The sequence below is a fragment of the Delphinapterus leucas genome, chromosome 7 (assembly GCF_059928025.1).
Source record: "Delphinapterus leucas isolate spDelLeu-1000000601 "Yukka" chromosome 7, BTC_Dleu_Yukka2, whole genome shotgun sequence".
Taxonomy (NCBI): Eukaryota; Metazoa; Chordata; class Mammalia; order Artiodactyla; family Monodontidae; genus Delphinapterus; species Delphinapterus leucas.
In genome coordinates, this window is record NC_143135.1 from 38331329 (window position 1) to 38447670 (window position 116342).

Below are 116342 nucleotides of genomic sequence, written 5' to 3' on the forward strand. Positions count from 1 at the left end.
AGGACCTTCTTCTGAAGTTCAGAGGAGAAACCAAACCCACCCGTAGAAGCCAGTGAGCTCCGGATCCACCCTCCTGGACACCATGCCTGGAGCCAGCTGAGCCACCGCAGCCTGCAAGCATCCTGGAAACCCACAGCCAGCACCCAGGGATTGCAGACTCCCTCTGGCCCTGAAGTAGGGCTGCATAGGAACACTTCGGGCCACCCCTCTGAAGGCCAGCATGGAGGGAGGGAGCAGGTAGCCGTTCTGAAGAGGCCCCTGCGATCTAGACTCTCCTGTCGTTCCTCTGGCTTTGTGAATCTGGGAGACTTCTCCCTTGAACTCTGCTAGGACCTGACTCTTGGGTCTATCCCTCTCCATCCCTCTCCTCTCTCTCCTGCTCTCATTGCTGCTAAGATTGATGCTACACTCTTACTCTGAACTCATTAATAAAATAAAGAGACTTCTTTTCCAGCTTATGGGAGTGAGTATGGATTTGGGCAGCAGGTTCAAGGCTGTCAAATTCAAAATCGTGACGTTTTGGCCCCTATTCAAGAGTGAGAAACAGATCCCAGTGCTGGGATCTGGGACTGACATGAAGGACGTGATCAAACAGCTAGGGGCTGCCTTGGAGCAGCGGGCTAGGGCAGCAGGAGACAGGCTGGGCTATTCAGTGTCTTCTCAGCAGAAGGACATGAAGCAAAAAATGAAGCCCATGTGGCAGGGACTTTACTCAGTTTCAGAAAGTGCAGCTGACAGCTGGAGCCCCAGAGGGTCACCTCAGGGTGTGAGGTGCCCCAGTTTCTCTCACAGCACGGTTACAGCTGTTTTTCCTGAGGTCACCAAGACAGGATGTAAGCAAGGGAGCTGCAGGAGGTCCACTCCATCCATGAAATTACATCCAGCAAAACCTTATGGAAGGAGGCAAGGGCTTAAGGCAGGAGAGTGTAACTCCAAGGGGCTGGCAGGGAGTAAGTCAAAGCCCTCCTGGTTACAGGGCCCAGGGATGCTCTCAGGCTGGCTCCAAGGAAGAGAGTGTGGTCTGTCGGTATAGGCATCTCATGGGGATCCAAGATGAGGAGATGGGGTTCCCGGGCCTCCTGAGAAGTGGAAGTGGAAGGTGACTCTGATTTAAGGTGTCTCAGAGGAGCAGCTCTCTCTGTTTAGGCTTCCTATCTCCGCCACCAGCATCCTCAGAGCTCACCTTAAACATAGCCATCACAATCTTCTACCTAATTCTAGATGACCTTTCAACTGTAGCTCCACCACCATTTCCCAATTCCAGAGGCAGAATCTGATTGGACCAACTCACCTGAGTGGGCGGTCCTGGGGGAAAGGGCCAATCCCAGGTCCAGTCAGCTGTGGCTGGGGGGTGGGGTCACATCCCACCAGACATGGCTGCTGAGGCAACAGGGACTGTGGGCAGCAAGTCATGATCAATGGGAGGGGCAGAGAGAGAAAGAAGGGGAGAGGGAGAAACTGCTGGACTTTCTGATCTCAGTAGACACAAAGCCACAATGACCTCCTAATAGCTGGCTCGCAGCCGTGCTGAGGAAGTCTGTGTTTTCTCATCTGGCTCCTAACCTGGCTCTGGAGACAATTCCAAAGTGAAGGTCAAAGGAGGGGTCTCACATTTGCTGACACCTCCTATGTGCCAGCCCTGGGCTGGACCCTGCCATCTCAAACTGCAGTGACTGGGATTGGTGCATGGCCCCTGCAAGGAGCCCGGTGATAACAGCCAACACTTAGATGGCATCGGCTATACACCAGGTACTGTCCTATGCTAAGCTCACCTACTTCCCTCAATAACTCTACAAGGTAGGGACTGCTCTTATCACCAACCCCATTTTATGAAGAGAAGATTGAGGTAGAAGGAGGTGAAGGGACTTTCACTAGGTCACACAGTAAGGAAGTAGTGGAGCTGGTATTCAAAACCCAGGTGCTCTGGCTCAGGAGCCGGTACCCTCCTCCACTCTATGCTGTATGGGGCAGGGCAACCCTCACTGGAATGTCTCCGTTTTTAGGCTGTTGGCAGGACAGTTCTTCCCACAATTGAACAACTAACGTCCTGCTGTTCAGTAATGGTTACCTCTTCATGTGACCTACTAATACTGCTGCTGGGGCCTTTGACCCATTGATGCCTGGAATCTTACCGTTTGAAATTCATCTCCAGCTGTTCTTAGTTATTGGCACCTCAGAGTCAATGAGTTTATCAGTGCTTGTCAAGACTTGATGAGTGGGACAAAAAAGAGGGCTTTGAGCTCCTGGTTAGAGAAAAGCCAGGAAAGTGTGCTACTGGGCAGGGCAGGAAGAGGGAATAAAGAGAGGCTGGGGACATGGGTGACATAAGTCCTGAGCCATTAGATCACCTAGGGCTGGCAGGATGCGGGGACTACTGTGGGCTTCAGCCTCCTTTTCTATGAGGCCTGACTCTCTCACTATCATCAAGGAAACCAATTCTCATGTTGAACCCAAAGTACCCAGCAGACATTGGCATTAACCATTTAAGTGGAAAGGTCCAGAGGATGTGTATAGAGGTGGAGCCTAAAGCAGTACCTGGCCTTCTGTGAGGGCCGTGAGGGGCACTACTGGGCCAGGGTCCACCTGGGGGATTGGGCCAGACATGGGAATCCACCTCAGTGCTAAGACTGAGTACTCAGGACTAAAAACCCATCCAGGCCAAGGACGGCCCACACACCATCCATTGCCTTCCACACACATGGCAGACATCACTCCTTCAATCCCAGCACTCTCTCTAACCAGCCAACCAGGCAGCCATTAAAACTGATGAAGTCTGGCCCACAAGAAGAACCCTATTTGCCACCTTTGATTCCAACCCCTGTTATTGGAAATTCAGGAAAATTGAGGCCAAACAGGAAGTGACTTGTCCAGAGTCCCCCTAAGTTGGTGGCAGAGTTGCCATTTCTACTGCACTACACAGTGGTGGGGAAAAAAAACAAAACAAAACAAACAAAAAAAACAGCGAAGAAGGCTGGGAATTCAAGGATGCCCCTTGACTCTGAACTTTTAGCATTTTATCCATCTCATTGAAGTTGTTTCCCAGAGCCAATCCCTGGGGTTGAGCCTGCTTTGAGCCTCTCACCTCTACATCTGGAAGTTGGAGTGAAAGGGCTGAGTTTACAGCCTCTGTGCTTCCAGGACACCCTCTTTGGGCTTGTGCAGGGCTGGGAAGCTGGTTTTCATCCGATTCCAGCCTAATTCCCAAGCCTAAGTTTTGGAGAAGTATCTTTCCAGAGCTGAAAGCCCTTTTCTCCTCCTGTCCCTTCAGTGACCCTTCCCAGCTCCCTGGGGCCTGGGCTGGCCATGCCTCTGTGAGAACTGGAGGGGCAGACGCAGCCCCTGGGAAAAGCAGGTGGGGCTGGCACAGGGAAAGGGCAGAGAGCCGAAGCCTGCTGCTGCTGGCCTCCTGAGGCTTGGGGTTTGCGGCCCAGGAGGCCTCCCACTGGCCTTAATGAGGTAAGAGTGCTATTAACTACTAGGTGTTTACTACATGCCAAACACTGTGCTGAGCCCTAAACATGCAGAGTGACAATTATTATAAGACATTAGTGAGAGGTGGATAATGATGCTGTTTCACTAAGGAAACTGAGGCACTAAGACTTAAGTGACACTCCTGAGGTTAAGTAGATAGTAAGTGGCAGAGACAAGATGTAGACTCGGGCAGGGTGGCTCCGGGAGTCCACGTCGTTAACCACTGCGCTTTACTGTTTCGAGGAGATGAGAGGGAAATGATGCATAGAACATGATTTCAGGAGCACCAGGAAAAACTCCAGCCATAAAATAATTCCTCTCTGCTTCTGTTATCTCTGCATCCCGTGTGTTTCACACTGCAGAGTGAACCAACAAAAGCCTGAGTCAGGTCATATAACTGCTCTGCTTAACACTCTCCAACGCCTCCCTTGCTGGCCTTGGGACAAAGTCCAAGCTCCCCAGACAGGCGTTCAAATCCTGTACCACCTGGGCCCTGACAACTTCTCCAGGCCAGTCTCTTGCCCATCGCTTCTTTCACGTCCGCCACATTGAACTTGTTGGTTTCCTGAGCTTACTGCGCTCCATCCCTTCCCTGTGTCTTTGCACATGTTCACTCTACCCCATCCTCCTCGTGTCCATGTGAACTTCTATGCATCCTTTAAGGCCCAGGTCAACTGTCAAAGGGGAGCAATGGGCCTGGCATGGAACCAGAGCTCAGTCAGTGTGAGTTCCTGCTCCCTCCTGAGATGGACCTTTTGGGCTGTAAGTGACAAAAACCCAATTCAAGATGACCACTTAAGTGGAAAATCCAGGGGTATTTGATGTCAGGTCTGGCTGGATCCAAGTGTTAAAACAATGACATCAGGAATCTGTTCTGGCCATCTGTGATTGTAAGGGGGAGAGAGAGAGAGATTTTAAGGAATTGGCTCACATGATTATGGGGCTTGGTAGGTCCAAAATCTGCAGGGCAGGCCAGCAGGCTGGAGACCTAGTGAAGAGTCGATGTTGCAGCTTGAGTCTGAAATTAATCTGTCCCCCTCTTTCTCAGGGGACATTAGTCTTTTCTTTATTATGGCCTTCAACTGATTGAACGAGGCCCACCCACATTATGGAGGATAATCTTCTTTACTCAAAGTCTACTAATTTAAAGGTAATTTCATCTGAAAAATACCTTCACAGCAGCATCCAGATGTGTTTGACCAAATATCGGGGTATTATGGCCAAGCCAAGATGACATAAAATTACCCATCACACCATCACTTGTCTCTACCCTCCTCCGGTTGGCTTCATTCTTAGATGGACTCTTCCATGTGGTGCCAAGATGGCCTCCAGTATTCAAAATATATTCTACCAGGTAGTGCTACCCCAGCGGAAAAAAGCACACCTCTATCCTAGTAGTTCCTGCTAAATCCCAAGGATTTACTCTCATGAGTTGTCTTGGGGGTAAGGCCTTCCCTGATTGGCCAGACCTGAGTCACATGTCCACCCATATAGCCCCATCAGCACCCCATGGATTGAGTAAAGGGAAAAGGTGGGTTCCAAAAGGAAAACTGGAGTGCTGTCACAGAGGAAGGGGAATAGATCTGGGCAGGCACAAAGCAGTGTCCACTAAGGACCTCGGTCCCCCAGAGCTCCCTTCCTTCCTCTTTTCCTTCTGGTCTCCCTTTTCCTTTGCTTGTTATCTACTCTGGGAGGAAACTGAGGCTCAGGAGGCCAGGGGATAACTCCCTCAGTGTGCGGAACACTCACCAACTCCAGCTGCCAGGGCTGGCTACTTGGTCACCACTTGGGGATAAGAAATGGGGAAATGAAAGTTCTGCTATGACCACAGAACTCTCGGGCTGAGATACAGGGGTTCCAACACTCACTCCCGAATGTCCCAAGAAGTGAGAACTGAAATCTGACCTTGGGCACATTATTTAATCTCTACCTCCATTTCTCCAACTATAAACGGGTTATATAAACAGTACCTACTTCACAGAATTGTGAGAATAAAAAGGAATAGAGATAAAGTGCTTAGAAATAGTTCTTGGATCTCAAATTAACATTAATTTTTTAAAAGTCTAGGGCAGGGCTTCCCTGGTGGCGCAGTGGTTAGGAATCCACCTGCCAGTGCAGGGGACATGGGTTCGAGCCCTGGTCCGGGAAGATCCCACATGCCGCGGAGCAACTAAGCCCGTGTGCCACAACTACTGAGCCTGCGCTCTAGAGCCCATGAGCCACAACTACTGAGACCACGTGCCACAACTACTGAGACTGTGAGCCACAACTAGTGAAGCCCGCGCACCTAGAGCCTGTGCTCCACAACAAGAGAAGCCACCACAATGAGAAGCCCGCACACCAAAACGAAGAGTAGCCCCCGCTCACCGCAACTAGAGAAAGCCGGTGCGCAGCAATGAAGACCCAATGCAACCAAAAATAAATAAATAAATAAATTTACATTAAAAAAAAAAAAGTCTAGGACAGATAGAAGGAGGCGCTTGGGACGCATTTTAGGATGGGGCTTTCCAAAGGTGGGCTCTGAGGTAGAGGCGTTCCTCAGCCTGCCTCTGTGCCCCCACACTCACAACTATGGTAGCTGGGGGGAGCCATCTCCCCTCTCCACAGGTTCGGTGCAGAAAGTCCTCCGTGCATCTTCCCTTACTAGGGAATGCGCACCTGCTCCCCCAGCAGGCCACCAGCTGAGTGTGTGTGTGTGTGTGTGTGCGCGCGCACATGTGTACAGGTTGGGTGTTTAATATTCATCTTTATTAATTTTATCCTGAATGTGTGCAGGAGGTATTCTAGATCAGAGACAGATTTCCTATCAATTATCTTACAGGAGATGATTAGGGAGTCAGCCCCTCCTTTCCCCCTCTTCCCTTTGCCCTAGATCTTACCCCTGAGATGATGAGAGGAAAACAAGATGGAAAAATCTCCTACGTGAGCAATAGGACAATCTAAGGCCAGGGATGGAAAATAATGGGTTTTCTCCATTTATATATAGGAGGGAGATAACCATTTCCCTCCCCTCTAGAAAGGGGAATTTAGAAAAAAAAAAAAAAGACTTTGCTTCTTTGAGAAGGGATGGAAAGGATTCTCAATCTAAACTTCTGGAATGTACATACCTAGGGAACTAGGGCTCTAGTCTCCCTGGCACCTTAGGCGCTTAACCTGGGGAACTGGCCCTGGCTATAACCTTCTGGTCCTCTTGGGGAGATAAGAGAAGTTTTAATATACTTTTTCTAAGTTGTGGTAAAATACACATAACATACAATTTACTGTCTTAATCATTTTAAGTGCACAGTTCAGTGATATTCAGTACATTCACGTTATGATACAACCATCACCACCATCCATCTCCAAAACTCTTTTTATCTTGCAGAGCTGAAACACTGTACCCATTAAATTTAAAATAACTCCCCATTTCCTCCTCTCCCCTCAGCCCCTGGCAACCACCATTCTACTTTCTGTCTCTATGAATTTGACTACTCTACCTATCGCAAATAAGTGGAATCATGTAGTATTTGTCTTTTCGTGACTGGTTTATTTCACTTAGTATAGTTTCCTCAAGGTTCATCCACGTTGTACCATGTGATTTTAAGGCTGAATAATGTTCCATCATATGAAAATACCACCTTTTGCTTATCCATTCATCTCTTGGTATACACTTGTGCTGCTTCTACTCTTTAGCTATTGTGAATAATGCTGCTCTGAACGTGGGTGTACAAATATCTCTTCCAGACTCTGCTTTCAATGATTTTGAGCATATACCCACAAGTGAAATTGCTGGATATGTTTTGTTATCCTTTTGGGTAAGACCAATTATCTAGATAAATGGCCGCAGATCTAATTCTCATGATATATGAAGGGCAAAACACTCCTAGGGAAAGTGAAAGCAAAAATTTCCTCTTTATACCTTATACATTTCCAAGTCTCAGGATGCTAGGGCATTTTTTTTTTTTTTTTACAGGAGCACTGAGAAATCTAAGGAAGTTTTATTTCCCCACAGTCCACATGCTGGTCACAGGTGGGCAGAAAACGGAGGTTCTCAGCGAGCATCACAGGCAAGCAATGGAGACAGCCACCTCAGAGGAAGCAGAGTTTCTCCCTCTCTGCCTATGAGCTTCACAGCTGGCCACAGACTCTTGATTGGTCTAGGGCAATCCTAAGACCAGTGAGTCAGCTCAGGCTCTCCTCTTCAGGCCCCATTACTCACTTGACAGATACCATGGGCAAAATTCTGGTTGATGTGGCTCTAAACCTCCAGCACAGTTCAACAGATGCCCACCTGACAGCCACCTCAGGCCTGCAGTTCCTAACTCAGGGCCCACGGATAGATTTAGGGAAGGTTTACGAACCCCAGAATTTTAATCTCCTTTTGGAGAAGTGGTCCAAAGCTTTTATCAGATTTTCAAAAGTATCTCTGATCCCAAAGAGGTTAAATCCACTCTATAAAAGGGTGATGATTAAAACAAAAAACAAAAACCTTAATAGTGAGGTGCTGGGAACTCCCAGAAGATTAAACAGTAAGCTCCCTCGGTGCAGGCCCTGTGTTCATCACTGGGTGTCCGGCACTCAGTAAGGTGCTGATCACATAATATGTGCTCAATAGAGATATGCCAACAAGTGAATGAAACAGACAAAGAAAGTGCACCTCCGTGATACGATGTAAGTCAATGAGAAAGCTGAATCAATTTATAGACATCAATTTTCCACTTAGTTGACAAGTTCACAGCTGTTATGTCCATGGGGAAATATTATCACTGATTGACTTGTTCGTTCATTCATCTACTTACTCATTCGTTCAACAAATATTGAGATTTGAGCACCTACTCTGTGCCAGAACCAAAGCTACATAAGACTCAGTCTCAGCCCCAGGTGGGGCAGGCAGACCCGCAAATGAATCATCACAATCCTGGGTGGCAAGGGCAGTGACAAGGACTGTACGAAGTGCTGGGAGACCAAAGGGAGGGACCTTTAAGTGGCCCACCTCGTGAGATGGCCAGGGAAGGCTTCACCCAAGGAAGTGACATTTGAGCCCAGGGCTGAAAGCTGAGAAGCAAGCAGTCAGTGGGTCAGGGAGCCTGGTTTTAGCTTCCATTGCCTGGTGCTGGGCACACCTAACAGGTGCTTCCTAAATGTGCGTTGTCAAATGAACAGTGGGGCAGAATCTAGCTGGAAATTCCAGAGCACTAGTAATCAAGCCTCCCATTGTCCTCCATGACTCCCCCTCTGTGACTCCCCTCAGAGAACCTCATCCCAACAAGACTCATTGGTTCCCTCACTGCCTCTGGAAAGTCTGATCCCAGCTTCCCCACCTTTACACACACTGATATCCCTCCCCACCCGGACAGTCTCCTCCTTCTTCCCCTATACAAGCTGGGCCATCTCTCAAGGCCACCTTTCCGCTAAAGCTTCAAGAAGGCTAACTCTCTAAGCCCAGTCACCTTTTTTAAAAAAATAAATGTATGTTTATCTTGTTTTCCCAACCAGGTTGTAAGCCCCTGAGGGAAGGGACAATCTGTTATTCCTAATCAGGAGACAATCCGGTAGAGAGCAATGGTTTCCAAACTCTACATGCATCAGAACACCCAGAGGACTTGTTAAAATAGATTTCTCAACTCCACCCCCAGAGTTTCAGATTCTGTAAGTCTGGGGTAGGCCAGAGAATCTGCATTTCTAACAAGTTCCTAAGTGATGCTATTGGTCCAGGGGTCTCACTTTGAGAACCACTGGTATGGGAAGCACACCAGTTCCAGAAGCAGCTGAACCTGGGTTTCATTTTAGGCTATGTATCTCACTGGCTTGTGAGTTACGGCAAGTCCCTCAACCTCTCCAGGCTTTAGTTTCCTAAGGACACAATAATACTCAGTTTTACAGGGTTACGGGGGAACCCAGCCTACACCCAGTGGATACACAATAAATGTCTGTATTCAATTGGCTAATTGCCTCAAATACAGATCGGATCACCCATTGACTGAGCCAAGTTATTTCTCCCAAGTAGGGGAGCAAGCAAACCTCAATACCCTCCCCCCCAACCCTCTCCCACCAGGGGGCTGGATCAGCAAAGGAATTTGATTTGATTCTCCAGCTCCAATGGAAAAGGTGATGCTTCTCTCCAAACCACCTGGCTCACTCTTCCTAACAAAACTTCTCCTTATGGTGACGGGGTTGGGGGGGGCAGGCAGGAAGGGATAGTCAGGGAGTTTGGGATTGGCGTGTACACACTGCTATATTTAAAATGGATAACCAAAAATAAATACATACATACATGAATACATAAATAAAATGGATAACCAACAAGGACCTACTGTATAGCACAGGGAACTCTGCTCAATATTATGTAACAACCTAAATGGGAAAAGAATTTTAAAAAGAACAGATACATGTATATGTATAACTGAATCACTTTGCTGTACACCTGAAACTAACACAACACTTTTAATCAACTATACTCCAATATAAAATTAAAAGTAAGTAAATAAATACACGGGGGAAAAAAAAAAACTTCTCCAGGATGTGTCCTTTGCTCAAGCCCCAGAGCACCCACATCATTAAATGACTGTCTTCTCAAGGGCACATTGGCTATTCAGAAAGCTTAAAATTAAATATATTCACCAATTTGAATTTTTAATGTACTATTTTTAGCTAAAAATAGATTTTGACTCAGTACAGGGCATGAGCGGGGAGCGCTTCGGCAATGTTTCCTTCGAGCAGGTAAACATTAGGTAGGGGCTGTGGGCCTGTCTCAACACCTCTGTCTCTCTCACCCCCACCTCTCCTTCCCTCCCTCCCTTTCAGGTCTCTGCTTGCCTGAGTGAAGAGGTCATTCTTTGCCCAAGCACCAGAGAGAAGGGTCTTCTTCCCTCCTCCCCAACAGAATCACAATGGCAGGACTTCCCTGGTGGCACAGTGGTTAAAGAATCTGTCTGCCAGTGCAGGAGACATGGGTTCGAGCCCTGGTCCAGGAAGATCCCACATGCCACGGAGCAACTAAGCCCGTGCGCCTAGAGCCCATGCTCCACAACAAGAGAAGCCACCACGATGAGAAGCCCATGCATCTCTACGAAGAGTAGCCTCCGCTCGCCCCAACTAGAGAAAGCCTGTGCACAGCAACAAAGACCCTACACAGCCAAATTAATTAATTAATTAATTAATTAAATTAAAAAAAAAAAAAAGAATCACAGTGGCAGGCATGCCCACACTTACCTCCATCTATACACCAGGTTTTCACCAGTGCACCAAGAAATAGGCTGTGTACTTACATACAGGTCCACACTCAAGCGGCCAAGTCTAAATAAGGACTGTGGTCTTGCTCTGCAGACACCATTTCCAAAAAGTCCCCATTACCTCCTCCCACCTCCTTCCAACTGGAAAGCTCCCACGTCCCTTTTGGCCTTCCTCATTTATCCCACCCTTACCCCAGCCCTCCCCTGTTTCTCAGCAGGATGTTCCAACCTGAGCTCTGCTACCTACTTTGCTGGGGGTCCTTGGGCCAGTGACTTTCCCTCTCTGCCTTATGCTCACCTATGTAATGATGACTCTATCACCTGCTTTAAAGGGAGATGATGATCAAGCTAGATAATGCTATAAGGGGCTTGGCACTTTGTCCTTGCCCACTTAAGTTTTAGGTAGGAACTCAATCAGTTATTAAAAATCAGTAAGTGTTGCAGCATTATTTATAATAGGCAAGACATGGAAAACAACCTAAGTGTCCATCGATGCATGAATGGATAAAGAAAATGGATAATGGAATATTAGCCATAAAAAGAAGGAAATCCTGCCCTCTGCAACAGAATGGATGAATCTTGTGGACATTATGCTAAGTTAAATACGTCAGAGAAAGACAGATACTGTATGACCTCACTTATGTGAGAATCTAACAAAGCTGAACTCATAGAAACAGAGCAGATTGGTGGTTACCAGAGATGGAGGGTGGGGATGCGGGATAGGGGAAATGGATGAAGGTGGTCAAAAGGTACAAACCTCCAGGTATAAGATACGTAAGTTCTGGGGATGTAATGTACAGCATGGCGACTGTACATGTGAACAATACTGAATTGTATATTTTAAAGTGGCTAAGAGAGTAGATCTTAAAAATTCTCATCACAAGAAAAAATATTATAACTATGTAAGGAGATGGATGTTAACTAAACACAAGGATAATCATATACATATATTTAATCACTATGTCATACATCTTAAGTTTATACAATGTTCTATGTCAATTACATTTAATAAAACTAGCAGGGGGAGGATCAGTGTCTTATCTTTGGATAAGAAGCCCTCAGCTGATTTGAGAATTGAAAAGCTTGATATGAGGTCTGTTGTTTGCCAGGGTTTCTCACACATCTGATCCAGGATCAGAGAGGCTGACTTGCCCAAGGTCACATGGTTGGTCGGGGTAGAGCTGGGACCTGAACTTCCCGAGCATAGAGTTGGGTCCAGGAGCCTCTCCTCAGGCGACAGGAGCTCAGGTCCCTCTGGGGTTGGGGGAGGGAAGAAGCTGAAGGGAAGACAGGTGGTCCAGCAGCGCTCCCCCCTCCTCCCCTGCCTGGCCTCAGCTCCTGCTCTGGCAGGGCCCTCCAGGCCCAGAGAGCTGAGGCCGTGCTGTACCTGCCAGAGGCACCGTGCTGTACCTGTGCCAGAAAGAGGCATCCTCCTTGGCTGAGCCCAGATGGCGATCCTGCTGCAGTGCGGCCTCGGGTGGGGAGAGGGGCAGGCCAGCGCACCTTATGGGATCCCCATGCAGCTCACATGCAATCATTCCCCTCCATCACTAATGGAAGTTGTCTCCAAAGCAAATCACTGCCAGGTCATTTGTGAGCCTACTTCACCCACAGGTGAGGCCCCACTCAGCAGGACCCCCTCACACTCAGGTCCTCCCATCTGGCTCCCCAGTTAATGCCAGTGACTGACGCCATGACTGGGTATTTCCTTTGGCTTCTAACACAGAGAAGAGGCATAATGTACAGATGTGCAAGTTTCCACAAAAGTCTGTTCTCTGGGGCCTGCACTCCCTCCTCAGGAGATGAAGACTGAGAGGCGGTAAAATCCTCAGTACCCTCAGCATCCCTTTAAGGAGTGACTAACAGTGCACGCTTTGAAGCAGGGCCTGACTGGGTTTGAATCCTTTCTCTACTGATTCCCAGCTGTGTGATCTTGGGAAAAGAGCTTAACTCCTCTGAGCCTCAGTTTTCTCTGATATTAGTAACTACTAGGCCGTTCCTCTGAGGTTTAAAACAGGTAAAGTGTGAGGCATACACTAAGAACTCAACAAATGTCGGTAAAACAAAAGAGAGAAAATCTTATTCTCTCTCCCAGTAATCTCTCCAGGAAGAAAGCAGGTTTGAGGTCAGTCAGCAGCTCGGGAAGGGAAACAAGGCATGCTTGAGAAACCCTGAGTGGGTGTACAGGCCGAAGACAAATGCTGAGTTGCTCTGAGGACTGAGGGGCATGTTTACAAGAGGAGGCTGTGTGGAAGAAGGAACAGGAGATACGAGAAAACACACAGCAGAGAAGACTGCTGGGGCTGGGGGAGAAATGAGGGGTTTTACTGGGTTTCTGTTGTGAGCTGTGCAAATTACATCTTTCCCGCCACCCCATGAAGAATTCAGTAAAGCCTCCTTTTTTTTTTTTTTTTTTTTTTTGCGGTTATGCGGGCCTCTCACTGGTCTGGCCTCTCCCACTGCGGAGCACAGGCTCCAGACGCGCAGGCTCAGTGGCCATGGCTCACGGGCCTAGCTGCTCCGAGGCATGTGGGATCTTCCCGGACAGGGGCACGAACCCGTGTCCCCTGAATCGGCAGGCGGACTTTCAACCACTGCGCCACCAGGGAAGCCCTCCATTTTTAATCAATGCCCTGGGGAGCTGGATGTTTTGGGGATAAAATGAGGGGACAGGCTTGGCCTCAAAGAGAAACCAGGCCATGCGTGGAGTCGTCCTCTGGCCTGTGTTACTGTAGTGAGGGTGATCTTGGACCAAAGCTTAAGTGGGCAAGAACAAGAACTTGATTTAATTTCTATTTCAAACCTCCATCCCTTCCAGGCTGGCAGAAAATGTTAACACCGGACTTTCTGGGAGTTCCTTCCCCACCTCCCCAGGTAGGTAATGCCAAGAGACTAAGGAGGAGTTATCTTGCTCCTGCATCATTCCTCCAGGCAAGTGTGGTAGAGGATCCCCTGTCTCTTCTGTCAGTCTGGTGGCCCTGCTCCGGGGCAAGGGAATCTTTCTTCAAAATAGCCCTTGTATGGATTTTCTGGCACAACTGACACCTAGCCTTTCCCTTGCTGGCTATCCACCTCCCCTGCCCTCCCAACACACACACACACACACACACACACACACACACGTGCGCACATCAGGCAGGTAGGGAGGCTGAGCACAGTCTCCTGATCTCAAGAACTCTCTTTTTGATATACCAGTTGTCTGTTCTCCACCTGGAATTTGCTTCACAGTCATCTGCCTGAAGGGAGAGCTGGGGACGGGGTGCGGGGAGAAGACACCTTGCCGAGTCAGTGCAGATATAGCCCTACTATGTGCTCTGTACTTGCTGCATAGTATGTATACTACCATTTTTGGTTTTGTTTGTTTTTAACCATCTCACTATTGATTGGGGCTATTGAAAGGGTTAATTTCTTGAAATATCACCCCTCTCTATTACGTCACCATTATCATCTTGATGACCCTCTCTGTCATGGTCACTGACACACCTGAGACAGGGCACTGACGCCTGAACAACATCAGAACTAGAAGGGACTTTTTTGAAGCCTTGCGCCAAGCTTTCCTTTCCATGCACAAAGGAGGGGACGGGTCCTGCCTGCGGCCACACTCACCTAATGGGTCTGGAGCGCAACAATCCAGGTCCATGAAATCCTTCCCAGGTTTTCCATTCTGCTATGAGGAAGGCTGAGCATTTTCAAAGGGGAATACCCTTGCTCCAAGCCTGCTCCCGACGGGAATCCATCTTCCATCCCCCTGCAGCAGAAGCCAGCAAGAAACTTTGGGTGTGGGAAAGTGTGACTGAGACCCAGCCCTCCCCACAGAGACGTTGTAGCTCTGCGTCTGTTTCTGTTGCAGAAATAAAATGGTTTCATGCTTCACTGACTGCTCTACATCTATGCCTTGGACATCTTTCAGTGTCTGTGTACATAACCCTACTTTACTCTCTGTATTTGCCTCACAGTACTCCACATTATGGAATTACCATGTTGTTTGTTCGTGTGTTAGTTTTATTTTAACCAGCCCTCTATTGATGAACATTTGGGTGTTTCCAAGATCACAATCCATGTTACAGCAGGAGTCATTTCACGCCTCTTTATGCACCTGACTCCACACTTTTCGAGATAACACCCACATGATGGGCAGTGTGATGGGTATCCTCACTGGAAAGCTAGGTGTAGGAAAGGGTGGAATTTGCCCATAGTCACGCAGTAGGTTTGTGCTAGAGATGGCAAACGTGGTGCCCTCCTCCAGCCTCCTCTTAGTCCCAGGTGATGACCCCTTAATTGTCCTTTACACCTGGGTCCAGCTTGGGTTGGACCAGGCTTTTTGTTTATTTCAAATGGCCCAGAAGAGGCAAGTGTGTGGGATGTGCCAGGCACTGTGTGCTGAGTGCCAAGGAAGGGAAAGACCACTAGATAACCATGATTGATTGATGAGGTCCCATGGGTGGGCACCCAGAAGATGAGGTAGCCAGGACCATCTTCCAGGCTTACACAGCACATTTATACCCTTGACCTCATTTTAATCCTCTGGGGTCTGTATTATTATCTTCCCCATTTAGAAAAGAGGAAATTGAAGCACAGAATGGTAACTTGTCCTACATGACACAACTAGTAGTGGTGGAGCCAGGACTGAGGACTTAAAATATATACATATCTACCACTGAAAGGAAAAACGGCACTGCTGAAAGTGTGAAAAACTAAAATTATAACTACAAAAACAAAATGGCAACAGAAAGTTTGAAAAAAAACCTTGGAGCCGAAAACAAAGACCTAAAAGCAATTTTGTTAGGTGGCCAAGGGCACATCATCTCATCTCTTTGTTTGTTTAGTTTGTTTTGTTTTGTTATTTTGCCGTGCTTCGAGGCTCGTGGGATCTTAGTTCCCCAACCAGGGATCAAACCTGTGCTCTCGGCAGCAGTGAAAGTGCAGAGCCCTAACCACCGGGCCATCAGGGAATTCCCCATCTCATCTCTTTGAATCTCAACTGCTTCGTTCTTACAGAAAGAGAATGGTAATAACAATAATTATAAACACAGCAACGGTAGCTAATGTATACTACCCACCACCCTAATGTAACAGCCATTTCCAAGTCTGAGCTTCCCCCGCGGGCTTGCATTCAAACATACATATTTAATATGGCTGTAATCAAAGGAAACACACGATTTTGTTTCTTCCTTTTTCACCTGACATTGTCTCATAAGCTTTTCCCACTTGACTACATAGACTCAGCAATCACTTTTTCAGTGGCTGCATTCACCCAGATTAATTAACTCCTGCCACCAGTACGGGGCATTTACAGCCACCAAGTTTTCACTATTTTGGCTGATACTGCAGGAAACATCTTTTGCCCTCAGAGAGATACTCAAAAAGTCGGAGACTGTCTGAGGACTTTGAACCCTGAGCTCCTGCCCTCCCCAAGCTCTTCACTCAGCCCCACCTGCCCTCTGCTGTGGTTCCTGGTTCTGCCCTGGCCTCTCTCAAGTCCTAAGGCAAAGCTGAGTCCTTGCCTGACAGCGTCTTGTAAAGGCTTCGAGCCTCAAAGCAGCCTCAGAACAGGCTCAGAGAGGCTCATAGGGAAAAGGGCCGAAGAGAGCTTCCTTGATGACCCCCTAGCTCCTCCTGAGAACAGATGCATTTATGCTCCATATCTCTAACTCAGAAATTTCTTCTAAAATCTAATCCCAAATCCCCTTTTGTCTTCTTTCTTCATAGGATGTAAACTTTTTTGGTCACAGACCTGTGAGAATTTCTCCAAAAAGTATAGGAAGGCATAATATTGTCTTTACGATTTCACCAGGTTCTTGAACTCCTTAAGCCTGTCTGTGTCAGGTTAAGGATACAGCCTAGGGTGACATTATCTCTTTCCACCCCTCTTGGCTGCCTTCCATTGCCTGCACTGGATACAATTCCACAAGCACCTCTTTTTCAACCTTGGGCCATGATCTATTCTATCCATTCACCTGCCAGTCGCTGGAGGTTTCAATCATGTAATAGACGCATGCCTGAGGTAGATGGGGGCTGGGGAGTGCGGGTTGAAATTCGATGAGCTGAGTTCAAGTTATGCTTCCCTACTTGTTGGCAGTGAGACCTTGGGTCAGTCATGTAACCTCCCGGAGCCTTAGTTTCCTCACCAGAAAAATGGGAGCAATTAACCTGTACTTAGCAGGAGTATTGGAAGATTCCGTTTGTGAAAGCGAGGGATACGCTGTAAAGCACCTATGAACGTCCCCCGCCTGGAACCATTTTCGAAAACCTTCGAAGCTCCCCCCGAGGTAACGTTTTCGAATGCTTTTCCTATTCATATGGGATGGGACTTGTCCCACACTGCCCCACCAGGACCCTCCGCTCTAACTATACCCACGAGAGCCAGGCCCAGGTGAGCTCACACCTCAGACCCCGGGCAGGGAGGTCACACTCGAGACTCCGACCGCGCCCACTCCCGAGCCGCGAGGACCCTCCTCCTCTCTTCTGCACCCCTCACCCTCCCATCCAGACTCGAGTATGCCCACCCACCCAGCCTGTCGTTCCTGCTTCCCCAGCGCACGCGCGCAGCGGGGCACTCACAAGGCGGCCCCCAGCGCATCGTGCGGGCCGCCACAGCTGGAACTCGGCCCCAGCGCGGCCCGGCGGGTCGGGCTCCCCGCCACCCCTCAGGCCCCGCAGGTAGAGGAGCTGGGCGGGGTGGGAGAGCCGGAGCGCCGACGGGGCGGGGCCTGCGGGGTGGGGGCTGGGGCCTGACGGCCGGGCCGGGCGGCGGAGCTACAGGGGACAGAGCGCGGGAGGCGCGTGCAGCCAGCCGCAGTTGGAGCCCGAGCCCGAGCCCGCGCCGCCATGCCCCTGGCCTTCTGCGGCAGCGAGAACCACTCGGCCGCCTACCGGGTGGACCAGGGCGTCCTCAACAACGGTTGCTTCGTGGACGCGCTCAACGTGGTGCCGCACGTCTTCCTGCTCTTCATCACCTTCCCCATTCTCTTCATCGGTGAGCGCGCGGGGCGAGCAGCGGAGGAGGGGAGGACGCTGGTCGGGAGGGAGGAGAAGGAGGCGCTGCGCGCCGCAGCGCTCCGCGTCCACTTGCAGGCAGGCGACCGCCGCTCGCCTCCCCCTTGGAGTCCCCTGCCCTGTGTTATGCCCCGCGGTGCTGGCGCTCACACACCCGCACAGCCCTCACTCCCGGGGTGTCCCTGAAACCGCACGCACCACAACGGAAGCTCCTGACCCAGGGGACCCCCAAGTTTTGCCACCGCAGGGCCAGAGCTGGGGTGGAGAAAGGGGAAAGCAGGGGTCTCTGTACGCGCTGGATAGGTCGGGAGGGGGTCGGGCTGTAACCTCAGAGGCGCTGTGTAGGGAGCCGGGCCACCCTCCCCCAAGGCACCCTTCTCGTCAGCCGCAGCTGGGCCCAGGGAGGAGTGCAGCCTGCGCCTCAGAGGCTGGGTGGAGGCCCTGCGAACCCTGTGCTTCCCAGGGGCTGAACCTGACAGTGGTCAGTAGCCTCCGGCAATCCTGGGGTTCCACTCGCCCTGATCGAGAAGAGGCTCCGCTTCCCCAGCTAACCCCACCGCGGCACGCGCGTCTCCGTAGCTCAATTTCTCGGGCTCGGGGCAGAGCCGATCCGACTTAGCAGCGACCCGGACGGAGGCCACCAGCGCCCCTGTTTGAAAGCCCTCCGCAGAGTTGAGCGTCACCGCCTAGACAGTTGTGTGTGCCTCTTTCCTAGGGTCCCATTTATCTCTCTCCAAGACCTCGAATTTCTCAAGCTAGCTAGCTCTGTCAACTCATAGGGTGTTCCCTGCCTCCCCCAAAACGTGTTAATTTGCTCTAATTAAGAAAAAAAGCAAATCTTAAGATTCATATACAGCTTTTGAGAAGAAAGGAAAAATTGCTACAAAATTAAAAAGAGGAAGATGCTGCAGAAGCAAAAAGTTGCTAGTTGTTGACAAAGACAACGAGAAATAGGAAGGAAGCTTATGTTCACATGTGTATCAAAAACTGTACCAGCATTTACACTGTTGCTCTCCACCAAACGTTTATTTATGCGGTTATTTGTCACACAAGAAGTCGGCATAAAATGGGTACCTGCACATGTGGGCCTCTGTGGGTCCGGGGTTTCATGCAAGGACATTTAGTTCATGTGTACCAGACTGGGGCATTGTCATGGGTACACACCTCATCCCCATCATGGACCCAATGCCTAAGCACCCTCCTGGGGTTCACGAAACCTCCTCCAGGAGAGTCAGGCTTCCCACCTCTTCCTGTCTCTCCTTGCAGGATGGGGCAGTCAGAGCTCCAAAGTGCACATCCACCACAGCACATGGCTCCACTTCCCTGGGCACAACCTGCGCTGGATCCTGACCTTCATGCTGCTCTTCGTCCTGGTGTGTGAGATCGCAGAGGGCATCCTGTCTGATGGGTGAGTGACTCTCAGAGGACCCAGGAGAGTGGATCTACTCAAGGGTGCTTCCTAAAAGGCCCAGGGAGACCCCAGCTCAGCTGCATTCCATGAGCCAATATCGTTTCATTTGCTAATAAATCCAGCAACTGTTTACCCAACATCTGTGTGCCAGGCTCTCTGTGCCAGGCACTGGACAGTGAGAACCAGGCCCTGCTCTCAGTGCAGCAGGGTGGAGGGGACCCAGATCTGCACACCAAGACCTGGTGAAATAATCCTAGAGCCTATCAGAGTGGATATGCCCAGCCTCTCCCACAAGCTGCTGGGGTTACCTTCTTGGAGGGAAAAAAATCACTCTTGCTTAAGATCTTTCCTTGGTTCCCAGTTGTTTACAAGGTCCTAAGTCCTCAGCCTGGCATCCAGGTTCCTCACAGTCGGCCCTCCCTCTCTCTAGCCTCATTCCTATGGGCCTTCTCCCCATGCCCACCTTGCCTCTGGACCTCACAGCATACTCTTCACACCTCTGCCACAGCATAGGTCATACTGTATGTTAACATCTATATCTATTTGCAAACTGTCTCCCGCCTAAGTCAGAAAGGCCTCAGAGTTGGAATCTGCATGTTATTCATCTTTGTATTCACAGTGCAAGGCACATGAGAAAGCTCCATAGACCCTTAGGGACTCCTTAAGAGAATAAATGAAATAACGTTACAAGTAAGTACTATGGGAGGATAAAGGAAGGCAGAGTTGGGCAAGCTTCATGGCTGAGGGGACTTCTGAGCAGGATCTGGAAGGATGACTAGGGTTCTGACAGGCAGAGGAGTTCCAGAGAGGGAGGGCCAGCGGGGAGTCGTGAGAAAGGTACCGTGGGCGAGTGGGGAGTGGTGGGAGGGGAAGCAGGCAGGGTGGGAGCAGTGCAGCAGTGCGGCGGGGCTGAAGCATGAAACACGTGGGAGCGATGGAGGCTGAGATTTGGAAACTGGGGGCATCTGCAGGAAGGCTTCACATGCCAGGCTGAGTGTTTGGGTTGAATTTTCTAGGCAGTTTGGAAGAGAAGAGATGTAGGGCAGGGTGGAAGGAGGGAGAGGCTGGAGGTAGAAGCAGCACTTAGGATTGATTGCAGTAGTTTAGGTGAGAGATAAGTGCAGCCAAAAGCGATGCGTCAGCAGTTGGGGGTGCAGATAAGGCGGAGATGAAGCAGCCGTCTCACTAAGGAAGAATGGAAGGATCGGCAAGGCTCAGTGACTGCCTGGGTGAAGGGGTGGTGGAGGGTGGTGGACATTTGGCTTAAATACTTGAGGTCCAATCCCTCTGAGCTGGGATCAGTCTATGCCCAGATTCCACTCCTGCCAGCCCTGGCTCCTGCAGCTGGATGGCAGGGGGATGGGATCCTCACCTCCACCAACACACACACTGCCTCACCCTCCCACTCCCAATGTCCCTGCATCCTGGCTTCAGCAGTAATCTCTGTGATAACTGCTTGCCTTGGGCCTCCTCCTGGCTATCAAAGCCCTCAGATGAGCAGGACCAGGATGCATACTGCCACATAACTAGCAGGTGACAAGTCCGCCTCCCGCCTTCCATCCCAACACCCCTTCCAAAGCAGCACAGATGCTAGAGATGGGAGGGATGCCTTGTGAGCCCTCCGGCCAGAATATACTCACCCGGCTGTAATGAACAAAACAACAGAGGGGAAAATACCCTTCCTGCAGAGAAGGTAGACCTGGGTCTTTGCTAGCATTTCTGCTATGCCACGCACCAGCTGTGGGACTTGGGACAAGTCACCCAGCCCTTCTGGGTCTCACTTTCTCTACCTGTGAAATGAGCATCATAATTCCTGCCTTGCCTGCTTCGTAAGGCAGTGGAGGCTGAAATTAGAGCATAGACAGGGTGCAGAGTGCAGAGTGGCAGAGCCCTGGGAAGCTGGTATATTCCCAGAATGTGGGAGACTGGATAGAATATGGTTGGGGACTCTGTCCTGCTGGCTGTCCAGCAGGCCCTCCTGTGTGGGGCAGCACCTGTATCCCAAACCTCTCCAGGTCAGTGCAGATCGCCGCCTCCTCCCCAGAGAGCAGGTCAGCTCCTCCATAGGCACTTATCTGGTATTTGCTGGTTTCCATCTGTGGCCTGCACCCCTGGGCAGGGGAGCATGAAGGAGGATGGGAAGGGGAACGGACATGAGGAGAAGCCACAGTCCCTGTCCTGGCTTGGCCGACTTGCCGGAAGTGTACGGGACAGATGAGAGAGGGGGGCCGTTAAAGCAGTGGCCTTCGAACTTGAGTTTAGTTTAAGGTAAGCCTCATTTAGTGATTAAGTAAGGCATCTAACCTGTAGGGTTTCTTGTCTTCCTTTAAGTATTATTTCTCTGTGATGCTCTGAATTCACAACAACCAAAGCAGTTTAGGTTATTTAGAATTTTTTTAAAAATATAGAATGTTTTCCCAGACCACCGTACACTGGAAAAAGCCATATATAAAACTTTTACCTAATTTCTTATCTAAGTCAGTGTATATTATTCAGTAAAGCAGCCAAAATCTATTTAAGTCGTGTCATAAAATACTTATTTCAATTATGGTTATTCACTGTCTTATTTCATCTTATAAAATGTTATCATTTCTACCTTCTATTGCAAAAAAAATGAATGTACTTAAACTTATGAAATAACATTTTGGATGTCACTTAAAAATGTATGCAGGAGTACAGAGTTTTTCAAAATTATTTCAAGGAGTACAGAGGCAAGCGTTTTGAAGACCTCCTGGACAGGGTGTTGGTTGTTTCCAGTGCCCCCACTAGTGACTGCCTTGTACCTCCTGTAACAGTGCGAAGACCTTGCACTGAGACTATCCACTAATCAAGCTTGAAGAACGTCAACGTGTACAGTCTCATTTAACAAGAAATCTGGAGGCCACCTTTTTTAGTTGGTGTGGTGGCTTAGTAATGGCATCAGGAACCCAGCTTCTCCACATCTTTCTATGCCATACTCTGTGTGTCCACCATATCTTCTTATGGGAGATGGCTGCCCAACTCTAGGCATCAACTAAGCAAGGAAAAAGGGGGCATGCTGCCCACAAGCCTCTTCTTTATGCAGGAGATCATCTTCTACAGACATTCCTTACATCTCATTGACCAGAATTGGGTTGTATGGCCACTCTTAAACCAATCACTGACAAAGAAGTGTGCAATTGCATGGCTGCTTGAACCAATCACCATCCATTCCCTGGGGCTGGGCGCATGGCTGCTGGAGCAAACTTGTGGTTCTCCTAGCGAGGAAGAAGGGAAACACACTGCCTCTATGCTATATCCTAGTCCCACCAGACCACTTGGGGTCCCAACATGGCTCTCCTCATGCCCTCCACCTTCTCCGTTGAACTCCTGCTCATCCTTCAAAGTTCAGCCTTGTGCCACCTCCTCTGTGAAGCATTCCCTGCTTGCCCACCCTCCCCTGTGTGCTCTCAGCCTTCTGTCCATCTGCAATGCCACTTCCCTAGACTGCCTAGTCAGACAGTTAGCTCTGAGCATGGTTGCTTCCTTCCCTACTGTCAGCTTCTCGAGGGCAGGGACTCTTTGTGCACTGGATAGAAGGAGCAGCGCAAGCAAGGGCAGCACTGAAGCAGAAGACTGGAGAAGGCCTCCTGGGAATGGAGGGCTTCCTAACCATAGCTTCACTAGAAAGAGCAGGCTGGGCAGTGCTGGAAAAAAGACTTGAGGCCACATCACCTGTGCCTTTGAGTTTTGCTTTCTATAGAAGGGAGCCTTGGAAGGGCATGACCAGGACCAGGCAAGTCGAGCCTCCTCACCAATCGTGGAGAAGCTGAGTTCTGGGAGGGAGCTCTGGCTCCCTATGGGGCTTATCACCAGACCAGAGCCCACCTACTGAGGCCTCTGTAGGGGGATAAGCTGGTTCTAAGCCAGAAGCTTTGCAGCTGCGACTGCCAAGGCCAGCTCCCCTATGCCAGATTCTGTAAGCGTGAACCCAGAGAGAGAAGGCCATGAATTTCAAAGCCTGAACACCGAGCTCTCATAGCATCTCTGTGTGAACGCCTGGGCCCCTTAGTTAACAGGTGTGTTTGGGGTCTGGGCTGGGCAGAGCTGCCAGCATATGGTATGGAACTATATGGTTACGTGTGCTCTGGAGGCCCCACTGTGTGCTGTGCCCTAAGCACGAGGCCTGGGCTACTCTGTTAGAGTACGACGCAGCTCATCTACATTTTCTCTCTCTCTCTCTCTCTCCCTGTCTCTCTCTCCGTCTCTCTTGTCCTTATCTCAGGGTGACCGAGTCCCGCCATCTCCACCTGTACATGCCGGCCGGGATGGCGTTCATGGCTGCTGTCACCTCTGTGATCTACTATCACAACATCGAGACCTCCAACTTCCCCAGGCTGCTGATTGGTAGGGAAAGGGGAGGAGTGGGGAACGGGGAGGGATAGGTACTTCCATTTGTCCCTTCAGATAATGTTTGCTGAGGACTTACTATGTGCCAGGCACTGTTCTAAGTGCTAGAGGTTCAGAAGTAGAGAAGAAAAATTCTTGCCATTGTGGAGCTTCCAGTCTGGTGGAGGAGACACACAAGCAAAGACAGTAAACAGACAAACAAGCAAATAAGTAGTGATGATGCTATGAAGAGCACAGAGCTGGGTAAGGGGTAGAGAGTGAAGGCCGTGCTGCTGTCTGTGTAGGATGCTCAGGGGAGGCCTCTGGTAAGAGTGAGCATGCACATATTTGGGGGTACATGTTTCCATGCAAATGGCACAGCAAGCGCAAAGGCCTTCTGATAGGAACAAACTTGGCAAAGAGGCTAGTATGGTCGAAGGCAAATGAGCCCAAGGAAGAATGGTAGGAGATGAGGTCAGGGGCCAGGAGAGGAACAAGGAAGACTCCTAGGCTTTGGGCCAGAGTACACGGGTGAACAGCGGTATTAGTAACTGACACGGCAAAGGAGCAGGAGTTGGGGTGTTTAGGCCGCAGTTGAGTTTGAAACAGCCAGCTCAAGTGTCAGGCGGTCAGTTAGATAAACAAGTTGGGCGTTCCAGAGGAGGTCTGATAGTCACGGCTTCATAGGTGGCATCTTGAGCCCAAATGAGGTAACCTGGAGGAAAGAGAAGGGCCCCAGGACCAGAGCCTGTGGTTTGCCAACATTTAGGAGTGCCCGCTTAGACCTTCTGACACCATGTGGCCGGGGTCCCAGTCAGAAACAACAGTGATGGATGTTGACGTTTACTGTGTGCTGTGTGCCAGGCTCAGTGCTAAGCTTCCTCCGTGCATTATCTCACTTAACCCCCACACTCTCCCTCTTGTACTCTTGCTATCCCCATTTTACAGATGTGAACACTGAAACTCAGAGAGGTTACAAATAATAACAGTGAACACTCATTTAGCACCTGCTATGTGTCAGGCACGATCCTAAGCATTTTACATATATTAACTCATTTAATCCTTACAACTCTATGAGGTAGGTACCATTATTATTTCCCTTTTATAGATCAGGAGACCGAGGCTCAGAAGTTAAGTGGTTTGCACTAGTCTCACCAGCTAGTCAAGGGCCAGAGCCAAGTTTTTGTTTTTGTTTTTTTTTAACATTTATTTATTTATTTGGCTGCACTCGGTCTTAGTTGTGGCATGCGGGATCTTTCATTGCGGCGTGTGGGCTCTTCATTGCTGCACGCGGGCTTTTTTCTAGTTGTGGCGGACAGGCTCAGTAGTTGTGGTGCGCGGGCCCTCCAGTTGTGGCACACGGGCTTAGTTGCCCCACGGCATGTGGGATCTTAGTTCCCCGACCAGGGATCGAACCTGCATCCCCTGCATTGGAAGGTGGACTCTTAACCACGGGACCACCAGGGAAGTCCTCAGATTCAGGTTTAGATCCCAGGAGTCTGGCACCCAAGCAGGCTCTTAAAAAGGCTGAGACTGTGTGTCTAAGGGTCCTCAGACTGTGCTTAGGCCAGAGGTATAAATCCACAGATCTGCCTCTGTGTGAGGCTCAGTCTGCCTGTCTAAGGCCGGGGCTGTACATCTGACTGTTAGGCTGTGGTCAGACCGTGTGTCATTAAGTCAGACTATGATTTTTAGGAATCATAGCATCGAATTGACATCTGGAGTCTGGAACTCTCTGCTAAGCCAGAGACAGCACGGTGTCATGAGTGGGTAGAGAAAGTTTCCCAAGCTAATCACAGGTCTACCTTCCTGTGTAAGGTGGGAGCTGGCTCCATCAGGATCATCCAGATGATGCCCCCACCCCAGGGGCCCCCAAGTGAGTATGGTTGGGGGACTAGGGAGCAACAGATGGAGAGGTGTTAAATACAAGCTTCGGAGAGCCTCCCACGCCAGTGTCTGAAGCAGCTCCTCATGCACAGAGACCTCTCATTAACCACGAGGCCTGGCTGACCAGTGCCCCTGGAAACACCCTGTCTGGGCATCTGGCGAGTTCATTTTCTCATTCTCCAGAAAGAGCATAATGTTCTCTCCGCAAAGCACAAATGACCACCCATGGATTGACCAGTCCTTCTCCAAGGAACAAAGACTAACTCCCCCCTTTGGTAGAGCTTTGCTCTCCACAAAGCCAGAAATTCTAGAACAGGGAAAAGGGAAGAGGATGCACCCCATGAGCTGCAGGACAGCAGGTATTAGGGGAATAGCTGGCCCTTTGAGGAAGCTACTGTCCAGTCACAGGTCTGGAGTCCTGCAGAAAGGTGACCCATGATGTGGCTTACATTGTCCCACGAAGTAACCTTGTTCCTGGACCCAGGTGAGATCAGAAGGTGTTCTGTGAGAATGTCACGTTTGAGCTGAGAACTGAAGGATAGGTAGGAACTAACTGCGAGAAGGGACAGGGGAATGCTTCAGGCAGAAGGAGCAGCATGTGCAAAGGCCCAGAGGCAGAAGTTGCAAAGCACATTAGGAAATCTGGGCAAAAAACAGCAGCTGAAGTGCAGAGAGCAGAAGGGAGCTGAACTTTGAAGGTTGGAGTGACAGGTGGGGCAAGACCTTGAAGGCCACACTACAGGCGTTGTTCTTTGTCCCAAGGGCGATGGGAAGCCATTGAGGATTGGGATGTGTGTGTGTATGTGTTAACATATGCATAACATAAAACTTACCATTTTAACCACTTTTAAGTGTACAGTTCAGTGGCACTCAATGCATTCACGTTGTTGAGTAACTATCACTACCATCTATCTCCAAAACTCTTTCATCTTCCCATTAAACAATAACTCCCCTCAACCCCTCGAAACCATCATTCGATAATACTTTCTGTCTCTATGAATCTGTCTACATTAGGCACCTCGTAGTATAAGTGGAATCGTACACTATTTTGTCCATTTGTGACTGGTTCATTTAACTTATTATATTCTCAGGTTTCACCCATGTTGTAGCACGTGTCAGAATGTTCTTCCTTTTTCAGGCTGAATGATATTCCATTGTGTGTGTGTGTGTATACACACACACACACACACACACACACCATATTTTGTTTATCCATTCATCCATCAATGGGCAGTTGGGTTGCTTCCACCTTTTGGCTATTACAAATAATGCTGCTATGAACATGGGTGTGTTGAGACCATATTTGACTAAATGTATTGCTCTACGGAGGCTAGGTTGGAGGAGGGCAAGAGGGGAAGTGGGGAAACCATGAGAAAGCTCTTAAGGCAGTCCAGGGGAGACATGATGGTGACCTGACCCAGGTGGCCACCCAGGTGGACAGAAGTGAATGGATTCAAGATAATTAGGAGGTAAAATAGAATTTGGTAATAGGTAGGATGTGGGGATGAGGGAGAGGAAAGGGAGGGAGGAAGCAGAGGTAATGGGAACTCAGAGTTTAAAACTCACCAGCAGCCCCTGTGTTTTACTACTTTCTTTCCCTTCTCCTGTTCTCTCGGACATGCACTAAGCTTTTACCGAATGCTGCTGTGTCTGGCAACAGGCTGAGGGCTCAGCACTGTAGGATGGGACTGTGGAAATAACCCCTGGGCTTAGTCCTGGGTCCTCAACTAACTCCCTGTGTGACCTTGGACAAGACACTCAGGCTCTCTAAACCTCAGTTTCCCCATCTGAACAGGAATAGTAAGTCCCTGCCTAAGGCATAGGGTTCTTATAAAGATCAAATCAAACCATATCTGTTACGTGTTAGAGGCAAGACCAATCTGAGACATATTTTAAAGTCTTGGCCTCAGGAGGAACCCTCACGAAGGTCTAAAGAGGTTCTGGTACCTGGGATAGAGTCTGTTGGGACAGTATAGGTGTGGATGCAGGGGAATGTCCCCCAGCTAGGGGATTCCTTGTGACCTGGAGACCTGACCCAGCTGAGGGACATCATCCCAGTCTTGAGGGCTGGGACCAGAAGCAGATGCTCCTGCCCTCTATCCTAATGCTCTCACTCAGGTGGCATTTGTCCCTCCCCAGTTCAATGTCTCAACCTAGTTCCCAGCCCAGAGCCAGGCTGGGACAGACCCCAGCTTTTGTCCCCAAGAGATGCCGTGGCATTTATGTCCTGGCCCTCCTAGGGATGAAGGCAGGATGACAGTCTCCTTCCCTCTCTGTGATTCCTCTAGAGAGGAGCTCTAGGCATTTAGGCTGACCTTATATCATATATAAGATCATATATATCATATATCGCAGAGCATATGACTCTAGGGGGTAATTGGGGAAGGACTGCCTATGCTAAAGCACCCCCTAAAGGGGCACTTAGTTACTGCTGTCTTTTGTTGTCACCAGCTGACTGTGGTTTATTGGTGGATTTGGATGGGGGTGGGTGGGAATTTATAGGTTAGAATCCACAGATAGCTCCTGGTATTTATGGTCCAAGGTCTGAAATCTGGAGATAACAGATATATTAACAGCTGATATCCAAAGAGCACCCACTGTGTGCCAGGCTCACTGTGCTAAATGCTCTCCATACATTGCTCATGATGACTTTTGAGGTAGTACTATTATTATTCCCATTTATGGCTGAAGAAACTGAAGCCTAGATGGGTTAAATGACTTACCCAAGGTCACATAGCTATTAAGTCAGAGGATCTGTGCCCAGGGGTATCTGGCTGCAGGCCCAGCTCTAACCACTATACACACTGCCTTTCAGGACTGTGACTCATTTTTTTGTATCTCCCACTCCCCAGGCTCCCTGAGGAGCATCATCATGCCGTAGTGGACTCTGGACTTGGGGGCCAGGGACCTAGGCCCTCACCCTCTGTCTGTCACTAACTTGCAGTGAGCTTGGTCATGTCACCTCCTCTCTCTGGGCCTCAGGTTCCTCATCTGTTAAATGAAAGGGCTAGACTGAAGGACCTTTAAGATCTTCCCAGCTTGGGAATTCCGCAAGGAAGCCATTGTAGGGTGGAGCCTACGTGCACAGGCTCTGGCACTAGGCTAGTCCACTTAATGGCTGTGTGACCTTAGATCAGTTACCAAACCTTTCTGAGCCTCGATTCCCTTGTCCGTTAAACTGAGCATGACGGCAGGACTTCCTTCACAAGGCTAATATAAGAAATAAATGAGATAAATATGTTTAAAGTGCTTATTTGGTATGATGCCTATAACTTAGTTAAATTCAAGAAATAATTCCACTATTTTTCTTCTTATTTATTGTAAAGGGAAATTTGGCTGACCACCTTGACTTATAAGATGATGATTATTTTTGAACATGCCTATCATGAATGTTTTAATGTATGCACAGTCGTCTCAAAATTACATGCTCATATATTCACACACACGGACACCCCCTTACTCAGAAATGCGCATACTCACACCCATAACACTTGCTTGTCCGCACACACAACTCTTCCCTGACACACTTATTTTCCATCCTCTTCCACACAGTTGCACACACACACGTGAATATGTGCACACACATCCTCCATGCTCTCTTGTCTCCCCTCGGCAGCCCTGCTAGTCTACTGGACCTTGGCCTTCATCACCAAGACTATCAAGTTTGTCAAGTTCTACGACCACGCCATCGGCTTCTCGCAGCTGCGCTTCTGCCTCACGGGGCTGCTGGTGATCCTCTACGGGATGCTGCTCCTTGTGGAGGTCAACGTCATCAGGGTGAGGGTAAGCAGGCCGCTCCTGGGCTGCCACCCACCTGAGGACACACCTGGGCCAGGGCGGGGCTTCTGACCCGTGTCCTGCGCCTGGGTGTGGGTCCCCACCCTCTTCTTAGCCAAACCCTAGAAGGAGTCAGCTTCTTTTACCTGCTCCCAAAAGGTGAGTTGAGGCCAGTGGGAAAAGTTTCAGGAGGAACATCCGGCCCAGCTGCCCTCTACCCCAGGCTCCCAGGGGGAGAGGAAGTGACAGCTGAGGCTGTAGGAGTCTGGGTTTAATCCCATAGAGAGGAAATAAAAGCTTCAGGTACTGGCTTCTCTGAGTTTGTTTGATTTTTTTTTTCTTTTTGAGGTCAGGGAGGCTTATTTTAATGTATTCATATAGTTACACATGAATGAGTAAATGTGGTAAATGTGGCTGCATACATGTCTTTTTTTTAAATCATTTTTGCTTGCCCCCTTTCCCTCTCTGAGAGTCATACCCTCCCCTCCCCCAACCTTTCTCTTCCCAGGTAACCCAGATTAACAGCCTAGTATGTGTCCTTCCATTCTTTGCTTTTATTAATATAATACCTTTTATTATACCTCTTTGCTTTTATTAATATAATACCTTTTATTATACCTCTTTTAAATACCTCCTTGCTTTTATTAATATAATTAATATAATGTGTTAAGAATTTCTTCTCAACACATATAAGTATTGTTTTTTTCTTTCAATATTAGTTTTATAAAAATGGGATCATATTATACATAGTTTTTCACAGCTTGCTTTCTCATCTAACAGGTATCCCTTGTGACTCCCTCCAAGTCTGATATGGTTAATTTCGCTTCCTTAATGGCTGCATAATATTCCATCGTATGGATGAGCCATAATTTATTCAGCCATTACCCTATTGATGGGCATTCACTTTGTTGCCAACTTTTTACCTTCATAAATAATGGCATATTCAACATTCCTATATCTTTATGTATTGCTGCTTTTATTTCTGGGAGAGAATCCAAGGAGTGGAGTTACTGGCTCAAAGGGTCTGTGTATTTTAAATGTTAGTTGATGCTGCAGATTACCTTCCGGAAATGCTGTAACCTACCAGCAGTGAATCAGAAAGCGCTTTCCCTTTCTCCAACCAGCAAGGGGGGCTATAGCCATTTCTAATTTGCGCCAGTCTGATGAGCATAAAGTGCTCCTTTGATCTGCATTCTCTGACTCCTCTGCTTTAGTTGGTGATTTGCAGGCTATAGAGGCTTCTATATTCCCTACCTCCACTGACCCTCACATCATCCCCTTTTTAGATGAGGATACACTTTAGATGAGATGTGTCCAAAGACGCCTTGCTAGTAAGCGGAAGAGGCAGGATTCAAACCCAGGTCTGCATGGCTCCACATTCTGCAAACCCTATATGAAACACAATGGCATCTTCAGAACTGTAGGAGAAGATGGTATATGGGAGATTCCTGCTCCTCCCCAACCCAACCCACCCCAGGGGATTCAGAGTGGCCCTCGATGAAGGGTTATGAGTCAGGAGGCCCTGGCACTGGTAGCCAAGAGGAGTTGGGGGATCCTCTTCCTGGGAATAGGCAAATGATGGCCCCATCTATTAGAGGTCAAGGGTGGGATGTCACAACCCCAGATCTTTGCTGAGGCAGAATGGAGGGTGGTGAGAAGGTGCACTTACCCATCCTCAGTGACCCGTGTGCCCCACAGAGATACATCTTCTTCAAGATGCCGAGGGAGGTGAAGCCCCCAGAGGACCTGCAGGACCTGGGGGTGCGCTTCCTGCAGCCCTTCGTGAACCTGCTGTCCAAAGGCACCTACTGGTGGATGAACGCCTTCATCAAGACTGCCCACAAGAAGCCCATTGATCTCCGAGCCATTGGGAAGCTGCCCATTGCCATGAGGGCCCTCACCAACTACCAGCGGCTCTGCGAGGCCTTTGATGCCCAGGAGGTCAGTGGGGGCATGGCCCCACCATCCATTCCCTGCCCTCTGGTTTAGAGCCACAGATGGGGACATCAGAAAGTATCAGGTCAAACCCTTGATGGGACAGTGGGGAAACTGAGTCCCAGTGAGAGGAAGAGGCTTGCCCTAAGTCACACAGTGAACCAGGGACAAGTCCAAGACCAAAGACTCATAGGACAGTCACAGCTGGAATGGCCCTCACAGTTTAGCTCATCTGGTCTAACTAACACTTTCATTGTCCATGTGGGGAAACTGAGGCCCTGAAGGGAGGTACTGATTTCCCATGCCCTGTGCTCTTCCTTTTGGAGCCCAGTGACTGTAAAGGTGGGAATTTTCATCCATTTGGAGAGCAGGGGCATTAGTAGCCTGATCCTTACAATAACTCTATGATTTGAGCTAGGCAGGCATCTTTCCAAATCACTGATGAGGAAACTGAGGCCCTGAGAAAGGCTGTGACCTCCCCAGAGCTGGCCCACGGCTGGTAGGTAGTAGAGCCGGTTGCCTGACTCCCAGTCCAGTGCTCCTTCGCTGCTTCTGCCCTGGCATCAAGGGGAGACACTGAGGCAGACACAGCGGCACTGGACTGGCATATTTACTCCCTCAGTACAGTTCATCACAGCATTACAGTGCTGTGCTCACCACGTAGGCCCTGACCAGCTGTGTGACCTTGATCCATCATCTGGCCTCAGTTTCCCCATCTGGACCATGTTGGGTCCCCATGTGGACCCACACAACCACACACTTGGTGGTTCCATAATGTCTTCCTGGAGTTCGCCTTTTTGCAGCAGATGCCACTGGGTTTCCCCAGGCAGCAGGAGCCAGGAGCTCCCTGGGAAGCTGGGCCCTGCTGTGAACGGGCCCTCAGCCACTCTGACCTGGCCATGGGTCTCTCTGGACAGCGGAAGGACATGCAAAGCACACAGGGTGCCCGGGCCATCTGGCAGGCCCTCTGCCATGCCTTCGGGAGGCGCCTGGTCCTCAGCAGCACTTTCCGCATCTTGGCTGACCTGCTGGGCTTCGCTGGGCCACTGTGCATCTTTGGAATCGTGGACCACCTTGGAAAGGAGGATCGCGTCTTCCAGCCCAAGGTAGGCCACCGAGGGGTAGAGCAGGGCACCCTTTGCAAGGTTTTCACTCACGGGTGAGAAAGGGCAAGAGGCCGAAGTGTGTGAGCTGTGGCTGCAACGGGGCAGCTCCTTATGACGCACAGAGCCCTTAGCAATATCCCCCTCTAGGAGATGCTCTGCATCTGGTCAACAGAAATGTTAGAAGGCAAGCTTGTGCCCCTAGAGGATTTATGGCGCCTTGCTCTTTTCACCATACCATAGTCACCATAATACCTCTCTCAGTTACGTCATCATTCAGAAGGTTGCAGGAAGTGCATTTGTTTATCCAGTGTCTAGAGCTTCTATTTGTTAGCTTTTAGTTCATGTCATCTTAACAGACTCTAAATAACTTTTCGGGGATCTATCTTCTTCAGTTTTGTATATGCACAGCACTCAAGGTTCTGCAGGGCCATCTTGGTGGCTGCTGTTGGGGGGAGGAGAGTGGGAAACCTCCGTGTGTAGGGCTTTTTCTCCCTCCACTACAAATTTTATTAAAAGCTGCCCCAGTTTTATTAGTATGTTAGACTTGCCCATTAAAATTTCTTTTTTAAAAAGAGTTCCATGTCTTAAAAATATTTGAAGCCCATTGGACTAGATGATATCCAATGGCCTTTCCAGCTCTAAAGATGCTACAGACTGAAATTTGTCGGACAACAGCGACAGAAAAATCTTTCTGGGATTTAGTTTCCTTCCTTGGGGCAATAACATCCACTCTGGGGGTGAGGGTGGAGTACTTAATTCTTCCATCTGTTTCTTTGCTGCCACTTAGGTTTAGATGGTCACGAAGCGGAAAACTTTTCACCTCTAATAAAATTCAGAGTCTTATTTTCCCAGCAGGAACATCATTATAACCTTTTAACCACAAATAGACAGTCCAAAAATGATGCAGGGAATTACTAATTAGGGATCTGACTACTAATTTACGACTCTCCCTTGTGTAGTGTTATTCATCTCGTGGGCTCCAAAATTGCAGATACCATTTAATCCTCAGGAGGTTCATATGAATTTTTTCCAGAGGTATAATTAATCAGCTGAGTACTTTTGGCCGGGAATATGAGACACTCCAAGTCTGTTTGTCTGATTTACTCAGCAAATGATTTTTTTTTTTTTTTGCGGTATGCTGGCCTCTCACTGTTGTGGCCTCTCCCGTTGCGGAGCACAGGCTCTGGACGCACAGGCTCAGCGGCCATGGCTCACGGGCCCAGCCGCTCCGCGGCATGTGGGATCTTCCCGGACCGGGGCACGAACCCGTGTCCCCTGCATCGGCAGGCGGACCCCCAACCACTGCGCCACCAGGGAAGCCCAGCAAATGATTATTGAACCCTACCATGTGCCAGACCTGGGTTAGGCTGTCAGAATATAGAGGCAATGGTTACGATGAGGAGATTAACAATAATAACAACCATTTATTGACTGCTTGATACATGCCTGGCTGTGTGCAGAAGTTATCCATTTGCTATCTCATTTAATCCCTAAAACAGCCCTTTAGGGTAAGTTTTTTTTGTAACAGTTTTATTGAGATATAATTCACATAACCATACAACTTATAAGGTAGGTATTTTAATTCCCATTCTACAGATGAGGAACTTGAGGCTCAAAGAGGTTAAGTAACTTTCCCTAGGGTCTCTCAGCTAGTTAGTGACAGAGTCAAGATTTGAAACCAAGTCTCTTTCACTCCATAGTCTGGGCATTTACAATCATGATGCTAAATTGGTTATTATTATCAAGCCATCACCGCTGGCTCCAAGGATTGTGAAACCCAATGGAGGAGAGAGAAATCTAAATAAAATATTTTTATACCATGTGTTAAATACTACTACTCGGAAGTAGATACAAGGAACTATGGGAAGAAGGAGTGACTAACTCAGCCAGTGATCATGACAGCTTCATAGAGGAGAGGGTATTTGAATGGGACCTTGACAGATGCATAGGAGTTGGCTAGGCTAAGATGGGTAGATTTCTTGTTCAATCAAGAATGTGAGCACTATTAGCTTTGAAATAAATTTTACGAAAACTTTACTGTACTTCACAATTTTTATGCTTTTAGAAAATGCTTAAATAATGTATCAATTTCTTAAAAAAGAAACTTGAGAAAGCCTAAAAAAAAAAAAAAAAAACTTTGAAGACTCTTTTTGCTTATTTAGACTTCAGTGGCTTTTGAGCCGCTGAACTTTATTTGGCCTCAAAAGAGGGGGAAAGAGACTGCTTCTCTTGTCCGCAGGAGTGTCACCTTCAGGTTCAGTCTGACCTTAGGTGACCCCCAAATACTCCATATTGATAAAACTGCAGCAGCATGGAGCCAGTTGTTAATATTAGGGGGAAGTGACACCAGCCAGAGCCCTTATCAGCTTGTCCACATCGTCTTCTCCTTCCTATGTCTCCCAAAACTCTTATGCCAGTCGCCTAAGAACTCTGACGGCGGATGTGTCAAAGAGATGGTGAGAACAACACTTAGAATATTAGTTCATCTGAATGTTAGCTTTGCCTTCTCTTTTCTCTTTGTTTATACACAAACCCTGGGATTTGCTGCCCTCTCATTGGAACGCTCTTGTCTCAGTTACTTGTTGGCACATAAATCACCGAGACAGATGGCACTGCCTCAGTGGCAGCAGGCCTTATCAAATTTAATATTTGTTCCCTGCAGCCCAAATACGATCAGCAAATTACAGACATAGAAACGAGAGTTGAAAGTAAATATAGTCTCCAGTGTCAGCAACAAAGAGTCCTCAATCGTGTGGTTGCTTGGGATATGGCTTAATTCTCATTTGGGCTTCTGGGCCCAGAAAGTGGGGGAAAGGGGTCATTTATTAAAGTTACTTCAGGGCTTCCTTGGTGGCGCAGTGGTTGAGAGTCCGCCTGCCTATACAGGGGACACGGGTTCGTGCCCCGGTCCCGGAAGATCCCACATGCCGCGGAGCGGCTAGGCCTGTGAGCCATGGCGGCTGAGCCTGCGCGTCCGGAACCTGTGCTCCGCAACGGGAGAGGCCACAACAGTGAGAGGCCCGCGTACCGCAAAAAAAAAAAAAAAAAATGTTACTTGGTTCACCCCACTGCCTCCCGGCAGGCAGCTCTAACCCAGAGAGACAGGTGCTATTCTGGTCTTTATGAACAAAGAAGGAAGCTCTCTAGCTACACGTCACAATGTTTAACAACCCTCTCAGTGAGAAAGCCCTTCTTTCTGCTCAGCCTGAATCCATCCTGCTGCAGTCAGCACAGCCAGGCGCCCATTGTTTACTTTATTATCAGTGGCTGCCCTGTCCTGTCTTCCCTTGCCGGGATACTCACAGTTGGCAAGAATCATACCGCCCTTGGCATCTTCAAGGACAAGCATTTCTTATCTCTTCTTTTATTGTTGGAAGTGTCATATAGCTTGCTAGATCTTTGACACTCCTGTCCCCCTGCCACTCCCCAAGGAAAGCTGGGACCCAGGCTGTGCACAACCCACAAGAGATCTCTTTCCAGCCCCCTCTCTCACCCAACCCCCTCCAACAATCTGTCACCTGCCATGAATGTCTCTGATCTGTCAGGCGGGCAAGGATTTATAAAGAACTGCTGGCATCTGAAACCTGCCAGCACTGCTCTAGGCTGTGAGCTGAGTAGAGAGAAAAAGAATAGTCTGGGTTTGATCTCAGGGCCAAAGCTTCGAATGGCCTCTAAACCTCGGTGGGAGTCATGTGTAGGTTAGTGAGTGTGTGTTGTTTCTGAATGAGTTCTCCTGAGACCTGCTTATGGGTGTATGCGTATGTTCCTTCTGTTTGTCCCTGTGTCTCTTGGTATGTCTCTTTCTGTGTATATCTGTGTCCCCATTTGGACGCCTATATTTGTGGCTATCACTGTGGGTACTTTGAGAACTTATATGCATTTCTATGATTTTGTGATGTCAGCATGTGGGTTGGTCTCTTTACAACAATGCCCATGAGCTGCTCTGGTCTGGCGCGCATCACTAACCCCATCTCAGCTGCCAAGATGCATCTCCAATGTCACCTCCTCCAGGAAGCCTTCCTCTGGTTGAATTAGATGCTCCTCTTCTGTGCTCCCATAATATCCTATGCTTGCACCATCAAAGCACCCCTTTTCTTTTTCCTCAACTTGACCCTGAGTCTCCTAAGACAGGACCTGCATTGTCTGACCTCTATGTGCCCAGCTCCGTGCCTGACACCCAGGAGGCACAGGAGAGATTATTCTTCAATGAATAATGTAGATGTTACTGTTACTGCTTACACTTACTAAAAAAATTTGTTACCTACATTGTCACATTGGATTCTCATAACAACTCTGAAGTAGAAACCCTTAATGGCCTCATTTTTCAGGTAAGGAAACTGAAGCTCAGAGAGGTTGAGGAACTTACTAAGGACACAGTAGCTAACCTAATGAGTCAGAATTCAAACTCAGATATGGCTAACCTCAAAGTCTAAGCTCTAAACCACGATGTCAAATGGTTGTGGATGGATGGCTGGGTGCCTTGGTCTGTGAGTGGTCAAAGACAGTTCTCAGTGTTTTTATCCAGGGCCTCCCGGAACTGGGACCTACAAGCAATTCACTTTTTGGCCCTTGCCAAAATTGGAAGCAAGATCCCAAGTGTCCCCCTCTCCTTTAAGCTCCAGAGAACAAGGGAAAGGAGGCTTTCCAGTCATACCTCTGGCCAGGCAGGGGCAACGGGAATCAGACCTGTAGAGTCCTGGGTGCTAGGCCTACCTCTGCAACAAACTCCCTCTGCGCCCTTCAACAGTCACTTACATTCTGCAGGCCTCTGTTGGCTCGACTGTAAAATGGGGAAATGTATAGCTTCTATAAAGAGTAGATGGGGGATGAAGATCATATGCATTGATTAATTTAAAACATATTTATTGAGCGCTACTGGGGAAACCCCTGGAAACAAACACGATTTCCTCCCTGAGAGCTTGTGAAAATGTGAGACAAGGACATCTGATCTTCCAAAGCATTTACCACCCGCCAAATGTCAAGTTGTAAGTCCTTGGCCTTTTCTCTCCAGTCTTCACAGTGCTCTCACAGCCATTTGAAGCTTCCCAGGGCCTGCCTTCCTTGGGCAGCATCCTAGCCCTCTTTGGCTAGTCTACAACCCACTTCTTAATCAAAATGTAGCTATTCTGGCCTCCATCTCTTTTACGCTGTCTCTTTGAAGAGAGATCAAATAATGACCCAATCAATGACTTATACCTGCAAGCAGATTTTCATTTTAACAGGTCACAAAATTCTTGATCCAAATAAATATTATTTCTGACCCTAGGGTGTGTGTGTTGTTAGGGGAAGGGGTCAAGGCTTTGCCTTTAGACCTGAAAAGTGAGAACTTGTTGCTTTGTGGAAAATGTACAAGTACTGATGAGTGCATTTAATAAGTCGCACCCACAGCCTAACCAATGAGATCGGTTGAGTTTTCTAGCCCTCATTCCCCAGCGTATGTGCTTTCTGATCATTGTGACACAGTGAATGAGCGCCATTCCGTGCTGCTCGAGAGCTTTCATGGTAACTGGTGTTCTTGGTTGCATAGCGTTCCCATGAGCATCCTAATATACTTACCCATTCCCTGTGGTTAGGTATTTACATGGATTTTTGCACTCTCCCCCTGCTATAATCCAGAGATAGTACATCTTTGCACATACAGCTCTTTCCTTATGTTAAATTATTTCCTTTGGGATAAACCCCCATGATGTGCTTTGTGGCTTTAAAATAATGGACTCTATTCTCCAGAGCTGGGTCTCTACAGAGGCTGGTAGAACAGAAGAATTCCAAGGCATGTTAAACAGGACCAGGTTTTTCCCAAGCCCGGGTGACTACATTTTTGACCCAGAACCATGCAGGTGGGCATCTTTCAGTCCCCCACAAGTCACAGGCTTGTAGCTGACAGTAGGAGACTCAAGGTCAAAAGACTGGATGAGGCTTAAGTAGTGGATCTACGGTAGTGATTTTGGCATCATACAGGTTCATGTTCACGTGTTGTTTTCCTTTATCAGCATGTGACCTTGGGCCAGCCACTTAACCATGCTGAAACTCCATTTCCTCATGTGTAAAATTGGGCTAATAATGGTACTCTTCTCATTACGTATTGTGAGCGTTGCACCCGGTAAATATTGTATCCTGCCCCTTGCTTCCCTGTAAGGTCGGGTTCTTAAGCCATGTGGCCTAGTTTTAAGGTCCATTTTGCTGCTTCCAGCCATCCCCACCCTCTCCCTTCTCCCTTCTCCCTTTTCCTGTTGTACTTTAACAAATGAGACAGAGTCAGGGGCTTCAGGTGTCAGTAGGACCCCCTTCTAAGAGACCTCACTTCTCCCTATATCTGCTTCCTCGCTGTCCCCAAAAGGGAGAGACCCCATGCCACAGAGGAAGGGCCATACAGTTGTAACCAGGACCGGCTCCATGGAGCTGTGAGAGCTGGTTAAAGGGGCCTGTTGAACCAAGAGACAAGATCTTCTCTACCATCAGAAAGGCCTGTATCCAGGATGTAGGAATTTCTGACTCTAGGAACAGGACTTCGCTTAGAATCCTGACCCTTTCAGCCTGCTCTGGTGTGGACATGCCATCAGGCTCCTTCTCAGCACTTTGTTCCCACCACTGTTTATCCCGCAGCAACAGTTCCCACACCCTTCCAAATCACTTGCAAAGTTCAGGGCAGAGTCTCCGGAAGGGGAGAGCTATGTCTTCATGGAAACACTGATGTGGCTCTGCTGGGGAGCCATGGACTTAATAAAGATCAAAGTTGTCCCAGGAGCTGTTGATGAATTTAGAAACACATGCTGTTGTTCCCTGGTATCTTTAGCAATGAAGTCAAAGTGTTTGGGTTTTTTTTTCCCCCACTGCTTATCATCTGAGATCTTGCTGGAGGTGCAGGAAGCCTTACATTTAAAAGGAGGTCCCAGGAGCCCACAAGGCTGGGGCGCTTGGGCCTGAAATAGTCGAGTATAGGCAATGAGTTCCCATCTCTCGCCTGGGAGCACTACTGCCATGTTTTCTGCTGGTCTTTCTCCCCAGAAGCTTCTATAGTGCGCGCTGTTGGTGAATGTGGGACAAGGCCTCAGCTGATTCTGTTTTTGTAGCAGAGAACATACGTCGTGGGATCTGTTCTAGCAGTTCTAGTTTTGGCTGCTCTGTGATTCGCTCTATTTATTCTTGTCCTATTCAGAGTGAGCTCCCCTGGCCTGGTGGCCGAAAAGCTGAGTCATATGTATGGGCATGAGGTTAGAACTGGGCCACATTCTGTTCACCTAAGTTTATTGATGGGGAGAGTATAGGCAACCCTCCCTATAGTTAGAAGAATGCTAGTCTGATTTTTCACTCATAAACAGTTGCCCAAGGCTTGCAAGCATGGAGGGTCCTATAATAATGGCCTCTATGGCCCAGTAACAGGTACCAATGGCAGTCATTTTGCTGGCCACGACTGCCACCTCTGAATTTCTCTTTCCAACAGACACAGTTTCTCGGGGTTTACTTTGTCTCATCCCAAGAGTTCCTTGCTAATGCCTACGTCTTAGCCGTGCTTCTGTTCCTTACCCTCCTACTGCAAAGGACATTTCTGCAAGCATCGTACTACGTCGCCGTTGAAACTGGAATTAACTTGAGAGGAGCCATACAGGTACTTGAATGATTATTCTTTTCACTTCACAATAAGAACTGCATTATTTGTCCTCACGGACACTCAAGAATGATTCTGCTGTGCATTTATTTTCTTGTTACCCTTTAACAGTGTTTTGAAACGATAACCATTGACAAGGCAGTGTGACATAGTGGAGAGTGCCTTGGGCTGGTCTTGGGAAATGTAGTAGTTCTAGCCCTAGTTCTGCCTTGGACTAGATCTGAGATGTCAACTGCTCAGCCTTGAATGGGACAGACATCACTAATCAATCACAGCACTTTTTCCTGCTGAATGCAAGTGCAGCCTAAGAATCCTTCTATAAATATTGTTCCAGGGCTCTGTTACCAGACAGTCTTCTTTGGTTACAAAGAAGCACGTTTGACATACCAAGACTAGATAGACTGTAAGATCTATTTGAACTCTTAAATCTTGGGTCATGACGAGAGAGACGTACCCGGCCTGGTAAGTCCCTGGGTCTAGGTTCTTGTTCCTGTCTGCTGTGGCTTCCTTCTCAGAGCCGGTTGAAAGGATGGTCAAGGTCAGGAAGGATTCAGGGTCCCATTAGGCAAGGTGGTGATGAGCCCCAGTGTTTTTTGTTTTTTGGTTTTTTTGCGGTACGCGGGCCTCTCACTGTTGTGGCCTCTCCCGTTGCGGAGCACAGGCTCCGGACGCACAGGCTCAGTGGCCATGGCTCACAGGCCCAGCTGCTCCACGGCATGTGGGATCTTCCCGGACCGGGGCACGAACCCGTGTCCCCTGCATCGTCAGGCGGACTCTCAACCACTGCGCCACCAGGGAAGCCCCAAGCCCCAGTGTTTTCATTAGAATTTTGGTTCCACTGTTGGAATGGAGAGACCCAGTGTGATAGTGGTTTAAATAGGATAAAAGTTTGTTTTGCACATTTACTCAGGGCTGATGCGGCAGCTATACAATCATCAGAGACCTTGGCTCCTTCTGTAATGTTGCTTTGCCAGCCTTCTTACATGACTTTGTCTCATGGTTTAATGTGACTACTGAAATTGCCACTATTGTGTCCACATTTAAACCGACAAGAAGAAAGATGGGACAATAGGAAGACCTAATGTCTTTTCAAATCATGATGCGGAAGTTGCGCAGATCCTCTCCCATCCCACTGGGGAGAAACTGGCCACATGGCTATACCTAGAGAGGCTAGAAAGTGTGGTCTTTATTCTTTTTCTTTTTTTTCTTTTTTTTTTTTTTGGCCGCACCATACGGCACGTGGGATCTTAGTTTCCCAACCAGGGATCGAACCTATGCCCCCTGCAGTGGAAGTGTGGAGTCCTAACCACTGGACCATCAGGGAAGTCCCTGGCCTTTATTCTTGACAGCCATATATGCCCTGCTAGAAATTCTTCTTACAGAAAGAAAAGAATGGATAGTGGAGGGCAGCTGGTAGATTCTGCCATACCCAGCAATTCCCATGAAGTCAGTAGAACACTAGGAAGTTGTGACTCAATCCCAAAGCCAGCTCACTCTTCAGAAATGTTTCTCAGAATCATGAACATTGATTGGTCCTCTGGGAGCCAGGATCAGAGGCATTGCAGAAAAGGAACTGAGAAGAGAAGGGTATAGCCTGGGCTGGAGACTGTGTCTGGGTCCAAACTCTGGTTATCTTGATATAGTCCATGTGAGTGGCGCCCCCTGGAGTTGTATAGTGCACAGCTTGTGGAGCTGTCCATCTCCAGTGGTTTTTCATTTCCTCATGAATGTCATCAAGTGAGAATGGTAGAAAGATCCCAGGAAAATCTAAGACCCTCTAAGACTCATAGGGGTTCAGATCTAGGAGAACCAAGCTATTGCTAGTTCAGAAAACCTCTCTAAAATCCCAAGCTCTGTCCAGACCCCCTCCAGTGACAGGCAGGCATGTATCACCACAAACAACAGCCAACTTCATAGTCAAGCAGTTTTGTAATTAAATCTACTTTCTATTTCTGTCATAAATCACACACTAGCCCAATATTTTCCAATTATACTAAAAAAGCCAAATATGGTTTTTTAATGTATTAGCATGTAATCATTTTTATTAAACTGTCTGAATCTTTTGCACGAATTCATTATGTCCCCGAAAGAAAATGCTGGCATTAATTATGGGAGCAAATTAGAAAAAAACTTCTTCCTCTCAGAGATTTACAGAAATCTATAGATAAGGGTTTATGTCTTCATGAGTTTAAGAACAACGACAGTTCTTGCATGAAAAGTTATGAAGCAAGATTCCTGTATTATATATAATTTTTGACATATACCAGGTTTCGGTCATGTAATTCTCTATATCCTGGTCTTAATAATGCTTTATTTGATGGTTTACTGTATGTTCCTACTTCACTGAAACTAGATTTATTACTATTCTTTAAAGACTTATTGCACATAACTTAAGATGAGCATAGATCTGTCAAAAAAGTCATTGCCATTATATTAAACCTTACCCATGGTACATATAAACTCGTAAAAGACAGAACAGGTTCATGCTTTAAGCAGACCTGACCCATGAAAAAGCCTGGGTTTACACAAAAGATGAATTAAGGGCTGGGAATCCACCTTGCAACAGAATGCACAGTAGAATTTCATTCAAGAGCAGGCATCCCTAAAGGGAATGCATTTTTCCTTGTTTAAGGGCACAGAGCCTGACAATTGCCATCTTTCTGGGGGGCACAGTCACCGTGCACATAGAGCTTTTAGGTTCGGAGTTCACAGGGAGCCATTGCCATGGCTGCTCCGCATCTACCCTGGTCAAGGTCCTTGGGGTGGCCAGACTCCGGAAGGTGCTGGGGCTGATCGACACAAGCATTTGTCTCACATAAGACATTCCCAGGCTGAATCCTTGTATTATTTAAAGGCTCAGTTAAGACAGGACTTGGCCCCAGAGCATACCCCCTTTCCCGGGTGAAGAAGCCGCATTAAAACAGATGGCTGCCACCCTTCATCATTTTTATGGCTCTAAAGTGTGTTCTCCACGGACCTCCGGTAAATCAAGAATACAACTGGACGTGAAAATCTGCTTTTAAGATTTAAAAGCTAATTAAGTCCTGTCTCCAAGGGAAAGGCCTTGCTTGCTGGGGAAGTAGCTTGCCATGCTAGCACAGATTCCTCACGCGAATGCTGCCTCTCTGACTTGCTTGAACTATAGTCAATGCCCTTTACCTCTCTGAGCCTTAGTGACTCCATTTGTAAAACTGGAACAATCATGCAGTGCCCTTTACAGAGCTGCTCTGGGGCTCCATGGGGGAATGTCTGAGAAGACCCTGGCACGTTAGAGACACGTGGCATCTGGGGTGGTGATTAGGATGTCGATGATGACAAATGTGAAACACTCTGCTCTCATTTCCAGACCAAAATTTACAATAAAATTATGCACCTGTCCACCTCCAACCTATCCATGGGGGAAATGACTGCCGGGCAGATCTGTAACCTGGTAGCCATCGACACCAACCAGCTCATGTGGTTTTTCTTCTTGTGCCCAAACCTCTGGGCTATGCCAGTACAGGTAAGGGATGTGTGCTTTGTTGGGGATTGGGGGACACAAAACCAGAATCCGCTGGTACATGCCCAGTGGCCAGAAGCTCACCATCTTCCATTCCTTGTTTGCCTGTACCTTCTATCCCCTTGGGGTCTCCATGGAGTGTATGCCTGGGTGTCTATACTGTCTTATACTCTGCAAGTGGTCTAGCCATCTCTCTTGATGATCAGAGAAGGCAGTGTCACTAAGACTTTTAAAATGTAGCCAACCTTAAAAAAAATGTATAGAATAATCATGTGTGGAACACTTTCACAGACATTAAAAGTTATGTTATAGCAGAGTACTTAATTACGTTGAAAAGTGTTCACGATGTATTTTTAAGCAAAAAGAGTAAGTTAAAAATAGTATTCACAGTGTGCTTCCTGCTAAATTGGAATATACACACGTATATACTTGTACAGATTCACACAGGAGAAAAAAGAACTGAAAGTCCTCGTGGTGGGATTACAAGTGATTTTTATTTTGTTTATGCGTTTCTAAATTCTCCAATAAACCTGTGTTAATTTTGGAAATCTAAAACATGGCATTTCCTAAAGCCAGGCAACTTTTGGGACTGGCTCTGGAGGAGGCACATGCTCCCCCAACACTAGAATGAGAATCCCCGGCACGGTTTACCTGACTCCTGGCCTCATCTGCTCCATCTCGCATCTGGAGCTCTTCCACCACAGAGTCTGTGATTCCTGCCGTGTGCCTGAAGATGAATCTTCACTCTGGTGCTCAGGCCGGAAACTGAAATCCAAGATCCATTCCCAGAGGGCCTGCAGGCTTCACAGGGGATGCCTGGTATAGCAGAAAGTGTCTGGACTTGGGTGAGGCAGGCTGATTCAAGTACTTAACCTATCTGAGCCTCGGTTTCCTCATCTGGGAAAAGAGGATGATTCCTACCCTCTGGAGGTGTTCTGATGATTCAATTAGATAATGTAAGCAAAGCACCAAGCACAGTGCCTGCCATAGAGTGGTCACTAAGTAAACATCACAGCCCTCTAACTTGCTCACTTTGATGCAAGAACTTTACCAATCCAGAATCCATTGCTTCTTGGGATGTAGATTCCATAAACCTTAATCTAAAGTGATGTATATTGGTCTTCCTTACCTGTAAAGTTTATATGTAAGAGACACTAAAGAAAAACAGAAGGAGAGGCTTGCATAGGGAGGCAGCTAGACAAGATTGGATGTAGGGCAAGAAATCTGATGGTCCTTTTTACGGGAACAGCCATATACGCCATTCCCTATTACCACTGACCAACACCCGGATCCCTGTGCCCCCCTCCACTCTGCCAAGATGGATCAGTGACTACAGAAACTATAGAAGGGCCTGGAGAGCTCATCTAATAGTCACAGCCTTTTATCGTTTCTCTTGTGTTTCCTTGAACAACCCGTTTGGGAAGATTTTGTCCACCAGACCTGCTGCATTGTTATGGTTACTATTATTTTATTTTTAAAATTTTATTTATTTATTTATTTATTTTTATTTTTATTTTTTTGGCTGCATTGCGTCTTCATTGCTGCGCGTGGGCTTTCTCTAGGTGCGGTGAGCAGGGGCTACTCTTCGTTGCGGTGTGCGGGGCTTCTCATTGCAGTGGCTTCTGTTGTTACAGAGCACGGGCTCTAGGCGCACGGGCTTCAGTAGTTGCGGCGCACGGGCTTCAGTAGTTGCGGCACACGGGCTCAGTAGCTGTGGCTCGCGGGCTCTAGAGCGCAGGCTCAGTAGTTGTGGCGCATGGGCTTAGTTGCTCCGTGGCATGTGGGATCTTCCCGGACCAGGGCTCGAACCCATGTCCCCTGCATTGGCAGGCGGATTCTTAACCACTGCGCCACCAGGGAAGTCCCTGGTTACTATCATTAATAGTGTTTGTTGCACATGTACCATTGCTAACAAAACTAATAGCTGATAGCCCCTGCCCTGTGACTGGCCTGCCCAGCCTGTCTCACTTGTGTAATTAACTCTCACAACACCGGGGCTGGGGGTGGGGTGGGGGCGATGCGGGGGGTGGGGGAGATTAGGTAAGAATTTTTACCTCCGCAAAGTACTTACATTTCCTTATTTATCATGAAGTATCATTTGATTTTCTGTTTTAATTCCTCAAAGACTGTACCTTTGCCCTTATAGCTTTGACCAGCCTCAAGACACAGTGTTACCACCGGAATTGATAGAATTCCTTCGACCAGGTCAGGATTCCATGTGGAGCCTGGTTGGCCACAGGGCACATGAGGCTTTTGATGGTATTGAAATTAGCTCAGGAGCCCCTGTTCCTTTGTCCCCAGGGGCTCACCCTGATTTGTAATCTTTTTTATTCACATATACTTTTTTAAATAACAGTTTTATTGAGATATAATTCACCCATTTAAAGTGTACAATTCACTTTTGCATGTTTACAGAGTTGTGCAACATCATCACAATTTTAGAACACTTTCATCACCCCAAAAAGAAACCGACATCCACTGGAAGTCACTCCTCATCCCTGCCCCCAGCTCTAAGCAACCACTGATCTACATCTACTTTTGAAAACCTAATGAAACTTTCTTCTCAGAAAAACAAATGTGCATTCACACATTTTGCCTACAATTTAAGGGGCTTTGCGGGCCCCCTGAAGCTTATTGACAGCCATGTCAAAGATCTTGACCAGAGTGGGGACCTCTGTGCTTCCTCATGCCATGGGCATCAGAGGCCCAGAGAGGGCAGGGACCTTACCCTGGGCCACACAGTGAGCTGGTAGGAGCACCATACCCAGGTATCGCCTTTCTGTGGTTCCCTAGTGACAGAGATCCCATGAGGGTTGTTTGTTTGTTTTTAAGAAGGAGGGTCAGGGACTTCTCTGGTGGCCCAGTAGTTAAGACTTTGCCTTCCACTGCAGGGGGTACTGGTTGGATCCCTGCAATCCCTGGTGGGGGAGCTAAGATCCCATATGCTTGGCAGCCAAAAAACCAAAACATAAACAACAGAAGCAATATTGTAACAAATTCAGTAAAGACTTTAAAAATGGTCCACATCAAAAAAAGATCTTTAAAAATAGGTCAGCCACCTTGTCTCCAGCTAAGTGTCAGGCACTATTCTAGGTTCTTATCATATATATGTTCATTTAATCTTCACAACAGTCCTGCTAAAGCGGCAATTAAAATTACCATTTTAAAAATGAAGATGCTGAGATGCAAGATTGCACTGCCAGTAAATGCTGGGACTGCATTCAAACTCGGCTGCAGACTCCCCCACCACTACACGAGATTGCTTTCCTAGCCTGAGACTAGGAGATGAAATAGTCCTTTTATTCCCCACACTTGCTTTGCACACTCAGAATCCCTGATTTCTGGTATGTTCTCTCACAGGGTCCATTCAGACCCCTGCAGAAGGGCAGAGGGGGCAGAAGGGTCTGGGGAACGTGACAAAGGGTGGCTGAAGTGTGAGGAGGAGCCTGGTGGCAGTAGAAGTCGTCACATCCCCAGCTCTTGCCCCAGCAGCTGCCAGCCTTGGAGGTGGTGGGCGTGCAGACACCGACCCCCCAGCCGGGGCCCTGGCGGTGACTCTGGCAGTGGTCTGAGAGCTTCCCTGGTATCCTGCTCTACCCAAGTTGCTAAACAACACCCCGACTGCCTCCAAATGAGGACAGCTAATGGAAAGAGTGGAAGCCAGGGATAGTTTTCCAGAAGGATGTTGGGAGTGGGGGCCAGCAAGAGCAGGAAGGTTTTTCATCTCCTAATGTGCTCCTCTGCCCATCCATGCCAGCATTTAACATCAGTTCAACACTGGGAGGCAGGTGGTAAAGGGGTCACTTACCCGCCCCCTAGGAACCTGCTAATGCAGGAGGCATTCTCTAACTAATAGACACAACAGAGCCACCCACCCACTCTTTGGCCCTTGAGATGGTGCAGGAGCCTAGTGCCAATTTGGTGTAGGGCTCAGGGAGTGCAGGGCCAACCCAGACACACTTTTGTTTTCTATTAAGAAAGCAGCACATCTGTTCCTCTAGAATAAGTCCTGAATTTAGAAGCGTCTGCCTTTGAAGGCAACCTGAGAAGTTGTCATCTTGATGCTTTGGGGGCTGGCAAGAGTAATTTATACTTCTCATAAATATTCAGAAGCCAGCTGTCATTTACATAAAGCTAGAAACAGAATGAATTCTCTTTTTAGAGGATGCCTACCAGATTCACTAAAAATTAAAGACACCAGGAGCATAAGGATGAAAAGTAAACTCTTAGACCCTGGACTGGTTTTGTCTGGCATGGATACAGCTATTTTGCTCCTTTGCTTACGTATCACTTTTTTCCAATGAGAGTGAACCATCAACCTTGAAAACCAGCAAATAGAACAAAAGGTGCTGTCACTCACTGTGCAAATTCACCTCTTAGACCTCCATCTGCAAAAGTAGACATGGAGAGAGTTAATGCCTCAGCCAGCCTTGCAGATAAATGCAATTAGTTACCAGCCCAGAAATTCTCTGCTTGTGTGAGAGCCCATCATGTTAGTCCCTCCTTCTGAAATTGCTTTGTAACACCTCCTCCTCTTTCCCACAAGAAACTTTTGAAAGCTGGACACAAAGGCATGTCCCACTTTAGGGCACTGGGTTACCAGGTGGGGAGGGGGGGTGCCAATACCCCCTGGCAGGGAAGCCCCCAGATCAAAGGGAACTCATTCCCATGACCCTCCCTCAGATCATCGTGGGTGTGATTCTCCTTTACTACATCCTTGGAATCAGTGCCTTAATTGGAGCAGCTGTCATCATTCTGCTGGCTCCAGTCCAGTATTTTGTGGCCACCAAGCTCTCCCAGGCCCAGCGGAGCACACTGGTAAGTATCTGTAGGTGTGCATGCACCCCCTTTTCCCATCCTTCCCCTGTACGGCTCCCTCTCCCCTTACATTAGTGGGTCTCCTCACTCTTCCCCCAGATGTCACCAAACAGCGCCCCACACACACATCCACACTATGATTGACCTTAAGCAGGTCACTTCAACTGTACAGGCCTCGGTTTCTTTGTGAAATGGGATTAATGGAGCATCCCCGAGGAGACGGAGGCTGGGCGGAGGCTGTAAAATGGTGAGGGCATTGACTCACCTCCTTCCTCTTGGGTGGGATGGGGGCAAAAGAAACCCTTCTCTGACTCAGTGACTCCTGGCAGGAGTATTCCAACGAGAGGCTGAAGCAGACCAACGAGATGCTCCGTGGCATCAAACTGCTCAAGCTGTACGCCTGGGAGAACATCTTCCGCACGCGGGTGGAGATGACCCGCAAGAAGGAGATGACCAGCCTCAGGGCCTTCGCCGTCTACACCTCCATCTCCAGTGAGTCCCCCGCAACCAGCCAGCCCTGTGTGCAGCTACTTACATGCCAGGATAGGGTGCCAGGGCTGGGGGAGGAGGTAGGGGTGGCAGAAGTAGGAGACTTTGGGGATCATCCCGTCCAGGAGAGCCTCAAACTGTCTCTTGTAGCAGAGCTGCCAGAAATCAATGTTCTTCAGCCATTTATCGAGCAAACGTATTGAGAGCCTGCTACGTGCAGGTCCCTGGGCTGGCCCTCAAGGTACAGTGATGAGAAAGACAGATGTGGTCTTTGATGTCTTATTAAGCTGATATGTTATTGAGAGGCAGCAATAAATGAATAAATAACAGCAGTTTTGAATTCTCCCAAGTGTGAGGACTTCTTTTCAATAAGTCAGACTGAGCTGCCAGTGCCTTAAGGAAGCTGCAAGGAAGCTTCCATCTACCTGGGGCCATGAGAGGTAGAAAATTTCTCTTTAAAGAACAAAAGCTCAAGCTTGAGGTACTCACAGGTGTAGGGACTGAATTTACATTTACCAAGTTGTTTGGGAACCCCAAGCCCCGAAAATAGAGAAAAGAAGACCAAAACTGGTAAAACTGCTATGGTCCCAGAAAACACGCATATTAAAACCATTTTCCAGAGAACATAGGACTCCAGTGGCAAATACTCATGTTAAACAATGAGCTGATAATAAAGAAATAAAAATCCTCCAGAAAAGATGTACCACCAGAGTGAGAGTCAGCAAATAGGAGAATTAGTTCCTCAATACCTCGAGATGGTAGAATAGTCTGAAAGAGATAATAAAATAAGTGCTTTAAGGGAACTCCCTGGCAGTCCAAGGGTTAGGACTCCGTGCTTTCACTGCTGAGCTCCCGGGTTTGGTCCCTGGTCAGGGAACTAAGATCCCACAAGCTGCACGGCATGGCCAAAAAACAAAACAAAATAAAACCAACAAAATAAGTGTGTTAAAATAATTAAAGGAAGGCACAAGGCAAAACAGCAAAAAGAAAGCCAAAAGAACTTCTAAAAATTAAAAATTTAGTTATTGAAATTAATTCAGCTGGCCCCCTGGTCAGAGTGGGCATATAGAGGTCTGGTGATGGATGGAGTCCTGGCCCAAGTTCATCTCACAGTCGGTCTAGTGGTTCCATGGATCCACCCCTTTGCAGTTACTGCCCAAGTGCATAATTGGGATGCAGGTATTTAGCAGCTAGAAAACCTCATTCCGATCCCCTGATCTGTCCAGTTTAAGAGCCATTTTGGTAGCAAGGGCCAAGAGGAAGCCCCCAGAGAGAAAAAAATAAAAAAGAAATAAAAAACAACTCAGTGTACAGGTTAAATGAATTAACATAGCTGAAGAGAGAATTTGTGAATAAAAAGATAGATCTGTGGAAATTACACAGAATGTGGCAAAGCAGAGATAAATGGAAAATGTTTTTGTAACTTGGGAGAACCATTTTACAGATGGGAAATTGAGGCCCAGACGGGGGCATCTTCCTGAGGTCACTTCTGAGGTTAATGGCTTGCCTCAGACTAGATCCTCTGGAATCTCTTAGACTCCCAGCCTCATGCTGTTTTCCACCCAGAGCCAGGAACCCAAGTGGGGTGAAGAAAACTGAGGGCACAATGGGCACCATGTTCAGGCTATTGTCTCTGAATAGAGGAGAAACAACCCAGCATGGGCTCTGACGGGAGTGGGAAATAGGGAAGGAAATTAAGAGAGGTAGGCACTATGACTACCCCCACCTCCGGCTGAAGTTGGTTCTCTTGGTGTGGCAGGAAGAGACACACCTGTGGGCATGGCAGTGCTGGGCAGCAGTGGAGGGTGCACCAGATGTGTCTCCCAGAGAGGTGCATGGAGAATGAGGTGGTCCCTCAGGTCATCTGTGTGTTCCTGGCAGTCACGTTGCCTAGCAAGGGGGTCTGGTGGGCTCAAGTGTCCAGCGTCCAACCTGAAGGTTCTCACAAGGTGGGGCTTGCACTGAGCACTTCCTTGTGTCCAGTCAGACCATGGCGTCCTGGTCCAGGCACCAGTGGCCAGGCCACCCACCATCATGGCACCAGCCATGGCACCCTTCTGCAGAAAATCCTGCTAAGAGCTGATTTTCTCAGAACGGAGCGATGAGCATGGCAGTCTTCCTAGATTCCTCACCAAGACACTCCAGGTTCCTCAGCCATGACCTTGTGGCCTCCAAGCACCCCTGGGCTGAGCACTTGATAGGGCAGGAGAAATTAGGCAGGAGCCTCTGGGGAGCTCAGAGAAACCAGTGTCCACACCCTAGGCCCTCTTCAGCCTCTCTGTCAGCTCTGCTTACCCCTGAGCCTGGTCGTGGTAACAGTAACCCCACGCTATGTACAGACCCGTGAGTTACAGACACCTAGCTTCCAGACACCCCATCAGGGGGAACAACTGCTGAGGTGGGGGAAGTCTTCCCCCTCCCGGCAATAACGTGGCAGGGTGGAGTAGGGCGGGCTCACTGTTGCTACGACGGGAGAGAGGGAAGGGAAGCCGTAAGGAAATTGGGAGCACTGGGTCCCCAAGATTCCTGACAGCAAAGTAGGGACAGCCTCTGGTCATACAGGTGGGGGCAGGTGGCAGCTACTTTGGTTCTAAGAGATGTGTGCTTATTTCCTGCAATCCAAACTTCAACCTGCTGGGACATGTTTCCTATGTAAACAACATCATAAGATGCCTAGGTTCCCAGGCTAGCCCACTAAGCCTGTCTAGTAGGTGCTTTTTGCCCTATGGGGCCCCCAGAAGACTAGCCATGGCTTTGTGAAGGGTCTGGAGCCAGGAGGACCTGGGGCAAGGAGGCTCCATGTTGTCAAGAGCTGAGATGACAATGGCTCTGGAGCTAAACAGGGATCTCCCCAGGGCCCCTCACCTGTCCAGTACTTGGTGACCTAGAGAGATAAACAGAGCAGCCCAGGCTGGTCCCTGGAAGAGGGCAGAGAGGAGGAAGGGGAAGAGCCCTCCGGGAGAGAGAGCTTTGAAAGCCAAGTGCTGTTTGCTCTGTGTTTGCCCTTGCTGGGATGGGTTTCTTTGTGTTGGTCGGCAGTGGGTTGGGGAGAGACAGGGCGTTAGGGTGAGGGCACCGCCAGGCTGCAGTTATATACTTTGAGTGTGTTTTGATTTACTTCCTCCTGGACTTCCTGCCTTCTGCTCTCTGTCACCCAGAATTAGGACACAGGTCATTAAGCTTGAGGTAATGGGGCATCTTTCATTCTCGCCTCTGGCACCAGCCATGGGGTCCTGTGGCCACAAAGGAGCCCTGGAGTCACGTGTCCTGATGGGGCCCATCCTGGTGCTGCCTGCTGGGCTTTCAGTCTGGTCATTGTACACCAGGCAGACTGTCAGGCAGACAAGGTTACCTCTGACACTCTGTCTGATGGTCTCACAGTGGCATCACTGAGAGCTCCTGTTTGTGGAGCCCTGAGCTGGTGCATGGCAGGACAGAGCAAGGGGGTGAAAAGGAAATGATACAGTTTCTCTGCCATCAAAATCCAGAATCAGCATTTCCTCTCGAAGAAAAACAGATGTGAGTTATTCAGAGAGCGTTAAGTGAGCCCTGCCCTGTGCTAACCACTGGGAGGGACGCAGGAGACCAAAAGATGGGCTCCTGTTCTCAAGGAGTTTATAGTCTGCTAAGAAGTCGGAGCTAACATACGTGAAACAGTGTGGCAGGGAGCTCTCGACCATGGGGACCTGCTCCACGCTGCTGCCCAGCAAGCCTGACTTCGTTTAACCCTCCGAACAACTTTGTGAGGTTTGTAGCACTATTGTCCTATTTTACAGCATGGAAGACTGAGGCTCAGGGAGGTGAAAGGACTCTCTGAGGTCCTCAGCCAATAAATGGCAGAGAACAGAGAAGAAGAAAGCCTGCACGGCCTCAGAGTTCACACAGAGCTTCATGCAAGAGGAGGCATGGCTGCACCTGCCACAGGCAGGGTTTCAATGAGCAGAAGACAAAGTGGGGAAAAGCTGCGAGCGAGTGCTGTGCTCACTCCTCTTAGAAACCAATTCAACCCTTATTTCCTTGCAGAACCCACATAGCTCTAGGTGTCCAGTCCAGCCGTAAATTTGAGGACAAGCTTTGCAGGGGTGACACAGGGGTCCCAGGCCCTAACTGTCAACCAGTTGACATGCTGCCAGTTCATTCTGTCCTTTGTGCAGCACCCATTCCTCCTCTCTGTGCTAGACTCTCCTGAGGCCCTGGACATTAGAGAGGAGGCTGCACGGTCCTCACCCTCGCAGTCTTGTGGGAGACCATGCCATGAACAGGGGCTGTGCCTGTGGTTAGAGCCACAGGGTCAGTTCTAAATCCCCCGTGTTCTCTTTCATGGGCACACCTGGCCCTGGCCTCCTTTATTTCTTTCGTTCCCTTATCTAATAAATATTTACTGAGCACCCACTATGTGTCAAGCCCTATGCCAGGCCTGGGGGATGCGGCAGGCTGTTCACAGTCTAATAGGGAAGCCAGACGGGCAGCTGTGTCGTGAGTGACAGGAACAGAAAGTGGAATCCATCAGAGCGGCACCCAACCTCATCTTAGGAGTGGTGGGTGTCAAGGAAGCCTTGTGCTCGGTGAAACCCATTGCCGATGCCCATAGGATCCCATGTCAGCCAAGTGAGGGAAGAATGTTCCAGGCACAAAGGCCTAAAGGTGAAAAGGATGACGGGTGTGTTCAAGACTCGAGTATATCACGGTGAGGAGAGGGTAACAAGACCAGATCATGCAGGACCTTGTGTGCTGGGTTTTCTCCTGAGGCAGGAGAGGCATTGAAGGATTTTAAAGGAAAGGTGGGTCTGCCATCTCTTCCAGTGCTCTGTGGTCAGGGGTCTTCCCTCTTCCCACCTGGGTCTGAACCACAGTCAGGTGGTTCACATCAAATGAATGTGACTGGCCTCATGCTATGTTTTGAAAAGCAAAAAACAAGCCCCCAAGCTCGGATGGAGGTGTGGAGTGGGCAGGATGGTGCCTGTGAACCCCATTCACAGGGCACCCAGCACCTGCCCTCCCCGCAACCCAGGCCCTGGCTATTCTTGGCGAGTGTCTCCTCCTCGGCGGAGGCCCTGACTCAGAACAGCCAGTGTGTGGGGACAAGGAGACCTCTAGACCTGGTCCCCCTTCCTTCTCCAGCTTCCCTGAACTTCAGCGTCTGCCCTTCCTTCCACCAGCTGGTACAGCCACAGTGGGTTGCTGGTGCATAGCCTGGCGGGGGGTTTGGGTGTCTGAGGGAGAGCTGGAAGCCGCAATCAGTGTGGCTGTGAGCCTCCTGCCTCGCTTCCACCAACTCCAGCCTCGCTTCCACCACCTCCAGCGCCGGACACACACCACTGCCTACTTTCCTTCCCTCTGCTGACTTCAGACTGACTACCGGACTGAATAGCTCTGTTCACTTCGAAATGCCTTTCCCCTCCTACAGGTGCAGCCTGCAGTTACTGTGAGCTGGCAGCTCCTCCCCTGGCCCTGGGTAGGGGAGGGGGTGAAGTTAACCAGAGGCACAAATGGCTCACTGTGCCTCCCCGTGCATGGCTTCTGAAATATTTATCAATGTTTTGCAAATGAAAAGCTCCTGCTATTGCAGTGCGCGGGGGGACTGCCACCCACAAGGCCAGACAGCATTCCTTGGCCAAAGCCCGGCGGGCGGCGGGCGGGGGAGCAGTTGATCTGAGCCCTGCTTTGTTTTCAGTTGATCTGTTGTTTTGTTTTGTTTGGGGGGTATGAAAAGCTGACACAGTTGTTCACTACGGAACCCCCAGAACACAACACAATGCCTGAAACAGCGGAGACCCTCAAAAAAGAATTTCTGAATGAATATTTCTTAAAGGATGGAGGGGCAGTATTAAAACAATAGGTACCCTTATCTCTACTCCATTACAAAAAGGCTTTCCCTCTTGAAGGTGGCCTTTCTGACCTGCCTACATGCAACTAAACTTTTCCATAACAGCATCACACTCGCACATCATTTCATAATCTGCTTTCACTTAGTGTTATTTAACAGTATTCCCTACTCCGTAACATTCAAGAGTTGAGCACTGTCATGTCCTTTTTTTAATTGTTTCCTAGATCAAATCTAAGTGAGTCAGCCCACCCCATGCCAAAGTTGGAGAGAAATCTATTCTTGGTTATATTTCCCACTCCTCCACTGCCTTTAATGTCCCATCGGCCCTTATGTGGTTCAGGAAAATGGAGGCTCCCCGGAGTTGCTTTTTTCCCTCATTTACTAAAACAGCTGCTCCTGTTGGATGTTTCCAGTTTACTTGGTTTCAGGGGTTCGTTGCTGTGGTTGTGGTTTTTGTGTTGCTGTGACAGGCAGTGCTACAGCTAACAGCATCTTGCTGAGGGCTTTGTGCTTCTCTTGAGTGATTATTCAGGATAAATTTCCAGGAGAGGGATGGTAGGATCAGAAGTCTGAACTCCTGTGCAGCTCTAGCTACAAAGCACCAGACTGCTTTCTGAGCGAGTTGTACCAATTTATAATCTAACTTCCAAGCCTATTCTTCAGCTGGGAGTTGAGCCCCCGTGTGTGGGGGAGGGGTCTTGGCCTGGGGCAGGGGCCGAGGTGGGGTGCACAGGTACCTTTTGACAGGATGGGCAGGAGAGGAACGGAAGGTGGCCCCTGCCTGAGGGAGCTCCCTGGAGGAACTGCCTTGGAGGGGAGGGACGAGGCTAACTGTCTTTACAGCTTCATCGTTGGTGATGGTCAGTGGCCCAGGCCTGATGGACATCCTCCTCTCCCTCCCTCTCCCCAGCCAGTGATGGCCATGCTCTGTCCTATGTCCCAGATCTGGGTTCCTTATGCTGTGGGGAAACCAATAATGCTTATCCTGCCCCCTGCAGTACGAGAGGGCTGTGAGGGAGGGCTGTGGCATTGAGGTGGGCACCAGGAGACCATGGAACCTTCAACAAGAAGGGCAATTAAGGGCTTCCCTGGTGGCACAGTGGTTGAGAGTCCGCCTGCTGATGCAGGGGACATGGGTTTGTGCTCCGGTCCGGGAGGATCCCACATGCCGCGGAGCGGCTGGGCCCGTGAGCCATGGCCGCTGAGCCTGCGCTCCGCAGCGGGAGAGGCCACAACAGTGAGAGGCCCGCGTACCGCAAAAAAAAAAAAAAAGAAGAAGGGCAATTAAATCACCGTCATGTGTGATATTAGTGTTGATAAAAAGCCTTGTGGTCGGAGAGATTGGCAGTGCCCCAAGGGCTCCAGCCATATCTTCTCCATGAGACAGGGAACCCTCCAATGGCAGGGCGCATAGATTGGGGATTCCCCAAAGATGGGCACAATATCTTTCCTATCTGCTTGGGAACCCCGTATGGGCATGTTTCCTCTTTCCCCGTCCTATAAGGTGTCTCCTGGGAGCATAGTTCCTCCTGTCTCCTTCCTCAGACTGGGAGCCCCCTGAGAACGGGGACCACGTTCTTCCACTCCCTTGGGGTTCCACATCTCCATGTATGTACTAGGTGATGCAGGACTCTTGGAGTAAGTAGACAATCAGCTTCTTGGAATGGTGTTGACGGTCTGGAATTCTTCAGAGCGTCAGACACTTCGCCATTCATTAAACAGGGGCCATGTACACAGGCTCTGCCCTTGGCCTCTGGCTCCTGGCTCCTGGCTCCTCCTTTAATTACCTAATGTCAGAACCAGACTCCTTTCTGCGCTGGCCTGGAAGAGGCTCCTGGAAGGAAGGAGGAGGAGGTGGGAAGGTGGCAGCTAGAATGGGCATCTCTTACTCCAGGAGGGCTACTCTCTCTGGAAGTTCTGGCCTGGGGTCAGGGCACTCTCAGGCATCTCACAGCTTGGACCAGGGGAGCAGGGCTAAGCTAGCAGCCCATGAGGTATAATAGGTAGCACTGAGGCATCACAGAGGCCTGTTCCCTGCATTACCTGCTCTCACCTTGGAGAGAGCCAGAGTATGTGAACAAGTAAGTACAAGTTTACAAAAATCAGGTGAAGAAACCGAGGCTCAGAGAAGGTGAACGATCAGCCCAAGATTACACAGCTTAGAAATAATGGGGAGTCCGCCCTTCTCTGACTTTAAGTCCAGATCTCTTTGCTCTTTGGGGTCCCTATGAAGAGCCTTGAGGGCCACACCATAAACAGAATAAGGAGAGGGCCTCTGTTGCAGCAAACCAACTGTCCCACCTGGGCGTGGGCTGTCAGCCTTAGAGCTAAGGCAGACCCTGCTTCCAGCTGTCCTCAGTCACTAATACCTCAGTGTGAATGAGTTTGAAATCCTTCCTAAGAGCCACGGGAGACTGGGAAGCCTCTCAGCCTCAGAGTGAGCCTGGCTTGCGGGGATTCAAGGACCAGACGTAGAGGAAGGAGTAGCAACTTGGTGCCCCCAGAAACACGTGCTGCTGACCTCATGGTTGACCACAGTCCGCCAGCTCTCCAATCCCTTCCCCTGCCACTTTCTCACAGGGCTTTCTTCACACTGTCCACATGGAGCAGAGTAAGAGCATTTCAACCTTTATTTAAAGGCTTAAGTCTCAGAGATGGAGATAAGCGTCCTGAGGGACACACGTTAGGAGCTGGAGGTGCCACAGAGCTAGAGTTCTGCCCAGCTCCACCCCGCAGGCTGGGGAAAGGACCCCAGAGGCTGCCCTGTCTTCACACCAACCTGGGTAGCTTCACTTCCAGCCGTCTCCTTCCTCCCACTAAACTCCCCCTGTGCTTCCTCCGCAGTTTTCATGAACACGGCCATCCCCATCGCAGCCGTCCTCATCGTAAGTGGATCCTTTCTTCGTCTCCCGGTGAGAGTTGGTTGGGCGGGGTGGGGAAGGCTGTCTGGCGTGAGAGGTGCCGAGGGTTTGGCCTTTCTGCACAGGGGCTTCGGAAGATGGGCTTAGCAGCAGGACTGAGAATAGGGCGCTGGATGGAGAGTCTATATATGCAGCTGCTCCCTCCTCCACTGCCCCACTCCAGGCAGACAGGACCTCCAACCCCTGGCCTGGAAGACCTGACGCTTAGTCTCTAGAGCAATTAAACTTTCTTTAAAAGAAAAAAAAAAAAAAAAACGATCAAACCTCTTCATTATAAAAGTGAAACTTCTTCATTATAAAAGTAAAAATTTCTACAATGTTTTTGTAGAAATTTTGGGAAATACAGAAGGGAAAGGGCAAAGAGAACGTAAATCACCCATAATCCCACTGGCAACAAAGTTAATGTGTTTTTCTCCAGTCTTTTTTTGATTCACAGAATACGGCATTTTTACAAAATTAGGATTATGCTTCCTATGCAGGTTTGTAAAATGCTTTTTAAAATTTAAGAATATGACACGAGAATTCTCCATGCCATTAAATATGACAATGGTGGTTTTCTAAAGCAATTTTGACCAAAGCTGAGTAGGAGCTGAACAGTGGGGGCCGGCAGTGCGCCCCTCAGAAAGGCCCCACGCCCACAGCCCCTCACCCGGGGCTCCCATCCCTGGCTGCTGTGACTTTCCCCCAGGGCCGGTGTCCCTGAACTGTGGCGAGCTCACAGCCTGTCAGTCACACTTGGGAATTCACTTTCAACGTGACTTACTGACATTGTTCCTGGCCTGGTTCCCTGGGGAACTCTGGGTAGCAGAGGCCACGGAGCCGAGCCAAGTACCAGGAGGCTGGGGGGCAGGCGGCAGGCGAAGAGGTGGTTTTGTGATGATCGTGTTTACGTTTCCGACTGAGGACTACAGTCTGAGAGGGGGCAGAGCTGATCTACCCTGAGGGCTCCTCCCTGGTCATTCCTGGGGTGAAGGAGGCAGGGCAGGGAGGGACGGTTCCATGAGATGGCTGTGAGGATGGTGGTGTCTCCAACCCAAAGGGCCCCTAGGTCCCCTGCTTCCCGCTTCTCATTTCCTTCCCAGGGCTGAGGGCTGCCAGTGCGGGAGGGGCCCACACTCTGAGTCACGCTCTGCTCTGTCACATCTGTGCCTCTGTCCGCAGACCTTCGTGGGCCACGTCAGCTTCTTCAAAGAGGCCGACTTCTCCCCTTCGGTAGCCTTTGCCTCCCTCTCCCTCTTCCACATCCTGGTGACGCCACTGTTCCTGCTGTCCAGTGTGGTCCGGTCCACAGTCAAAGCTCTGGTCAGGTGAGAGGAGGGTCCAGCAAGGGCAGTGGTCAGGCCGCTCACCTGTCGGCCCCAGGGCTCACTCTGGTCACTGCTACAACCACAGCTGTTTGGTCCCAGAACATGCCTGCCCGTTGATCTGGGCTTCACTGAAGCTGGTTGTGGTTGGTCAGAGGGCCATGGGCCATGTGTAACTTCCCTCCCTCTAGTCCCTGAGAAGGACTAGCCAACGTGCTTATGTCCTCCAAGGAGAGTGTCACCTCTGAGAGAACTCCATAAAAAGAAAAATTCAACGCTGAACCAAATTTGGTATAACCTCATCAGTTCTAACCATTGGTCCTAGTTCTGCCTTCCAGGGCACCACAGAATGAGCACCATCCCTCCCCCAAGTGACAGCCCCTCAGATTTCAGAAGGGAAGCCCGCTAAGGCCTTTTTAAAGAGGGAGACCAGACTCTGGGCTGAAAGTGGGAACAGGACACAGCCTGAAGGTTGACCCCAAGGCCAGCTCCTCCCCTCCCCCACAGCCCCTGCCAAGTCCTGTTGGAACAAGGACAGAGGGGGAAGCGGGCGAGGCTGGCTGTCTGCTCCTGCTGTGGGGAGGGGGTGTCATGCCCAGAACAGAAACAAGGGTGGGGGTGGCCCCAGGTTGTTGGACATTTAAGCAAAAGGTGGGAGAGGGGTACACGAACAATTCTCAAGATTCCCCAGACATCTTGCCCACCCCCAGGGATAAGAGAGAATGAATCAAAAGAGTGAAGCTTTGGGCTTCCCTGGTGGCGCAGTGGTTGAGAATCTGCCTGCTAATGCAGGGGACATGGGTTCGAGCCCTGGTCTGGGAGGATCCCACATGCCGCGGAGCAACTAGGCCTGTGAGCCATGGCCGCTGAGGCTGCACGTCTGGAGCCTGTGCTCCGCAACAAGAGAGGTCGCGATAGTGAGAGGCCCGTGCACTGCGATGAAGAGTGGCCCCCACTTGCCACAACTAGAGAAAGCCCTCGCACAGAAACGAAGACCCAACACAGCAAAAATAAATAAATAAATTACTAAACTCCTACCCCCAACATCTTCTTTAAAAAAAAAAGAGTGAAAAAAAAAAAAAAAAAGAGTGAAGCTTTTGGGACCTCCTCTGAGTCCATAAGGAAATCCCAGGGGTGGAGAATAGCCTTTTCCTCCATGAGTTGGGAATAATACCTCTTCCACACCTCCCCCAGCAAGATCAAATTATATTATGGGGATTAAATTATGTGCTTATGAAGTATTTAACAGTGTTTCATGTATATACGTGATCAAAAAATATCAGTTGTGGTTGATAGCCAATCCTAATCCTGACTAACCTAAAAGTAACTGATAAAGCCCGACATCCTTCAGTCTAATAACTCAAGACTAATCAACTTTAACGCTAACCCTAAAACTAGCCAATCCCACCTGATCCACGCCCTAACCTACTCTGGCTGACTAGTAGACCCTAACCAACCTTGGAAACACCTATCGCCCCCCATGGGATGCCCCCTGTCTGTCCCCTCCAGTGTGGGCTTTTTGAGGGCCACACCTAGAACCTGGCATCTTCTCAGAGCTGCTCTCTCAGGCCTCACCCTCCCCCCTCTCCCCTCCCCTCTGCCCTGGGCAGGGTGAGGGGTGTCTGCACTTCCTCTGCAGCGTGCAGAAGCTGAGCGAGTTCCTGTCCAGTGCAGAGATCCGCGAGGAGCAGTGTGCTCCCCGGGAGCCCGAGCCCCGGGGCCAGGCCAGCAAGTACCAGGCGGTGGTGAGTGTCCCGCGTCCCCTTGCCATACCTCCCCCCCACACACACAGTGTTTTTCTTTAATGCATGCAGCTCGTTCCCTGCTGGTCCTGCCTCAGCCTTTCCTCACTGGGGGGGAGCTCCCTTCCCTGCACAGCTCCCAGCCCCTGGGCCCTCACCTCCTCCTAACCATCCCCAGCCCCTCAAGGTTGTGAATCGCAAGCGTCCAGCCTGGGAGGATTGTCGGGGCATCATGGGCCCGCTGCAGAGCCTGACCCCCAGTGCAGATGGGGGTGCTGACAACTGCTGTGTCCAGGTGAGTCTGAGACCCCGCACCCCGACGCTCGCCACCCAGCGCCAACTCCAGGAGGAAATACTAAATCTGAAGTGCCAGAGACCTGTGTGCTGAGCCCTCTGCCCTGGAGGTCACCCTGGCTGCCTGTAGAGTCCATAGGAGTCCTGAGACCAGGGACAATGCTTCCATCTCCACCAAGTGGGGGGACCTGTAGCAGTCCTCTGGGGAGGGTGCCTCAGGTAGAGAGGTCTGCACGAAAAGGCCATTCCCCCACTCCCCTGCCTTGGAAGTGATCTGGGGACTGGAATCGGTGTTTTCTGGCTTTCATGGGGGAGGGGAGGCGACGGACTATTCACACTGAGACCCCAGCTGCCTTTCTGTTCTCTTCCGGGGCTGGGGTACTGCCAACGAAGATCATTGGAGGCTTCTTCACGTGGACCCCAGATGGAATCCCCACACTGTCCAACATCACCATCTGCGTCCCCCGAGGTATGGCCCAGCTCACCCCTCTATCATGGTCTGGGGGTGTCCCCCTTGGAGTCGTGTTTGAAGTGCTCCCTTCCCACACTCCCCTGAGTGACATGGGGAGAAAAAGAAAAATCAGGATTGATTGAGTACCTGCTCTATGTGCACTCTTGGTGTGTGCTCTAGGGTATGAAGGTTAGAGAGGGGGTGGGCTACTTCCCTGAGGAGTCCATGTGCTAGGCAGCAGTGCAACAGCAAAGACAGGGCAAGACAGCGGGACCTTGATGTCAAGCCATCTGTTGCAGACAGAATGGGTGCTTCACAAAAGGAAAAGCAATCCCCAGTAGCCAGGGAAGTCGTAGTGGAAGAGGCGGGGATTCTGAGAATGAGCAGGGTGCCTCGAGCCATGAGGCAGCGTGGACATTCTGCAGGGGAGGCAGCAGGAGCAAAGCATGGAAGTGGGAAGGAAAGGGTGCCCTTTGTTGGGACTGGGAGGCGCTGGGCACACTTGAGAGCACTGGAAGGAGAAGCAAGTGCTTAGGAAGGGGCGGGGGGGATAAGCAGTAGGAAGGAGGAAGGACCTGGGGAGCCAGAGGTAGGATGTAGGTTTCCAGAAGGAAAGGCTCAAAGGACTCCCTGGGGATTCTAGGTAGGAGGAAAGCAAATGGGGGCCCCAGGGTTGGGTATATCTGTCTGTCTGTCTTTCCGGGTGGTGGTTGTTCAGACTCCCTCCTGGCCCCAGTCCCATCTGCCGCCCTCCCTCCCTGCAGGCCAGCTGACCATGATCGTGGGGCAGGTGGGCTGCGGCAAGTCCTCGCTCCTCCTAGCCACCCTGGGGGAGATGCAGAAGGTCTCGGGGGGCGTCTTCTGGAACAGGTACTACATGCATCCTCCGGGCTCAGTTAGTGGGGAAAGACAGTGGGCAGGTGGAAGCCCTTTTTTCAACCGTCCTCAGTGGAGGATGCATCATGCATTTACTGAGCGTACTCAGTGAGAGCACTGAACTTTTATTCTCATTACCATCATTAGTATTTTTTAAGCCCTCACTATGTGCCAGGTACTTTGCTATGTCCTCTGCACACACTATGTCATTTAATCCTTATGAAAACCAGCAAGGTAAGCAGTGTTAACAGATCTCGTGTTGTAGAGAAGGGCCAAACTCTTTGCCCTCATTCACCCAGCTAATAAGTGGCAGAGCTGGAATTCGAACGCAGTTCTGTTTGACTCCAAATTCCGCGTTCACTCAGCCGCACTGCCTCCCAGTGTGAGGGACCGTAACACAAACATTGGTTTCTGGCTTGGTCATCAGCAAAGTTGATACAGACCATTCAGTGGGTATTTCAAGGAGCCAGAGATAAACCAGACAAATGTAGGTTTCTGGGCAAAGATCACTATCCTAATTAAAGAGCCAGAACCCTAGACTGAGTCAATCATGAATCTATTATTTATACCCACTTCCAAAAAGCACTTGAAACTAGTTGATTAAAGATACAAATAAAATAAAGGCTTTTTTAAAAGCCAGAAAAGAAGAGCCAAGAAATGAAGAGGGTGGAAAAGGTGTTCAGAAACCTGGACAGAACATGGCTACTGCAGTCATCACACAACGTGGCTTGGAGCCTACCGACACTCATCCCCAACACCTCCCCGTCCCCAGTATCCAAGAATCCAAGAGAAAGAGGGATCCGACTGAGGTTTCAGGAATGAAAGTCACAGCCAGTTCAGCAGAGGCAAGATGTCAGGTTTTTTTCATAAGCTTGAGTGCAGACTGAGCAGAGAGAAAGACCTTGGGACCAGTGTCTGAACACCTGCATGTACCCGCATTTCCTGTTTTTCCAAAATGTCCCTGAATGGTGCACCCAACACATCTGGCAAGTTTCCCTCCTCAACGGGGCTGTGGGTTGGCAAACAAGGCCCTTGGGTTTCCCATGACCTTAGTCTCTGGAACCTTGATTCCACTGGGGATGTGGTATGCCTGGGACAGACGGTCTCTGCATCCATTCCCTATCTTATTCGGGTGTCTCTCAACACAGCCTGACAGGAAAGGTCCAAGCATTGCGTTGCCAGGCCCTTGTACCAACTGCCCCTCAGGGCTTTGGAGGGAGGAGCCCTTGTCCGTTGACTGCCTGTGTGTGTCTGTGATGGGAAGACAGGAGCCCCCAGTGAACTGTGAGCTGAAGAAAGCAACTGATCATTTACTGGGCACCTGCTATGGGCAGGCCCTTTGCTAAGTGCACTGCAAGCACGATCTCATTGAAGCTTCCCGCTGGGTGTTATCGCCCCATTTCACAGAAGTAAGAACTGAGGACAGAGAGGCTGGGTGACTTACTGGTCAGCATGCAGACCAGGGTCCCAAGCCTGGGCTCTTTCCCTCAAGCCTGGCCACTGCCTTGGGCTGGGGTCCCTTGGGTCCTAGTTCCAGGGATTATTCTCGAAATTCCATGTGGAGGGCAAACTGGATCCAGGCCCTCTCTCAGGGCAGGCCTTTCCTAGATGAGATTACAGAGCCCAGAGACTGGGGCTGCCCCTAGATTCCCCTGTCTGTGTCCCACTCAGCCAGAATCAGACCCCCTCTGAGCGTGTTCCCTTTGCCCCACTTCCTTCATCTCCTCCCCATCCCCTTCAACCTCAGGTGCCGTCACACCAGTGTCAGCACCTCTCTGGCCTCTACAGAGGCAGCTCAGCCTCAGCCCCAACCTCCTCTCCAAGGTGTGCCAACCCTCAGGGTCTGACTGCTTCCTCTTCTTTCTTAGGAAACCTCTGCCCCAGCCCCAGGGGGTACAGGGGCCTCTCCAGGGTGCTGGAGCGCCTCTTGTGTGCCAGATACTGTGTAAGGCACTTTATTTACTTCATTGTCTCGGTCAGTCTTCACCAAACTCTGTGAAGTAGGCATTATCTTTATCCCCATTTAACAGATGAGGAAACTGAGGGGAAGCAAGTTGCCCAAGGCCACCCAGCCCTTAAATGGCAGAAGTGGGATGTGCCCTTAAGTGCTCAAGTGCATGGGCTTTCCACTGTGTGCTGAGAGAGAAGGGGCTTGAGAGCAACACAAAGAAATAGCTAGCCTGACCACTCTGAAGGCCAGCAGCCTCAATGGCCGTGATACCCCGCCGCCCCACCTCAGCAGAACCATTGGAGCACAGCTCACAGCTCTGTCTGCGTTGACACTCAGCCTCCTCGACCGGCAGGTGGGGCCCCACATCCTGGCTCTGTTCCAGGCTCAGTGAGGGGTGATGGTGAAAGGATCTTTTTGCTCCAGGATCCACTTTGCCCTCCTCCACAGCACAGCTTCCCTCCCAAGCATAGCGAGTGCATCAGGGTAGCCTGCAGCCAACCCCGGGACGTTGTGAGAATTTGTTCATGACTCAACTCATGTTCTGGCTTCTCTACATTGATGTATTCGCTCACCACATATTTACTGAGCACCTGCGGTGTGCCAGACCCCGAGCACAGCAATAGGAATGCAAAGATGGTGAAGACGTGGCCACTGCTTCCAAGGGAGGAGAACAGAGATCAGTGCCATCATCGAGCACAGAGGAACAGTGAACTCTGTGGTCAAGGAAAGAAGGCTCACGTGGACATGGTATCTGAGCCTTGAAGGATGAGCGTGGTTTCATCAGATGGAAGAGGCCGGGGTGGGAGAGGAAGGTGTTCCAGGCAAGGGTATCAGCGTGGGCAAAGGTGTGATCATGTAAGAGGGTGTGGTTCTGGTGCCAGAGCAGTGGGTGTTAGGGACGCTGGTGAAGGACAGGACTAAAGAAATGGGCTGGGGGCTTCCCTGGTGGCGCAGTGGTTGAGAGTCCGCCTGCCGATGCAGGGGACACGGGTCCGTGCCCCGGTCTGGGAGGATCCCGCACGCGGAGCGGCTGGGCCCGTGCGGCTGGGCCCGTGAGCCATGGCCGCTGGGCCTGCGCGTCCGGAGCCTGTGCTCCGCAGTAGGGGAGGCCACAACAGTGAGAGGCCCGCGTACTGCAAAAAAAAAAAAAAAGAAAAGAAAAGAAAGAAGTGGGCTGGGCTGAGGTCAGACACCCTGTATACCTGGCCTGGGAGACAAGATTTAGCCTGAAGGCTGTAGGAGAAACGTGCTGGTGATACAGGATAAGGGATCGGGGAGAGAGAGATTGCAGGAAGGGAGATCAGTCAGGAGTTCATTACAGCGGATGGGAGAAGGAGGCTGGTACCTGGCTCAGCTGGCTTCATCTGCTGTTTGTCTCTCAAAATCCTGGACACGTACACAGCTCTGCCTGGCCCACCTACCCTGGGCAATGAGTTAAGTGTGGGGACTGTGTGTTGAGGGCCCCCCTCCGTTACTTGCAGGAGCTCCATGCCTCAGACCCTGGGCTGCAGGGCTGCAGGGCAACGATGCGCTTGCCAAGTGAGCCAAGAGCAAAATAGCATTTGACCCAGCAGCCCCTCCCGCGGGCCTGCCTGTCTGCAGCCAGAGGCAGGGGCGATGCCAAGCCGCTCCGGTGTTTTTCATCCATACCAGGGCCAAGACCTGGTGACCAGGCAGCCAGAAAGAGTTCCAGGAGGTACAAGGCAGGGATTTGGGGGATTAGGAGGGTCACAGCAGAGAATGCTCTGGGGAGATTGCTTTGTGTGTACAACCATTCATATATTCCTTCCTTGAAGAAAATGAGCAGTATTGCTGAGCGGATAGGAGCAAACGTTCTGGAGGCAGGCTGTCTGGGTTCAAATCTGGACTCTGTGCTTTGGGAAATTCTGTGACCCTTCTGTACCAGTTTTCCCTTATTACCCGTGGAGTTAATGTGAGGCTTAACCGGGCATGTAGCAAATGCCCTATAAATATTATTATAAATATTATTCTTTGACGATGTACTTCTATTCCAGGAACAAAATTCCCCTATTGCTCTTTAATTATACTCCAGCCTGTCTCCAGGAGAGACTGTAGTGAGCTCCCTGGGGATAAAGATCATATCTTGTTTGTCTCTCTGTATCCACAGCGCCTTTGCTAAATGAATGAACCAGGAACAACTTATGACCTTTAGGAGACTGCAGTTAATGCGCCTTTACCTCTCTCTCCTTTCCACATGCGTTTGCCCAAGCTGTTTCCCTCACCCAGACCTCCACCACCCAACTTCTCCACCAGCATTTGGAATGTGCAAATCCTATTCGTGCATGCCTCACACCGTATGCTGGGGCATGTCTCCCCCATGACACTGAGCTCCTTGGAGATGGGACTGGAGGGCTACTCCATGCCATGCCCCAGGTGCCCCCCCCCACAGGATGTGTATTTTGTGAACCACTCTGTGTAAGCTACAAAGGAGAAGACCTGGCCTCTGCCCTCAGGGGGCTCACCAGTCCTGGGTGGACAGAGGCCTGGGATGCGCATGGGGGCTTCAGGGGTGAGGCCCTACATTCTAGGCTGCAGAGTTACTGAGGCAGCCTTGAGTGGGTCCTGCACATCGGTTGTTGCCCGGCTCCATGTCTCTGGGAGAACTCAGGTCTCATGCGGCTCCCAAATATTCACTTTACTGATAGTCACCTGCGCCTGCCTGGCTCTCTGCTTCGATGCACTGTTAACCTGGGAATTTGCAAACTCTCTCCTTAATCTCTAAGAGGAAAACATTCTGATAAACACTCAAAATTAGCAGATATATTCAAGTGAAATTCTTTCCCTGGAAATAAAAAATAGGGCCATAATGTCCACAGTAGATTGATTTTAAACAGCCCTGGGGAGACAGCAGGAAGCAGGGATCCGAGGAAAGTGTTGAGGTACCTCCCCACGAGGAACTGCAAACTGGCCTCTCTGGAGCTCCCTGCTGCCCCTGCCACCCACGGAGGTGTGCGCCCCGGGCCCTACTTGTTCTGAGCCTGCCTCAGGACATTGTTGCCTTTTGGTGTGAAGGCTGCCTCCTGAGACCCCCGATTCCCCAGGGTGAAAAATAGGCTTGTCTCAGGACGACTCTGTGATCCCATCTGTTCATACAGTTCCTTGGAGCCTTTGGGGAGTTGGGTCAGGGGCTCAAGGGCACCCCAGGTTTCCTGCAGGAGGCAGGTGTGGTGAGACGGTGAGCAGACAGCAGGGGCACCATGTGGACATGATGAGCCCGACTTGGGAACTAGATAGTCTCTGGTTGTGGTCCTGACTCTGCCACTCGATAGCTGTGTGACCTTGGGCAGGTTACTTCACCTCTCTGCATCTTAGTTTCCTCATCTGAACAATAAGAAAAACCCTTTCCTCCCTCAGAGATTTGGTATTAGGACCCAACGACATCAATCAGAAAGGGCACTGTGTGTGAAAGGTAACATTTCAGGGCAGCAACAAGCCCCTCTGGGGCAGGATGAATGGACCATGGAGACCCATAAGTCCTAACTTCCCCTTCCAACCTTAATTTCCACCGCTCTCCTTTTTATTTATTGTTGGGGTCTTAAATGAATGTTGGGGCCATTGGACTCCTCCTCTGCCTGTGCCTTTGAAACCAAGCACCGAGCTGAAAGGATGATCTCCCGCCCACCCCATCCCTCGTTCTCGAACCCCACCCAGGTCCTTCCCTCCAGCCAGCTATGGGCTATGTTGGTAATACATTCTCCCAGAGTCATGGTGAGGTTCCTACCATTACCCCAATTTTATAGATAAGGAAACAGGCTCCCCTAAGGAAAGGGACTTGCCTAAGATTTCACAACCAGTGAGTAGAGAAGCCCATCGGATACAAACTTTAGAGCCCATGTTCCTTCCACTCCTCACACTGCCTGCACTCATGCAGGCTCCTCCTCCAGCCTAGAATTCCCTCCCTCCACCTCCGCTGTCTCCATCCTTCCCGCTTCGTGGTTCCGTTCACCTGTAACTTCTATGAGCCCTTCCTCACTTTCTCAGATTTCTTCCTCCTCCAAACTACTTGTAAAAAGTACATTTTTCTCTGACTCTAAAAGAATGTACATTAAATGAGAAAAGATACGTAAGTATAAAGAAGATTAAAAACCACCTAATATCCTGCCACCCAGAAGTTTCCAGTCTTTTCTCTGCATATTTGCATATGTGTTTGTGTGTACTTTTCCCCCAAATTTCTATAGGACTTTCTTGCTCCTACTTTTCTTTTGGCCCTTATAACTTTCTGACATCTGTACCTGTCTGATTCGCTCTGCCAGACCGTGAGCCCTTTGAGGGCAGGCTCTGTGCAGTGATTCGGGTTGCCATGCACACAGGCACCCAGCTCACAGCTGGCTGCAGGGAAGGAGGTGGGTCAGAGAAAAGGAGAGATCATCTTCTTAGCTCACTGCTTGGTCCCAAAAGTGCAGGCAGAAGAGGAACAATCATTTAAGAGCCCAGCAATCAATGAGAGGAAGTGTGTGCCACATATACCATTTTTTACTTTTCAGATTAAGACATACACACACAATGAGGAGGCTCATTCTAGGAAGGCTGGAACTACACTGGAAAGAGGAGAAGATGAACCTGGATTCACATCCCAGCTTCCCCTCTTTCTAGCTCTGTACCATTGGGCACATCAGGCAAACTCTAAGCCTCAGTGTTCCCATTTGCAAGATGGGGATACTAACATCTTTTTATAGAGTTGTTGTGAGGATGAAGTGATGAATACAAACAACTTCACACAGTGCCTGGCATGAGGATGGCCCGCATTGAGTGCTAGCCCCCCTCCCTTCCTTCCTCCCAAACGATTAAAGATGTCTGTTACCAACCTCCATTTATTACAGACCTGTCATGTGCTAAGCACTGTGGAGCTGAAAAAGATGCTCTTCCTGCCTTAAAATCCCGCTGGGGATAAAAGACTCACACAGGAGCTGATTAGAGAAGAAGGTAGTCCATTATAAGGGCTAAATGAACAGCCCAGATAATGCTGCAAACTGAGTTAGAGCCGAGGGAGTTCAGTGTGTGCTGGGGTCCTCAGGGAGGCCACAGATGTGCTTCCCTCCAGAAAAGTAACAGCCTTTGCAACTCTGGAAGCAGTCAAGGCAGAAGACTGCAGCGATGAGCTTATCTGGGCTGTGGCCGCAGAGTTGGAATTTGTAAGCTTGGGTTTTTTAATCTGTCCCACATTACCAGCTTGTCCATAAACTACAGCAATCTGATGGTTAGGGAACATGAGGTTAGGTTGAGTTGAGGGAGTGAAATGAAACCATAAAGATCGGCGAATAGGATCATAGGGAACTGGTGATTATATATCCATCAGGGTCCATTCTGTTCTGCTCCTCAGCAGAAGACAAAAGAGAATTTCATCAGGCTTCTTTCCATCCCTGTTTTTGTCCACCCTGTTTTCCTGGCAAGAAATTTATCAGAGATATGGCCTGGGTAATCACAGTGAAGCAATGTAGCATAGTCATTAAGAGCATGAAGCTTTGGAGTTAGACAAATCTATTTTCTTTGCTATTTGCTGGCTGTGTGACTTTGGGCAAGTTACTTAGCCTCTCTAAGTCTCACTTTCCTTGTCTATAAAGTGCGGACCTCCTTCATATGGTTTTTTTGAGCTTTAAAATAGATAATACTATTGCAGTGCTTATCACAAGTGCTTATAAAAGTTCAATAAATGTTAGCTGGTTTTACTATTATTAAAGTAAGACCTGCATGAAGACAGAACAGATTGATTTTCCCCAAATGTGCATGTCAGAAGTACATACTTCATTGGCAGAAGGTTGCTTCTGGAAGGTTGAAAGGTGGCCTGGGGCAGGAGAAAGAGCACTGACAAAGTTGGCACCAAAATTCCGGTCACCTCACTCAGTGTTTTTTGTTTTGTTTGTTTTGTTTTGTTTTTTGCGGTACGCGGTCTTCTCACTGCTGTGGCCTCTCCTGTCGCGGAGCACAGGCTCCGGACGCGCAGGCTCAGTGGCCATGGCTCACGGGCCCAGCCGTTCCGCGGCATGTGGGATCTTCCCGGACCGGGGCACGAACCCGTGTCCCCTGCATCGGCAGGCGGACTCTCAACCACTGTGCCACCAGGGAAGCCCCTCACTCAGTGTTTTTCAAAAACATTTTTACTGTAATCCACAGTATGAAACAGATTTTACATCACGGTCCACTACATTTATGCATTGATAGGTAAGAGAAAAAAAAATTCACACAAAAAGTACACATCTTGACCACATGCGATGCATATTCGTATTTTCTTTTCTTTTTAAGTGCAGTTGCAATTTACTTGTTTCAGACGCAATTTTCGGGTCCCAATCCACAGTTGGAAAACGCTGTACGAAATGATTATGACCTTGGGAAAGTCATTTTCCCTCCCTGAGCTTTAGTTTTCCCAACTATAAGCCAGTCTTGATGCCAAACCAGCTTCACTGCTGCTTGGAGTTGTGTCAGGAGTACTAATGAAGCCCTTGCTGTTTGGAGGGGGCCCATCCAGTTGCTGTGGGAGGGACAGAGATTGAGAAGAACAGTTTCTGCCCCCATGGAAGCCACTTGGGGGCACTGGGGATGGGTCAGAGGGGTGGGGATTGTGGGGTTGCTTCTCCCCAAAGACACAGTGTGATGGAGAGGAAGGCAGTGGAGTGAGAAGTAACTGGTATTGTTTTTTCCCATTTGTGCCCCAGCAGCCTTCCTGACAGCGAGACGGGAGAGGACCCCAGGTACAGCCTTGGAGCTCGGTTGGAAGTGGGTTCCAATAAAGGGAAGGGGCTTGGAGAGTTCCCTGGCGGTCGAGCAGTTAGGACTTCGTGCTCCCAGTGCAGGGGTCATGGGTTAGATCCCTGGTCAGGGAACTAAGATCCCGCGTGCTGCACAGAGCGGCCAAAGATAAAAAAATAAAAAATAAATTAAAAAAGAAAGAAAAGTTGAGAAACAAAGCTATAAAAAGCAGAGGTGGGTACCCCTAGGCAGACAGAAAATTCAGTTGTGTTGCTTTATGTTCAATGTGCTTTATGTTCTGGTCGTCTAAGACATCCAAGTGAAATAGATTGATGTGGCTCTAAGACCTTCAAAACCCTGCCCAACCACACCTCTTTCAAGACAATCGAGACACACTGGAGGTGGTGGGAAGTCAGGAGTGGGAGGTTGACTTGACCTTGGAAATCTGTTTAAGCTTCTGGCCTTCACTCTCCAACACCACAGAGGTTTCACTTCCCCATATTTTCTCTGCCCTTTCTCCCACCTTGTCGCCAAGTGCCAGGGCATGATGACAGCCCAGACTCTCTAGCCATAGTGGCCATAGTTCTTGAGCCAAAAATCAGGCCTCATAGTATGTGACAAGTATGAACGCATGGATGAGCACAACGGGACGGAGTATTTGACACTGGAGCAGTTGGGGTCTGTTCAGGCTACGTGGGCACCACAGCTGACCATGTCCCTCTCGGCAGATCCCCCAGGCTCCACGGTTGTCTTCTGACAGGGACCTGGGGCTGCAAATCACACCTGGAGCCCTTCTCAGCTCTCTAGGTACCACACTGAGTTCCATCGGCTGTAGGTTGCCATCCCCAGACTGCAGGCACCCATGGTGGCCTGCCCGGCCTCGCCTGGCTGTGGTCAAAGCGCACTTCCTGCCCCAGATATTTGTGCAGCCATGTCAGCCCGAGACCTCGGCCAGTGCATCCGCGCCCTAATGCAGAGGCTGGGTCTGCAGAAGCCACATGTTGGGCCTCATGCTCCTCTGACGTGGGAAGCACCACCCGCCCCCCATGAGCCTACACCAGTGGTGCCTTCCCCCCACTGTCCCTCGTAACTTAACCAGGTCCCCTGAGGCCTTCCTCACACGTGCCGCGTGTATTCAGGCAGTGGAGGCTTCCCCTGGGTGGCGTGTGGCTTTTGTGGCTGCAGTCTTGTGGTCTCAGGGATTATAAAGGCACTCACGCTGGGTTTGAGGGAGCTCAAAATGTCTATGGAGAACTCAGTCTACTCAGGTGAACCCTGAAGGTACGTCTTTCCTCCCCTGCTGCAGCCCAGAGCGGGAGACGGCAACCGACTCGGATATCAGGTACTGTGTCCCGAGAGCATCGCCCTCCAGGGCAGACTTCCTCAGAGGGGGTCTCAGGCCAAGGGAGCCACAGAGCTCTGGAAGGCAGCCCCCCAGGTCCAGCCCAGCTGCAGAGGAGGCCAGGGAGGGTGCTGTGCTTCATGCGGTGGTTCGGGGGCCACCGCTGCTTCCGTGCATCAAGCCGCTCCCTTCACACCAGATCAGTTTTGTCTGGTGGTCATCTTTTCCTTCTTTCCTTTTTTTTTTTTTTTGTCTTCAGAAACCACATCACACTAAATGTGGGTTCCTTGACTCTTCATTTTTAAAAAGTTCCATTTGGAGTGTTACCTGCTAACATCAAAGTCGAGTGGTTTGAGGGCTACTCAAGGAAGGAGGAAATCAGGGTTCAAGTATTTACTTAGTTTGGTCACACTTTGGGGTCTTCCCAGGCTCTGGGTAGAGACTTAGGAAGGGCAACAGACTGAAGGGGTGGGATAGGGAGGGGTGGAGAGCAGGAAGGGGTTGAGGTCCCTTATCCCCCAGCCAGCTAAGACCCAGCACCCAAGCCTGCCTCGGGCCCTTGGGGAACGAGAGGCCACCAGGAGCCACTCAAAGCAGATTTCTGCCAGCTGCACCTCCTCATCTTATTGCTGCCCCCACCCCCTTGCCCCAGTTTAAGCCATCAGCTTGACAACCACCTCTGACAATGACCCCCTGAGAATACCTCCCTACTCCTGCCCCTCTTTTTCCAGGAAGAGAGGCCCCGTGGCCTATGCTTCTCAGAAACCATGGCTGCTAAATGCCACCGTGGAGGAGAACATCACCTTTGAGAGTCCCTTCAACAAACAACGGTAAAAGCCTCGAGGAGGTGGGTTGGGGGGCAAGCTGGGGGGGGAGCAATTGGTCATGCATTAGCCACTGCCCCAGCCCCCAAGCCCGGCCGGCTGCCTGCTCCTCCATCGATCTTCCTCACCCAGCCATCCTGCTCTCCAGCCCCCTTATCTGGATTCCAGCCTGTTCCATATGGTCCATCTGGAAATGATCCAGATGTGCTGGGCATCAGGGCAGTCCAGCTCCCATGGTTGAGAAGGCAGAAGGGGAGGGAGGTGCAGGAACCCTGGTGCCTTCTCTTGAGGTTGGTGAAAAGGCTCGCCCAGCCCTCCGTGAGTCTCCATCTCGTGATTCCCTACCCCCAGCTCCGCAGCTTGTACACAAATCCCTCCAGTGCTAATGACTGCTAACATCCATGGAGCTCTTTCCAGGTGCTCTTGCTATGCATGACTGGCTGTAATGCTCACATCAATCCCAGTAGGCAGGTACTATTATTATCCCCATTTTATAGATGAGGAAACCAAGACTCAGGAAGGTTAGGTAACTTTCCCAAGGCCACCCAGCCAGTAAGTGACAGAAATGGGTTTCAAATCCAAGTCTTTCTGACACCCAAGTACATGTCACCAAGACACTGTGATGCCTCCATGCACTCTGGCTGGCACCTGCCTAAGCAAACCAGCAGTGATTTTTCCCTGGCAGTGCTCCAAGCATGGGCTCTGGCTACAGCTTTTCCCACTGCACAGGGGCCCCAGGCCCTCTCTTGTCACTTATGTGGCTATCTGCTCCCATTCAATTTCATCTTTCAAATATTTAACTTTCTTCGTGATGGTGTCAGGTGCTGCCCTCAGCTCTTTTCAAGCTCACGGGGTGTTTGCTTACACCCATCAGTAGGCCCATTAAAGCCATTGCTCCTCCTGGGCACTTCTGCCTGGAAGGTAATGACCCTCTGCAAATGCCCAGGCCCGCCTCTGGCCAGGCTGATCAGCTGTGTCCCCACCCACCCCACTGCAGGTACAAGATGGTCATCGAAGCCTGCTCCCTGCAGCCAGACATCGACATCCTGCCCCATGGAGACCAGACCCAGATTGGGGAACGGGTTAGTAGCAGCTTCCAGGGGGTGGTTCTCAAAGTTGGGGCCCTCAGCCTCCCCTACTCCCCACCCATCACCATCACCATGCCCTGACATCCTTCTCAGGGAGAACAGGTAATGAGAAATGAGAGAGGGGGAAGGCTGAAGAGTTGCCTGCAGTGGGATCAAAATGATCTCCTTGAGCCCTGGGTTGGTGGCTGTCCTCGAAAAGTTTTCGGTCTTGCTTGGTGCAGAAGTCAGCTTAGCACTTTCCCAGGCTGGAGATGACTTGACATCTCCATTCATGCCCCAAGTACGTACTGAGAGCCCGCACAGCACTGCGCTAGACTCAGGGTGGTTCTTCCTGTTCCCTCTCCGGGCGGGGTCCCTCCTCCATAAGCTTAAACAGATAGGAATCTTCTGTGGCTGTCCTCCTTATGTGTGATTTAAATCCGCCCTTCCTCCATCCTGGTTTTCATGGGTCAGATGGTCCCTAGCACCTTGGGAATCATTGTCCCCACTTCTGAATGAATTCAGTAAACATGTACAAGTTCCCCTTCTCTGCCAGGTGAGGATGGGGCAAAGAGGTGCATAGAGCCAGGCCTCCCTCCCAAAGAGCTAACAAGTAGGGGCCAGGACAGTCTCTCCTGAAGGGCTGTGAGGGCATGACCTTTCCTCCCCTTTGGCGGCAGGGCATCAACCTGTCCGGTGGTCAGCGCCAGCGCATCAGCGTGGCCCGAGCCCTCTACCAGCACACTAATGTCGTCTTCTTGGTGAGTGCACCAGCTGGTACCTCCCTGGGGCCCTCGTGTCTGGCTGCCACCTTGGCTCATTGCCTACACAGATAGACAGACCCCCACACACCATCACGCAACAACCTCCCCCTCCAGGAGCAATCCTCTCCTGCCAGAGATATTACCTACCCATCTTACTGATGGAGAAACTGAGGCAAGGTTAGTCCAATTGACCCATGTGGATTTCACACTGGACTCTGGGGAGGCGAGTAGTAATTATAGGCCTCCTCCCTGTAGGACAGCCCCAACCTATTAACACTTATTTAGCCCGACTATAAAAATGGCAAATACATGGAAGGTGAGTTACCACTTCACATCTCATGCCCAGAGCAGACATTGCTAATTGATCACAGCTTTCTTTCCCATGGAAACTTAACCTGGCCTCAGAATCCTTCTCAACACAGCACTCCAGTTAACCACTAGTAATCAAACATGAGATAAAACTTATCTATACCTGCCCTACTTCATGCCAAGTTCTGAGTGAGGTGCCTTAGTTGATACTGAAGAATTCTAAGACCCAGCCCTTGGCCTCAAAGGTTGAGAGTCTGATTAGGGAGACAGAGCTTACCCACACTCAAGAGCCACAGCCCACTTAAAAGCCAAACTGTGTGACACAGACTATGTCCAGGGAGACAACTGTGAGGGCTAGAGTAATCAGGGAGGGCTTCCTAGAGGAGGGTCTTGAAGAGTGAGTCAGTTAAACAGAAGGAAAGAGGAAGCCCATTTGGACAGACGGTTAGAAGAAGGAACCTCAGGCCTCTGACCCCAGCTTTATTCTCCACCCTCCACTATTACTATGAGTAATAGTTCACCAGACAGACAAGAGGCAGATCAGCACTCCAGGCAGAGGGAACAGCTTGGGCAAAGGCCTGGAATGGCAAATTCCCTGGAAACCTGGAGCGTAGGGAGCTTGCACAAGACAGATGAGAAGTGAGACTGGAAAGGAAGACTGAGCAGGTGGTAAATAAAGGGCCTGGATTAGTGTGCTAAGGAATTCAGACTTAATAAACTATAGGGAATCAGTGGAGGTTCAGGAGTCAGGAAATGCTTGTGATTAGATCTGTTTGAGAGGCATAACTGATAGCCCCATTTCAGGACGAGGCAACTGAGGCCCAGAAAGGTTGGTTGCACTGTCCAGGACCACGCAGTGGGCTGGGTTCGTGTCAGTCCCTAAAACAGAGCTGGTGTAACTCTGGTGGTTTTTACACTCACCGTTATCCCCTCTTCCCACGTGTGTCCCTACCTTCTCCCTTCTGCCTAGGATGACCCCTTCTCAGCTCTGGATGTCCATCTGAGTGACCACCTGATGCAGGCTGGGATCCTTGAGCTGCTGCGAGATGATAAGCGGACAGTGGTCCTAGTGACGCACAAGCTACAGTACCTGCCGCATGCAGACTGGGTGAGGGGCCACAAGGGGTCAAGCTGTGGAGGGCTGAGCTGGGAGAGGCAGTCGGACATCTTCAAAGGAGTCAATCAGATGTCTCAGTAGCAAATGCTGAGGGCCACAAAGCAGAAGAGGTCAGCAATGGATGGCTTCACACAGGCTGGGCCAATCAGGGAGACCCTGCGTAGCCCAAGGGTTTGGTATCACCTAGAGCTGCAGACACCCATATCCTGACACGGGCCCCATGTGGGTACACACAAGGCTGGCACAAAGAAGTCTCAAAAAGAAGCAGACACTCAGTTCTTACCTCTGTTTCCTGCCCAGTTTGATGACTCACCCCCCCTAGCCCTGGGGAGTGCCCATTTGGAGGGGAGAGCCATCTTCCTGCCCACTAGTGCATCAGATTCAAGTTAGGATCAAATGGAAAATATGGAAACAAACAACAGCAGTAGTAATAGAAACTTCAATACTACCAGTAGAACGCAATTTTGTGAAATCCCACATCAGTTAAATTCCCATATTCCTCAACATAAAGACAATAGTTACTTTTCAAATAACTGGAACGCATTTAATTTTTAAGATGGAAATCATGTGACTTGTGAAATCTGGGTCTTGCCTGAATCCTGCATAAATTTGTCCAGGGAAATTGAGGTTCTTCCTAAGCTTCAGGTCTGTGTTAATCGGCCCTGCTAATTCCCCCCAAATAAGTCTTCCTTCTACATGTGGTAAGATCTTCCCTCTACTGTGAAAAAAAAAAAAAAAAGATCCACATTTTTCACAAAAAGATATTAAAGCAGAAAAAAGAAAAAAAATTAGATTTCTTTAAAAAGCTATTAAAGCAGGTACAGGTTTGTGTCTGAGTTTTTGTGGTGATTCTGGTGAGACAATTCAGGACAATCTTCAGTCCAAAGAAGGCAGACACGGAGGTGCCTGGTTCCTCAAGGTGTCAGTGAACAGGACTCCTGGGCACCTGTCCCTGAACCCCAGCATGGGGTGGGTGGGGGTGAGAGGAGCAGGATGGGTTTCTGAATTACTAATGGGTCTACATGGGTATAAAACATTGAATGTTTCAAATAAAATAAGTTTTATTGATTTCAAAGAGGCCACATACACTTAGACCAACAGGTGCTTTGCCAAACACGGGTGGAACATATCAGACCTGCCATGAGGAGGCGCTAAGGGTAACGTGCTATTAGCCCTTTCAGTGTATGGAAACAGCTCTCCTATCCTTGGGGATAACCAGACAGCTTGACCAGGATGCTCTAATTTGCTCTGCAAACCCTCCTATCAACCACGGGGCAACCATTGAGAATACCCGCCCCCCTCCAGAGGTACCAGACTCTAAATCCTGGAGTGTGTTGCTGAGGGCAGTGGGCAAGCTGGAGGCCGTTTGTGGTGGGGAAGAGATAGGTGCTCTGTGTACATCCATCTTAGACCTCTCGGTCAGGCAGGGGTGTGACCTCCTCTCTTCCTCCCCAGCCAGCCCCCCGCCAGGTTTGTTTCTGTCTTTCCAGATCATCGCCATGAAGGATGGCACCATCCAGAGAGAGGGCACGCTCAAGGACTTCCAGAGGTCTGAGTGCCAGCTCTTTGAGCACTGGAAGACCCTCATGAACCGGCAGGACCAAGAGCTGGAGAAGGTGGGTGTATTTTGGGGGTCAGTCAGCCACCCCCTGAGGGGAAGGTTTTGCTAGAACCTGAACTCATAAAGGTCTTCCTGCCCTCATTGGCCCCAGGAAGCCCCCGTCCCCCCCACACACACAAAGGACAGATGTGGGAGCTGGGCATGAACTTGCTCCCACTAGAGAGCCAGTACCTGTGCCAGCTACCCAAGGCAGGGTCGGGAGGATGACTTCCGCTTATCCTGAGATAGTCAGGTACCATTTAGTTACAAAGCTTCAGATAACCAATGCAAACTGGCTAAGCAAAGACAAAAAGGGTGGGTAGTTAAGGATTTATTGGCTCAAGAAACTGGAAAGTCAGTGCCATAGCTTCAGGTGGAGCTAGATCCAGGTAGTCAAGCAATATCATCAGGAATCTATTTCTCGCCATCCCTTGGCTCTACTCACCTCACATTGGCTTCATTCTCATATAACAATGAGGGCCATTGGCAATCTCAGGTTTCCATTCTCCCAGGTCAACAACTCTGCCAGAATGAAAGTGCCTCTTTCATGATAGTTTAGCAAAAGTCCCAGGGCTGACTCTTATTGGTCCGATTTGGTCATGTGCCCACCCCAAACAAATCACTGTGGTCAGGGATGTGGAATGTGAAGATTGACCAGTCCTGGGTCACGTGCACACCCCAGGAGCAAGGGAGAATGATCAGCCCCCTGAATCACAGAGACTAAGAATAGGGGAGAGGTGGTCTCCCACAGGGATATAGGGGTGCTAGTAGCTGATGAAGGGGAAGGAATAAATTCTGGCAGGCAAACATGTGTCCACCTGGACCGTCCCCCAGGCAGCGGCAACCTAGAAACTGACACTGGACATCACCGGGGGTGGTTGCCCCCCTACCCTCCCTTTTCCCCTCTGCACACCCCAAGGACATCGGCCAGACCCATCTGTCTTTTAGGAGACCATTGTGGAGCGAAAAGCTGCAGAGCCACCCCAGGGCCTGCCCCGGGCCATGTCCTCGAGAGATGGCCTCCTGCAGGATGAGGAAGAAGAGGAAGGTACAGACAGTGGGACTGGAGTGAAATCATGGCCTGAGGTCTGATCAACCATGAGGAGACTAAGGTTTGGGGTTCTGGGAGTGGGGAGATAGTGTGCCTCTGATGAAATCCCATCCCATCTGTGTGCCTCAGTCTTTCCATCTGTAAGTGGGGCTGACACACACCCCTGGTTCCCCTCAGAGGGGTGTGCAATGTGAAGCCACAGGGAGGGTTCTTGCGGCCTGCAGAGGAGGTGGCCGAGAGTGGGGAGGAGGACAACTTGTCGTCGGTGCTGCACCAGCGCGCCAAGATCCCGTGGCGGGCCTGCACCAAGTACCTGTCCTCGGCCGGCATGCTGCTTCTCTCACTGCTCGTCTTCTCCCAGCTGCTCAAGCACATGGTCTTGGTGGCCATTGACTACTGGCTGGCCAAGTGGACTGACAGCGCCCTGATCCTGAGCCCCATGTCCAGGAACTGCTCCCTCAGCCAGGTGTGGCCAGCAGCCCCAGTGCCGGGGCAGGGGTGGGGGGAGGGCTGAGCATGGACCCTCCCCCCCCCCCCCCGCAGGACCCTGCCTTATTCTCTGCCAGGCCCAGGAGTGCTCCCTCGACCAGACCGTCTACGCCATGGTGTTCACAGTGCTCTGCAGCCTGGGCATCGTGCTGTGCCTTGTCACATCCATCACAGTGGAGTGGACAGGGCTGAAGGTGGCCAAGAGGTTGCACTGCAGCCTGCTAAACCAGATCATCCTGGCTCCCATGAGGTAGGCCTCTCCCCTGGCTGTGCTGGGCTATGGGCAAGTCATTGTTCTCTGGGCCTCAGGTCTCCCATCAATAAAATGGGGATATACGATCTCTGTCGCAGGCTTCTGGGGGTGACTCAAGGAGATGATGTGAGAAAAGTGCCCTCCTCGGTGCAGAAAGCAGAGGGAAACTGGCATGTACTCAGCCAGACATGGTGCTAGGAATCTTACATGGTTAGCTCATCTAATTGTCACCACAGCCCTTCACAGCGAGTGTCTGCCGGCTCTGCGTAAATGTTAGTTTCCCCTCCCTAGTCAGGTACCACCCACGGTTCAGCTCTCACCTCCCCTGCCTCTCCCTCCGCCCGCAGCCATTCTGCAGGTTCTGACCCCAGGGACACACGGGGAAGCTGTTCTCATCGCCCGTAATGGGATGGACAAAACCCCCAAAGGCTGCCTGGCGTGAAAGAGGTTTAAAGCTGTCGCAGCCCAATTGGCTGGCTAACTCGGTTTACAAATACAGTAGGCAAACAGCTTATCTGGCCCCTCCTCAGTGCCAGACCTCACCATCTGTACTTTTCACTTTTCAGACTTGTGAGCCCTCTGTGGCCCACAGACACGGCCTCCAGGTTTACTTACCCTCTATTTGTCCAGATCTGTGGTTCTGAAATCCTCTTGTTGGGGTTGTGCCGGTTCTGGGTCACAGCCGGAGTGCTGACAGCCGGAGTGGCCTTGCAGGGTCAGCCGGCCAACAAGCTGCCCCGGGGCCCTGCCCCTCCCCACCCTGGGAGAGTTGTCCCTCTGGAGAGAACTCTATGTCCCCAGGAGGACACAGAGGGAGTCCTGAGTGTGTCGGGCAGAGCGATAAGCTGAGAACGGTGGCAGAGGTCACACGTGGGCTGTAGGGTCAGAGAGGCTGGGGAGGGGCCGGCACTCCTTTGGGTGGCCACCCGAATTCTCAGCGACACAGGCCAGATGTCTACAGACCTGCAAAGGCGCATGCCCCTGGGAAAGCAGACCTGGGGATGACCCCATAGACGTTGAAACGAAAGAAATAACTGTCCTCCTTCAGTAAACAGGAAGGAAATCAGTAAACACATGAGTAACTGCTCCTCTGGTTACCTCTTAGGTTTTTCGAGACCACACCCCTTGGAAGCATCCTGAACAGGTTCTCATCCGATTGTAACACCATCGACCAGGTACACAGGACGGCGACGCATTTCCGCAGTTCAGAGAGGCCAGGCCCCCAGGAGCTTTTCCTGTCTGGCACTGGCTTCCCCAGATCAGAGCCTTGGGGTAGGAACCCAGTGGCCCCCATCTGATTATAATGCTGCCTCAGGACCTGGGGCCTCCCCTGGGAGACCCTCATAATAAGGCTGAAGGAAACCACATCCCTTTGGCTTCCATCCAAGCCCACTCTGGCTCACAATAAGGTTCCAAGCATACTCTAAACCAAGGTGACTGATTTTGTGGAGAATATTCATTTTGATTTAGCCTGTGTTCTTTATTTGCCATCATACTAGATGGTGAAAAACAAAGCTCTAATTCCTGTTCTCAGGGAGCCTACAGCGTAGCTGCAGGGGTAAGACATGCACCCGTAATAAAGGAAGAGAGCAAAATATGGTGCCAGGTAACACACTGAAGGCCATCAAATACCAAAACTCACCTCCCTTTCTCACCCTCCCCTCCTGCAGCACATCCCGTCCACGCTGGAGTGCCTGAGCCGCTCCACCCTGCTCTGTGTCTCAGCTCTGGCCGTCATCTCCTATGTCACACCTGTGTTCCTCGTGGCCCTCCTGCCCCTGGCTGTCGTGTGCTACTTCATCCAGAAGTACTTCCGGGTGGCATCCAGGTGATGGCAGCACTTGCCAGGGGGTGAGGGATGGGAAGTTCTTTGCAACAGGCACTTCAGCACTGTTATTAGAATCATCATCGTAGAAGCAGTAGAGTCGTGTCCCCCAAAACAATGGAAAATTGAAGTATTCATATTCCACTACCCTAATATAACCATCTGTCAGCACGCACACACTGCAGTTACTCTTTGAACTGTTTCCTTGGGTGATATGCTCAGGACTGGGATTGCTAGGTCAGGGTGTAGGCACGTGATTATGCCCTTCATTCGTTTTGCCAAAGCGCTTCCCGGGAGGATTGTATGATTCCAGTGTCCAGGCTGATGGTTGATGCATAAAATCAGAGGGCACCTGATGTGAGGGGTCTTATGGCAACCAGACCTCCCAACCCACGTGGATCCAGAGCGTGGCTAGAAGCCTTGACTCGAGGGAGCCTCTCACGGCCTTTCGCATTGATCACATTCGCCTTCGTGAGCCTTGGAGCCACGCATGACTCTTTCCTACTCAAAATTTTCTAAGAATGTTCTCTTGGAAGTTCTTTCTGGGAGTGATTCTGTTAAGCTCATAGATTCAAAGATTTGTAGGGACAATTTTTAAGAATCTTTAGGCCAGTGTGTCTCAAACTGCCAATCACAACCTATCAGTGGGTCATGAAATCAGTATCATAGATCACAACCCGTAACTTTTTTAATGAAATAGAATAGAAAATATGAGACTGTATTCACATAGTAACAGTAAGCTTTGCTTGATGAAACCTTTGTTTTGGTCATGTATGGTGGTGTGTGTGTACTGATTCGTGATACAAAATGTGTTTCTTACTAGGAGTTGTGGTCAGAAAGGTTAAGTACCTCTCTCAAGTACACAGAGTTTGTTAGAAATGAGTCAAAATACTGATTGGCTATGATAACAATAATTAAATTTAGATACATTTTGGCCACAGTTACCTTGCCCACAAGGATCACGATTTGTATAAACGGCTTTTTGCCTGGGTGATCCAGAATCCCCTGGTACCCACGTGGAACATAGTGCACTGATATTCACAAAATCACAGTGGCTTTTTAAACACCGTACAAGCTGATCTACAAGGTTCATTTCTTCTGCCAGAGAAACCACCCTGTTCCCCTGGCACCCACTCTGGCCCTGGGGACCAGTTTGTCCAGGAAAGCTGCTTCCTGCATTCCCAAGCTGACCCCCTTGGCACTAATACACTTGTCAAGGTGCAGCTGTGGGGAGCAGGAATAATTCTGTTGCCATGGAAACCACTGGCCTTACCCTCTCCAGGAGCTCTTTAAATCCAAAGCCTGTGGTGGTTATCGGGGAGGGGACTGAAAGCGTGGAGTTTGGTCTTTCTGTTCCTTTGACTAGCTGTTCAAGTTGTTCGCCTGTGAAAGGGAACTAACACTGCTGCAGAGTGAGGCGGTGCGGCAAAGCAAATAGACAGATGCAGACGTGAGGTGGACGATGCCCAGGATAACAGTAACCGTCCAGCATGCTCTGCTTAAGTATCTACATAAACGAGCTCATCCAGTCCTCACGACTGCTTGATGGGGTGGTACCCTTGTCTCCCCTCTTTACAGGCGAGAAACTGAGGCCTAGAGAGGTGAAGCTATTTGCCTGCACTGTAGTAGGAAGTGGAGCCAGGATTCAGACCCAGGCTGAGCCCTGAGCTGCCCTCTTAACCATTAGGCTCTGCTCCCCTGCACAGGGACCTGCAGCAGCTGGACGACACCACCCAGCTCCCGCTGCTCTCGCACTTTGCCGAAACCGTGGAAGGTCTCACCACCATCCGGGCCTTCAGGTACCAGATTCACCCTGGGGGGGTAGGGGGGTGGGGATGGAGCCAGGGTCACAGGTCATGAGATTCAATTCTCAGGGCTCTGCTTAGGAAAGCCCAGGACACATGTCTCCCAACCCCTCATCAGTCCCCAAAGCCAGTCCACCCAAGGTGTCAGGTCTAGTGGGCTCTAGCAGCATGATCCAGAGAGGAGAATCTCAGGCCTAGAGCCAAGCCCATGGCCTCTGTGAACTAAGGCAAAACATGAAAAGAGAAAAGGCCGGGACAATTCCTCACAAATCAGTGCTGGAAAGGCCCTTACATGGTGTGGGCCAGCCCTGAGGCCATCTTCCATTGAGACTCTCCTGTGAGCCAAACACTATGCTGAGTACTTTCCATGCCAGTCTCATTCATTCTGCACTGCAGTCTGAAACGGAAAGCTTGATTGTTCCCAGTTCTCAGATAAGGAAATTGAGGCCGTCTGTAAGGTCCCACAAAGTACAGATTTGAACCTGCTTGTTCATTCAACAAACATTTACTGAGTGTTCACCAAGCCCCACACCAGGCACTAAAAAGACAAAAATGAGTCAGATGAGCCCCTGCCCTGGAAGCATTTACAGTCCAGGCTTTGAGCAGGCCAGGACAAACCCACGTGACAAGTACTCTGAAAGAAAGGGGGACACAGGCTCTGGGAACATAGAAGGGAGGCAGTCATGGAAGGCTTCATTGAGGAGGTGTCATTAGTGCTAGGACTCAAAGAGGAGAAAAGACTTCACCAGGCTGGAGGAACTCTCCCAAAACTTCAGTTTCAGTTCCTCCAAAACTCCCACCATCCTCTTGCCACTCTGAGTTGTGATATTGGGCTTGACAGAAGCATCTGAGGCTGCCTTGGGAGTGGAGGGGGCTGTTGCTCCCCACCTCAGTCTCTGTCTGAAGTATTAGGGCATCTCTCCTCCAGATAGACAGGCCAGAGACCCCTGAGCCAGATACTGGGGCTCTGGTCTCTAAGCCTCACCCAGAGAATGATTCTAGGTTATTTTTAGGATGGCACAGCTGTGCGGGGCATGACAGTAACCATGTGACACCAGCCTTGTGTCCAGTAACCCTAGGGCTCAAGGGCCAGCCGACAGGGTTTGAGGAGGCTTGCCTGCATCTCCTCCCTCCAACCCCCAAAGTCTAGCTGCTGCCCTGGGAGAGGTGCCCAGGCTCCTGGCACAGCACCGCAGCCCCAGTTCACTCTCTGGGGCGTCTGGGGCCGATGGGAGGTCCTCTTTGGGGTCTTGTCCTAGTAAAGCAAAGCAAAGCAGAGTTCTGCCATGGCCTTGGCTCTGCTCCCTGGACATCCCCTGTCACTGTGCAAGCCTGTGCTGTCTTCCCCACAGAAGCTCCCTGGAGCCTGGCATGACTCCAGGGTTTCCTTCCAGCCTCCTCCTCTTCTCAAGCCTGAACTCCCCAGTTCCTTCACCTTCCAGACCCCTCAACACTCCTGGGCCAACCTCTACTCTAAGCTTCGGTGATGCTCCTCTTAGAATTGATATCCTGGAGGCCTTTGGGCAGGGCCTGGGGCAGAGAGAGTGCGACTTTCCTAGAGTGGGCCAGACCCTTCAGTAGGATCTGAGTGTATGCCCACATCCTGCAACCAGCCTCAGACCAAGCCAGCGGTTAGCCAGAGAAACTGCTGCTTGGGAGGCCTCCCACACCCTGCACTGACATGGTCAATGAGTCTTAAATTTGAGTGAAGGACTTTTTACATCATCCCTGAATGCGTTGAATTCATTGGCTTTTTGCCCAGAGGCCTGTCCTGCTGAGAGCTACCTAGCATTTATTGGTTGTACACTTCCCACGTGCCAGGTATGTGTGTGGGTTATTACATTTAATCCTCATAAGAGCCTCATGACATAGGTAGGAGAAGCCACGCTGTACAGCTAAGGCTGAGTATCCAGCCCAAGGTCACACAGACAGTGAGAGCTGGTGCTGGGCTTGGAACCCAGGCCTGGCTGACCTTCCGGGTTTTTCTGGAGGCCCTACTTTTTCCCAAGAAAAGTTTCAAAGGTGCCTAACACTGAATGGTTGTTTCAGTCCATGTAGGAACTATTACTATCCCCATTTTACTGGTGAGGAGACTGAGACTTGGTCCTGAGGCACAGCCTGTAAGTAATAATGCTCAGACTCCAACCGGGGTCCATATGGCCCCAAAACTGGGGCTCTTTCCACATTCCTTATACTGTCATACACCTACCACAGAAGCTCCCATCTCACGCACACTCTCATGCACACCCACCCCTCAGGCCAGTCACACACCCCTCAGACTCCCCAGTCACTCACACATACATACACATCTACAACACCCACTTACTCACACAGACCCTCAGACCGATGGTTTCACACTCCCCTCAGACACATCACCCACACACACACATCGACCCTGTGGCTGGGCGATCACACCCTCTCACAACTCAGAGACTTGCTTTGCTCTCCTCAGACACATGATTCAGACACAGGCCCTCCACTCAGAAAAAATCGAAGCAGAACAAACAGCTTCTGGGAGTGAAAAGCAAATGCCCACGAGATCCATCTTGAGTTCTTCTGAGTCCCCTCAGTTGTTTCCCTGAGAGCATATGCTGAGACAGCTTTCATTCGTTCTTTCATTCACCATCAAACAAGTACACCTGGCCCCTCCTCTAGGCCTGGCGCAAAGTCTGAAGGGGTGGCCAAGGAGAGCGACACCAGGAGCCCAGGCTTGTCAGAGAGAAGAGGCAGATCCCTACAAAGTAACACAAGGGAGAACGTGATGAGGGCACGAGGGCAGGAAAGAAGCCTCCAGAGTTCCTTGTACAGGGAGGCCCCATCTATCTTAGAGGGTCAGGGAAGGTTCATTCGTTTGACAGATACTTATTGACAGTGCCAGGTGCTGGGGATACATTAGTGACCAAAACAAACATGGTCTCCATCCTCATGGAGTTTACAGTCTAGTGAGGGAGATGGACACTAAACAGCTAGAGAAATTAACATATGAGCAGAGGTTATGAAATGAACAGGCTGCAGAGATGGAGAAAAAGAGGCCAGGAAAGACCACCCTGAGGAGGTGCCACTTAAGGTAAAGCCTGAAAGTGGAGAGGAGTCAGCCTTGGGAAGAGCAGAGGAGAAAGCCTTCCAGGCAGAGGGAACAGCATGTTCAAAGGCCCTGGGGTGGAGAAGAACTTGGCATTGTCACAAAACTGAAAAAAGGCAAGTAAAGTAATAAATTACTTTACTGTAATTTCTGTGTCTGCAACACAGTGAGCAAGGGAATTTGTGGCATGGAAGGAGGTGGGTGAGGTTGGCAGGAGCTGGCTCACACAGGCTTCTGGCAAGGAGGTGGTTCTTTATCCGAAAAGTCATTCATATTCTTAGCAGGGAAGAGATAGGATGCAATTTATGACTTAGAAAGATTATGCTGGCTGCTGTGTGGAGGGTAGACTGAAGGGAGATAGCAGGTAAACCTATCAGGAAGCTGACACAATAGTCCAAGTGAGTTTGCAGTGGGCAGGAAGCAGGCCAGAGGCAGGCAGAGGCCAGGGCTATTTTGGAGAAAGAAATAAGAGGACTGAGGGATTGGATGTGAATCCCGATGACTCCTGGGTTCCCAGCCTGAGCGCCTGGGCGGGTGGAGGTGCGCTTTATTGTAACAGGGAAGCCCTGCAGGGGAGAACAGGTCTTGGGGTGAGAACAAGCGTTTGAAGGAGGTGGCACCTTTGACAGGTTTGAATAAGCAGGAGGTAGCTGGGAAGGAGTTCCAGGAAGGAGTGGCATCCATAAGGTGGCAGAGGTGGCATGTCTGGGGGCTGCTGAGGCCCGGGCAGCCCCCTCTGCAGGTGAGGAAAGTCCCGGGGGCTACATGGACCAAGATTATTCCCCCTCACCCTCCCCATCCTCCCCCCAGGTACGAGGCCCGGTTCCAGCAGAAGCTCCTTGAATACACGGACTCCAACAACATCGCCTCCCTCTTCCTGACGGCCGCCAACAGGTGGCTCGAAGTTCGCATGGCAAGTGGCCCCCAGCTCCCCGCACCCCCGGGACAGGGGGTTCTCATAGGGCTGTGCAGCCAGAGCAAGGGCCAAACAGGGACCAGAGGGTGGGAAGAGAGGACGGATACCGGCCTGGTGTGCACTCGGGGTGGGCATCGAGCCCTCCTGCTTCTCCCAACTCTGCTGGTCCTCCCCGTGTCTGACCTGAGCCCTCCCTTCCTTATATCACTGCCTGGACGCTTGTGTGTCTGAGGTGTGTGCCAAGAGCGAGAACAGTTGTGTGTTTAGCTGTGACAGGTGTGTCTGAAGTGGGTCATATGACAGGTGTGGGCCAGCTGGTGAGGCATGCGTGCTGGCCTTGGGGGCGGGGGGAGCAGAGCTGTGTGCATACGTTGTCTACTGGGGCTCCAGCCTTCACAGCCTCCTGTGTGTCTGATGATATGTTGCGGGGCTGGGGTTGAGTCTCGGCTGAGCTGCTCTGTGCCCTGAAGGGAGTGAGGGGTAGGGGTGCTGTGCCTTCAACCCCTGAGGGTCCAGGCCAGCTCCACTCCCTCTGCAGGAGTACATTGGTGCATGTGTGGTCCTCATCGCGGCCGTGACCTCCATCTCCAACTCCCTGCACAGGGAGCTCTCTGCCGGCCTGGTGGGACTGGGCCTTACCTACGCCTTAATGGTGAGTGGCAGCAGGTGGGGCAGGGGAGGAGTCAGACACCAGCCCCCGGGGAAGCCCAGGGCACCTTCCCTGACTGAGATGCTCCCAGGCCTTACCCCAAGCTATACCGAGTCTGATGCCAGAGGGACCATGTGGGCAGGAGGGCTTACTGCAGGTCCCTGCCCCTTCACCCAGGCCTGGGCCCCAGGTGGGGGTGGGTGAGGATCCACACTCACTGTAACCTCCATGGAGGGCCCCCTGGACAGTCAGCGGTGGGCAGCAAAAGGCATCCTCAACTGTAAGAAGAGCCATCCTGGTGGCCAGGGACAGGACCAAGTGATCACTAACTGTGAACGGCTTGCTTCCCACAGGTGTCCAACTACCTCAATTGGATGGTGAGGAACCTGGCGGACATGGAGCTCCAGCTGGGGGCCGTGAAACGCATCCATGGGCTCCTGAAAACTGAAGCAGAGCGCTACGAGGGGCTGCTGGGTGAGGGGCGCGGGAGGACTTCTGGGGAAAGGGCCCAACGTGGATGTGTGTTTGGGTTGAGGGGGACACGAGGAGCCTGGGGTCAGGAGGGCATACCTGGATACCAGCTGTGGCCCACACCTGGCAGCTGACCCCCAGCCCGGCCCCCAGCACCATCGCTGATCCCGAAGAACTGGCCAGACCAAGGGAAAATCCAGATCCAGAACCTGAGTGTGCGCTACGACAGCTCCCTGAAGCCAGTGCTGAAGCACGTCAACGCCCTCATCTCCCCAGGACAGAAGGTCAGGGGAGCGGGGAGGGCAGAGGGCTGGACCGCCTCACAGAGTCACCTCCTGGCCCTCAGGGCCCGCCAGGCCTCACACCCATTCAGACCCCCAGTCTCCCAGGCCCGGGCCTCTCGCCTTCTCCTCCTGCTGCCCTCACTCACCCACCAAGGAGATGGACAGGACACCCCAGACTCCCCTGACTCAGAGGGGTTTTGTCAGGGCCCCCCACAAATGGTTAGGGGCTCTCCCAGGACACTGTACCCTGAACTTCAGAGCAGGGCCCTGGGGCAGAGAGTGAAGCCCTGGCCTGGGGAGGGAGCTCCTGTCTGGCACTCCGATCCGACTCTGACTGACTCCCCCCTCTCTCCCCCTCTGCTCCGACGCTGCCCCTCTCCTCCTGTCTCTTTGTCTCTGTCTCTCTCACTCTGTCATTGTCTGTGGCTGTCTGTCTCACTGTCTCTGACCTTTAGATGTACCTCTGTCCCTGCCTCTCTTATCCTTCTATATCACCACCTCTGTCTCCGTATCGGATGCGATGGGGTGAGAGACGACTCCAGTTTAAGGTGGGGTACATCCTGCACACAACTTTCAGCCACCCCTGTGCCCTCCCGCCACACCCAGGCACATAGAGAGACACCCGTGTCCCCAGCTCCCCTGCAGTCATGTACCACACCCAGCCAGACAAGTAGGAGCCCCCTCTGGATCCACTGCAGGAAACAAGCCCAAACCCGGGCCCAGCCCTAGCTAAAGAGATGCTGGTCAGAACACCAGGACGAGAAGAGATGCTGGGGCTTCCCACACCTGCACAGCCCAGCACTAGAGGCTCCCAGACACCCCAGGTGCCCACCGCGTACCTGCTCCTCTCTTTCCAGATTGGGATCTGCGGCCGCACAGGCAGTGGGAAGTCCTCCTTCTCTCTAGCCTTCTTCCGCATGGTGGACATGTTCGAAGGTGAGCTGTACGACGGGCACCCCTCATGTACCCACAGCCACCAGATGGTACCTCAGTCCTGGGTATGGTCAGACATCACAGGAGGCCCAGCCATCACTGCCTTCCCCCGCATCCTCGTTGGGACCCATGTTGCAGGCAGACCCTGTCCCCAGTGCCACCGTCTCCCCGCTCCTTGGTGCCCCACCTGTGACACTGTTTGCATGCAGGGCGTATCATCATCGATGGCATCGACATCGCCAAACTGCCGCTGCACACCCTGCGCTCACGCCTCTCCATCATCCTGCAGGACCCCGTCCTCTTCAGCGGCACCATCCGGTGAGCCCCCTGACCCCCGCCACCAGGCCCACCCGAGCCCCAGGCCCGGCTCCTCTCCTCCAGATCTGGGGCATAGCGAGGAAGGGGTGGACGAGCCTCCCTGGGCAAGCAGCCCTGCTCTAGCTCTGATGAAGGGCTGGCGCGGGTTCTTTAAAGCTGCACCCTCATGCCTTTCTCTTTTCCGTTAGGCCTAGGCACTGGTAGGGGTCCCCCAACCCTCAAGCCTGGGATGCTTTCCTCCACCCACTGCCAGCACCTTGCTGCCCCCTCCCAGCCAGGCCCCCAAGTCAATCAGTTCCCACTCACTGCTCCCTTCACCAGCCTCACCCTCTGCGAGTCCCCTGGGAATAGAGCCAGGACCCTGCTCCCCTCTCTAAGGACTTTGTGTGTCGCCCTCCAGATTTAACCTGGACCCGGAGAAGAAGTGCTCTGACAGCACACTGTGGGAGGCCCTGGAGATAGCCCAGTTGAAGCTGGTGGTGAAGGCGCTGCCAGGAGGCCTCGGTAACTACTCCTGGCTGAGCACAGGCTGGGTACTAAAGGACGCTTGTAAGGGCTGGGAAGGGACAACTCACACCGTGTCTTAGCTTTGCTCAGAGTTTAGAGTCTGGGGTCTGGCAGGATCCCAGAGACCATTAAGTTCTACTTCTCACTATATAGGAGCTCAGAGATGTCAAGTGATTTGTCCCAGGTCACACAACTGGTCAGTCGGACCTGGCCTCTCCTACAGGGCACAGCGGTACAGTAAGGGACTGGCAAGTCCCCAATACCATGATGGTACATTCGGCCCTGCCCTCCGCATCCACCTGCCTGCCCAGTTCTGCCCTGAGGGAGGAGAGGACTGACTGGAAATCACAGGCACAGGTCACTCATCAAGGCTACTGGGAAGACTGTGTCCCCACCCCGGGGGTCAGCAGAACCTTGGTGTATCTGTTGAAACCCCTGGGACTGGGGGCCGGCCAAGCCTTGGCTTCAGAAAATCACCCACCAAGGCCTATACACATGCAGGACGGACACACTCTGTGCTGATGCGCCTCCCAGAACTGCCCAGGGCCACAGCCGTGCATAACTCCAGGCAGCGCTCTTCTCTTTGTAGCTCTAGCAGATGGCATCCGTGTTGTGTAAGGTGCAGCCACGCTGTGCACACCTGTACTCATGACACACACCTACATATTTACCCCTGTACACACATTTCCTGAAACCCCAAGCCACTCCATCCACTAAACTCACAACGCAGAATTAACTCAGCCCTGTGCCCCCTTCCTGGGGCTGTTTTCAGATGCCATCATCACGGAAGGCGGGGAAAACTTCAGCCAGGGCCAGAGGCAGCTGTTCTGCTTGGCCCGGGCCTTTGTGAGGAAGACCAGCATCTTCATCATGGATGAAGCCACGGCTTCCATCGACATGGCCACGGTCGGTGCTGGGCACACCCATGGGATGGGGGTCTTGGAGAGGGTTTTTGGGGGTGTTAGGGAGAAGGTTGCACAAAATAGTCCTGAAACTCAAGTTGCCTTTAACATCAAGAGTCATATGGAGCAGAAAAGGCGACGGGCTGGGGGACCCTGATTCCAGCTAGTCTTAAGGCTGGAATATAACACACATACACACAAGCTGCACACGGACCCACAAATTTCACACCCATCCCCACAACCCAGCACACCCAGATACACTCACAGCACACACACATGCACGCAGCTGAGCTCCCAACAGGCGGAACCCAGTCCCTGAACACTGGGAACCTGGTTGGTCCTATGGGGACTAGAGCCAGAGGGAGGGGGTGGGGCTAGGGTTGGGGTCAGATGGGAGCTGGGCCAGAAGCCAGGCCAGACCCCACCCACTGGGCAGGTGAGCCAACAGTTGCTGCTCCGACCTGGCAGGAAAACATCCTCCAGAAGGTGGTGATGACGGCCTTCGCAGACCGCACTGTGGTCACCATAGCGGTAAGGGGCCCATGATGGGGTGCAGGGGGGACACCCAGAGAGACAGCTGGCCTCCTGAGGCTGTCATCAGTGGGCAGCCTCTGGGCTCACCTGCGCCTGGTAATCAAGAGAGGACCCTGTGACAGTGCAGGGCAAGGAGTCTGGCAGGCTTGCAGCGAGCCTGGATTGCAGGATTTGGGGTGTAGGAGGGTTTGTGCCTGCACTTCCCTCAGACCTCCCCTCTTTCTCCAGGTTCCAAGGTCCGCTCCTGTCCCAAGGCCCTGTGAGCTAGGCTAGGGTTACTTCTCCAAAGCAAATGGGAGATGGGGGTGTTGGGAGAATCTCTGAGTCTTGAAGCCTGGAGGTGGGGCAGAGCTGAGACCTGGTGAGGGAGAGGGTGGCATTAGCAGATGGAGGGTTTGGAGTTACAGCCACCCCGGGAAAGGGCAGTCACCGCAGAGATAAGACATTCTGGCCACAAGCCTCCTCCTCCAAGCTGCAGGAGGGATGCCTCAGCTGCCCCAGCCCGGCCCCCGACACACACACCCTGACAGCCCCTCCTGCCCCGCCCAGCACCGCGTGCACACCATCCTGAGTGCAGACCTGGTGATCGTCCTGAAGCGCGGCGCCATCCTTGAGTTCGACAAGCCAGAGAAGCTGCTCAGCCAGAAGGACAGCGTCTTCGCCTCTTTTGTCCGTGCAGACAAGTGACCTACCAGAGCCCAAGTGCCATCCCATGCCCCACCCTGCCCCCACCTCCCGCCTGGGTTCTCTAACTGTAAAATCACTTGTAAATAAAGAGACTGGTTATTTCCTACCAGAGGCCGTGGGTCTGGTGGGCAGGGACTGGGGTGGACCATGGGTCCCATGGAAGCAGTCTGACTTTAGCATCAGGCAGACCTGACGAAGCTCTGTGAGTGTGGGCAAAAGCATGTTTCCTCATCTGTGACATGAGGGCTGTCTTAGTCTGCTAGGTTGTATTCGTCTGCTGCAACAAAATACCATAGCCTGGGTGGCTTAAACAGCAGAAATTTATTGCTGACAGTGCTGGAGGCTGGAAGTCCAAGATCAAAGTGTCGCATGCTTGGTTTCTCCTGAGGCCTCTCTCCTCGGTTCCAGACAGCCACCTTCTAGCTGCGTCCTCATGCAGCCTTTCCTCTGTGTGCACACCCCTTTTATCTCTCTCTCTCCTTATTAGGATACTAGACATATTGGATGAGGTTGCACTCCTATGACCTCATTTAAACTAAATTACCTCTTCACTGGCCCTATCACATTGCAGGGGCTCCAATATATGAATTTGGGGGGGAATGCAATTCAGTCCATAACAGAGTTATAGTATTTTTGTGATTATCTCATCAGATAAGGTAGCAGATCTGCATATATCTTGGTCCCTTTTCCTTCTCAGTTTAATTCTTGGATTAAAACTGTGGGTCCCCAGGTACCCCGGATTAGCATTATTTCCATTGCAAATGACAGGAACCCAACTCAAAGTGGCTTAAACAGTGGAATTTATTATCCTATGTGATTGAGAAGACCAGGAGGTTACTACTTGAAGCACGGCTAGATCCAGGTGTTTGACATCAGGGGTGATGAATTCCATCTTCCTCTCCCTCCCCCATGACAGATGGCCACTAGCACCTCCAGCTTACATCCTACCCCTCTGAAAAAGAGAGGGGCCTGAATCACATGTCCCCATCTCCATCCCACACATAGGGACATTCAGAAGTGGGAGAAGGGCGGCCGTTCAGAGAGAAAGCACAGTACATATGCCACAAGTCGTCCAGGTAGTGACTGGGACATACTGGGGCCCAGACGCTGGGGAGACTAAAAATCAGCTGTCCTTGGACTCCACGTGCATCATGAGACACGAGTGTATACCTGTCCCACCAAGAAAGGAAGGTGCTTGTTTGCGTATCATTTTATTATCATTTACACGTTGCCTTCAGCACTGGCTGTACCAGGCCCTTGGGGTGCAGACCCAGGAGTCTTGGGCCTTCATCCTTGTTGTATGCAAGGGGGTCAGAGTCATACGGCATAAAGAAAATCCACCAGTCATTGGAGAGGGGTCCAGCACAGACCCTTCTGGCTGTTCCAGGAGCCAGAGGAGCTCAGGAAAGGAGAGCTCTGTGAGGCCTGGCAGGCTCCTGGGAGAGGCAGGATTTAAGTTGGGCATGGGAAGGGTGGGAATTAGATAAGCAGAGAGCTAGAGAAAAGGGCCCATGTGGGGGAGGGGGAATAAGATCAGAGAGCCTTGAATGCCAGGACAAGGAGTCTGGGACATGCCTATGCACAAAAGGGAAGTGGAGAAGGTTTCTGAATGTGAAAGGGACCTGACAAGTGCAGTGTTTGGGGGAGATGAGTATGAGGAGGTGCAGGATGGAGCAGAGCAGGAGGCTGAGCCCTTTTGGTGGGGGGCTCGCCTTCCTGGCAAGCGAGACCTCAGGGTCACGCTGTGAGGCAAGTCCTAGCCTTTCCAGCTCTGAGATGCCTCTGGGGGCCCGGCACTCCCTCCACCGTTGGGCCTCCCAGAAGCAGAGCCTAAGGAGGGAAAAGAGGATTCCCACCCCCCATGCCTACGACCAGCCAAGGGATTAAAGGGAAGTAGCAAGGGCACAGGGGCACGTCACAGCTCACAGTGAAGTCTTGCAGAGATGCCTAAGGCCATTCTAGCCCAAATTCCTCTATAGCACCCCTGATGGTGTGCCAGCCTCGACTTGGATACCCCATAGATGAGGGTCATCTCTGGTAATTAGAAATGACTCTTCCATACGTGAAATCAAAGCCTGCCTCTGTTCCACTCAGTGTCTATACTGGTTTATACTTTGGACCACACAAAATAGTCCATCCCCCTTGGACCTCAGGGGTTTCTGTGATAGTATCTGAACTCCCTGGGAAGACTCTCCAAGGTTCCTTTTCTGATGGCTGAGCACCCGTAGTTGCCCCAGAGTTTTCCTGTGTAACTCTGTCTCCTTGAGCTGCCCTCTCTGCTCACCCTATTTTCCTTTCCCCACCCTAAGCACTGCATCTCTGGCAGTATAGCCCAAGATCTACCATGAGTAGTAGAGGGGGCCCAAGCCACAGGACAATACTAGGTTGATGCCTGCAGTAGAAACACCACTCCTCTTCAGGCCAAGAGCTTAGGACCCCCAGTGCCCAAGCTAGCCCTGACACAGCTCCTCAGGCTGCAGGTGTAAGGAGGTGTAAAGCAAGTGCCAGTAGCTCAAACCCCCTTTAAAATGCAGGGGTGGGGGCTTCCCTGGTGGTGCAGTGGTTAAGAATCCGCCCGCCAAAGCAGGGGACACGGGTTGGAGCCCCGGTCTGGGAAGATCCCACATGCCGCGGAGCAACTAAGCCCGTGCACCACAACTACTGAGCCTGCACTCTAGAGCCTGTGAGCCACAACTACTGAACCCGTGTGCCACAACTACTGAAGCCCAAGTGCCTAGAGCCCGTGCTCCACGGGCCACCACAATGAGAAGCCTGCGCATCTCAACGAAGAGGAGCCCCCGTTCACTGCAACTAGAGAAAGCCCACGAACAGCAACGAGACCCAACACAGCCAAAAATAAACAAATAAATTTTAATAAATAAATAATAAAATAAGATATAATAAAATGCAGGGGTGGGATTGAAAGTGTGGGTCATGATTGAGAAGATGCAACCACCCAGGCTTCTGGGATGCAGCATCCAGCATCCCCTGTAGTGGGTGTTAAACTATGTTTCTACACCTACTAAGGTAGATCTCCATCCCCCACCCCCAGGAAGTCCGTGGCTTTCATCAGACCCTCAAAGGATTCGTGACTCTGAAAATACTAAAATCATCGCCATAGAAAAGAAGCGGTCAGTTAGGAGTCCTCGGGCCACCTAATCTCCCCGCCCCAACCCCAGTCACCAGGTTGGTGACACAGCTCCTCGGTACCTCCTTTTGCTGGGAACCCACAAAGCCCAGGCGGATACTGACCCAACCCAGGATGGGAAAATTGCGGTGGGACCAGGGCGACAGGGCATCTGTCCCCAGAATGGGAGGGCGGGTCACGACTCCCTTCACCCCGCCCCCGTCCCGCCCTGCCCCGCCCCGCCCTGATTTCGTAGCGTGTGGGCTGGGAGGAACCTCTTTAGTCCAATTGGGCAAACTCCCAAGGCCAGACGAAGCGAGCCGGGAGAAGGAAGACGGTGGGAGGTGAATGGCGAGGGGCGGGGCTTGAGCTTGTGCCCGCCAGCCCTCCAGCCCAGGAATAGGTCGGGCTCCCCCTGGCGGCCCCCGGCCCCCACTCCACGCCTCCGGCGTTCGGTGTTCTCAATTCTCCACCCCACCTAGCACAGGTCGGCCTCCGCGGGCCGATTGACACACAGAAGGGCCGGAGGACGGCCCTTCGCGAGCGCCCGGGCAGCGGGAGGGGGCGGGGAGGCGAGGACTGCGGCTTGATGAGCAGGAGCAGGTGCCGCGGCGAGGAGCGCGGGGGGGGGCAGGGACGGAGCGGCGGGCGGGGTCGCGGCGCCGGCGTGCGTGCTGCCGGCGCGGAGCCGGGAGGCCGCGGCTCAGAGTGGGCCCCGCCAGCCAGGTCGCGCTGGGGGCGAGGGGATCAGGAGTGGAGCTGGGTGGAGTGGTGACTCTGGAGGGCGGAGGATCCCAAGGAGACAGAGAGGACGAGAGCTAGAGGGAGATCGGAGAGCGGCGAGAGCGCTACGGAGGGTGGGTTAGGAAAGAGGTACCTGGAGGTGAGACGGTATGAAACTGGAGCTTGGAGGGGAGCCCGGGGCCGAAATGGGTGCGGCGGGAAACACGGTGCGGGTTGTGTGGGATGTGGTCGGTTGGTAAGATCCGGAGGTGTGACGTTCCCAGGTGGGAGAGGTGGGTTGAGAAAGAAGGCTGAGTGGGGAGAAGGGTCCTAGGGAGACGCCCAGGGGTGGTCAGCGAGTGGAGGAGAGCTGAGCTGGGATCCAGAGCCAGGTGGGGAACAGGCAGAGTAGGGGGTTCAGTAGGCAGTGGGCAGGTGGGCTGAGGTGTGAGGCTGGTATAAAGTGAAGGAGGGGCCGGGTGGAGCTGAGGGTGAGCCTAGCTGGGGAGGCATCTCAGAAGTGAGGCCAGTGCAGACTTAGGGTGGTCCCAGGGCAGAAACCCCAAAGTAGGTTGAAGGCTCAGTCAGGTGGTTGCTCCTCCCCCATGGGGGAGACCTCTCCCTGGTGGTCGCTGGAGCCATGCTGTCCCGCAAAGGCATCATCCCTGAGGAGTATGTGCTGACGCGGCTAGCAGAGGACCCGACAGAGCCCCGGTACCGTGCCCGTGAGAGGAGAGCCCGTTTCGTGTCCAAGAATGGCAACTGCAACGTGGCCCACAAGAACATCCGGGAGCAAGGTCGCTTCCTGCAGGACGTGTTCACCACGCTGGTGGACCTCAAGTGGCCATACACGCTGCTCATCTTCACCATGTCCTTCCTGTGCAGCTGGCTGCTCTTTGCCATGGTCTGGTGGCTCATCGCCTTCGCCCACGGTGACCTGGCCCCTGGTGAGGGTGCTGCTGTGCCCTGCGTCACCAGCATCCACTCCTTTTCATCTGCCTTCCTTTTCTCCATTGAGGTACAGGTGACCATCGGTTTTGGCGGGCGCATGGTGACCGAGGAGTGCCCTCTGGCCATCCTGATCCTCATTGTGCAGAACATCGTGGGGCTCATGATCAATGCCATCATGCTGGGCTGCATCTTCATGAAGACTGCCCAGGCCCACCGGCGGGCTGAGACCCTCATCTTCAGCAAGCATGCGGTCATCGCCCTGCGCCACAGCCGCCTCTGCTTCATGCTGCGCGTGGGCGACCTCCGCAAGAGCATGATCATCAGCGCCACCATCCACATGCAGGTGGTGCGCAAGACCACCAGCCCTGAGGGCGAGGTGGTACCCCTCCACCAGGTGGACATCCCCATGGAGAATGGTGTGGGTGGCAATAACATCTTCCTGGTGGCTCCCCTCATCATCTACCACGTCATTGACGCCAACAGCCCGCTCTATGACCTGGCGCCCTGCGACCTGCACCACCATCAGGACCTTGAGATCATCGTCATCCTGGAAGGTGTGGTGGAAACCACGGGCATCACCACCCAGGCCCGCACCTCCTACCTGGCCGACGAGATCCTGTGGGGCCAGCGCTTTGTACCCATCGTGGCTGAGGAGGATGGCCGCTACTCTGTGGACTACTCCAAGTTTGGCAATACCATCAAAGTGCCCACGCCGCTCTGCACGGCCCGCCAGCTGGATGAGGACCCCAGCCTGCTGGATGTCCTGACCCTCGCCCGCGGGCCCCTGCGCAAGCGCAGCATGGCCATGGCCAAGGCCAAGGCAAAGTTCAGCATCTCTCCAGATTCCCCCTCCTGAGCCCTGCTCCCTTGGGCCCCCCTCCTCATGTGCGTGCAGGCCAGTGTGGCATGGTATGTAGAGTGGACGTACTGCGGGCCCCTCGGCCAGGCCAGGACCTGTTAAGAGGCTGGGCCCTCCTCATCTCAGCCTCCCTGCCTGCTGCTCGCCCAGGGTGTTGCAAGGCACTTGTCGCTACTCTATTTCTGGCCTCAGCAGGAGCCTGTACAGGGTTATTTTTGTCCCTGCTCCTCCCAGCCCCAACTCAGGACTGGCTTTCCCCCCCACCCTGCCCCAGGCTAGGGGAGCTGTGGGAAGTGTCAGGCCCTAAAGCTGGGACTCCATCTAGTCCTCGGCCCCCACGACCGACCGGCTGCAAGCTGGACGGGTGGCTAGGGAAGAACAGTCCCCAGATGGAAGGCCTGCTGCTCTGTTTCTGTGGCCCTGAGAGATGCCTGTGGTGAGGCCCCAGCCCCTACTTGGTCCCTGAAAAGGTGATGGCCAAAAGGGTGGGCCTGGCCTGCTGGGGAGGGCAGGCAATGAGGGAACACAGTCTAGCTGGAGGGCTGGAGATGTGGAGCCTCCCTGGGGCAGGCTTGGCAGAGAGGAAATGGCACCGGGAGGCTTACCTTGCTGAGCCCTGCCCAGGCACGGGGAAGGGGAGACGGGCCCCTTACCCCTGAACCCAAGGCTTCTTCAGTGGGGGCTCCAGGGGCTGGGGCTGCTGCACCTGCCTACTTCCATTCTGTCCCCGGCCCTGGGAGGCTGGAGTGGGCTGGGGTGGACCCTGGCATGCCAAGCTGAAAGAGGCTGGGGAGAGACTGGGGTCCTGGGCCCACCACGCTTGGCAGGCCTCAGACTGTACTCTGGCCTGGCTCCCCCCCACCCAGTGGCTGCCACTCACTTTGTCCAGAGGGTGGCCATGGAGGGCCTTTGGGTTGCTAGAAAAGGAGATGTTGGAAAGCTCAGGATGGAGTGGGTGTGTGAGGTCCCTGAGGCAAAAAGGCCCTTGGTCCTGACAGGCTTGACCCCCAAGCCGGACTCTTGGAGCAGTGCTGTGTGTACTTGCCCAGAATTCTGCCTTCTCCATTGTCAATAAAGCCTCCCCCTTCGTGACCTAAACTCTGGGCTGTTCTTGCTGGTGGGCAGGGAGAGCAGGGGCTGGCAGCTGCCAGCCTACATCTCAGAGGCGCCATGGACCCCAGCTGGGAGGCCAGGAAAGGGACCTGGGGCTGGCCCTCTTCCCCTAGTTCAGAGACTTCCCCTTCCTGCCTTTGGTAGCCCAGCCCTACAAGACCGTCTGACCATCTCCGTTGGGCACCCATCAGGCTTATAGCCCTGAGCCCTGCCTCCACTCCCAGGGGGCTGATGGAAGGCCGAGGGGCTCAGGAGAGAGGCGGGTATGTCACAGGCATTAGTGTGGCAATTGGAGCGTTAACTCTCAAAACAGTTGCTTGAGTTCTAAGACCTTGGTCACATAACTTAACCTCTCTGTGCCTCAGTTGCCTCATCTATAAAGTGGGGATGCTACAAGTACCTACCTCATAGAATTGTTAGAGTAAGTGAAAAGCGTTATGTCAAATGCTTGAGTGCCTTGTCCATAATAAGTGCTCAATAAATGTTAACTGTTGAGACTGCTATTCAATCAGCCACGTGATGAGACAACTGAGCAAGCAAATGCTGAGAGAAGGTGCTATTATATGTCCCCTGGTGATGTGTTTCTCTGCCTGGTCTTACTTTCTACACAATGTCCCCTCCCAGCTCAGACCCCGACGACAGGGGCTGTGACTGCAACTGTTACCTGGGCTTCTTGTCTCTGTCTCATCCTCTGCACACCATCTGCCATGTAGCCACCAGAGTGGTCTTATTAAAAGGCATCATTCTCTCCAACGTCAAGTGCCTCCAGTAGTTCCTCATCACCTTCTGGTCAAGGCTAGACCTGTGACCAGTCATTTCAGGCTTTGCCTGCTTTCCAGCCTCACAGCTTACTGTTCTCTGGCCAGGACACTGTGCGACCACCCTGGCAGCCTCAGTATCCCCTCCTTGTATTTATCTTCCTACATCTGAGCTTTTGCTTGTTTATTCCCTTTGCCTGGAATGCCCAAGCCTCATCTCTACCTGTTGAAATCCATTAAGGTCCAAACCAAATGATGCCTCCTTGAAGCCTCCCCTGATTCCTCTAGAAAGCGATGGTCCCTTCCCTTCCTCTGTGCTTGTGGGCATTCTACTTTTGCCTGTGTTTATGGGTCCGTCTCCCCATCCCCAAGTCCATGGCTACTTGAGGTCAGGGACTCCTTGAGGTCAGGGACTGTGACTCAGCACTGTGACTGGCCCTGAGTAAGTGCTGAATGAATGAATGAATGGTGGATAATGTACAGGACAACAAGCCAAGGTCAATGCTGCAGTTTGAGGCCTGCAGAGGGCTTTGGCTGGATCAGTGAGAGTTTGTCCCAGGCTACTCCAGAGGCAGGCCTGAACGGCCAGGAAGCTGCTGGTCGAAGCTCTAAGAAGCCCCCTCTCTGCACCCACAGACCCCCCAACATTGATTCTTTGCTGAGCTGACCTGTTTCTGGCTTAGAGGAAGAAGGGATGAGAAGCTCCTCAGAGCTGGCCCAGAGTTCTGGGGACAGTGCCTGGCTCTTGGGACTCAGCTTGACCATCCTTAAGACCAGAGCAGGAGGCCAGACTCACTAATGAGAAGCCCCTGGGCAGCACCTTCTCTGGGGACCATCCAGAGTAACCTTCCTCCACTCCCTCATGCACCTTAAAGAGCTGGTGACAGTGAACCGGCAGAACTGAGGGCTCAGCGCCACCTGCTGACCACAGACAAGACCTACTTGATCCCCAAAACTCAGAACCACTGGTCCTAGGCTTTCCGCTCTGAGACCCCTAGCCTTTAGGCTTAGCTCAGGGAGGAGCTGGAAAGTTCCAGGCATGGAGGGACAGCTGGACCAGACCTTCCTTGACACCCTCCACCGGATGTTCTTGTCCACTCACAGTGCTCCCACCATTTGGGGGCACCCCCTTTTTAAGGCACTTGTCTAAACTAGACAAGGGAGCTCCCCTGAGCTCCACTCAGCCCAGCAGGAACTTTTGTGAGAATTTTGTTTCTGATATTCCGCCTCGAGGACAGCACTGGGTGTCACGTGAGAGCAGATGTAGCAGTCCAAGCTCGTCCACACCCTGTGTGCAGAACTGGCTCTCCAGATCCCAAGGATGTATCTCAGGTCACTGCGGTCCAGTGCTGACAGAGGCACTGTTCTCTGGGTTTGCAGATGAGGGGTCGGGATCAGACTTGGTGTTAACTTGCTAACATCTCACAGCTAGTAAGTGGCAGGCCCAAGATTTGAACCCGAGTCTGTCTCAAACCACAGCCCTGCTCCCTTCCCCCTGCTGCACAGTCCCAATTTCCTGAGCGCCACCTTTCTCTAGGGGTGCCACCTTGATCTCAAGCGTCATGTCTCTAGACCAAGAACAGGAAGGGAAAGCACAACTCAGGAAGGTCCCAGATTTGAGACTGATACAGACTCAGCTATGGTAAGTGACAGCCTAGATCATGTCCAAAACACCAAGGGAGCCAGAGGGACTCTTAACTGAGTCCAAGCTTGTACTGCTCGCCACATGCCAGGCCAATAAATCAAGAGACGAGTTGTTGGGGCAAAGAACAGCGACTTTATTCATAAAGCCAGCAGACGGAGAAGGTGGTGGGCTCGTGCCCCTAAGAACCATCTTGCCTGAGTTAGAAATTCAGGCTTCTTTTATACTAAAAGGGGAGGGGGTAAAGTCAAACATGTCCTGGTTCCTGTCAGCCTCCAGAGGGTATGTGTTAATTTCTTCCTTCCTGCAGTCATTCACAGGTGGGCCTGGTCAGGATGTTTCCTTTGAGCTAAACAAAGGTATTTTAGCTTAATACTCATTACGTGGGAGGCAGGGTTCCCAGGGACGGGCCATTATGTATAATTTAAGCTTATAGGCAACATCCCTTTAGTGATTAACTTGTAATAGAATACAAAGGTTCTTCCCTATTACAGGACCTCACCAACACTTTCTCCCACCCATGTGTATGATGAACCCTCCATCTTCTGTCTTCTTGCAAATGGACTGGGGTCCCTACCTTCCAGGCTACCTTTCCCACAGCCAGTCAGGTGGCAATGCAGACTAATGGGGCACATCTGCCACTCCTGTCTGTCCCCAACTCACACCAGGTGTTGTGACATGTGTCCTGGGCCTCAGTCCTGAGTTCAAGAGAGGAGGGAAGCCAAGCCACCCTCTTCCAGTAGTGAAACTGAATTGCTAGTCTGGGAAAACTAGCCCATTAGCCATACTGGAAACCTGCTCAGGCCTAATGCCTCTGGATTTGGCATCTCCAGCCAGTCACTGCATGGCCCACATGTGGCCCACTAAGGTGGACGTCCAGCCTTTCTGCTGGGGAGGACTCACCCAGCTTCTATAGAACCCATTCTCCTCAGGTAGCATCCTCCCAGCTCTGTCCTGCTCTTGAGTTCCTCTCCAACATCTTCTTTTAGGGAGAACTTTCCTAGGGAGCTTGCTACAGGGAGTAGCCCTGGCTCCCCACACATCTCTGGGCTCGCCTTTGAGGTCTCCCCAGGTCCAGTGTCAGACACCCTATTGTACCAAGACATGCAGAAGACTTGGGGGAAGAAGACATGAATGCTGCTGACCCTAGACTGGGGCAGGCCTGAAGAACAACAGATCTGTTCCAACTTGAAAGGAATTGCGGAAAGGCCGAACAATGGGATTAAGGTCAGAACTGAGTTCCAGAGAGTGGGTTTGTTGCATTAGAATCTAGACTACTGGCATCCTCTGTGCCAGGACCACCTGACTGGGGCATTGTACATCTTCATCTACCTACACCCTACTCTATTTCCACTCTGGGCTGGCCCAACTCTGGAGTGATGTGAAAGACAGGCCACCTAGACTGGCCAACTTGGGTACAGGAGTGTGAACTTCTCTCTGTCCCCCATACTTAGGTCCTTCCAGGCACTGATGCCAATGAGTAAAGCAGTGATACACCACACAATTTATTACGCAGCCCTGCCTCTGTGTACTCTTCACTTGATCAACTCCAGTTTTTCCCATAATGCCATTATTATTGGGGAAGGGAAGATACTCCAGCGTAAACCAGACGGAAGCAAATAACTACAGTTCTGACTGAAACTTTGACATAGGTCTTCTACCTGTGAAGGGAGGAAGAAAGGACGATTGGCTAGCAAGAGCGTCATATGACAGTGCAACTCCAAGAAAATCTCAGCCACCCCAACAGGGAGCTCCAAAGATTCCTGCCTTGATCGGCCATTGGCTGGCCAGGACAGCATGGCATAAGCTCAAAAGCTACAGCAGATCCCTGAGATGCCATAGCTGGAACATGGTGGCTAAGTACACTCTTCATAGCAGGCTCTGTCTTGGAGGGGCTCTCAGCAGCACATCTCCACGGCAACCACACTTTTGGGTCAAAATTCAGCTTCCTGGGAAGCTGTATCAGTTAGCTTTTGCTATGTAACAAACCACCCTAAAACACAGTGGCTTTGAAAAAATAAGTATTTCTCAAAAAAAGAAAGAAAGAAAAAGCGTCTTCCCTGGCGCTCCAGTGGTTACGACTCCATGCTTCCACTGTAGGGGACATGGGTTCGAGCCCTGGCCGGGAATATTAAGATCCCACATGCCGTGACACAGCCCATCCACCAAAAAAAGAAAAAGAAAAAGAAAAAATAAGTATTTCTCATGCATTTGAGAGTTGGTTCTGTTGATGCTGATGATCTTAGCTAGATTTGCTTACATGTCCGGTGGCTGTCATCTGATCCAGACTGGCCTCCACTAGAGCAACTAGCTCCAGCTTCCAGGGTCTCTCATCCTCTGGCAGGCTCTGATTCCGGTGTCCCTCACCCTCCAGCAGGCTCTATGAATCAGTTGGTCAACTTTAGACAAACAGCCTTTTTTCTTGATTAATCGATTGTTCTGCTTTTCCTAAAGCATTTATAATGAGATATATTAGCTATTGCACAGATTCTGCCTTGGCAGGCTCATAAATAACTGGAGGCAATTTTATTACCTAGAACCATTTAACCAACCCATTTACACTGGTCTTAACAACAGCCTGAGTTATTTTATTTGCTATGTGGGCCAGAGGGATAAACATGTTTGGAAACATGTTTTAGTTTGGAAACACCCTCGCTAGGGTTAGACGTTCTTGGTTAAACCAGTAAAATCTGGGTGGTAAGTTATCTCATTGAGCTATTAACAAAATATGAGCAACTGGGGGAAGGAATTCCCCTCTCTGAGCTGTGGATTCTATATGTGAGAACACTAGTGCAGCCCACATCACTCACAGGCCTGGTGTGAACCGTGAGGTCAGGTTTGATTTACAGTGAGACTTTATTATGAGAAGGCAGAGGGGCTTTACAATGCATCTCCTCAGAGTCCCAGGCCACCACATGGAGACCAAATGAGACAGTTCCTCCCCAACACATCAGAAAAAGCCACACACCATAAACACACTTAGAATATCCCAGCATCAACCCTGAGAACTCTCCAACACCATGCATTGGCCATGAATTCTGAATTCCCAGAGCCTACTCCAAAACATAAGTCTAAACTTTGCTTTGCAGCCTCTTACCTTTTCCAAAGAAAAAAACATAAAAATAAAATTAATACGATCAGTCCAGTAGAGATCAATCCAATATACAACCAAACAATCCACAAGTCAGTTTTCTTCTCAGATTCTGCAGAGAGAAAGAAGAGGAGAACATTAAGAGGAAACCTACTGGCAGGGGCCAAAGAAGACCACACGACTGCTTCTAGGATCTCTGTGGCTGTGTATCATCTTCCCTGTCAGAGATAGAACCACCAACCTTCTGCCACACGTCTTTGCATCCTCCATCCTATCACTTAACACCTTCACACATCAAACAGCCTGCTTAGCACTTGCCAGAAAAACACCACAATATCAAACACCACATACAATATACACATACCATGCACACGTTCAAAGCTTCCATACTACTACACTACCCTGTATCACTTGTATACTGCTATAGACTGAATGTCTATCTCCCCTCAAAATTCTTATGTTGAAATCCTAATGCCCAATACAATGGTATTAGGAGGTGGGGCTTTGGGGAGCTTTAGGTCATGAGGGTGGAGCCCTCATGAGTCAGATTAGTGCCTTATAAAGGAGGCCTTCGAGAGATCCCTCACCCCTTCCACCATGTGAGGACACCATGAGAAGTCTGAAACCTGGAAAAGGGCTCTCAGCCATAGTGGCACACTAATCTCAGAATTCCAGCCTCCAGAACCGTGAAAAATAAAGTTCTGTTGTTTGTAAGTGACCCAGTCTGTGGCAATTTGTTGTATTGGGTTGGCCAAAACGTGCCTTCGATTTTTAAGTAAAAATAAAAGACACATTCTTCATTTTCACCAAGAACTTATTGAACAATGTATTCACCCTTTTGTTCCACTATCTTCTGTTTTTCAGGCAACTTCATAATTCCCTCTTCCCAAAACTTTTAATCTTTTTGAGCAAAGAACTGTTGCAGGTGCCTTTTATAGTCTTCCAGGGAATTGAATTTTTTTCCATTAAGAGAATTTTGTAAAGACCTAAATAAATGGAAATCCAAAGGTGCAATGTCTGGTGAATACAGCAGATGAATCAGAACTTCCCGGCCAAGCTGTAACAGTTTTTGCCTGGTCATCAAAGAAACATGTGGTGTTACATTATCCTGATGGAAGATTATGTGTTTTCTGTTGACTAATCCTGGATGCTTTTCGTCAAGTACTGCTTTCAGTTGGTCTAATTGGGAGCAGTACTTGTTGGAATTAATCGTTTGGTTTTCCGGAAGGAGCTCATAATAGAGGACTCCCTTCCAATCCCACCATATACACATCACCTTCTTTGGATGAAGACTGGCATTTTGTGTGGCTGGTGGTGGTTCAATTCGCTTGCCTACGATCTCTTCCGTTTCATGTTATTGTACAGTATCCAGTTTTCATCGCCCGTCACGATTTGTTTTAAAAACAGAACATTTTCGTTATGTTTAAGTAGAGAATCGCATGCAGAAATATGGTCAAGAAGGTTTTTTTTGCTTAACTTATGTGCAACCCAAACATCAAAGAGATGAACATAACCAAGCTGGTGCAAATGATTTTCAACGCTTGGTTTGGATATTTTGAGCATGTTGGCTATCTCCTGCGTGGTATAATGTTGATTGTTCTCAATTAATGTCTTGATTTGATCGCTATCAACTTCAACTGGTCTACCTGACCGTGGAGCATCGTCCAGCAAGAAATCTCCAGCACAAAACTTCGCAAACCACTTTCGACACATTTGATCAGTCACAGCAACCTTCTCCATACACTGCACAAGTCTTTTTTGTATTTCGGTTGTGTTTTTACTTTTCTTGAAATAATAAAGCATAATATGCCAAAAATGTTGCTTTTTTTCCTTCCATCTTCAATATTAAAATGGCTACACAAAAATTCACCAATTTTGATGTCTTTTTTTAAATGCACACTGATATGACAGCTGTCACGTACAATCTAACAAAATTGTTTTGAATGAAGTTAAAGACAACTAAGTGCTAATAGAGCCATCTTATGGAAAAAAACGAATGAACCTTTTGGCCAACCCAATAGCAGCCCATACAGACTAAGACATATACATATCACCCAGACAAATCCCTTATACCATACACACAAAGCATATTTCAATTTCATATTCCCCATGCCCCACACATATGCTAAACACATCCCTGCACACACCACCCACCCACACAATCCCTAGTCCTTACTTCCAGGAACAATTTCTCTCTCCCTTCAGGGCCATCCCAAGCCCCACCTGGCACACCCTGACCACATTTCCCAGGGCCACTAGTTAGCCTCTGCCTTCCTTACCTCCCTCACCTCTAGGCAGATGCATTGGACCAGCAGGACCAGAGCCATGACCCTGGAAGCCAGGTCATCACCACTCTCTACCTATTAGACCATCTGTCCCAGGTTAAGGACCTAATCTGGACTGCTGACTCTGGGGCTGAGCTAAACCAGACCAAGCTTTCTCTCCTTCCCTATTGGCCCCCATATTCCCCTAGACTGTGTGGGAACCAAAGTTGATATTATATTCCCCTCAAGATGAAGAGATGGGGAAATGTCTAGGGGGCTGCTTACCTATCAGAATCGGGGTGAAGTTGAAACTCTGGCACATGAGTGAGGATACATGCCATACCACACACTGGTAGATGGTCACATTGTCTTCCAGAGAGGGCTTCAGCCTCAAGTAGCTAGTGATATTAAATGTACCATCCTTATTCTTCATGGTGGGGCCAGTGATAACGTCCTCAGAAATCTCCTGGAACTGGGGATCCTTCTGGGTCCACCTTTTCCACGTTATGTTAATATCCTCTGGGTAGAATCCACTTGACTTACACAAAATATGTTTGTCTTCATTATCTTTCACCACAGCTCGCTCCAGAAACAAGCTACTGACTGGGTGAGCTGCCAGGGGAGAGAAATCATGCCTTGAGGGTAGGTAGGGACTTGCTTATTATCAGCCCAATGTCAGACCCATGGCAAGCCTTCAGGAAAGGTGAGTAAACTGAATGGTATTCTGCCTAGGCTAAATGTTCTGGGTATGCTGGTCCCAGTGCTGGCAGGGTGCCGATATGCTGTGACCCCGAAACTCACAGCAATTTTATAAAGCAGAGTTTCTTAAGCCCCTCTGTGTCATAGACACGGTTGAGAATCTGAGGAAAGCCTTGGAACAGTGTTGTGGCAGAGACTGCTAATTGCTGCGAATCTCTATTCTTCAAAGACACCTCCAAGTTAAAGCTACTTCTCCCACCTTTCTCTGCAGCTGGGTGTAGGCATATGAACTAAGGGTCTGGAAGTTTGCATGTATTCAGAAGTAGTGAGAGCAATTTCTAAGAAGTCTCCTGAAATAACAAGGGTATCTTAAAGAAAAGAACAGTGTCTCTCCCCCTCCACTTCTTCCTTCCTGCAGAATGGCTGCAATACCATGTCATGGCTGGAGATGGAGAAGACATTTCCAAGCACAAGGTGGAAATGCAGGTTGAGGATGGCAAAGTGATGACATAAAAGGATCCTGGGTCCTAGATGATCACAGAACTGCCATACATGCCCTGGGTTGGCCACAGTTTTGTGAAAGGAAAATAAACTACCTTCTTAAAAGCACTATTGACTTCTCGCTTCCCTCTGACATGTAAAGACCTAAAGTCATCACTTCTATCCTCATAACAGGAAAAAAAGCTGAGCTGAACAAACTGTAAATCCACAGCTTTTCTTAGATCCATCAGAGAATTGAGGTGACAGGGCAAACCACCACCCTGAAAAAAGACAGGCAGATTGAGAGAATCACAGCCGAGATCATAAAACCTTAAGCAGAAGGTACTGGAGTAATAAACTGGTCGACACACTTAAGCAGTAACGCTGACAAATTGCTAAAGGATAAGTGTGGACTAGATTGAGAATAAAAAAACTCCTAAAGGCCCAGTCTTAGGGGTGGGTCACAACACTTTCATGAGTTTTACCTCCCAGAATCCCACCACGCTCTCACTGTGAAGATCCAAGAAAAATTCCCTCCTATTGTGAGCAATGGGGAGAGGAAAAGTAACTATTTAAAAATATACCCAGTGCATTCTCCATAATAAAGGATGCTCTCAAGGGAAAAGACTTTGCCAGAGTCTTGCTTGACCTGGGATAGTGATGATTAGCCAACTCCAGCCCCCTCTAGCCTTCCCGCCTCACCTAGAAACACTTCTGAAGGTGAGACAGCCTAGGGGCTCAGGCAACTCAAAAGAATGAGATTTAACCATAAGAGTATAGACTGCTTCTCCTCCACAACACCTTACCACTACATCAACAGAGTTCCAGAATGGTAACAGATTACAACTGAGAGAGATGTTAAACACAGGCTCTGTTTAAGGTGTTCATAGGGAAATTCAAACAAAACAAGGAAGGGGGAAAACTCTGGCACCTACAGGTACAGCATTAACACTAAACACAGCCTAACGCCTAGCCAAAGCAACATAGACTCTCACACCAAAAGCCTATTCACCTCAGTTCTTACTACCTGATACATAATATCTGGTTTTCAACAAAAAATTACAAGGCATGCTGAAAAGTATGAAAAGACAAAGCAAGCCTCAGAACAAGACTTTCGTATGACACAGATTTTAGAATTATCAGATAGAGAATTCTAAATAATGATTAAAATGTTAAGAGCACTAATGGAAAAAGCAGACAATATGCAAGAACAAATGGATAATGTAAATAGACAGATGGAAACTTTAAGAAAGAATCAAAAGGAAATGCTAGAAATCAAAAACATTATAAAAGAAATGAAGAATGCCTCTGATGGGCTCATCAGTAAACTTCACAGTGCCAAGGAAAGAATTAGCTAGCTTAAACATGTCAATGGAAACTTCCCAAACTGAAATGCAAAGAGAAAAAAGAATGGGGAAAAAAACCAGAAGGGAACAGAATATCCAAGAACTGTGAGATGACAGCAAAAGGTAACATATGTAATAGGAATACCAGAAGAAGAAAAGAGAAAGGAGCAGAAGAAACATTTTGAAAAATAATGGCTGAGAATTTTCCAAAATTAATGACAGACACCAAAGCACAGATCCAGGAAGCTCAGACAACACCGAGCAGAAAAATAGCAAAAAAAGAAAAAAAAAAAATTTATACCTAGGTATACCATATTCAAAATGCAAAAAAACAAAGAGAAAATCTTGAAAGAAGCCAGAGGAAAAAAATAACTTACCTATAGAGGAACAAGGATAAGGATGACATGGGACTTCTTAAATGCAAGAAAGAAGAGAGTGGAGTGAAATATTTAAAGTATTCGAAGAAAGAAAGCCCCACCAATCTAGACTCCTATATCCAGAAGAATTACCCTTCAAAAATGAAGTATACTTTCTCAGACAGACAAAAACTGAGGAAATCTGTCACCAGTAGACCTGCTTTGCTACATGTTAAAAGAAGTTCTTCAGAGAGACGGAGAATGATATAGGTCAGAAACTAGAATCTACAAAAAGAAAGGAAGAGTGTCAGAGAAGGAATAAATGAAGGCAAAATAAAACATTTATTTTTCTTATGCTTAACTGATCTAACAGATCATTGTGTTCATTCAAAATAATAATAGCAACAATGTACTGCGTGGTTACAGCATATGAAAAAGTTAAATGAATGACAGTAATGTTATAAGAGATGGGAGAGAAGAACTGGAAATACTCTGTTATTAACGACCTGTACTACCCATGGAGCAATACAGTGTTATTTGAAAGCAGACTTAAATTAGTTGTAAATGTACACTGCAAACTCTAGGACAACCATTAAAATAAATTTTAAATAAGTATAATTGATATACAGAGAAAAGAGAGAAAATGGTATCATATAAAATATTCAATTAAAACCAGAGAAGGGGGGGCTTCCCTGGTGGTGCAGTGGTTGAGAGTCTGCCTGCTGATGCAAGCGACACGGGTTCGTGCCCCGGTCCAGGAAGATCCCACATGCCGCGGAGCAGCTAGGCCTGTGAGCCATGGCCGCTGAGCCTGCGCGTCCAGAGCCTGTGCTCTGCAACGGGAGAGGCCACAACAGTAAGAGGCCCGCGTACCGCAAAAAAACAAAAAAAAACCAAAAAAAAACCCAGAGAAGGCATAAAAAGAGGCGGAAAATTAAATTTAAAAAATTTAAAAAACAAAGGGCACCAAATAGAAAACAGATACAAACACAATACATATCAGTCCAACTATATACGCAATCACTTTAAATGAATGGTCTAACTCCATCAACTAAAAGACGGAGACTGTCATAGTGGATAAAAAAAAGACTCAAACATGTGCTTTCTACAAGAAACCCACTTTAAATATGAGGACCCAAATAGATTAAAAGTAAAAGGATTGAGAAAGATATACCATACTAATACTAACCCAAAGAGAACTAACCCAAAGAGAACTAAATACTAACCCAAAGAGAACATTATTAATGAATAATCAATTCATCAATTATAACAAATATACCATAAATACAAGATGATACTAATGGGGCAAGTGGGGTGTGGAGGCAAGAGTAATATGGGAACTCGGTACTAACTTTCCAATTTCTCTGTAAATCTAAAACTCTTCTGAAAAATAAAGTGTATCTAATTTTTGGGAGAAAAAACCCTTTTATTTTAGGCTTTCTGTCAGTTGCAGAGGAAATGAATTCTAACATACATCCCCATTACCAAAATTAATATGTACAAAACATTCAAAGTCTTAAGTACAATTATGGAGGGCTCACAGACACTGCCCCTCAGTTACAGGCTGAATTGTATGCCCCCCCAAATTCATATGTTGAAGTCCTAATCCCTAGTCCTAGTCCCTCAGACTATGACTATATTTGAAGGTAGGGTTTTTATTGAGGTTGGTAAGTTAAATGAGATCATTAGGTTGAATCCTAATCTAATATGACTGATGTCTTTGTAAGAAGAGGAGATTAGGATACACAAATACAGAGGGAAGAGGGGGTGAAGACACAGGGAGAAGACAAGCACCTACAAGCCAAGGAGAGAGGCCTCTGAAGAAACCAACCCTGCTGTCACCTTGATCTCAGACTTCTAGACTCCAGAATTGTGAGAAAATAAATTTCTGTTGTTTAAGCCACCCAGTCAGTGGTGTTTTGTTATGGCAGCCCCAAGCTCATCCACAGAGTATCTGACCTATTTATAATAGAAGAAAGTGGAGCTCAAAAACGTGTTTAGGGAAAAGTGTTGTTATAAATCTTGACTGAGCACCTACCTCACAACAGCACTGGCAGAGCATTTTCATACATGATCTTGTGTAATCCTCAGAACACTATGAGGCAGGTATGACTTATTGCCTCATTTTGCACATGGAAAATTCATTTGCACATGGGAAAATTCACGTGTAAAGATGTTAAATGGCTGACCCAATCACTCAGTTTGGAAGCAACAAAGTTAGACAGAATAGGATTCAGATCCATGGAACCAGAGTGCAATCTCTCTCCTTCCCCAGCTACCTTTCAGAGGTACCTCTTCAGTGAAGACTAACTGTCCACACACCAAGGAAATTATATAATTACTTTGACTATCTTTTACTGCGAACTTAAAATGGGCCAAACGCTATTCTAAGCATCCTCCTTGCATTTTTCATAGCCTCTTCCCTACAATCAATCCTCTTAGAAAAGTACTATTACATTTGTTTAGAGGGAAGGGCATTGAGATTCAGCGTGATTAATAACTTGTCCAAAGTTGTCTAGAAGTCCATGGAAGCCCAGGACTCAAACCCACATCTATGTGACTCCTAGGCCCATGCTCTGCTCCACTTGGCCCATCTACATCTCCACCCCAAGCCCCATCACCATGGGAATCACAGGGCACTGCCCTCAGGCACTCACCTACAACCTCCAGCCAGACTCTCCCCTGTGCCTTCTGAGGAGTGACCACCAACTCACATCGGTACTCTCCTGCTTCCCACAGTTGGACCCCAGGCAGCTGCAGTGAGGCATCTCCCCTCTTCAGCCTCCATGGAGACACGTTGGCTCCAGGTCGGAACGCCACTTTGTGGTCTCCAAAAAATTCAAACAGTTTGATCTCTATTTCAGACAACTGAGCCTTCCGAAACCAGGTGATACCCATACTGTTGATGTCCAGGTGTGGGAAACCAGGGATCTTGCAAAAGATAGTCGCATTTTCATTCAGGAAAACCATCTGAGTCCTCCCTGCCATCTCCACTTCCAGAAAACCTGGGGCAATGTGAGAACTGTGTTATGGAAGACCCTTGGAAGAAACATAGACCTGGGGCTCTAAAACACTGCCATATAATTGGAAACAACTTCCCTTTTTGTGGGGACGGGGGGAGGGGTCTTCAGATACAAAGGCCCTTAGTTTATGGCCCCTCATTAATCCACATAAACTCCTTCAATTTTTTTATTTTTATTTTTTTTCCCCAAGATTGTTTTGGCTATGCTGGGTGCCTTGCAATTTCAGAGGAATTTGAGAAACAGTTTATCAATTTCTACAAAGAAGTCAGCTAAGTTTCTAATAGGAATTGAACTGAATCTGTAGATCAATTTGGCAAGTATTGCCATCTTAGCAATGTTGCTTCTAATCCACAAATGTGTTTGGGGGATGTGTTATGGACTGTTTGTGTCCCCACCAAATTCATATGTTGTGGCCTAATCCCCAGTGTGATGGTATTTGGAGGAGGGGCCTTTGGGAGATAATTAGGTCATGAGGGTGAGCCCTCATGAATCAGATTAGTGCTCTTATAAGAGACATGAGAGGGAGTTTCCTGGCGGTCCAGTGGTTTAGACTCTGTGCTTCCACTGCAGGGGACATGGGTTTGGTCCCTGATCGGGGAATTAAGATCCCACATGCCACGCAGCCAAAAAATAAATAAATAAAAATAAAAAATAAGAGACATGAGAAATATGAGACATCTCTCCAAACCTGAGGATATAGTAAGAAAGTGTTCACCTACAAGCCGGGAAGGGGTCCCTCACCAGGAACCAAATCAGTCAGCACCTTGATCATGGACTTCCAGGCTTCCAGAACTGTGGGAAATAAACTTGTTGTTGCTGTTGTTTTGGCAGCATGCATGCGGGATCTTAGTTCCCCAACCAGGGATCGAACCCGTGCCCCCTGCAGTGGAAGCGTGGAGTCTCAACCACTGGACCACCAGGGAAGTCCCAGAGTAAATTTCTTATTTCACGCCTCTCCGTTCCAGCAACTGGCATGATACAAGAGAGGCAGAGGTTTACAGAACATCAGAGCGTGTGCTCACAGACTCCTACAAGTGCCGACTCTGCACATAGTAGGCGTCAGTATACAACTGTTGAATCAGTAAATGAATCCGCATTTCACAATACAGAGTTCAGGGTTGGTTGGGGCTTTTTAAGATATTTAGCCCCAGCCGGACTCGGACCTCACTGCGTAGCGAAAGCCACCCCTCCTCCCTCCCTGCCTCCTTCCTTCTCTCCCTCCTGCCCTACCTGCGGTGGGCAGCGTGAGCCCCAGGACCAGCACCAGAACCGGGAACACAGCACGGAACCCCACCACGTTGGGCCGCCCGCCCTCTGCGCCATGGCCACAGCCTCCCGGAACTTGCACCCTCAAACTTCCTCTTAGTAGCTTTCTTCTTCTTAGGAGTGGGCAGGTCCTAAGGAGTGGGTGACGGAACATCTCTTGCGCGGTGACTGGAACTTTACGCAGAATTAGTTAATGGCGCATTTGCACCTCTGCAACTCTGCGAGAAGTCGTTTTGGTTGCTCCGTTCACAGAGAAGGAAAGTTACCGCCAGCGCCTTGCTCAGTCACACCTCCACCGGCTGCGCGCGCGCGCCGGCAGTGGGAGCGGCGAGCAGTGGGCCGGAAGTCCCCACATCCGAGCGCGCCGGCCGGCAGGGGCACAGGGTTCGCGTCAGCCTCTACGTTCGCTTTGTAATCTGAGGCCAGGATCCGATCGCCTGGGCGCTGCTCTAAGGAAGATCCACTATGCAGGAGCGCATTGGGGGCAATTGTTCTTACCATCAGCATGATAAACTAACATTGCTTTTTTTTTTTTTTTTTACGGTTCTGGAAAGTCATTCTTTATTTTGATACTGAGAAATGGATTATTTCCTAACATATCAGTAAACAGAGGCTGTCACAGTCACCGGGGATTGTAGCCACCACCAGAAGGTAAGCTGGTGAGCCCTGAGGCAACTCAGGAAGGAAAGAATACCTGCCATCTAGCAGCAGACCGCAGCCACTCCCTACAAAAACACAGGACACTGGCCCCAGATAGTTGAGGTACATATCAAAGGAATGATTTCAGTGAGCCCAGACTCTTGCATCTTCCCATATGTAGAAATGGGCTTAATTCCTTAACTTGGGGTATCTGGTTTTCTTTAATTACAATAATCTTTTGATGTTCCCGACTACCTGCCCTTTGTTGCAAAACCCGCCCCCTCACCTCCTTGGAGCAGTTTTCTCAGGGTTACTTGAGATGCTGCCTCCTGGGCTTGAAGTCCTAAAAGTTCCCGCCGAATAAAACATAACTCAGAGAGTGGCATTGACTTACATATACTACCGAATGTAAAATAGATAGCTAGTAGGAAGCAGCCGCATAGCACAGGGAGGTCAGCTGGGTGCTCTGTGACCACCTAGAGGGGTGGGATAGGGAGGGTGGGAGGGAGACGCAAGAGCGAGGAGATATGGGGATATATGTATATCTGATTCACTTTGTGATACAGAAGAAACTAACACACCATTATAAAGCAATTATACTCCAATAAAGATGTTAAAAATAACCCATAACTTTTAGGATGCGTGTATTTTTTCAGCCGACATACAAAAAATAAACCCTTCAACCTGTAAAGAATGTCACTTGTTTTCATATTGTTGTAAAGCAAACTTATAGAATAGGAACATCTGCTACCAGCTCCAACTTACATTTCTTTAAAAAAAAAATCTTATATTACTGAAACCTAAAGCTAAATTTATATTTCCAGGATGCTTCAGTCAAATGTCTGAAAACAGCCCATTTCCCCTTACTAACCAAAATGTGGCTTGTGACCTCTCCAAGCAAAACAAAATGCTCAGTGATCAAGTTTTACAATCTCCAGACCACCTTTAAAATCAATTTAACTGCCAAGTTCAGAACACAAGTGGCATTTGCTGTTGTTATAAACGCACATATCTCTTTCTCCAGCATCTTGCATTCCAGTAGTCTCATTGATCCTATTTAATTATTTTTCTCACATCTTTAAAAAGAGTGTAACCTACAGAAACTCACAGGCAGACCTGGACTCAAATGCCAGCTACACCAGCTGCTCTTTGCAGGACAAAAGGCAAGTTACCTCACCCCCTCTACCCCTGACAGCCTCGATTTCCACTTCTCTAAAATTCAGGTCGTAAAATCTTCCCTGCAGGACTGTTGTAAGAATTACAGTATCCTGTGGGCTGTGGATCAAATCCCAATAAAGAGTAGTCTTATTGGCACAGTGAATTTTGAGTTAGTGGTACTGTCAGTAACTAAACAAATATTTACATTCTCCCTTATCTGCAGAACAAGCTCACTGTGGCCATATGACCAAGTTCTGACCCAATTAATATAAATGCAAGTGTTTTGTGTGCTTTCTGGGAAATGTCTTTAAAGGGAGGGATATGCTCTTTACCCTTTCCTGCATCTGCTGGCAGGAATGCAGATGTAATAGCTAGAGCATCAGCAAACATCTTGGACCACAGTGTAAAAGTCACACATTGGGGACAATGGGACAGCAAAATAGAGGGGTGCTGGATCCCTGATGATTTGGGAAACTTCCCTAGCAGCCCTAGAA

At 50.1% G+C, this 116342-nt stretch overlaps 3 protein-coding genes across 18 annotated transcripts; 2 read left to right on the forward strand and 1 right to left on the reverse strand.

The window, feature by feature from the left end:
- The first annotated feature begins 17352 nt into the window (after positions 1 to 17352).
- Positions 17353 to 92476, forward strand: ABCC8 (ATP binding cassette subfamily C member 8). Of its 14 annotated transcripts, XM_022555630.2 has the most exons (40): positions 17389 to 17658; positions 18945 to 19086; positions 23333 to 23454; positions 28940 to 29106; positions 30799 to 31041; positions 31953 to 32141; positions 39583 to 39747; positions 43094 to 43249; positions 47930 to 48064; positions 48394 to 48556; positions 57225 to 57292; positions 58463 to 58608; positions 60245 to 60350; positions 60526 to 60642; positions 61035 to 61110; positions 61857 to 61962; positions 70591 to 70626; positions 71931 to 71966; positions 72698 to 72796; positions 73788 to 73872; positions 74538 to 74618; positions 75901 to 76038; positions 77220 to 77354; positions 77538 to 77663; positions 78596 to 78695; positions 78923 to 79164; positions 79265 to 79437; positions 80546 to 80615; positions 81111 to 81268; positions 82972 to 83064; positions 86963 to 87065; positions 87607 to 87720; positions 88071 to 88191; positions 88342 to 88472; positions 89330 to 89408; positions 89615 to 89723; positions 90124 to 90227; positions 91003 to 91136; positions 91601 to 91663; positions 92216 to 92476. In XM_022555630.2, the coding sequence occupies exons 1-40, from the start codon at positions 17511 to 17513 to the stop codon at positions 92351 to 92353; spliced, it is 4917 nt and encodes a 1638-aa protein (XP_022411338.2). In that variant the 5' UTR covers positions 17389 to 17510; the 3' UTR covers positions 92354 to 92476. The 14 variants fall into 14 exon arrangements, 13 of the variants coding, with proteins under 13 accessions (XP_089771210.1, XP_022411347.2, XP_022411337.2 ...); XM_022555627.2 differs by having other exon boundaries at positions 17383 to 17658; positions 70594 to 70626; positions 77220 to 77663; XM_022555626.2 differs by having other exon boundaries at positions 17384 to 17658; positions 77220 to 77663.
- Positions 92477 to 95820: 3344 nt separating this feature from the next.
- KCNJ11 (potassium inwardly rectifying channel subfamily J member 11) lies at positions 95821 to 100000 on the forward strand. The gene has a single exon (XM_022555752.3). It carries the CDS (start codon positions 96844 to 96846, stop codon positions 98008 to 98010), a length of 1167 nt encoding a protein of 388 aa, XP_022411460.2. The 5' UTR covers positions 95821 to 96843; the 3' UTR covers positions 98011 to 100000.
- Positions 100001 to 101620: 1620 nt separating this feature from the next.
- Positions 101621 to 114373, reverse strand: NCR3LG1 (natural killer cell cytotoxicity receptor 3 ligand 1). 3 transcript variants are annotated; one of them, XM_022555733.3, is made up of 6 exons: positions 114016 to 114373; positions 112420 to 112767; positions 107167 to 107493; positions 104624 to 104729; positions 103787 to 103906; positions 101621 to 101875 (listed from the first exon to the last, which is right to left on the reverse strand). In XM_022555733.3, the coding sequence occupies exons 1-5, from the start codon at positions 114203 to 114205 to the stop codon at positions 103834 to 103836; spliced, it is 1044 nt and encodes a 347-aa protein (XP_022411441.2). In that variant the 5' UTR covers positions 114206 to 114373; the 3' UTR covers positions 101621 to 101875; positions 103787 to 103833. The 3 variants fall into 3 exon arrangements, with proteins under 3 accessions (XP_022411441.2, XP_022411440.2, XP_022411442.2); XM_022555732.3 differs by having other exon boundaries at positions 101622 to 103906; positions 114016 to 114371; XM_022555734.3 differs by having other exon boundaries at positions 101622 to 103974; positions 114016 to 114361.
- Positions 114374 to 116342: the final 1969 nt, after the last annotated feature.

Coding starts and splice junctions, on each gene's coding strand:
- ABCC8 (XM_022555626.2), top strand. CDS start 17,511: ATGCCCCTGGCCTTCTGCGGCAGCGAGAACCACTCGGCCGCCTACCGG. Junction 83,065..86,962: donor ACCACCATCCGGGCCTTCAG/GTACCAGATTCA, acceptor TCCTCCCCCCAG/GTACGAGGCCCGGTTCCAGC. Junction 87,066..87,606: donor GGTGGCTCGAAGTTCGCATG/GCAAGTGGCCCC, acceptor CTCCCTCTGCAG/GAGTACATTGGTGCATGTGT.
- KCNJ11 (XM_022555752.3), top strand. CDS start 96,844: ATGCTGTCCCGCAAAGGCATCATCCCTGAGGAGTATGTGCTGACGCGG.
- NCR3LG1 (XM_022555733.3), bottom strand. CDS start 114,205: ATGTTCCGTCACCCACTCCTTAGGACCTGCCCACTCCTAAGAAGAAGA. Junction 107,494..112,419: donor AGTCTGGCTGGAGGTTGTAG/GTGAGTGCCTGA, acceptor CTCCCCTGGCAG/CTCACCCAGTCAGTAGCTTG. Junction 104,730..107,166: donor CTTCACCCCGATTCTGATAG/GTAAGCAGCCCC, acceptor TTCTCTCTGCAG/AATCTGAGAAGAAAACTGAC.